The 138434-nt window shown below is 45.8% G+C and overlaps 1 protein-coding gene and 1 long non-coding RNA gene across 2 annotated transcripts; one reads left to right on the top strand and one right to left on the bottom strand.

Annotated features, from left to right (window-relative positions):
• Window positions 1–1106: 1106 nt before the first annotated feature.
• TRPM1 (transient receptor potential cation channel subfamily M member 1) lies at window positions 1107–64841 on the bottom strand. The gene is made up of 26 exons (XM_070775930.1): window positions 64833–64841; window positions 62329–62408; window positions 60579–60774; window positions 57287–57500; window positions 55469–55593; window positions 54641–54812; window positions 51237–51411; window positions 50248–50371; window positions 49028–49100; window positions 48052–48152; window positions 44565–44738; window positions 44265–44399; window positions 43361–43411; window positions 39401–39541; window positions 38305–38334; window positions 33564–33856; window positions 31788–32016; window positions 26260–26379; window positions 25709–25840; window positions 22780–22908; window positions 19571–19822; window positions 17918–18092; window positions 15111–15255; window positions 13232–13434; window positions 12139–12271; window positions 1107–2463 (listed from the first exon to the last, which is right to left on the bottom strand). The coding sequence occupies exons 1-26, from the start codon at window positions 64839–64841 to the stop codon at window positions 1206–1208; spliced, it is 4869 nt and encodes a 1622-aa protein (XP_070632031.1). The 3' UTR covers window positions 1107–1205.
• A 52198-nt stretch (window positions 64842–117039) lies between these two features.
• Window positions 117040–118579, top strand: LOC139178197 (uncharacterized). The gene is made up of 3 exons (XR_011562592.1): window positions 117040–117312; window positions 117692–117932; window positions 118282–118579. It is a non-coding gene; the product is annotated as an uncharacterized lncRNA (long non-coding RNA).
• Window positions 118580–138434: the final 19855 nt, after the last annotated feature.

The raw sequence follows: 138434 nt of genomic DNA on the forward strand, positions 1-138434 counted from the left end.
CCCATCATCCATGCAATGGTGTAGCAGTGCTTTCTGGTAAATCCAGCCCAGTTCAGGGATTCTGATCTGCACATGAACCTCTTTAGCCTCCAGAGTCTCTCTGATCAGTATTTTTAGCACAACGGCACTGTGTCTCTCTCTCTACCTCTCTCCCCAACTCTTTGCCACTTTATGGCAATGTTATGTCTGAAATTCCAAATTGAGCCTCACCTTTTGTTTTTAGCTGTGACTCATCTTTGACACTCTTGAGAACTCCCACCTCGAACATGGATCCTTTAGATTTTAGCCACAGCTTTACACAGACCATTGCAATAGACAGAAGTACAATTAATTTGTATTTGGCATCCAGGACTATATGACAACAAGAAGATTCATATGGGACACAATTTTTACACATTAACAAAACTATTGGTCACCTTACCCTATTACAGTGTGACCTCTGATATAATCGTGGCCTTTTTTTCTTATTGTGTAATTTTAAAACATGAAAACATAAAACAAAAACCCATAAAGAAGATATGATACTTAAGTCCCCTTTCCAGTCCTCCCTTCTTGCACCTCTTAGTTTGTTTTCTCTTCCACCCTTCCTTTTCTCATGTTTGCTTTTTCTTTCATTTCCCTTTCTCACATAGCTGCTTACTCCCTTAAATAAACTATTGGTGACACCCAAAAGCATGTCTTTGGCTGTTTTTGGTCCTCAGAAACAGAGATTGTTGTAATTGCTGTTTAGGCGCTATGTCATGTTGGACTCTTTTGTGACCCCCGAGGACTGCAGCCCCCAGGCTCCTCTGTCCATGGGATTTCCCAGGCAGGAATACAGGAGTGGGTTGTCATTTCCTTCTCCGGGGGATCTTCCCGGCCCATGGATTGAATCTGGGTCTCCTACAGTGGCAGGTGGATTCTTTACCTCTGAGCCACCTGGGAAGCCCCAAAGAGATCATAGGCTCTTGCCTATTGATTAAGCAATTGGAGTCTTCACTTTTCTTGACCCTACTCCAACTTAAAAAAGAACTAAGTTTACTAACATATGCTACCAAACTATTACTTAAAGTTTAGTGCCTTTACATTTTAAATTAATCAAAATGTAAATTAAATTAATGGTCAAAGATCTCTAATGAAAATGTTTTCAGAAACTGATGATGTTTAGATGACCAAGATGGAACTCATCTGTGGTTCTGATGTAAAAACCAAAGAAACAAAACACATTAGCACTCTGTTTCTGAGGAAGTCTTCTCTTGCTGAACCTTGGGGTCTTCCATTGTAATTCCGGACACAACTACTAAGTTACTTACACTGCTGGCATGTCCAGGTCTGTGTAAGTTGCCCTGGAGGGCTTTCACACTCCTAGGACGGCCATGTAAACTTTTTGACCTTGAAGATGGGAATCCCAAAGTTTGGTGTGTTTTCACAGACAGTAAGTTTTCCTTGTCAGTTCTGTCAGTAACAGACAAGCGAGAGATTTGAGGGGCTGTTTTAAAAACACAGTTTTCATCTTCCTTGTCTGTGAAATGTCCACAATGCTCAGCCTGCAGTGCAGCTTCGGATGCAAAGGAAGGTATTTCCGTGCTCCGAGATCGCATAATCTTTTGAACTTCATACTTCCATTCCGTGGTCCACTGCTGAACAGTTGAGGGGCATGTTGGGTCCCCGGCTGTACCCCAGTTGTTAGCCCCACCAACCACCTTTCTTCCCCGGGAATACACAAAGCTTCTGGACTTTAGAGTTTCACAAGCGCTGAACGTCTCATCAGGGTAATAGTGGCTTGTCTTTGTTTCTTCCAAGGGATAAGAAATGGTGCTTTCTACCTTTGTGGTTTCCACTGTCAGCTGAGTGCTTTTTTGAAAATCCGACTTGTCTTCTCCATGTATAGCATCTGTTTGACTTAAATTTGGGGAAGTCATTTCTTCTTTTTTAGTGTCTACCTGCCTTTCATCATTTTCAGCTGAAATCCCAGTATCTGGACCTGACTTCGGTTCCGAGCTGCTCTTGCAGTTGTCGGAGGCAAGCTGACCTCGGTCTGGGGATGCTGGCGCGCCAGTACTGGGTGGCAAGCGAAGGCTGCCCTGGCGCTCTGGGGCCAGGTACGTCCTTTGGTCCTTCTCTTCCTTCCCACGGAAGGAACCGGCTTTTTTCCTGGACGCTGCCCCTGGCGGCATGCAGAAGGAAGTATCCTCATACAACAGCTCGTCCCCGTTAAAATGGTACCTATACAGGCTGTAGCCATCGGCGCTGCTGATGCTGCTCCGCCTGAGAAGGAACGTGGCATCACACTCCGAGGAGGCCCGGGACCGCGTATGTATCAGGTCAGACTTGTCGATTCCCGCCAGGTTTTCCAGCGCATTCACCATTCTGTTAGATAGTTCTTCCAGTTGGGAGAGGCGAAGGTCCACAGTCTGTAGGGAAGTTTTCATAAAGTTTTCTCTTTCGTTGATTTCCTCCAACCTCATTGACATGTTTTCAACTCTAGTGAATACAAAGGGAAAGGTGTATTACACCGAGATGAACTAAAGATTAAAACCAAAAATTAACGTTATTGTTGTTGTATGATTTTTTCAGGCTTTGGGGAATCATGGGACTCAGGCATATTTTTAAACGTCACACACTCCTAATATAACCACCTAAAATTACCCTGAGGAACATCAGGAAACAACAGAAGTACAGTTAACACATACGGTGCTCTTTACCATTCATCACACCAAGTACCTTATATATGTATTAATACATACTCACCAAGGTCCTACTCTAGGCTTGTTTAATCTCACAGCAGCCCTATGAGGCAGGCAGTCTTTTCAACACCCCCATTTTATTGATGGGGCTTCCCAGGTGGCTCAGTGGTAAAGAACCTGCCTGACAGTGTAGAAAGACACAGATTGGATCTTTGGGTTGGGAAGATTCCATGGAGAAGGAAATGGCAACCCACACTAGTATTCTTATCTGGGAAATCCCATGGACAGAGGAGTCTAGCAGCTGCAGTCCATTGGGTCACTGAAGTGTTAGTGACTGAAGAACAACATTTTACCCATGAGGAAATAGAGTCAAGGAGAGGGTAAGTAATCTGCCTAAGGATGCACAGCGGGCAAACACTGGGGCTCCAGCATGAGCTCCAGCTCTGCTGTCTAAGCTGGCACATCACACTGCCTCTGATGATAAAGGAAGACACTAGCACTTAGGTTTGTGAGATTTGAGTATAGCTGTCAGCAAGGAATGGTTACAATGACAAAATAAATACATTCAAATCCTTATTTGAAATTCAGGGGATTCAGAAAATACATTGTTAATAGTTAAGTTTAGGTTCATCACAAATTATTAGAGGAATGCAAATCAAAACTACAATGAGCTATCTATCACCTTACACCAGACAGAATATCCCTCATCAAAAAGTATACAAATAACAAATGCTGTAGAGGGGTGTGGAGAAAAGGAAACTTCCTACACTGTCAATGGGAATGTAAGTTGGTGCAGCCACTATGGAAAAGAGTATGGAGGTTCCTTAAGAAACTAAAACTAGAGTTGCAATATAACCCGGCAATCCCACTCCTGGGCATATATCCAGAGAAAACCATAATTCGAAAATATACAGGAACTCCTGTGTTTATAACAGCACTAAAATAGCTAGGACATGAAAGCAACCTAAGTGTCCATCAACAGATGAATGGATAAAGAAGATGAATTACTCAGCCATAAAAGAGAATGAAATAATGGCATTTGCAGCAACGTGGATGGACTTAGAGAATATCAGACTAAGTGAACTGAGTCATATGGAGAAAGACAAATACCAAATGATATCACTTATATGTGTCATCTAAAATATGACACAAATGAACCTATCTATGAAATGGAAACAGACTCATAGACTTAGCAGATCTCGTGGATGCCAAGGGGGAAGGAGAGTGGGAGGGAAGGTTTGGGAGTTTCTGATTAACAGATGCAAACTAGTATATGTAGAATGTATAATTAAGGTCCTACTGTATAGCACGGAGAATTATATTCAATATCCTGGGTAAGCCATAATGGAAAAGAATATGAAATAATATATATATGTATATAAGTAAATCACTTTGAAGCAGAAATTAATACAATATTATAAATCAGTTATACTTCAATGAAATAATTTTTTAATGCAAAAATAATTAAGTTCAGATTATCAGATATTTTACTTCAGGGACAAGTAGTCATTTAGCTATCTGAGAAATACCAATGAACTTAAATTGTTAACTATATTTAATAATTGGTATTCCCTTATGGGATTGTAAGGAAGATCATGGCAGATTATAAATATCTGCTTTTGAATTTTCTTTTAATTCTTAGATGATCAGGCAATAGCCTGTGTTTAGTTCATAATGTTGCCTGAACTAAAACCTGCTAAGGTTCTACTTCTGTTGGCTGCATTGAACAGCTGTGCTCTCATGTGTGGGAGGGTCCTTGGATTCTATTCTTAATTCTTTTCATAGGGAGAGGACTATTTTTATGCCCCTTAGGAAACCACATCGTTTGAACAGGAAGGATCTGGCTTCCTGGAAGTTTGCCACCAGGAGGACCAATTTCACCAAATTCACCATGTATGAGGAGATGTGACTTCCTCCTTTAGAAGCTTCCCTACGGGGATTAACATACACACACTAGTGTATATGAAATAGATGATCAAGATAGACCTACTGTGTAACACCAGGAACTCTACTCAATACTTTGTAATAATCTCTATAGGAAAAGAATCTGAATATATATATATATATATATATATATATATATATATATATACACATATATAGCTGAATCGTTTTTGCTGTACACTTGAAACTAACACAACATTGTGAATCAACTATGGTTCAATAAATAAATAAATCAACAAATAAATATTAAAAAAAAAACCAACCAAGCTTCCCTACCATTGGGCCTCCCTGGTGACTCAGTGGTAAAGAACCCACCTGCCAAGCAGGAGACGTGGGTTCCATCCCTGGGTCAGAAAGATCCCCTAGAGAAGAAAATGGCTACTCACTTCAGTATTCTTGCCTGGGAAATCCCATGGACAGAGGAGCCTGGTGGGCTACAATCCATGAGGTGGCAAAGAGTTGGACACAACTTAGTGACTAAACAACTACAACAACCATAGGGAACCCAACTACAGTTTCTAAGGGTTCTCTCTCCTCCTGCATTTCAGGGACCAATAAGAACTTTTCACTCCTAATTTTCCATGACTTCAAGTCCAACTTAATTGTCTCTGTTAAATGTCATGTCTTCTCACGCCCTTCAAATCCATTGCCACGAGGATTCATTCTTTTTGTGTTAGAAACCATATTGCTTCTGGAACAGACTTGAGGTCCTTGAACAAACACAGAGTTTTGAGATAAAGCAGCTGTGCAAACTTTTAAAAATAAATAAGCTGGTAAAATAGAGATAAGTATCTTCTCAAATCTTTTCTAATTCTCTGCCTGACTTATCCCTTGTGTGACCTAATCCAGAAGACAGCATCATCAGCCACTTAGAAAAAGGAGACCTCAGACTCATCTGATTCTGTCACCTGACATCTCCCTAACCATCCCTCCTCCCCTGTGATGAATAGATAACCCCGCTGTGTGTAGGACGCCTCTTTAGGTGTCTCAGAAATGCCCCATCCCTACTGTAGCCACTCCCTTAACTGAAGCTGTGGAGGAAACAAAGCTTCAAGATGTGATTTAAGTTAAGAATATTATTTCAAAATAGATAACTGTCAAGAACCTACTGTACAGCTCAGGGCACTCTACTCAGGCTCTGCAGTGACCTAAATGGGAAGGAAATCCAGAAAAGAGGTGATATGTGTATACATATAGCTGATGCACTTTTCTGTACAGCAGAAACTAATGCAACGTTGTATAGCAACTATACTCCAATAAAAAAGTAACTAAATAGAATGTTATTTCAAGCTCATTTTTAAATAGCTACAGTATGGAGATGGCACATTTTATGCCAAATCAAGGGAAGTTGTATTGAGTTTTTAGAGCATGTGTGAAAGAAGGAAGAAAGAACCAGGTGACATTCACTTCTCTCTGAGATGATTTAACAGAAAGGACACTTGGAAAACTATTTCCCCTTCCAGCCTTGACTTGTAACTTTTGTAACATGATGACTTAAGTGTGTTTCACAAATCTTGACATCCATGTATGGAAATCAAGGGAGGGGTTTCCATTTCAGGAGGGGAAAGAGAAGGGATGGAGGAAATCACTGGGAAAGGGTCCCATCTCTACACACTGAATGGCAGGAAAACATATAAGAAAAATCCATCGTTTATAACAGAACTCACAGTGAGATACGGACTTTCCTGACTTTTGACATCTTAATTGTTTTCTTTTCAGCACAGAACAAAAAACTGTTCTAGGTCCATGGCCTACCCATGAAATAAAGTCAATTTCCTCTCGAAGACATATTTCCAATAATGTCATATTTCTAAGGTCATGTTTTCTGTTTAAAGCTATCATACAGTTAGTTGACTACTTTTTCTTTTGGTGTACAGTTCTTTTTTTTTTTTTAAATGTTTATTTATTTATTTGGCTGCACCAGGTCTTGTTTGTGGCATGCAAGATCCCTGCACCCCCTGCATTAGAATTGTGGTTTCTTAACCACTGGACTACCAGGGAAGTTGCTGACCCATTTTTCACTGGATCATTTCCCCCTTATTATTGAGTTTTGAGAGTTCTTTAGATATCCTGTACACTAGCCCTACAGCAGATATGTGATTTGCATGTGTTTTCTCCCAGTCTGTGCCTCGTTTTTCATTGTCATAGCAGTGTCTTTGTAGAGCAAAAGTTTTTTCTTTTGATGAAATCCAGTCTATCACTTTTTCTTTTCTTTTATAGATGCTTTCTGTGAGTTGTACTTTCAGTTTAGTTTTAAAAACTTTCAATGAAAGGATTCCCTGAACTCTAGGTGCTGAACAGGTATAGAATGACATGACCATATGGGTAGAGGTGGTTCAGTTCAGTTCAGTTCAGTTCAGTCGCTCAGTCGTGTCCGACTCTTTGCAACCCCATGAATCGCAGCACTCCAGGCCTCCCAATCCATCACCAACTCCCGGAGTTCACTCAAATTCACATCCATCTATTCGGTGATGCCATCCAGCCATCTCATCCTCTGTTGTCCCCTTCTCCTCCTGCCCCCAATCCTTCCCAGCATTAGGGTCTTTTCCAGTGAGTCAGCTCTTCACATCAGGTGGCCAAAGTATTGGAGTTTCAGCTTCAACATCAGTCCTTCCAGTGAACACCCAGGACTGATCTCCTTTAGGATGGATTGATTGGATCTCCTTGCAGTCCAAGGGACTCTCAAGAGTCTTCTCCAACACCACAGTTCAAAAGCATCAATTCTTCGGCGCTCAGCTTTCTTCACCGTCCAACTCTCACATCCATACATGACTACTGGAAAAACCATAGCCTTGAGTAGACGGACCTTTGTTGGCAAAGTAATGTCTCTGCTTTTAAATATGCTATCTAGGTTGGTCATAATGGTTACAGATCTTCAAATATTTTTGTCCGTATCTCAGTATATCTAATACCTAGAGGATTTAAATTTGAATCTTATACCACTAAACCTGAAAGCAGTTTAACCAAAATGCATTTTTGTTAAGGTTCTGTGAATAATGTTTTCCATTCCATTCACATAATAGGCACAACAATCTATAAATCAGTGGAACTTTTGCAGTAACTTGGGCTTCCCAGGTGGCACTAGTGGTAAAGAATCCACCTGCCAATGCAAGAGACATAAGAGATGCAGGTTCAATCCCTGGGTCAAGATCCCCTGGAGAAGGAAACGGCAACCCATTCCAGTATTCATGCCTGGAGAATCCCATGGACAGAGGAGCCTGGAGGGCTACAGTCCGTGGGGTCAAAAAGAGTCAGACTTGACTGAAACGACTTAGCATGCACCAACAGAATATATACCTAAGTAGGGCATAACTATTGACTTTCATAGACTCTTATCTATTAAATATAATGTCCAGGCTAGTGAGAAGCAGCTGTATAGCACAGGGAGTTCAGCCTGGTGCTCTGTGATGGCCTAGTGGGGTGGGATGGGAGGTGGGAGGGAGGCTCAAGAGGGAGGGGATATATGTTTACTTATAACTGATTCACTTTGCTCTACAGCAGAAACCAGCACAACATTGTAAAGCAATTATCCTCCAATTAAAAATAAAAATAAATTAAAAAATATGAGGTCCAAATTCATGTTCTCATGGTAAGAGTCCTGTGTGTCTTTGCAAAGGACAGAACACAGACATTGGGAGCTCTGTAGTAAGCCAGTTATTAAAACTCATTTTCTGTACAGTCATTTTTTTATGTGAAACAATCACCCTTTACCTGCAAGGCATCTCACAAATTATATGGGTATGTTTCCTTAATGATAGAGTTAAAAGGTAACATAAAAATATAATGTTAGTGGAGCAACCAGGTCCGGTTCCTACTTGACAAGACCCATGTTTCAAGATTGCATGGTCATCTATGTTGAGTTCTAAGACTATTCCTACACTGTCATTTCATTCCAGGTCTATAGATCATAGAGTTGTCTCATCCAGGCGAAATTCAGCTATTTTAATTCCCATCTGCTTCTTCGTATGGGGCTGCCTTTTAAGTTTAGTAATTGTAGGGAGAACACCCAGGGTGGCACCTGGTTGTGCTTACTTATGGAGTTTTTATATGTGAAAGACTAAACAAAGAACAATACTTGAGTCTTCAATCTTCTGTATTCATTCTTTTCAGTCAGCAAAAGACTTAGTAATTGCTGAAGAATATTAAGTTCTCTGGGATTCTGCCTCCATGCCACATCATTTATACACAGCAACTTGGCCAGGCAGACCTCAAAGCTCCTTGGATTCTAGAATTCAGGTCATCTAAATCATTAACCTTTCCTGACTCTGTTCTCTGCTCTGGCCAGACTCTGGTCAGGCCCTCATTGAAGCTCTTATTGATATCCTAGGTTGTCTCTCCCTTACTTCCAACATAGCAGTGACAGTCCCTAAGCCTTCATCCATCATGACCAGGACTCCAGGGCTGGGCAGGGATAAACAGGGCTGGAGGTGATGTAATATGTTTTGCTGCCATTTGTGAACCCTGACATCACCATGGTACCCGCACTGACTGGTTCTCAGCAGCCCAGGCCCCCATCGGCCTCCCTTTTGCTGTACCTCAAGCATCATTCACTTTCTGCATCCTTGCCATCAGGTTGAGAGGCATGGAGCCACACTGACTTGACACAATAAAGAGTCACAACTGGGTTGTCATTATTGCCACCAGGAAATCTCTTGGTTTTATTGGCAGGAATATGGCATTCCGACCGTATTTCCCCTCAAGATGAACTCGGATCTTCCCTCTGGCTTCAAGTCTTTAATGTTGCTGGGTCATTCTTTCTCCCCATTCCTACTGCTGCTTTCTTACATGTCTGAATTTTCCATTCATATAAAACTCTTGGCCTCTCTCTAGCCTTTCATTTACTCTTGACAAAAACTGATTTTCTGGAGTGGGGACAAGGACATGAGTGTGCTTCTTTCTCTCTCTCTCTCTTTGGGAGCCCGCTGCCTGCGGGAGTGTGGGTTCTCATTTTGTCAGAGTCATGGAGTAAGCTTAGCAGGGGAGAAGGCAGCGGGGGCTATGGGCTCCTGGAGCTGCCTGTGCCTGGGTGGGGACAGGAGTGTGTATTTGGCAAGACCTGATCCACATCCTCTAGCACAAAATGTATTACTAATAAAGCTGATGTTTTTAATCTCAGTCCAATGTCTACAATGACCTCTGATTTGGCTTTCAAAGTCACATAAGGAGTGAGATTGTCATTTACCAGGCACACTGAAACTCCACCACTTCATCCCACCCCTCTTCTATCATCTAAGCATCCTTGACTCTTATGAATTTATAAGATTAAGACTTTCAGGTAAGCTCTTCCCCCACCTTCCCCACTCCTATGTGGACAGCATACTCTCCATCAGAGGAATCACCACCTCTTTTCTAAGACTGATCATTCTTTCAGGTCTTTTTGCAGTTACTGTCTTGTTTCTCTTTGTTATGTCTTTATTAGAAGCATCTTTCTTACCAGCATCTTCTTTTCCTGGTACTTGGGAAGAGGATACCAAAAGATCAATTGCTAATTTCCCGTTAAGCCGACAGGAAACCCAAGACCTTCACAGAGATCCTCTCCCCACCCAATGCTCCCCAGTCCGGTTAAGGGTGAAGGAAAGCCACTTTCTCCTGGACCCCCTCCTCTTTCTGTCTCTGGCGTCTACCTGTGATTCAGCCAAGAAAGCGTCAACAAAGGGAAGTGGAGGGGCAGGAATGTGCTCCCGTCACCCTGAGAACACAGCCAAGGGAAATGGAAAGCATTGTGTTTTTACTATCTCCCCACCCCCTGCCACCAGCCCCAGCACACTTTCATTCCTCTTACGTGTGCGAGGAGCCCCAGGAGGAAAACGCAATTTGGCAGCAACCTGATAATCACATTCCTGGAGCCTTGAACCAAGAATGGTAAAAATCCAAACAATGCTGGGAAAGGGAGAGGGGGCCAGGCAGGGTGAAAGAGCACTGTTTCCATGGTAAATCACTGCCTGTGATTACAGTCAAGTTAACGTATAACTAAAACGTGGAAATTAGGTTATAAGATGAGGCACCTTATCCTTCTCATACAGAAACCATTTTTTATAATCTTGAAAGGTTAGTAATTACCAGTAAAACAGCAAAGAAGTGTCTCAAAGTTTTATTGAAAAGTATTAAGGCCAAAAGTTGGTGTAGATAACCCTTGAGTTTGGCTGGTAGAATTATTAATACAAGGTGACTAGGTGTATGAGTCGGGAGGGGACAGAGCCCTGCAGCTGCCTGGGGCACCATCCCTCCTGTGGCCTGGGGCAGAGTCGGTGGCCTAAACACACACCAGGAAGACTTCATTGTGTATCATGTATTCTCTTGTAATTGCTAGGGCCCCTGATTGGGAACTATGTGCTGACGTATTCTTTTGACATTGTACCATGTTTTTAAGTTTCTTGGTATACACATGTATATCAGACATGAAATACATGGTTTCAGAAAACTTAAATGCTCAAGACTCCAGGGTAGAAGGGGACTTCCCCAGTGGTCCAGTGGCTAAAACTCTGCACTCACAATGAAAGGGGCCCAGGTTTGATCCCTCGTCAGGGAACTAGATCCCACGTGCCTTGATTAAGAGTTCTCGTGCTGCAGCTAAAGATCCTGCATGCTGCAATGAAGATCGAAGCTCCCCAGTGCTGCAACTAAGACCTGTTACAGCCAAAATAAAATAAATAAATAAAATTTAAAAAGAATGATGCTCCAGAATCCCCTTAGGCATGGCTCCCTCGCTATGCTCATCCTTCTACGGACATTGTCCATTAAAGTCTTTGGAACAATGTCTTATCAATTCTCATGCACTTTAACAAGCTTCAGTTGCTTTTATGAAGTGATCAAGGTTCTCAAAGACTATAAAATGCGAAAAAAAAAAAAAGTCCGTAGTGTGGGTTGATTGTTCTTGTCCACCTTTGCTAGTTGCTCTGTGGTGTGCAGCTGCAGGAAACGCAATGCTACAAAGCATGGAGCAAGTCCCTCTCTGTCCCTCCCAGACCTGCCTTCCTCTGCTAATTGACTGACTCCCAAGCACAGGCAATCAGTTCATGTAGCTTGTAAGCAATGATGGTGATCTCGATGGGTAGCCAGGACAGATGACTTTGCCCTTCCTGTACCTCTGTTCCCTGAGGGTGGAAAGGTGATGGGAAGGAGCAAGGAGGGCACTAGTCAGGATGAGGAGGTCAAGCTGGGGACAGACCACCCTTGGCACATATGTCAAGGGCGGGGAGAAACGTCCCCAGCAGTTACACGGCACTGCAGCTGATGGTTCTCCCCATGTATTGCATTGTAAAGGCACCCACTTTGAGGTTGGGGAACTGTCACAGTTTTGTTTGTTTTGGTTTGGTTTTGGCCTGGGATATTTGCGATAAATGTCATCGTTCACTTCTTATACAATGTATAAGCATCATTTGAAACATTCACACTATTTCAGGGAGGGAAACGCATTCAAAAGCCAAAGTTGGGTCAACAGGAGAACTGCAAGTGAATGTTAAATTGAACTTGATGTCCCCCTCTGCCCTGATGCCCCTCTCCCCCGGTGGCCACACCCCAGGTGCACCTCTCGCAGGTTACACGGATGCGTTCCTCGCTGGAAGACTGCTGCTCGTCCTCCTTCTCCTGGAAGTGCTCCCGGACGCACTGCTCCTCAAACTCGTGCAGCCTCTTCAGCTCCTCGTCGCTGAGAAACAGCTCTAGCATAAGCAGAAGAGGTTACCACGTGAGACATCAGCCAGGTAGGTGCGTCCTTGTGAATTTCACAGGCCACCTTTAATCAAGCTCATTTCCCTATCCCTTGCAGGCAGCACCCTACCTCCTGGACTGGTTATCACACAAAGACTCTTTGTAATATCAGTGATCATCTTTCCATTGGAGATGAACGGCTCACTTTTAATAAAAATTTTTATTGAGGTATGCATGCTAAGTCACTTTAGTCGTGTCTGACTCTTTGCGATCCTATGGACTGTAACCTGCCAGCTTCCTCTGTCCGGGGAATTCTCCCGGCAAGAATATTGGAGTGGGTTGCCATGCCCTCCTCCAGCGTATTGAGGTATAGTTGATTTATAATACTGTGTTAATTTCTGCTGTACAGCAGAGTAACTCAGTTATACACACATTTTTTTTCATATTCTTTTCTATTATGGTTTATCACAGGGTATTAAATATAGTTTCCTGTGCTCTATAGTAGGATCTTATTGTTTTTTCTATCCTATATATACCAGTTTGCATCTGCTAATCCCAAGCTCCCAACTGGTTCCTTTCACTGGAAGTTCAAATTTCAAGCACAGAGTGTCTGGCTGGGTCTGCTGGGTTGCATGACACCTAAACAGCTCACTTTTTAACACAACTCAAATTGCTGCTATTTGGAACGTGAAACCAAGCATGATTTTCTGAGAAATGTTTTCCATATATTTTATGGATAGAGGCAAGGTGGCAGGAATATTTTCCCATTCTCCTTAAGTGTAACACAGTAAAACATTTGGAAAGGAACAATGGGTTTATAGAGAAAAGTTATTTTCAAGAACTCTCTCAATTTTTCATCCCCTCAGGAGTGGACTTTCAGTGATATTAATTAGTAATAAACTAACAGGTATCCAACTGTAACTCTCTTTAGAAACTCGCCCAGGATAGAAACAGAAGAATGCTGCACATACTCAATCCACGATCCTGTTCGTCTTGGTCCCCTTCTCGTTTCTTCCTGCAGCGACGGCTGAGACGCATGATGATAATATAGATGTGGCTTAAAATGATCATTGGTGGAGGCAGGACAGGCCGGTCATGAAATGTCATAATTAGCTGATAACGCTGGAATTTCCACACTTGGTTAGATATTGACTTCACTTCAAAGAAGGTATTGCTTTAAAAAGAATACAGGTTTAGTTAGCTATATTACTTAAAAAAGAATTTTATCGTGACAAAAGTCATATAATATAATCACATTGGACCTAGAGTGTGTCATACAGAATAAAATAAGTCAGGAAGAAAAACAAATACTGTGTATTTATGCATATATGTAGAATCTAGAAAAATGGTACAGAGGAACCTATTTGCAAAGTTGTATTACTTTTTTTAGCACTAGAATAATTATTTTAATTTTAAAAATTGGAGTATAATTGCTTTACAATGTTATGTATACATGTAGCTGATTCACATTGCTGTCTAGCGGAAAATAACACAAAGTTGTAAAGCAGTTGTATTACTTTTGATTGTGATTTCTCAGAACAATTAGAGTTACTCACACTGAATTGAAAATATGCAATAAAATGGCCTTTTGGTTCCATTCTAGGAATTAGGGCTGACTTCTAGATGACCTGCCTTTTGGTTTATCTATCAGTGTGGCTTGTCTACATTGAAGGGCATTTTACTTGTATAAATAATTAAGAATGAAGGGTATTGAGATTGTTATCTCCTACTCTGTTGAAAAACCACACCATAGTCTACTGACTGCTCAGGACATTTTATTTCATATAGTTAAAGATATGAGCCATTCAACTAAGCATTTTGAAGTATTTAAACTTTCAATTCAGTCATAAAACTAGTTGACTACAGTTTTTTGGAACTGAGTTCATTAATTATTGAACATTTTGATTGAAGGTGCATTATTTTGGATATTAGGTTGGTACAATCTTTGTCTTCTTTTAGCTTCCAGCAGAAGGCAGTAAGCCTAGAATTGTTGGAATCCTGATCAAGTGTGTGGTCTACACGGGGTCCTTAGAAAACCCAGTTAACCTCTGTCAACCTTCATTTTCTCATCTGTCAAGTCAGGAGTGTAACCATGTTCTCTCCAGTGCCTTGGTCAGCTCTGAGAGTCTCTATTTCTGTGAGGGATTTTTGTCTCATATTTTTCATCTTAGAAGCTAAAATAGTTTTTTTCAACATTTATTAAACATGGTCACATCCTTAATGCATCATGCCAACAGGGGCAAGTTTTACAAGAAACTGGACTGTGAATTTTAAGCCATTTCTTTCCTAGGTCACTTTATCTTCTATTCAGTAAATGATAAGAAAAATATTTCATGTAAAAAAATTGTACAATAATTGTCATGGTTGTTCATTGGCTAAGTCATGTCTGACTCTTTGTGACCCCATGGACTGCAGCACTCCAGGTTTCCCTGTCCTCCACTATTTTCTGGAGTTTGCTCAGGTTAGTATCCAATGATTGCCACAGCCTATAAAATCAGCTTTGCTTTTGTGCCTCTGACCATGAATTCAAGACTCAACTTGATAAATCTTTCTATCTCAAGAGACTTTCATCTGAGGAAATACTTTCATTAGATTAAAATTCATGCCAAAGTGTTAAAATACAAACTAAGATTGAATTTAAATATATTTAGGTGTCAACTCTTTATTTAGGAATGCATGAAGTCTGATTGTGGTTGAACAAAAAAGACTGCAAAAAAAAAATTTGTATGCATTTGAAAGCCCTAGTGGATTCCATGTAAACGCCAGGCAGCCTCAGATGTTTCTGAGATTAGACTGAAAATCTGTAAAGTAGTAAATAGTAAGCACATGGTCATCAGCTGTGACACGCACTTGAAAACGGCGATGAGCAGGTTCACAAGCAGGATGTTGGCCACCAGCAGGTAGCAGGCCATGATGGCAGGCGTGAGCCAGGCACCCGGGATGCAAGGGGGGAGCCGCTTGCCTTCCTCATCGTACTGGTTGTCACCACAAGGAGCTGAAATGAGAGTTTGTCTTTTTGTGCTTGATTTTCACATAGAATGGAAAGATTAATAACTGACCTATGCTATTAAAGGACCTATTTCTTTTTTACTGTGATTATTTTTTTCTGATTTCCTAAGCAGTAATTTTCCATGTGAAAGATATCAACTCATACAAAGGAGATAAGAAACTCATTTCTGCACTCAGAGTGAGTCATTCTTAACCTGTCATATTTATAAATATTTTCTCATTTCTGCATTATGTTTTTCAATCTACAGTGAAAATGTATAATGAAAAAATGTGTTCTTCATCTTTAAGCAGACACATCTGTCTTTATGTTTTGTTTTGTTTTTTTTTTACTGTTAACCATTAGAAAGTGATTGGGTCTTCTAATTATGTAATATTAACTTATGTTGTCTTCTTGATCATGAACTTTGAAAATGATTTTATTATGAGGTAGGAGGTAAGTATCCTCTCTAGGCTCAAGTTCATTAATTGACTATTCTGTGCTCTGTTTGAAAAAGAATCTTTTTTCTCTCTGCTCATTTGAAATGCTACTTTGATCCTATAGGACTTATTTTCTGAAGAAAAAGATACTGCTACTGCTGCTAAGTCACTTCAGTCGTGTCCGACTCTGTGCTACCCCATAGACGGCAGCCCATCAGGCTCCCCGTCCCTGGGATTCTCCAGGCAAGAACACTGGAGTGGGTTGCCATTTCCTTCTCCAATGCATGAAAGTGAAAAGTGAAAGTGAAATCGCTCAGTCGTGTCCGACTCTTTGCGACTCCATGGACTGCAGCCTTCCAGGCTCCTCTGTCCATGGGATTTTCCAGGCAAGAGTACTGGAGTGGGTGCCACTGCCTTCTCCGAAGAAAAAGATAGGATGATCCTAATAGTCAATGAAGTAATATCCATGAATTCACAGTCTACTTATTTTTCACTTCCTATTTAAAAAAAAACAACACTGATACCAGGAAACAAGTATTTGAAACCAGCATACAACTCTGGGTAATTAGCTGAGGAAGAGATTAATTAATACACACATTCCATAGACTAGAGTCATCAATTATGTGTAAACTTACGATTAATTTCCATGGCGTAGACTATAGAGTGATTGGATAGCAGCATTTTATTTTTTTAGTTTTGACAGGAAGGAAGAAAAGAAAATAAGACAGTTGAGAGAAATGTCAAACAAATGATGAGTAATATAAGAATTGTTTTGCTGTCAAGAAATGCAAAGTATTCAAGGGAATTACACATTTACACTTGGAAACAGTGATCTACTTAGGAGAATTGTGCACATTATTAGTTCTAGGAAATATATGTATATATATTTCATGAATATTTATTTTATGATGTCATAAGCAATAGCTAAAGCTCACTAGTTAAAAAGACTTTGAAAAAGACATGAGGCTACTGACAGATGATCATTTTAACGTATAGGTTGACCAATCAAACATCCCCTGTATGCCAACCCAAATACCTTGTCAGCACAAATAAATGCAAAATTACTATGAAGTAATGAGATCAAGAATTGAAAATCTACATTTCCCACTGTTACTGAAAATAACCTCAAGTTTGCCTCTTCATTTTCTGTTTCTACCCAATTTAATTAAAAAATATTACAACTTATGTCTAGATCCAGGGACTTTTTCCACATTTATGTATGTTTACTGAAGCTAATATTCTTTTGAAACCAAATTAGATTTTCATGTTCTGGTTTACCAAGCTACAAACACATCCACTAATTGACTCTGAGATAATCATGATAAAAATGTGGTCTGAATCACATGACAAGATGCAGTAGATGGAAGGCATTTGTGTGAACTGGTTATCAGTCTCACCTAATAAAGATACACTGAACAACCCTGCATCTCCTACAATGCAAAAATGTTCAAAACCTTCTATTCTAAAGAAGCTTCTGCTTCTACTGGAAGTAGTAGCCATGGTACTGTACCTGGCACTTTTTGACAGAACACAATATGCAAATTGAAATATGTGGTGCGAATATGAATATGGGTCTGAAGATACTTGTTCACTGGTAATGCAGTAACTGTCCAGGTGAAATCATGTAAGCTCATTTGAACTTCACTTCCCTACAACACAAGAGACACTGTGACCTACCAACTCAGCTTGGGCAGAGCTGGGGCCTGCATTCCCCAGAAATCCATGTAAGATTGCAGCTCATCTCCTCGGCTAACATCCATATTACTGTTGATAATACAAAACTAGCACCTCAGGAGTGAGGAGGAGATGCACAGCTACATGGACAAGGAGTTGTGAAGCCTGAAGAACGGGATGACACAAGGCACTAGTCACCTTCATGCTCACTGTCTCATTTGGCTGAAATAACACCACAAGCTCTATCTCAGGGCAGAAAGAGATTTAGGTTGAAGAAAAATTAGAATGTTGGCATTGGGACCACATTCATGTGTAGAATGTGCTCAAGGGATGTGAGTCTCAGAATTCCAGGGAATGGTTCTCAGAGTAGAAGATAGGCATCTCAAAAAATTTGTATTTCATAATCTGCACTGATTTCTTCATAAAATAATTGGATGCCTATGACAGAATAAAAAATACTTTACTCCCAAATTAACACAGGCTCTTCCATTAATTTGGAACTGATCATCTGCCTTGGGAAGCAGGGAAGAGAATCTTACTATGAATTCTATTCTTACGGTCTATCTGGTCTGCAAACACCTCCCCGTAGATCATCCAGTAGGGCATGTAGAAGATGTTCCGGGCCAGTTTCCAAGAAGGCTCCTCGTCTGGATGCAAGATGGCTTGACGGGCTACTCCAAAACTCATCAGCACCACTAGCATGATGACCACGAAATACAGCATGTCAATCATCTGAGGAGAGAGGAAATGAGCCAGGTCCACCTGGTTCATTACTGTGTGCTCCCCTCAGAGACTTCATGAGTGCTTAATTAGGATGGAGGAAGCTTCTTTCCCCCTCTCCCTCCCCTCCATGGGCTACTAGTTCTTGTATTCCATGCAACACATACACCTTATTCTAGAATATTGCGATTCCCATCTCCTGCTCTCAATCTTTCTTCTCCTCTCGTGTGTGTGTTAGTTGCTCAGTCATTTCTGACTGTTTGCGACCCCACAGACTGGACCCCACCAGCCTTTTCTGTCCATGGAATTCTTCAGGCAAGAATACTTGAATGGGTAGCCATTCCCTTCTCCAGAGGATCTTCCCAACACACAGGGATCGAACTCAGGTCTCTAGCATTGCAGGCGGCTTCTCTACCATCTGAGCCACCAGTGAAGCCCCTCCTCTCTTGTTACCCATAAACAAATTCCTCTAGTAACTACAACTGCAAGTAGAGAAAGGGAACCATTATGGGAAAACAGGAATTTGTAAGAGAAACTCAGGGGTAAGAAGAGGAGATGTCTAAGGGGATAACAAGATGGTGAGTTGAGAGTGTGTACTAATGTTCATTCATTATACAAATGGTGAGTCGTTACAGTGAGTAATGCTCTGGTTACTATGGATACTGGCTTTGTGTAATTCTTAATTTTGAACATCCCTGAAGATGAGAGCCCTGACTGGGACTGCCTAGACTATATGTCCCTTCCCTCAAAACCACTTGCCATACAGAGTTATTCCTAAGCTTGAAAGATGTCCTGTCTTTTAGGACCAGTCCTAACACTGAGACTATTTTAAGTGATGTAAGGATGGTTCATTCTTAGTTTCATATTTTATAGCCTCTTCTGGATAAATGTTGCCATGGATTTGTCTTGACCTCATCACCTGCATTGCCTGTGTCCACTCAATGAAGAATCTGCCTACAATGCAGGAGATGCGGAATGCAGGAGATGCAGATTCAATCCCTGGGTTGAGAAGATACCCTGGAGAAGGAAATGGCCACCCACTCCAGTATTCTTGCCTGGAAAATTCCACAGACAGAGGAGCCTGGTGGGCTACAGTCCATGGTATTTCAGTCAACCAGGACTGAGCACTGAGCAAGTTATAGGTTACTCCAGTCTAGAGTGTGTGATCTGAAAACTGTCTGGAGCTGCGGTGGGGGAGTGACTGGACCCACTTGTTTGTCTCTGGCTTCTTCAACATGTTAGGAGATTAACCATTGGGTTATTGACAGAAATATATATACATACAGTAGGCCCTTAACTCTTGTTTGTCAACTGGATTTAATTACGTGATCAATATGTAGAAGAGCTTAAAGCAAAGAACATTTCCTGTAAGAAACCAATTGCTGGGGAAAGATCAAATGAAACATCACAGAGTCATGCCTGAGGCCTGGCCCCAGGTCCTAACCAACAGCCTCTGTGCTTGCATTTCTTCATGAGCCATCAGCACTAACCATCTTTCCGATCATCATCACGTAGGGTCCCAGGTACTTGTTGACACCAAAGATGTCCAGGACACGGATGTACCAGAAGATGATGTCCACGCAGTAGATCACGCGGCCGTAGCCCATGTAAGGCTGCTTCTGGAGGCGAAGGATGGCTCCGATCATGAACATGGAAATGGCCACAAGGTCTGTGATGTTCCAATACTCCTGCAGCCAAACTTTTATTTTCTGGCTTAGTTTACCCGGTTCTGACATGAGGATCTGAAAAGAAATGCCAAACAATGACAACAACAACAACAACAACAACAAAAGCAGGGAGAGTGGTTTTAGAAGCTTCACCTTAGAATCCTGGGTATGGAGGGCTGGAGCAGCATTCCAGGGGCTTCCCCTGAACCGTAGTGGCTCAGACAGTAAAGAATCTGCCTGCAATGTGGGTGAACTGGGTTCGATCCCTGGGTTGGGAAGATCCCCTGGAGGAGGGCATGGAAATCTGCTCCAGTATTCTTGCCTGGAGAATCCCACAGACAGAAGAGCCTGGTGGGCTACAGTCCATGGGGTCACAAAGAGTCAAACATGACTGAGCACCTAAGCACAGCACAGCAGCATTCCAGGGCATCTGGTCCCCTTTCCTGCTCGAGATTTCTAAGTACTCATCTTCTTAGGCAGATAAAATATCTAGAAAGGGAAATTCCACAAGACTCCTTTGGATTCCTAGTTTCACAAACTCTCAGGAAATGCCTTCTGAGTTATGTCCCTCTGGTCGTAATGAAAGCAGCTGCCTTTTGACCCCTTTTCCAATTCTCTGGACATGTGCCAGTGAGCCCGTGTTCCAGAGTTAGTCCAGGAGGAAAACCCTAGAGCAGAGATAAACCTATGTGGTCCCACAGAGGGGCGTCCACCCACAGGAGATGGAGGGACTGGGATAGAATGGGTAACTCAGCCCAGATTCCTTTGTAACTCGGAGATGAGAAGTCAGGGGAAAGCTGAGCTTCATTTTCTCCTGCTTGAGATCTTACCCTTTCAAAGTTACCGCAGCTTAAAAGAACACTTTCTCAGAGGCTTTCCTAGTGGCCCAAAGGGTAAGAATATGCCTGCAATGCAGGAGACACAGGTTCAATCCCTGGGTTGGGAAGATCCCCTGGAGAAAGGAATGGCAACCCACTCTAGTACGCTTGCCTGGAGAATTCCATGGACAGGGGAGCCTGGTAGGCTACAGTCCATGGGGTCATAAAGAGTTGGACATGACTAAGTGACTAACACACACACACCTTTGTCAGCAAAGTGATGTCTCTCCTCTAGTAAAACTGAAAATATTTAACAAGCAGCATGCAGGGGCACACACAAAGCAAACATAGGTGCAGCTGCGGTGTGCAGCAGGGTGGGGTCTTTAAAGGTGGCGCCCCTTTAGTTATGGAGTTTCTTGGTAGGTCCTGGGGACCCCAAGGGTGGAATGGGGTGGTGGCTATTCATAAGCCAACTCAGAAGGCATTCACTAATTTAAAAACTCATGTGCTCTGACTTATGCCTGCTGCTCTCTTTCCTATAACTGAGGGTGGGGGGCAAGGACAGTGGGCTCTTTGCAGTAAAGAACAGTGTCTTAGCATAGGGCTGGTGCTCAGTGAGCTCACAGTGGCACTAGAGATGGCACGCAGGCCACTTGGGAAGTCCCTGTTGTAGCATGCGCAGAGTTTGAATGAAGCCCAGCCAGAAAAAAAAAGAAGTTGTAACATTTTAGACCTGGCACTTTTCATTTGGGGCTGTCATCAGACTGACAGCATCTAATTAGCTCTCCTGGGAAGAAGTTGCCAGTAATAATTTTTCAGTTCAGTGAAAGGGTCAATACAAAAAAATATATTGCAAAATAAATAATACTGTTTCTCTATCAGTGGGAGAAAGAATACGAAATCTGCTGTGTGTTACCTCAAGTTCATTTCTTCTTGGGTGTATTGTTGCTATTTAGTCGTGCAGTTGTGCCCAACTCCTTGCGACCCCATGGACTGTAGCCTGCCAGGCTCCTCTGTCCATGGAATTTCCCAGGCAAGAATACTGGAGTGGGTTGCCATTTCCTTGGATGTAAGCTTTCCCTTTATAAGCTGATATAATGAGCTGAAACCTGTAGGTGATATTAGAAAGAAAAGGACCTGGCCCACACTTTTTCTGCCACCTGCAAAGGCTGCCCTCTCAGATACGTGAGTTTCAAGTCCCCGTGATATGAATCGTGCATGAACTGGTGTCTGTCCTTTTCCAACACTTAGTTGAAAACCCTGTTTCCTGGGTTTGCAGCAGATGTGCCGGAAGCCTACCCAGAAGAGCTGGAGGCTTCCTCTGGGTGGAGGTGCCCAGCCCCCACCTGCTGCAAGGGCCACTGTTCCCTCCCACCTGCCCCCTTGGGCAATGGGAGCCCTTACCCAGAGGCCCCGCTGGCTGACTCATGTGGGTATGAAACTCAGGTCCCTTTGGTCAAGATGGAACAGACTCTACAGTACTGAATACACTCAGAGTCCCCTGCCAATGAGGCCAGGGACAGATTCCACTGAAGCCACACCTCCCTCAGCCCTGTCCCCTCTCCGGCCTGACCACCCTGCTCCTTCTCCCCTCTCTCCTGAAAGCTCTCCTTTAATAAACCACTTGCACAAGAATCCCCACCTCAGATGGAGGGAGACCCAGCTAGGAGAGGGTGGTTCAAAGTCCTAAGTTACAAGAAAAATGTCATCTCCTACATCTCCCTGTCTACGTTCAACTCCCAGAAAATGGAGCCCCAATTTGTACCCAGTTGGAGTCAGGTGTTTATCTCAGGTACCTGGCAGAATTCCTGCTGCTTTTACAGGCCCTCAGACTTGTTTTTATCACTAAACACCATCTACTCTGCTTTGTGTTCTGATTTCCAAGTTCAGTTTCAGTTTGAAACAGAAGGCATATAAATCTGCAAGGGAACAGAATCAACTTGGGATTGTGACACCCGGAAAGAAAACATCCAGGGCACTTGGGATTTACATGACTCATTTTTGCAATAAGAAGCAATATCTGAGGACTTCTCTGGTGATCCAGCAGTTAGGACACTGTATTCCCATTGTAGGGGGCACAAGTTCAATCCCTGTTGGGTAACTAAAATCCTGCATGCCTTGTGGCCAAAAAGAATTCAAATAAATAAATAAAGAATCTACATCTGAATTGAAGTCATTGGTGGGTGGGGCTGGGACAGGTCTTCAGAGCATCACCTCGCGAATTTTCTCCAAGGCCAGGCTCAGGATGTAGGAGATGACGATCCACTCCTGGAGGCAAGGCCAGCGCTCCATCCGCACCAGGATGACGTAGTTGAACAGCAGTAGGTACCCCAGGTAGGATATCTGAAAGACAGAGATCGACAGCCCGGAAAAGCTCTGAAACCCTGTTTACAGGGGGACACATCTTCTAAAACAAATTTTCACTTTTAGGTGCACTGACTCTATTAGAGGAAACCTTCCACTCACATCACAGGTGCAGTCAGAGAACCTTAAGGCAGGTTGGGAGGCATTTTGTACTTTAGCATAACATGCACGCTGAAAGTCCATTCTCTAAATGAAAGTATATTTGTTACTACTGTTAGCTTCATGGGGCTTCCCTTATGGCTCAGCAGTAAAGAATCTGCTTGCCAATGCAAGAGATGCAGGAGACTCATGTTTGATCCCTGGGTCAGGAAGATCTGCTGGAAGAGGAAATGGCAACCCACTCCAGTATTCTTCTGTAGGAAATCCCATGGACAGAGGAGCCTGGTGGGCTACCATCCACAGGGTTGCAAAGAGTCATACACATACGCATGCACGCACATCAGCTTCATGGGGAAATTATGAAGTTGCACAAAATTATGATAAATAGAGAAACTTTGAGTAGTATACTGGTATGCCTTCTACATTCCTGGAAATTGGAAAATGTTACTGACTCCTCCCTGCATTGCTAATTTCCTTCTTGAATCTTCCCACTGCTAATGGACAGGGGAGTTTCAAAAAGGGGGAGGGTGACGATGGGGAATCTGCCCAGCACACCCAGCGGGTGGTCCTGAGGCCCCTTAATTAGCATCCATTTGTCTGTGGTGTGCTGCACCCACAACAGGGTCCCTATCTTTGAGGCACATAGAGTTGAGTGATACAGGAGTGAGGTACGAGGTTGAGGAAGGTAATCTGAAGATGAGTGAGGTTGATTCACTCCAAAGATGAAGAATCCAGCTTTAGCCCTTACCCCTCTGGTCTAGGCCCCTTCTGAAGTTTTGGTGGTGTGGGTAAGGTGTGTGCTAGCAATTGATCATTTGTGATTCCTAGTCTTTTTTTTTTTTTTTGATGGCCCCTTCCTGATTGGTTTTTTACCAGGATACAGTCAGCATCCCATTTCTAGTCTTTGCAGGAGGATTAGAGCAAGAGTTCTCAAAGTTGAGTTGCATTGGGAACCCCTTGTACTCAGTCACGTCAGTTATGTTCAACTCTTTACAACCCCATGGACTCTAGCCTTCCAGGCTCCTCTGCCCATGAGATTCTCCAGGAAAAGAATACTGAAGTGGGTTGCCATTTCCTTTTCCAGAGGATCTTCCCAGCCCAGGGATTGAATCTGCGTCTCCTGAGCTGTAAAAGCATGCGACCCCCTCTCCTACATCTGCAGGCTACATTTAGAGGCCCTGGGGAGACACCCAAGGCTTGTCATCCTCCTGGCCCCACCCTCTTTATCCACTTGACCTCAGGTTCTGGGCCTGGGCTCAGAACCACCTGGGCCTCAGCTGGTTCTGACCAGAACAGATGGACAGCTGTGGCTTCAGGTGTGGCTACCAAGAGGTTGGGTGTCCAGGCTCTCACTGGCCTGGGTCCCCATGTAGCCCCGGGGGTGCTGTGCCCCAGAACTCTGCCTCCACCTTCTGCCTACCCACATCCATCGCCCTGTCCATGGCCTTGGACCTGGCTCCTCAGTTTCCATCACCTGCTCACACCCAGTCACTAATGGAACCACTAATGGCCAGGATCTGCCTGAGATGGGCTGTGCCCTGGTACCTGGGACTTCATGAGTAGTCTTGACCCTCCCAAAGACTGCAGTGATTTCGGGAGGCACAGTGTGCCCACCATCCCTACTAGGACCACCCACAACCAGCCCAGTTTCCTTCAGAACCTTCCAAATTGCTCCAGTCTCTTTGCCCCACTTCTCCTGCCCATCTGCACGTGTAAGACTGGACCATTCTTGCTCCAGGCACAGTGCCCTCCTAGAGTCGTCCAGACAGTGGCCACAGATAGGGCTGGATGAGAGTATGTGGCCACAGTTCGGAGACCTTGATTCGTTCCTCAAATCCAGGATTTCATGCTTTGGATTCAACTCCACTTTGAGTGATCCCATCAGTCTTCTGAAAAATGGCATTTGTGAGCTTGCTGTCTCAATATGAGTCATCTTTATTCATTGTTGGACTAGAACTGTATTTTCCTAAGTGTGTATTACTATAAGACATTTGAAAAATCCTTCTTCTTAAGGAAATAGAATATGATTATTTGGCTTTATGAAATGGTATATTTGGTCTAGAATGATCACATTCCTGTATATAAACATTATCTATCTAGGTCCAATTTTAGTTGAAGATCTGACTTAGTCCCACTTCATGTGCATAATTCATTTTAATCCACTGATTTTTTTAACTTTTTATTTTACATTGGAGTATAGCTGATTAATAATGTTGTGATAGTTCCAGGTAAACATCAAAGGGACTTGGCCATACATATACATGTATCCATGCTCCTCCAAACTCCCCTCCTATCCAGGCTGCCACGTAAAATTGAGCAGAATTTTCCCTGTGCTATATGGTAGGTCTTTTTTGGTTATTCATTTTAAATATAGCAGTGTGTATATGTCCATCCCAAACTCCCTAACTATCCCTTCCCCCGATCCTTCCCCTCTGGTAACCACAAGTCTGTTTTTTAAGTCTGTGGATCTCTTTCTGTTTTGTAAGTAAGGTCATTTGTATCATTTCTTTTTAGATTCTGCATATTAGGGATGTTATACAATTTAATTAAGGATCTTAGTCTCACTTCTATTTGCATAATTCATCTTAATCCATTGATTTTTTTAAGAGGACTTTTTTGAAGAAGAAGAATCATTCTTCTTGATTCTCACACATCTAAAACATGCTAAGGGAGGTCTTACTGTGTAAAACCAGAACTTGACGATGGGGGCGTTGTAGAATTCACAGATCTTGGTCCCAATGGGGACACTTCGTTGCTTTTTGTGTTCGTTCTCTTCGTCCCCCTTTCTGGAGCTGGCATCTGCATTCGCATCCTGAAAACAGAGCAGAGCACATGGCAAGCAGGCTGCCAGATGGGAAACTCCCGGGACCCTAGCCCCACAATCAACAGACAGGCACCTTCCCAAATCAAGGATTATAAAAATGTTCTATATTCTTTTTCTTTTGACATATTATTGTGATTTATTAATAATTGAATTTTTCCAATGGCTAATGACAGAAAACAACAAAATTCTGTAAAGCAATTATCCTTCAATAAAAAATAAATTAAAAAAAGAGAAAAGACGTAAAAGATTTGAATAGACATTTCACCAATGAAGGTATAAGGAAAACAAATAAATACATTACGATGTTCAACCTCAAATGTTCTGTATTCCTTCAGTGTCTAAATTCACGGCAAGAGAAATAGCAACCATTTTGAAGATGAGGGTTGATGGTTGGGGGTATCACTGACCATATTCTCCTCTTCTTTTTCTTTGCCATCCTCATTTTCCTTGGATGTCTGATAGAAGTCATCATAGGTGCGAAAGTCCAAAAACAAGATGGTTGGGGGGAGAAGAATCCCCATGATAACCTAGGTATGATGAGAAAAGTGGATTTTTAAGCTATGAGAACTCGTGAAATTTTTCCCAGTATAGGTAAAATTTTAAATGACGAGCTTCAGCATTCCTCAGTAAGCTAGCAGCCCTGTCTCTGCTCTGATGGTCTGTGGCTTATTCGGTTTGGTACATGGATAGAACTGCAGACACTGAGAAATGTGAACAACCACACATTGTTCAAGATGAACAGCAAGCAGGATGGTGTGGAATCCTAACTTAAAAAGTGAAGATCTTATATTGAGTTTCAAAGCAGGTAGTTTTTTAAAGTAAAATATAGTAGGTAAAAATTAATTAATTAGACCAAAATATTTTAAATAGAAATAACTTAGATGTGAATATATGGGCCAAGAGTTGGAAGATGAATGTGACCCCTGAAAGAAGGATTTGTGAATGTACTTAGTGCCATTGAGCTGTATAGTTAGATAAGGCTAAAATAGTATCTTTTATATTATGTGACTTTTATCACAATAATAAAAAACATTAAAAAACAAAAAAAGAAAAAAAAAACCCAAAGGTTTTCTGAAGAAGTAGGAATTCTGCCTCAAGAATGTAATATAGAAATCCTGATCTCTGTATTACAGATTCTGATTTACCAGTCCTCATTCTCAATCATGTGTGTTGATTCTATAAAATAAACAAATTGGTTCTGTTCTTCTGGGAAAATAAGAAAGAAGAACTTAACATGGGCTCAGCCTAGACAGCAAAAGCATCGCCTAACCTATAGATGGAGACCTCTGTCATTTTTTTTAAAAACACGTTTCTGTTTTTATTTTTTAATTTTTTAGCCATGCTGGGCAGCATGTGGGATTTTAGTTCTCTGGCCAGGGATCGAATCCCCAGCCCCTGTATTGGAATTGTGGAGTTTTGACCACTGGACCACCAGGGAAGTCCCACTCTTGCCATTTTTATCAGTGCTATGCTGTGTGTCTCCAATACTGAGCTGTTTCCAATGTTAAGTCCTAATTTTTTAAAAAAATTTCTCCTCAGCCATCCATTATTAAGAACAACACAAAGGGGCTATTTCGATCATATACTAAAAATTATATTATAAAACACTAATACTTAAAACAGTGTAGTACAGGTATATGAAGAGACCAAACAATGGAGCAGAATGGAAGAATCCAGAAAAAGATTCAAATTCACAAAGGTCATTACTTGTGAGACAAACACCACATCCAATGGGAGGAGTAAAGATGACTATTTAATGCGTGGTATTGAGAATCTGTGTGATCATCTATAAAATAATTACTTAGGATCCATATCTCACACAATCACTAGAATAACTTTGTCTAGCTCAATAATTTCATGAAAGAAAATAGGGGAGGGGGATGCATAGAGAGACGATTAAACAACTAAGAATCATCACATGAGAATTCTTTCATAAATGGAGGAGAAAGCCTTTCTAATGATGCTCCCGAATCAAGACACAATCAAAGCAAAGATCAATAGATTTCATACTTAAATCACAAACTTCTGCACAGCAAAACACATCACCACCACAGTAAAAAACAACTCATGGGAAATATACTTGCAGCTCTTGACACAGGCAAAGGACGAATCTTTCTAATTAGAAAAGATCTCCTAGACATCCAGAAGGAAACTTCTAACAACCCAGCAAAAAAAGTGGGCAAAAGCAGTAAACTTAGGGACATTTGTATTTAGAGCAAATGGGTTCATTTTCACTCATAAGAGATACTCAGGGACTTTTTGGGTGGTCCAGTGGTTTGATCCCTGGTCAGGGAACTAAGATCCCACGTGCAGCGTGGCCAAAAATAAAATAACAATAAAGAAACTGATAGCATCTTTAAAGAAGGCGGGGGCGGGGGGGAAGACATTCAAAGAAACTATGCAAAGATCTCATTTTTTACCATTAGATTATAAAAATTCCAGTGTGTGTTCACACACCATATTGGTGGGATTGTGGGAAAACTCTCTGCGCAATGGCAGGGGGGACACTTCCACAGAAGGAAAGGCTATCAAGATCACAAGTCCATATCCCCATGGGGCCAACAGCTCCCCTTCTGAATGTTCACCTAGCAGACATGTGAGGCACAATGTGTGTCCAAGAGCAGCCATGGTGGCCATGAGGGTAGCACCCCCAGGGGTGAGTGACTTGCACTCGAGACTGGCCTGAGCTATGACAGTCACTGTAAAGGAAAACAGGGGAAGCAGGTAAGAATGTAGGAATGTTCTATGTCGTAATACAGAAAGAGTTCCCAGAGAAGTGGAAAAAAGGTACATAACAACGACTATGTCAACCTTTGTGAAAAAGAAAAACAGTAAGTATATTTAATTCACCACGAAAAGAAAAGACAGTATTCATATTAGCTTTACATATGGAAATATACACAAGAAACAAATATCAGTGGTTGCCACTGGGTGGAATAGGCCACATGAGGGACAGGAGTTAGCAGAGAGTCTTGTCACATTTTTAAACACTTTTATTTTTATTTTTTTGATGTGCACCATTTTCGAAGTATTTATTGAATGTGTTACGATATTGTTTTTGTATTATGTTTTGGTTTGGGAGCCCAGAGGCATGTGGAATCTTAGCCCCTTAACCAGGGATGGAACCAGGGATTGAACCCACACTTGAAAGGTGAAGTCTTAACCACTGGACTGCCAGGGAAGTCCCATAAACAGTTTTAATTTTTTAATATGTGCATATGATATGAACAAGTCAAAGAATTAAATTAAAAAAAAATCCTGGCTTTACAATAATTACATATTTATGTTGCAAATTAAAAATGCTTTGAAGGAAATTTGATGCTTACAAATATTTATACCTATGGATAGACATTATATCCAAAAAAGAAAGCATTAGATTAAAAAAAGAAAAGGAAGAGATTGCAAAACACCCACCAAATCTCAAACTTAGTACAGAAAAAGAATATAGACTACCTCATTAATGATATTTTTCCTTTTCAAAACATTTTGTACCTACTGGTTTAAATCAACATATTATTAAAATTAACTTCAGGACTTCCCAGGTGGTCCAGTGGCTAAAAATCCATGCTCCCAATGCAGGAGGCTCAGGTTTTCTCCCTGGTCAGGGAACTAGATTCCACATGCTGCAACTGAAAGGTCCCACATGCCTCAGTGAAGACTGAAGATCCTGCATGCTGAACTAAGACCCGGTGCTGCCAAATAAACAAATAAGTTTTAAAAGTTAACTTCAGCTGTTTCTTTTTTACTTTTTACAATGTACTTGAAAAACTTTTTATAGCTATTAAAAATCTTTTTGTAATGAGAATATTTAAAGTTTAAATTTAAAGCACATATGTGCTTTATTTCTGTTGGACAGTGCTGCTGAAGACAATACAGTTTAATCTCACTCTTTAAATTCTGGCATGTTTAAAAATTACTTTTTAGTATATATATTCAACTACTTTTTGTTTTTTCAGCTGTGCCAGGTAGCATGTGGGATCTTAGATCCCGACCGGGGATTGAACCAGTGCACTCTGCATTGGGAACCTAAAGTCTTAACCACTGGACCGCCAGGGAACATATGTACCCTGTTTGTTTATGGGTTGAAGAGCTGGAACATATGGACCTGCAGACTTGATCACAGAGTGGACTTGGGGGTGCTCCTCTGCCTTTCTTATCTTCTGCCACTTGGCAGCTGCATGCTGAGGCTGGACCAGACCTTGGTTGTTTTTGTTTTTTTTTTTAATTTTATTGAAGTATAGTTGATTTACAATATTGGGTTTAATTTTTGCTGTACAGCAAATTGACTCTGTTATACATATATTCTTTTTCATATTCTTTTCCATCATGATTTATTACAGAATATTGAATATAGTCCCCTGAGCTATACAGTGGGACCTTGTTGCTTATACATACTATATAAGCTAGTTTGCATCTCCTAATTCCAAACTTCCAATCCTTCCCTCACCCACCAGCCCATCCCCCTTGGCAACCACAAGTCTGTTCTCTATGTCTGTGAGTCTGTTTCTGGTTCGTAGATATGTTCAGCGTAGAGGTTCTTCAATAAACTAAAAATAAAGTTGCCAAATGATTCAGCAGGCCCACTCCTGGCCATATATCTGAACAAAACTATAACTCAAAAAGATACATGCACCCCAATGTTTGTTCATTGCAGCACTATTAACAATAGCCAGGACATGGAAGCAACATAAATATCCATCAACAAAAAAATGGATAAAGAAGATGTAGTACATATATACAATGGAATACTATTCAGCCATAAAAAAGAATGAAATAATGCCATTTACAGCAACATGAATGAACCTAGAGATTACATGGGCTGCTCTGGTGTCTCATCAGTAAAGAATCTGCCTGCAACACAGGAAATGTGGGTTCTATCCCTGGGTTGGGAAAATCCAGTGGTGAAGGAAATGGCAACCTGCTCCAGTATTCTTGCCTGGGAAATGCTATGGACAGAGAAACCTGGTGAGCTACAGCTGTAGCTACAGCTACAGCTACAGGGAACTATGCTCAAAAACCTATAATGGAAGAGGACATAAAAAAGGAATATGCTGCTGCTGCTGCTGCTAAGTTGCTTCAGTCGTGTCCGACTCTGTGACCCCAGAGACAGCAGGCCACCAGGCTCCCCCATCCCTGGGATTTTCCAGGCAAGAACACTGGAGTGGGTTGCCAAAGTACTTGCTATCATTTTATTATTATTTTTCACTGAAATATAGTTGATTTACAATGTTGTGTTAGTTTCAGGTATACAGCAAAGTTAATCAGTTATATTAGTTTCAGGTATACAGCGAAGTGAATAACTGATCACTTCGCTGTATACCTGAAACTAACATATATATATATATATATATATATATATATATATATATATATATATAACTGATTCACTTCACTGTATACCTGAAACTAACATATATATATATATATATAACTGGTTCACTTCGCTGTATACCTGAAACTAACATATATATATATAACTGATTCACTTGGCTGTATACCTGAAACTAACACAACATTGTAAATCAACTATATTTCAATGAAAAATAATAATAAAATGATAGCAAGTACTTTCAGAGTCATAAGGCAATCTATAGACACAGAGCTCAGGTGCCTGCCTTAGTGGTGAGTGGATGGCCAGAGGTGCACAACTCATTAGAGTGGACTCCATGCCCACAAGCTAGTCTTGCTGCAGACTGGGCTCTGGTGTTAGACCACCCGTGTTTAGGTGCTGCCCTTCACCTTACAGCTGGGATCCTAGGTGAGTCATCTCAAAGGTTCAGGTTCTCCATCTGTAAGGCAAGGATTGCCACAGGGTCTCCTTCCTGGGGTTGTTCAGTCATGGATGAAACAATCCACAGAAAGTGTTTAGCTCAGCCAGGCAGAGAGTCAGAGCCCACAGGTGTCACTTGACACTACCTAGCCACGTCACAGGTACCTTCAGGCCAGGGTTCTTCCTCATCCGCAGCCTCCCCATCCACATGTCCGTCAGTAGCATCTGGCTGCAGGTGTGGGCAATGAAGTCCCGGTGTTTGGCTGCCACAGCAAGTTTGAGGCAGGTCGAATTGCTCCAGTTTTTCAGCTCGTACGTCAGTAGTTTCATGGCGATCTGCTCATCGTGCTTGTAGGACTGGTCCAGGAGCTCCACAGCCAGCTGGCCAAAGTCTCTGCCGAGATACAGATGGGAGCGGGTGAGGCAATGGCAGCCACACACTTTGTTAGACAGCCGTGTCCATGGGGACATCACGGAGCCACAGGACACAGAGTCCGTGACTCCCTGTCCTCTCCCAGCAGGGAGCTCCTGGGACATCCCCAAGGGGACAGCCAGGGGCCAGGGTCCATGCTCAGCCATGTTGGAGGCTGACTTCCGGAGGCCCCATGAGGACAAGTCGGCAGATTAATAAGTCTGGGGAGCCCTGGCTTAGAGAAAGAAGTGTGTCCACGCTTTCAGGAGTGTTACCTCCAGGTGCCCCACCAAGTTCTCACAGGGAAGACAGGAGGAGAATCCCCTCATGCTGCCAGCCTGGGGAGGGTCCATTCTGAACTATGCCCAGAGCACTCTGTTCTTCCTAACAAAGCCTGCCCTGGGGAAAACTAGTTAACCAGAGTTCAACCTATTGATGTTTTATCAGAGCCTGACTGAGCTGAGGGTAGGGAAATACCTAGCTCCAGCCCCCTGTAGCCATCCTGTCCAACTGTCCTTGGGAAGGTCAAGTCCAAGGGCATAGATTCACTAAGGCTGTACTCCTCTGAATGTGTTTCCTTATGAAAATCTGTTTTGTTGTCTTTGCATTTAAATTGTATTTCCCAGAAAAAGAATCATGGACATAGAGAACACAGCAGTGATTACCAACTGGAACTGAGGAAGGGAGGGGGTGGGTAGTTGAAGTTAGCAGATGTAAGCTTTTTTATATAGGATGGATAAATAACAAGGTCCTACTGTATAGCACAGGGAACTATATTCAGTATCCTATGATAAACTATAATAGAAAAGAATATTAAAAAGAATCACATATATATATGTATACACTTTGTTGTACAGCAGAAATTAACACAACATTGTAAATCAGCTACATTTCAATAAAGATATACTGTCTAAAATTGTTTTTCCACAAATATCATGTATTAATGCATATATGTGGAATCTAGAAAAATGGTATAGTTGATCTCGTTTGCAAAGCAGAAATAGAGATACAGATATAGAGAAAAAATGTATGGATGCCAAGGAGGAAGGGAGGGTGAGATGAATCAGGAGATTGGGATTGACATATATACACCAATAGGTATAAAATAGATAACTAATGAGAACCTACTGTACAGCACAGGGAACTCTACTCAGTGCTCTATGGTGACCTGAATGGGAAGTAAATCCAAAAAAGAGGGGATACACGTATAAGTGTAACTGATTCTCTTTGCTATAAAGCAGAAAGTAACATGACATTGTGAAGCAATTATACTCCCATAAAAATTAATTAATGAAAAATTGCATTTCCATAGTTTGCACAAGAAGACAGTCAACAAAAACAATGACAGTCCAGAAATGCCTCAGAAAGACAGAAGGAAATATATTGACACAATGGACAAAGCAGAGATGAATAAGCTTTAAATGTGATGATACTTAAGTGAGAACCACATTTGCCACCCTTCCTGGAAAAGGGGTGGTTCTCAGGACAACCAGGTCTCCCTGAGCTCTACATTCCCTCCAGACACTCACTTTGAGTTGTTGTCCAGGTCCTGGGAGATGTCGTCCACCAGCTCACTCTCGGAGGACTCGTGGGCCATGGACTTGTAGAGCTTGCATGCCACCAGGGCCTTGGCCATGCTCTCCTCCCCCCGCTGCCAGAGGAAGACCGCCATCTTTTGGCGTTTCATCAGCACAGCCCACACCATCAGCTCGTGGAAGGGGTACTGGAATCGACTCACGGCCGGGTCGTCCACATCAATGTCCAACTCCTCCTCCTTTTTCTTTTTCTTCTTTTTCTTCCCTTTGGCTGGCGGCTCGTCATCCTGAGGGGAGATAAACACCCTTACCGTGGTCCTGCCAGTAAAGGGTTTCAGGACCAACTGGAAGAAGGGAAACCTCTCTGTCTGCAGGAACAGAGAGACTTCTTAAGTACATCTATGTGTCCACCCATCTTATGAATTCTTTTGAAAAGATGCACATGTTTATTATGAGAAGTAAACCACTGAAGATCAAATGAGCTGAAAAGGCATACTACTGTTTGAAGCTTATACTCCTGGGTTGGCAGGTTTGTTTGTTTGTTTGTTTCCATAAGCCTCTAAAAATTGAAGAGAAGCTGCAAAACTGAACACAAAGAAAACACTTCAATCCAAATCACCCCATGGGAGAGATAAAGCGCAAAAGTGATTTCCTGAGGGATGTCTTTAAATACCAACACTCTGAACCAGAGATTAATAGGAAAGATGTAGAAGGAGGTGGAGGAAAATTATCTTGGTTTTCTACCAATGGTTTGGGCTTCCCAGGTGGCTCAGTGGTAAAGAATCCACCTGCCAATGCAGGAGATGCAGGAGACAGGGGTTTGATCTTTGGATTGGGAAGATCCCCTGGAGGAGGAAATGGCAACTCACTCCAGTATTCTTGGTTGAAGAATTCCCATGGACAGAGGAGCCTGAAGGCCTACAGTCCATGTGATCTCAAAGAATCGGACACGACTGAGTATGCACACACGTCTACCAATAGTTTAAGGAAGCAGGAGTTCTATTTTGAAAGAGATTTGTCTTCTCATGTATGTGTTACAAATGGAAGGCCAATGCTTTCCATTTCCAAGGGATTATGAGGGGTCATCCTAATAATAGAGCAGAATCCTAAAGGAAGGCATTCATGACTGGAAGAACTGGTGGTGAAACATGCATGTGGCATGTAATCATTCAGAAAACTAAGATCATGGCATCTGGTCCCATCACTTCATGGTAAATAGATGGGGAAACAATGGAAACAGTGACAGACTTTATTTTGGGGGGTTCCAAAATCACTGACGATGGTGACTGCAGCCATGAAATTAAAAGACACTTGCTCCTTGGAAGAAAAGCTATGACCAACCTAGACAGCCTATTAAAAAGCAGAAATATTTCTTTGCCAACAAAGGTTCATCTAGTCAAAGCTATGGTTTTTCCAGTAGTCATGTGTGGATGTGAGAGTTGAACTATAAAGAAAGCTGAGTGTGGAAGAATTGATGCTTTTGAACTGTGGTGTTGGAGAAGACTCTTGGGAGTCCCTTGGTCTGCAAGGAGATCCAACCAGTCAATCTTAAAGGAAATCAGTCCTGAATATCCATTGGAAAGACTGATGCTGAAGCTGAAACTCCAGAACTTTGGCCACCTGACTCATTTGAAAAGACCCTGATGCTGGAAAAGATTGAGGGCAGGAGGAGAAGAAAATGACAGAGGATGAAATGGTTGGATGGCATCACCGACTTGATGGACATGAGTTTGAGTAACCTCCAGGAGTTGGTGACGGACAGGGAAGCCTGGTGTGCTGCAGTCCATGGGATCGGGAAGAGTTGGACACGACTGAGTGACTAAACTGAACTGAACAGACTATTCCAGGCTGAGGACCCAGTACCCAATAGGATAACAGAAATGGATCTCTGCTTTTTTGCAAATAGCTTTCTCATCAGTGACCTTCTTTTATTCTCACAGATCCTGAGGGGTTGTTAATGTCTTCTAGTCAGTCAGATGAGGAAGTTGTGGCTTAAAGTCTGAATAATTTGCCCACATTCACATGAGGCTGGGCATGGGGTGGAAAAGGGGGTGGAGCCTGAGTCTTCAATTCTTGTGGCAAGTAGTTCATGACTAAACCAAGTTTTATAACTTCGTTATGAGGTGTTCTGATATTTTTATTGAAACTATCATATCTTGCCTGGAATTTAAATGTTTTTGTTCTAATTTGTCCCAGTAAAACTGCAGTTTCAGTCATTTAGGGAATATTGAAATTAAAAAAGAAATGTAGCTTTATTTTCAAGATTATATCAAGTCAAATAAAAATCCACTAAGGACTAATGAAATATTGTAAAACAGAAAGCTTTTTTTTTTTTTGCTACACTACAAAACATTCAGGACCTTAGTTCCCTGACCAGGGATCAAACCTATGCCCCCTGCAGTGGAAGCGCAGTCCTAACCATTGGAGTCTGCCAGGGAGGTCCTGAATGGAAACCCCGTTAATCCTACCTTTCCATAGTATGTTATTAAAATATGAATTGTATGCAACTTCTCATAAAATAATTTTAATATTGCTATAGACAGAAAATAACCAACAAAGGGTTCATTTCCCTAAAGTGCATGAACAGACACAAAGCAACAAATAAAAGAGAAGCAACCCAATAAAATAACAAAAGATATGAACTGGAAGTTAAGAAGAAATGAATCCATTCACAATCACAAATCACAGTAAGAGCCTCTAAACACAGCTCGGTGAGAAATTAACTTGAAAATATTAGTACATACAGAAGCAAATTGAATAATAAAATTACTAAATTTGATCTGACAGCATGCTGAAAGCGAAAGTCATTCAGTCCTGTCTGACTCTTTGTGACCCCATGGACTATACAGTCCAGGGAATTCTCCAGGCCAGAATTCTGGAGTGGGTAGTCTTTCCCTTCTCCAGGGGATTTTCCCAACCCAGGGATCGCGCCCAGGTCTCCTGCAGAGAAGTACATAATTGTGCCCAACAAACTGAGAAAATACATTTGTTTCCACACATATGAATCATTAACAAAATTCCACCTGGCATTATTCCCCAATTCTTTTGAGATTTTCAATCTCAACAAGTTCTAGATATTGGAAATCATATAGTCTACACGCAAAGAGTAACACTAGAAATCAATGAGACTAATATAACCACAATAACAAAAGTCTGTATCTAGGCAACTTAAAATATGCTTATAAATAACTCTTGGATTAAGGAGGAAATTATAAACTGTTTAGAAATGAATATCAATAAAAGTTCTACTTACCAAAACCTGTAGGATACCATGAAAAACAATGCTCAGAGAAAAACGTATACTCTTCATGAATTTATTGAAATACAAGGAAGATTGAAAATGGTCAAACACTTCCAAATTGAGTCAATAAAAATAACACAAAAACCCCATACAAAGTGTATGGAAGGAATGAATGCAAATTAAAATATATTAATAAAATATAAAACAGAAAAAAAGAAAGTTGCTGAATTAAGCAAAAATACCAATGAAATCCAAAGACAGGTATGGTTAAGAAAAAAGGGAGAAGATATAAAAAAAAAAACTGGAATAAGAAATGGCACACAACTAAAGATACTGAGTAGATTGAAAAAATTAAAATACTCTGTAAAGGTTTATGGGGCTTCCCAGGTGACTCAGTAGTAAAGAATTCCCCTGCCAATGCAGGAGACATGGTTTCAATCCCTGGGTCAGGAAGACACCCTGGAGAAGAAAATGGCAACCCACTCCAGTATTCTTGTCCAGGAAATCTCATGGACAGAGGAGCCTGGCGGGCTACAGTCCATGGGATCACAAAGAGTAGGACCCAACTGAGAGACTAAACAACAACAAAGATTTACACCAGTGAACCTGAAAGTCTAGACGAAGTAAATTGTTTTCTATGAAAATATAACTGACCAAAGCTGACTCCAGAAAATAGAAAGCCTCGATGAACTCCTACTATTAAAGTTATTACTAAGGTGGTGAAAAATGGGCCTCTCACAGCAAGACTGGACAGGCTATTATATGGGAGAGTTCCACCAAGGCTTCACTCAGCAGATAAACCCTATGTGATACAACCAATCTGAGAGACTAAGGGATTATGCAACACTGACTTTCATAACCCTTCTAGTTATGCTGAAGGTCAGTGTCAACTGTGAACAAGAATCAAAACCTTCTACCCTGAATCCATACAGAAATTGGAATGCTACTTAACTCATGAGTTTATTTGAGAAGAATCTTTACAATACTCAGTCTTAATATTGTGTTATGGTGCTTCTTCTACTCATTTATGTATTTTAATGTCTAGTGATTTGTTCTTAAGTTCCCTTGTTAGGTTATTTCTGGATATTTTTGTCCCATTATGAGGAAACTTTGTTGATTTTCCTGGACTTTCTAGATACAAAATATTTTTCTGCCAATAATAATTTCCTCCTCCTTTTATATATTCTTCCTTTATTTATGTTTTCATGTCGTAAAATTTCCAGAACACTTTTAAAAACCAGAGGGAATAATGATGCCAACAATAATGGGTGAGCCTGATTTATTCTTGATTTTAATAAAAGTCAGTTGGGTGGCTTTATCTTTTAAAAAAATGTCTATGACCTTTGAATATAATCTGACTAAATCATCCAAGTAAATCTTGGTGTGTGGTGGAGTGGATTTATTCATGGAAAACAAATTCAATCAATTTTATGTTAAATACAAAATGAAGAGGCTCCATGATACCATGAAACCACTGGAACAAGTCCTACTTACTTCCATTCCCAGAAGTTTGAGAGCTTTTGGCTGCATAATGAAAAGGGAGGGAAAAAAATTCAGTGGAATCAGATAACTGAAGTTACAATACTGTGAGTTGTACATTATTGATATCGCTAGTAGATTGATAATAGATTAAGAAGTACTTTGGGTAGGGAGGTTCAAGAGGAAAGGAACATATACATATACCTTTGGTGGATTAGTGTTGATATATGGCAGAAACATTGTATTGTAATATTGTAAAGCAATTAATACTGTACAACACAATATTATAAAGTAATTATCCTCCAATTAAAAATAAAATTTTAAAAGTACTTTGTATAATTAATAATGAAGGACAAACCTAAGGAAAGCATTTGTCCTTCACAGTTAATGATATAAAGTACTCTTTTATCTATTAAAATCTATTTTCCTTTCCTCTGCTTCTGTCAGTCCAGGTCAGGTGAGGAGAGAGACATGCAGACATGGGACCCCCCACCCCAGGGAGAACCAGAGAAGTTCACCCACAGAAACGCAGACACAGAGCTATGGGGCTCTGAGTGGGGCGAGAGGAGGTCTTCATGGGAGGTCTCACACATGAGCCGGGCATGAGATACACATGGGGTTTTGAAGTGGGGAGACGTGGCTGACACATTAGTAGAGTTTGTTCTGAAAGTGGTACATGGTCACCCACAACAGGGTGTGGATAATGAGGGAGAGCCTTAGACGCTTCGATCATGAGCTTGACAGTGATTCCTCAGGCACTGGGGAGCCTTGGGAGTTTGTGAGCAAGGAATGCCCCATCAGGTTCCTCATTTTGGAGGATCAGGGTGGTTCCAGTGGTAGGATGCATGGAAGAAAGCAGAGACAAAGGATCCCAGGAGGAAGACAGTTGTGGACAAAGGATGGGGAAGGCTCAAGTGCTGGGCTGTGGGCCCGATGTGTGGAGGGAAGAAATGATGCTTCACACCGAGAGGCACTGCAGGAGGATTGGAAGATGTGTGGGGGGATGGAGTGATGAGTTTGGGTTTGAACAGGCTGAGTTACTGTGGAGGTGAGCAAAGAACCATGTGTGACCCCGGGAACCACAGAAGACTGTGTGTCCACTGAGCTCTACCCTCTTGGGTCCAAACAGGTTGTTGTAGAGGGTCCGGAAGCTCTTGCGCGTGTAGTTGCAGCGGTAGGCACCACCCATGAGGTACTCCAGTACGAGCCCAATGTCTATGAGGCTGATGTGGTAGTCAGGAGGAAGGTTACCCTGTAAGGAAAGGAGCCATGTCTCAGGCCCTGCGAGAAGGTACCTGCAGCCTGGACTGCATCACACACATTGGCGTCGTGACCATCCCTGTTGGTGATGTGGGTGTTAACGGAAGCAATGGGGCATTAAACAATCTTCTATCTGTTACCACAGGATGGAGGGAGATAAGAGGGTGAACCATGTTCCAGAAAATGGGTTAAACTTCCCCATGAGATTAGTTAGAAACCCACAGGGCTATAGGGGAGAGGCCTGGGCTTGTCTGTGGGCTTGGACAGAATGACCAGTAATGTGCATATAAACATAAAGGAAAGAGGGACCTTCCCAGTGGTCCAGAGGTTGAGACTCTGCCTTCCACCGCAGGAGGCGCCAGTTTAGTCCCTGATCTGGAAACTGAGGTCCCACATGCAACAGAGTGAGGCCAAAAAATAAAAACAAAGAATATATATACATATATATATATATAAAGAATATATATGTATGTATAACTGCATCATTTTGCTGTACAGCAGAAAATAACACAACATTGTAAATCAACTATACTTCAACAAAAAATTGATTAAGGGAAAAAACCATTGAGGACAGATGGTGTAGCTGGTACAAGCCTTCCTTGATGTGAGTAGATTTGCCCTGTTGGGAAGGTGCTTTGACAGCTGCTTGTAGGGGAGAAGGTGTCTTCAGGGGCTGGTGTCCAGATTTTCTACAGAAGGTGGGCATGAGCATATGATGGGCAGGAGGACTCTGTGAAAGGTAGGGGGAGGACGGGACACTCCTGGGACTGGGGCCTTCCTGGAGAAACCTCCACATGGTGCCCCAGGATTTTCTGAGGGACTCTGAAGGTTTCAGTAAGAACACAATCTCCCTGAGGTGGCTGGGAGTTGGTGAAGGGGCAGAGTTCTGCTGCAGAATGGATGAGGCTGTGTTAAGATGAAGGCAGGGTGTGGGCAGAAGGGAGAGGGACTGAGGGCATCCATGCACCTGTAAGCCAGTCACTCATGCCCCTGGGCAGCTGGCTGATCCAGGAGGCAGAGCTGACCCATCCATTATAAGGATGCTATGCTATGTGCTATTTCTGGCTTAGTTAACTTCCTGCAGCTGAAATGATGGCGGAAACCTGGGATCCATCCCATGGAGACTCTGTTGTTGTTATTTAGTCACTAGTCATGTTTGACTCTTTGCGACTCCATGGACTGCAGCCCACCAGGCTTCTCTGTCCATAGGATTCTCCAGGCAAGAATACTGGAGTGGTTGCCATTTCCTTCTCCACTCACGGAGACTACACTTTTTGAATGTCCTCCTTTTGCACAGGGACCTCATCCTTCACTCAGCCTTTGCAAGTTTGTTCAGCCCTCATAGTGATACTTGATCAAGTCAGGGATTTCACATGAGGGGACAAGATACAGCTCTGCCTCTGTGAGCTTGTTGTTTGTGGCAGGGGAGGGGGTTAATGGCCAAGCCACCAAATCTCAACACAGCAGCATGTTCAGACCCCCACTCTGCCTGTGTGGGCAGGTGAGAAAGGGCTTCCTGGGGAGGGTGACACTGAGGCAGAGCAGGGGCTGCTGCAGCTGAGGGCAGAAAGCACTGCAGATATGACCATGCTCGGCCCCAAGACAGAACACATGAGCGTGTGGTGGACCGTATGGTGGGCATCTAATGGGCCCAGTGGATGCAAGTGTCTTAGATTGGAGCCTTAACTTCATGAGATGTGGGAGGCTTTCAAGTGGGGGCATCCTGTGTCTGGGGAGGGCGGGAGGAGAATGATTGAAACCACTTAGGTGAGACCCAGGTGGTTGGGTCTACACTTGAGTAGCAGTGGCTTTTGACTCTCAGCGCTTCCAAAATTAAGAAATCTGGGAAAGTGGGAAACAAGGGCATGGCAGTCCCTGGTCCCTCTTGGTTCCCAGACCCAGTGATTCTGCTCTGATCCAATGAGCATTTGTGAGATACGCTGGGACCAGGGACCCTTCGCTGCAATCCTTGCACCTGGACACACCTCTCCTTGAACAACAAAATACAAAGGAACTGTATGGGACTAAAAATAATCACATGCATGTGCAGTTGGGGCAAATTCTGGACCCAAAAGATACAAAGAGACCAAAAATTGCAACTGCCTCTTTTGAGAAGCCTGGGGCAAAATCAGGATACTGCCCTCTTCATATAGCACCATGGTTTTTCCAGTGGTCATGTATGGATGTAAGAGTTGGACTGTAAAGAAAGCTGAGCGCCAAAGAATTGATGCTTTTGAACTGTGGTGTTGGATAAGACTCTTGAGAGTCCCTTGGACTGCAAGGAGATCCAACCAGTCCATTCTAAAGGAGATCAGCCCTGAGTGTTCTTTGGAAGGAATGATGCTAAAGCTGAAACTCCAGTACTTTGGCCACCTCATGCGAAGAGTTGACTCATTGGAAAAGACTCTGATGCTGGGAGGGATTGGGGGCAGGAGGAGAAGGGGACGACAGAGGATGAAATGGCTGGATGGCATCACCGACTCGATGGATGTGAGTTTGAGTGAACTCCGGGAGATGGTGATGGACAGGGAGGCCTGGCGTGCTGCATTTCATGGGGTCACAAAGAGTCGGACACGACTGAGCTACTGAACTGAACTGAAGAGGTGAGCAAACCACCTAAGTCACCCTTCCAGCCTAACCCTGGACACACACCTACTCTCACTCCACTGCTTAAGGAACCAGCTTGCCCTTCCTCAGGGAGCAAGCAAGGGAAACTGTTGTTTGTTCTCACTCCCCATTGCTGCAGCAAGAACCCCAATAAAGCCTCACGTGAATTCCTTGTCTGGCCTCTAGTCAATCTCTATTGATTGGGGAAGTTCAAGAAGCCAGGTTGGTAACATTTGTAGTAAAAGCCACATTCTCACATCAGTAGAATCAGATACCTGTTTGAAGTCTGACCAGTCTTTCTGGGACTCTGACTGAGGGCCCTTTTCTCCCGTTTGAGTTGTTCCCTCCTGCTCAGAACATGAACACCCATCCTGCACTCCTCATGCCAGGCATTGCGTTCTGGCCTCATGAATCATTCTATGTTAACCTGGTCTGATCCTCCAGCCTGTGGCGGACAACAGGACCCCAGAAACTCCACGACAGAACAGGGAGTAGATGGGATCCTACAAGACTGTAAGGGGTTTAGTGCTGGAAAGGACGATGGGGCCGTGAAGTGGAGGTGTCTATCACTGTCTAATGAGGAAACAGGGCCAAGAACTGTTGCGTGGGACACGCAGAATGACATGAGGCCTGTCCTGCTAGGACTTCTGGAAAGAGGCACAGGGAAGGAGTGAGGGCAAATCTGAAACCTGTAGACCATGGGGGCCCTGGGCAGCAGAGAGGAACTTGCTATCCTCCCCCACCTCCACCCCTGGCTGGGGCCAACCTACCACCAAACAGTCATTTAGCGCAAGCCGATTGTGTGTGGGATGAACACCACACTTGAAGAAGATGACATTTGAAAAAAGTAAACTCTTTTTATGGAGAGAGGAATTCATGATTTCTTATGCCTCCAATAAAATGACACCACATTTGGAAATTTTAAAATTGCTTTAGAAAATGTCTTATTGAAAGAAGTCAACAGGTAAAGGACTAGAGAACAGCAGACTGAGACTTGCCTGGTGGTCCAAGGGTTATGACACCAAACTCCCAATGCAGGGGGCACAGGTTCAATCCCCCATCAGGGAATTAGACCCCACGTGCTGCCTGGCATGCAGCCAAAAATTAAATAAATAAAACAAGTAACGTTTGAAATAGCTCATTCAAAATATATATATACATATATATATATAAACAAAAGCAAAGACAAAAAGAGAATACTGACCTTTTTTACATCCCTCACCAGCAAATGAAGTGTATTGGGTGGACCCAGTCTCTGAAAGAGAAGCATTCAGCCATATTAAATATGTTTTTCTCTTCAACTCTTAGAGCAAAATCCGACTCTATAGAATTAATGAATTTGTGAAAGCTGGGATGTCATCCACTATCAGCCTGTGTCTTTACAACACAGGACTGGTTGTGGGTAAGAAGTATCCCGCACGTTCAAAAATATGTTGAATACCGTTTATCAAATTATTTTAAAGAGAATCTCACAGGGCACCATATCGTCTTAAAAGTTCACCAAGTTTTAGCAAGTAACCTCTCAGGACCACTTCTACGTCTTAAAATTTTAGAACAGGAGAGAGAATGCACATCTCAAAATTCATATGGTAAGAATACAAGCCAAGAGGATTTCATCCAAACACTGTGATTCTCATGTCAGGCGCTCCTTGTTGTGCAAACTCAGTTTTCCATTTTTATCAAAGCCTCATAAAAAGTGGTAGTCCCCAGAAACAAATGACTGCTTACCCTGGGAACTTTTCACTCTGCTAATGACTCCAGGAGCTGTACTCTTCCTTTGTAGAAACTTGTCCTCATGCACCATCCCTGAGTTAATGGTACAGATGGGGCGGGGGGCTGGGTAGCCTGGCAGAGGTGGGTGAGAATGGGACCCTCGCCGAGCCCACTGGTCAGGTGAGAACACCGGCCCTTAAATGATTCATGCTTAGACACTCCATCATGTCCGACTCTTTGCAACCCCTAGGACTGTAGCCCACCAGGCTCCTCTGTCCCTGGGATTCTTCAGGCAAGAATAGCCGAGTGGGTTGCCATTTCCCTCTCTCTTCCACTAAAGCCGTGTTCTGATGGGGCCAGCTCCCCTCCACTCTCCCTCCTTCACAATTACTCACTGTGTTATAAAGCTCTTCCAGCCTCGGGATGGTGAGAAAGTGTTGCATGTTGACTCCATTTTCAATCAGGAGCTTCACAAAGTCCACACGGTCTAAGACCAGTGCGTCCAGCATGGCCTGCTCCAGAGCATTCACCTGCATGAGCCCAGGAGAGGGGCATGAGTACCTAGGGGGTGCTGGGTAGGGGCAAGTTCACAGGGCAGCTGAGGAGGCAGTGAGAACTGGACCTTCCCCTCGAGGAGGATGACTGGCTCCAAGGACCTGTGAGCCCAAGAAAGGGACCAGAGCCATCCCACCTACCCAGTTCAGCAGCTCAAGCTTCCGGGGGTCAGTTTCTTCCTCTACCTCCTCCTTCACCTTCCCTTTCTTCTTGCCTTTTCCTTTTCCTCTTCCCCCCTTGGTGGTTGCAGCAGGCGGCTTCTTCTCCTTCTCCGTGGCCTTGCTATCCGTTGGGGGTGCCAGGCTTCCCAGGGGCTGCAGTTCAAGCAGGCAGGGTTGGGAAAGGGATTAAAGCTTCCCCTTGTCCCAGGACCAGTGCCTCCCCTCTGCATGCACATGTGTGCACACACACACACACACGTCCAGGTACACAGGAGTGCACACATGCATGCACAGATACACAGGCACATACAGGTGCAAGCATGAGCACACAGACTCAGACATGCACACAGGCAACACAGGCACACATACTTGTGAGCACACACACACACACACTTAGCTGTCACAGGCCAGTTGTCTGGTGGCAAAGACCCTGATCTCGTGACCCTCTATTACTTAAATGCTTGAAGTACATTCATGTACTTTAAGTGGCTGTTTCAGTTGACGTGTGTTTTTGTCAAAGGAAAGGGTGCTGAGAGGTAAATTCAAAGGCACCAAAAAGAAGTGTCTGTGGAAAGTGATGGAAACGAGAGAAAACAATTGTGAGGGGCCGGAGATGACAGGTGAAATCACAGATGCTTGTGTGGAGAGAAGCCTGGGCTGAGGTCTCCTGGGTGTAACTGACAGGCACATGTTTCCAGAGAAACAAGGGCCTTTGAAAGATACTACAAGAAAGGGAATTCACTCAATGAACAGTAATAAAAGAATAGATAGTCTTGATGATGAAAGGAATATGCTAAGAAGAAAAGAGAGAATCAATTAGAAATGCAAGGGAGGGGCTTCCCAGGTGGCTCTGTGATAAAGAATCTGCCTGCCAATGTAGGAGATACAGGTTTGATCCCTCGTCCAGGAAGATCCCACATGCCGCAGAGCAACTAACCCCATGTGCCCCAACTACTGAGCCTGTGCTCACAGCCCGTCCTCCACAACAAGAGAAAGCACTGTAATGAGAAGCCTGTGCACCACAGCTAGAGAGTAGCCCCCACACGCTGCAACTAGACAAAGTCCACGTGCAGCAGTGAAGACCCAACACACTCAACAAGCCATAAATAAATAAAATTATTCTTTAAAAAAGAAATGCAAGGGAAAGCAAACATCCATCTATTCAAATAAGGCAAGGTCCAAATTTAATTTAAATTTCGCATAATTTAAACAATGGATGGACTGTAAGAACCTTCATGCTTGTTGTGTTTTCCTTTGTAGGGCCCTGGTGACTCACCCAGGGCTACCTTTCTTTCTCTTTGAGTTCAGCTGTAATGTTAGGCTCAGCAGTGAACAATCTGTACAGAATCACAGTAAAATCTGCTGGTTTTTCCATTTTTAGAATTAACATAAAGACCTAGTATGGAGGATGGAGGAGGCCGAAATGAATAAAGATTATCGAAAGGTACAAACTCCCAGTTATAAAATAAATGCCATGGGATGTCATGTACAACATGGTGACTACAGTTGATAATTCTGTGTTGTATATTTGAAAGTTGCTAAGACAGTAGATCTTAAGAGTTCTCATCACAAGAAAAAAATTGTAACTGTGTGTGGTGACAGATGGTAATTAGATTGTAGTGATTTTATAATATACACATATTGAATCATTATATTGTATACCTAAAACTAATATGTCGTATGTCAATTTATCTCAATTAAAAACAAAATATAAACAAGGACCTAATATATAGCACAGGGAGCTATATTCAATGTCTTGTAATATGCATTAAATCTTCCCTGGTGGCTCAGCAGTAAAGAACCTGCCTGCCAATGCAGGAGATATGGGTTCAATTGCTGGGGCAGGAAAATTCCCTGGAGGAAGAAATGGCAACCCACCCCCGTATTCTGGCCTAAAAAATTCCATGGACAGAGGAGCCTGATGGGCTACAGTCCATGGGGTTGCAGAAAGCTGGACATGACTGAAGCCACTGAGCACACATGCACACACTGATTGCTTAAATTCTTCACACTAATTGGATAAAAGATAACTGTGAAAATGAAATGTACTTTTAAGGTACGTGCCAGACCTGTTTTGAGAAATAAGGTTTTTAAAGTTCGACATGAATCCTCTAGATATTCCAAACCCCCTTTTGAAGCAGCAGAGCCCTAATTTTGCAAACAAAAAATTTCCCCAAGTCCCAATACACAAAACCTATCAAAGAAGCTGCTTTTTTCAAAAAAAATAATTTTAAAAAATATAAGTATAGTTGATTTACAATGTTCTGCTAATTTCTGCTGCTGCTGCTAAGTCGATTCGGTTGTGTCCGGCTCTGTGCGACCCCATAGATGGCAGCCCGCCAGGCTCCTCCGTCCCTGGGATTCTGCTATACAGCAAAGTGATTCAGTTATAAATATACACATATATTACATTTTAAAAATTCTTTTCCATTATGATTTATCCCAGGAGATTGAATAGAATTCCCTGTGCTGTACAGTAGGACCTTGCTGTTTATCCATCCTAGATATCACAGTTTGCATCTGCTAATCCCAAACTCCCAGTCCATCCTTCCCCTACTCCTCTCCCACTTGGTAACCACAAGTTGTAAAGAAGCTGCTTTGATTGAAGGAGCAGGAGGTTGCTGAGAGCTGTTCATCATGCTTGCTCATATCTGCACACACACACCCCCACACCACACCCAGGTACAACCACACACATACACAGATCCCACAGACATACACCGTATGCACGGTAAACCACACACCACACATCCACACATACATTTCACACCCTACACACATACTGCACATAGATACACATATACAATACACCAAACCACATCCACACATACCACACCCCAAAGTCTACACACAAAGGTCACACACACAGTCCCCTAGCCCTCTGGGGTTTCATGGAACATAGTTTAAAAATCAATGCTTTCAATGCAATCATTGTATTTCATTTTAAAGAGCAATCTTCTTTCTTCTTCTTAAAAGGGTAAAAACCCATGTTCACCAGCAATGATAAAATATTTAGTGCTCTTTATTCAAGAGCACTGGTTTGAATCTGAAGTTAGTGCCAGGAGCTCTTATTTCTTGCTGGTTCTTTGAAATGACACAGCAACAACTCCTAATAATCCTAACAACTAGACACTGTTGGTGTTAGTTGCTCAGTCGTGTCTGACTCTGCAACACCATGGACTGTAACCTGCCAGGCTCCTCTGTTCATGGGATTCTCCAGGCAAAAATACTGGAGTGGGTTGCCGTGCCCTCCTCCAGGGGATCTTCCTGATCCAGGGATCAAAACACATCTTGTGCATCGCAGGCAGATTCAGTACCATCTGAACCACCAGGGAAGCGACCAGACATTGGGTCATCAGAAACCCCAGAAGATTTTCTGAGATCCACAGCACAAGGGAGCTTGTACTAATAAACCCTCTGTACAAAGTCATGACAAACAGTATAGATTGAAAAGACTTAGTTTCACCGGCCAGCGGGGCCCAAAGACAAAGATCTGACTCCGAGCTATGTCCACACGGTTCCAAGCCAGCGCCAAGCTCAGCTGGTCCGGAGCCGATGCATTTGTTCCTGGAAGGCAAGAGACGGGGCAGTTCTCACCTCACGCCTGGACTGTGGAGGGTTGTGGGGGAAGGGCCTGGGTGGGGGGCAGGGGCTTCCATAGGCTGGCTCAGCATCTCACCCTTTTCTCTGGTCCCTGAGTGACTCAGTATTTTCAAAGAGCTGGCTGGGAGGAGGATGGAGGCAACCTCTTTCCATGTCAGGAAAGAGGTTTCTGTTCCCAGGAGGAACAGAGGAGGAAGCCAAGGACCCCAGTTTCCTATTCTGCAAGAGGGCAGGAGCCCTGGGGCCACCCAGACACCTGCCAGGCCAGGTCAAGGGGCTCTGCTCCTCCAGATCAAAGGGGAGCACAGTCCAGAGTACCAGCCTCTACTGCAGGGAGACCAGCTCAGTACCACCAGGAGGCTGACCCAGTGGGGACCCCTGCCCCTCACTCCTCCAGCACCCTCCACTTCGCAGTGGAGGAGGGAGGTGACCCCTCAAGCAGCCAGGTGGCAGCCTATCATTAGGAGAGTCTGCGAAAATTGATGGAGCGCTGTGAGATGCAGGGATCACAAATGAAAAATCATTTCATGCTTACCCTCTCTGAGCTGAAACCTGTCATGAGCTAGCTACCAGTGGAAACTGGTTCTTAGCCATCAAGAACCAGTGGTCCATTGCTCCCTCCTCCCAGAAAAGTCCCCTCCAGAGAACCCACTTGGAGCCTCATCTACCACGGCTTTAGACTACAATAACTCTAGGCAGCCTGGCCAGCTCAGGGTTCCATCCCCAGCAGACACATTTCCTGGCGGAAGGAGGTTGCAGGGGGAGGGTTTCCTGGCCAAGAGTGGGGCCTGGGGAGGCCAGCACAGAAAGGACAGGAGGGGCCATTTCTAAGAGCTCACCTTTCAGCAGGGCAGTTAAAATCGCCATCTCGATGTCTTGCTGACCCTCAGAACCCATCCTAAACACAGTGACCTGAAAATAAATTAATCGTGAAAAGACTGAATAAAGCAAAGTGGAAATTGAGAGGGAGAATTAGAGTGTTGTTTAAAAAAGGGACCTCAGAGGCCAATGCTAATACAACCATCCCTAGAGCAAGGGGATTTTCCATCAGGGCCTTCTGATTTCCAGAAGGGACAGCATTTGGAATCCTCACTTGGACTTTATTTTATTCTTCACCCCACCTGGAGCTGAGGGAGCCCATGCAGGACATGCCTGCTGATATCTAAATGGCTACTGAAAGTGACAAAAGCCTCTCTACTCAGATTTGATACATTTGTAGGAAATTTGTAGATTTAGAATTTTGAAGAGTGCCTGTCTAACAAGAGTGCCTCTTCCTTATAAGAATAATTAAGGAGGTAAAAAATCTTCCCTGGTGGCTCAGACTGTAAAGAATCTGCCTGCAAAGTGGGAGACCCAGGTTCTATCCCTGGGATGGGAAGATCTCCTGGAGAAGGGAACGGCAACCTATTGCAGTATTCTTGCCTGGAGAATCCCACGGACTCAGGAGCCTGGAAGGCTACAGTCATGGGGTCACAAAGAGTCAGACACAGCTGAGTGACTAACACTTTCACTTTCCCCTTGAAGGAGGCAAAGGGTAGAAAATAATGAGGGTATTTTGTAGAATTTTCTAAGCACATCTGCAAGCATGGTGTATGTCACTCCTCAGTGCTTTATTTAATTTTTTTTTTTTTTTACTTTTTGGCTACACTACACAGCATGTGGGATCTTAGTTCCCTGACTAGGGATCGAATCCAACCAAGCCCCCTGCAGTGGAAGTATAAAGTCTTAAGCATAGAGATCACAAGGGAAGTCCCTGTGACGCCAACACTTTAAATCTCATTGATGACATCAGCCTCAGAACTGGTGGGATGTGGCCTGAAGTGCCCTGACACACACAAGATCCGATGCATCTGTATCCCTACTCTGAGGAGAACCTGCCTGTGCTTTGCCTGCTTCCCTCACATGGACAGAATTGCCAGCTGGGTCAGGATCTGTAAACTGCCTCTTGGAAAAGCCTGAATGAAAATAGGAACAACTTCATCCTGCACACATAGGCAGCATCAGAAAGGAAACAATTCTCTCTGTGGAGCTGCCTAGAGAATCCACTCAAGACACTTACCAGTTCTTTCTTCTTCATGCACTCCATGATCATTGCAAACAGCTGATGTGATTGCGTCTTGTTGTAATTAAACGTTTTTTGGATGGTGACTATAAGTTGATCCCTGAGGGAGTCATTGATTATCCTGTTTGAAGGGGATGGGAAAAAGAAGAAAACACAGGTGAAATCCACATGAATAAATCTGTATGAGTCAGGGGTCCCCAGCTTCCAAGACCTAATAATGCCTGATGATCTGAGGTGGAGCTGATGTAATAAATAATAAAGGGAACAATCAACATGATGTGCTTGAATCATCCCAAAACCATCCCTCTGTCCCCTGTCCGTGGAAAACTGTCTTCCACAAAACTGGTCTCAGGTGCTAAAAAGGTTGAGGACTGCTGAATGTGATACTGTCTGGTATCTTTGGTTTGAAAATTAACCATTGGAGGATATTCCAGGATACCAGGATAGGAGACCAAAAGGGACCACAGTCAACAGCTGCATTTACACTTGTCCTAAATTTCAGGCTGTGTGAGTGCTTAGTCGCTAAGTTGTATCTGACTCTTTGTGACCCCATGGACTCTAGCCCACCAGGTTCCTCTGTCCATGGGATTTCCCAAGCAAGAATACCAGAGTGGGTTGCCTTTTCCTACTCCAGGGGATCTTCCTGACCCAGGAATTGAACCTGAGTCTCCTGCATTGGCAGGCAGATTCTTTACCACTGAGCCAGCTGGGAAGCCCCAAATTTCAGGCTATTAGGTTGAAAAGCTTAGAAGGGAAAATGAAGTTGGGAGAGAACGCATACCCTCCCCCCACCCAAGAAAGAATCCATAAGAAACATTGCTTCTGAGAGCACCCTCACTTACTGACCCTGGGAAGTGGGACAGGAGAGCTAGAAAAACTACCTTCTCTTATATTTTTGGGCTGGCTAGCCATACCACGATTCCTTCTGGCCCTCACAAGAGGCAGTTCAAACCCCACCCCCCTTCCTAACGTGTCAGAGCTCCTACCCTCCTTCCTCCGAGTACTTGTGGGCAAAGGACAGGATGTCTGAGGCCCGGCCACTGCCATCGCAGACCACCACGGGGACCGGGGGCTCTTCTCGGAGATATTCCAGGACGATGGAAACCACGTTCGGGCCCCCTTCCACCACAAGGCCCACGAGGGGCACGCCCTGCCCCAGCCCTGAAACACATACCACATCCAAGTTCAGACCACTGTCAAGGCCCTATTTGACCCCTTGCTCTGATTCCTGAAACATGGGGAAGAAGGAAACCCTTAGGCCTGGACGTGCGCTTACAGAGGGTTAGTTTTCACTGGGAGAGTTGAAGGCCCTCAGGATGTGATGACTGCTCATGTTCTTTTATTCAAAGCCCACATCATAGGCTTATTGGAAAAAACAGAGCCTTAAAATGACGAACTTGACAACACGTATGTGGTTCAACTGTATGTATCACCCACGTAGCTTACAAGATGCTTCAAGGTGAGATGCAAGAAACATGAAAGATTCTTCTTGCTATAAGAATACTTCCCTACTGCCCTGTCCTGGGTGATGTTCCCACTCTGGATGGGTGTCCCTTCAAGAATGACACTGCAGACGGTGTCTGGACCCGTGCTAGGAGAGCTCTGTTCTATAATACCAGCCTCACGTGAATTAGCCTTATGACCTGGGACTGGTCACCAGGCCACCCTGAACTGCAGTAAGAGGTGAATCACCACAGGGCCTCCTCTATCTCCTGAAGGAGCAACGGATGTAAAGTATAAGAAACTGTGAGGCTGTCAAGTCAAGGTGTTCTGTCAACCTCAAGTGGTGTCATGATGTGCAGTGTTGTTATAATAGGTATAGCAGCTGTTGATTAGCCTCCAGTGCCTGGAATAGGCAGTGAGTTATCTAGGAGGGCAAAGCCATGGACCATCATTAGCTCCCCAGTTAATAACTTGTTCCCATAAAGAATCATATATATGTGTGTGTGTATATGTATATATATATATATGTATACACACACACACACACTTTGTTGTACAGCAGAAATTAACACAACATTGTGAATCAGCTATATTTCAATAAAAATATACTGATTAAAATTGTGTTTTCACAAACATCATATATATGTGGAATCTAGAAAATTGGTACAGATGATCTTATTTGCAAAGCAGAAATAGAGACACAGATGTAGAGAAAAACCAAGAGGCGGGGGAGTAGGATGAATTGGCAGATTGGGGTTGACATATATATACAACTAGGTATAAAATAGGTAACTAACAAGAACCTATTGTATAGCACAGGGGACTCTACTACTCAGTGCTCTGTGGTGATCTGAATGGGAAGGAAATCCAAAAAAAGAGGGGATACCTGTATACATATAGCTGATTCACTGTGCTGTACAGAAGAAACTAACACAACCTTGTAAAGCAACTTCACTCTCATAAAAAATTAATTAAAAAAATAATTACTTCCCCCAGAGTCCTCCCTCTGCCTCTATGAGATGACAGGACTCTTCTGAACATGGTAGGACAAGCCGACTCTGGTGGCAGAACCAGAAGGTGGGCTCTGGGAAGCAGGTGGTAACAGGAGGGCCTCAAGAACCCAGGATTCTGAGTGGGAGGGGAGATAGTGGGAGTGAAGGAGCAGCTGCTGCTGCCGCCGCTGCTAAGTCGCTTCAGTCATGTCTGACTCTGTGTGACCCCACAGACGGCAGCCCACTAGGCTCCTCTGTCCCTGGGATTCTCCAGGCAAGAACCCTGGAGTGCATTGCCATTTCCTTCTCCAGTGCATGAAAGTGAAAAGTGAAAGTGAAGTCGCTCAGTCGTATCCGACTCGTAGCAACCCCATGGACTGCAGCCTACCAGGTTCCTCCATCCATGGGATTTTCCAGGCAAGAGTACTGGAGTGGGTTGCCATTGCCTTCTCTGAAGGAGCAGCAGAGACCCATTTTCCTACTTCACAATTTTACCCTCAAACTGGCCAGGACAGACTATGTTCTGAGCATGTTTCCCCAGTGTCTGTTTGTTGTGATGGGAGTTATCTGATCTTGGTGAATAAGTTAGTGAATAGAAGATATGTCCTTGGTCTCACGGTTCTGAAGGACTTTGGATAGGAACTGCCAGCACAGTTGGGAAAAGGTCTAAGAACTTCAAGCAGGGGAATTGAGTGTTTCTGGTTTGCTTCCACAATGCATTTCTATAGTCAGTAACTCTTAAATATTTTGAACTTTTTTTTTTTTGCCTGCACCTCAAGACATACAGGATCCTAGTTCCCTGACCAGGGCTAGAACCCATGTCTCCTGCAGTGGAAGCATGGAGTCCTAACTGCTGGACTGACATGGAAGTCCCATTGTGAACAGCTTTGCAGTATCCTACCAGAGTAACCTCAGTTATATTCATTTCAGAAGCTATGTGTTGAGGGTCTGGTATGTACCAGGCAGGCTCTCCAGCCAAAAGATGCTGGAGAAATGGACCAACCAAGAGATGCTGGAGAAATGGATCAACCAAGAGATGCTGGAGAAATGGATCAACCAAGAGATGCTGAAGAAATGGACCAAAACTATGTGGACTTGCCCTTCAGATTTCCAGCCTCTGCAAGGCTTGAAATTTGAGATCTTCAGGACTCCAGGGACCCAATCACCTTCTTTTCTAGAACAGAGGAGAGCTGGTTCTTCATGGTTCAGGCTGGACTACTGAAGCTCCATGCTGTGGGAGGTGACGACTGAGCACCCCTTTGCTGTCCCTGCCCCACTCAGAACCCTGGGCAAAGGATGACAAAGGGAAGCCCACAGGTCACACAGCCAGGGGAGGTTGGGCGGTGTGAACATGCACGTGGCCAGAACAGCAAAAATGTGACAGCCATCAGCCAGGCAGCTGCTCCTTGGAAATCCACAACTTTTCATAGCACGCTGTCTCATTCCAACCACACTGCAGCCCTACAGACCCTTTAATTATGATTTACAATGACCATTTCTAAGATCTAGACTGTCTTTTGCAATCTTACCAATAATGGTTACAACAAAATACCCTTTAAGATCATTTGATCATTGTTTGACATTAAGAATCACTGCAGTTTGAACAGTCAATTTGCTGTACAGAAGAAATTAACTTAGCATTGTAAATCAAATATACTCCCCCCAAAATTAAAGTAACTACAGTAACTCATTACAAGAAATGAGAACCACTGACAACATAGTGGGGAATGCCATCACTGTGACAACGGCTGCGGGGCTGTTTATCAGGTCCACACTCCTTGTGAACTTGGGGCAAAGCATCCTAGTGCAGTTCAAGGAGTGGGATTTGGTTGGTGGCCAAGGAAAAGGGTCTTGCTATGGTCAAAGAGGAGTCAGGGGAAGACTGTAAATGCCTGCAGACAGTCTCTTCTCCAGCCCGGTTTGCAGGACAGCCCTGAGCCCACAGAACAACTTACTCGTGTTGATCTTCTGCAAAGAAATGTGCTTCTCTAGCTGCCGTCTCAGCATCACCTCGGCCCCGTACTTGCCCAGGGTGCCATTGTCGGCCAGGATGAAGTGCGTGTGAGAGTTGTTGAGCACGGAGAGCTTACTCAGGGGATTGGACATGGTCTGGTACACCCGTGTCACCTGATTAAATGCACAGCACAGGTCAGAGGTGCAGAACTTTGACAGTAAGACTAACAGGAGAAGCAAAAGCACTCAGATGTGGAGCTACGGCTTCATCTAATCATACACTTCAACCTGCTCTGCCTTCCCTAGCCTCTCTATTGAAAGTTTGTGGGGTTTTTTTTTTTGCAATTTTTATATTAAATTAGAAAAAATACTTTAGTCATGACAACCCAGTATCTTAATTCTGCAATTAAAAATTTGTTTTTCATATTTTGGCCGCACCTCATGGGATGTGGGATTAGTTCCCTGACCGGAGATTGAACCCACACCCCCTGCAATGGAAGCATGGAGTGTTAACCACTGAAGCAACAGGGAAGTCCCGACATCCCAACATTTTAGATCATGCCCTTCTTCAGGGGATCTTCCTGACCCAGGGATAGAACCTTCATCTCCTGCACTGGCAGGTGGGTTCTTTACTGCTGAGGCACTGAGGGGATCAGAATCCTGCTTGAAGTCTTGTATCATCATTTTGCAAGATGTTACTGCTGGGGAAAGGGAAAAGGCTACATGAGACCTCTCTTTATTATTTCCTACAACTGCAGGTGAAATCTACGATGACATCAAAATAAAGGCTTCGATTTTTTAAAATTGCACATCTCTGGGAAAATACTTACATCCCTTCCAACCAGGTCTTCTTTGTTCTCCACAATGCCCCAGGGAGCGATTCCTATAGCACAGACCCGGCCTCTGGACTTGGAGGAGTGGTCCTTCAAGGCATCCCCCACATGGCTGATGACACCTGTGAGCAGCCGTAAGTCATATTTGCAGGCCCCATGCTGCTGCTGCTGCTGCTAAGTCGCTTCAGTCGTGTCCAACTCTGTGTAACCCCATAAACGGCAGCCCACCAGGCTCCCCCGTCCCTGGGATTCTCCAGGCAAGAACACTGGAGTGGGTTGCCATTTCCTTCTCCAATGCGTGAAAGTGAAAAGTGAAAGTGAAGTCACTCAGTCGTGTCTGACTCTTAGTGACCCCATGGACTGCAGCCCACCAGGCTCCCCTGTCCGTGGGATTTTCCAGGCAAGAGTACTGGAGTGGGGTGCCATTGCCCTTTACCTCCCATCAAATCACTTTTCAGGAACTTTAGGGCTCCCTGCTCTGAGATGCTCCACTTCTTGCAGAACAGGGTTGAATCACTGAAAGTCTGAGTGCATAAAAATTAGTCATCCTGCATTAGCTCCTAGGAAAGGGAAAATAAAAACCAAAGCAACTGTACAGGAACTTTCTTCACAAGTTTCCAAGACCTAAGGATGGATGAAGTAAGGGTCTCCCTTTGTCTGCATTCAGCTAAAGCTGAGTCAGATGGCCAGGTGTGTTTCTCAACCTCTCTGGGCCTCAGTGATGGGAAAAGGATTGTCAGAAGCCTCAGTGAAAATGAGGTATTGTCCAGTGCTCATGTCAAAGAATGGCACATAGTAGGTGCTAGAGATGTTGACCATTATCATGATCATACCAAAATAAATACCAAGATACCACATAAAAGTTTCATTTCTGCCGTAAATATTATTGTTACCAACCCGGGTTCTTGGCCTTCCTCCATCAATAGAGATTGACTAGAGGCCAGACAATGGCAGCCCACTCCAGTACTCTTGCCTGGAAAATCCTATGGACGGAGGAGCCTGGTAGGCTGCAGTCCATGGGGTCGCTAAGAGTGGGACACAACTGAGCGACTTCACTTTCACATTTCACTCTCATGCATTGGAGAAGGAAATGGCAACCCACTCCAGTGTTCTTGCCTGGAGAATCCCAGGGACAGGGGAGCCTGGTGGGCTGCCATCTATGGGGTCACACAGAGTCGGACACGACTGAAGTGACTCAGCAGCAGCAGCAGCAGCAGCAGAAGCCAGACAAGATTCTGGCAAGACTTTATTGGGGTCCCTGCTGCAGCAGGGGGGATAGTGAGAACAAACAACAGGTGCCCTTGCTTGCTTCCCAAGGTGGGGTGAGCTGGTTCCTTACATGGAGTGAGGATCAGGAGTGTGTCCAGGGGTAAGGCTGAAGGGGTGACTTAGGTGTTTTGCCCACCTATTAGGTGGTGCTGTGTGCAGGGGGCATGCACAATACTCTATTTTCGCTCCTGATCCACTGCTCTTGCTCCATGCTCTTCCGAAGTGGCAGCTGTTTTTGTTTTTATTTTTGGTCTCTTTGTATCTTTTGGATCCAGAATTCATCCCAACTGTGCATACACATAGATATTTTTTAGTCCCATAAAAGTAATTTTATGAGACTCTCTCTTTAGTTCCTTTGATTTTGTATCTAAAGGAGAGGTGAGTCCAGGTGCCAGCACTGCAGCGAAGGGTCTCAGGACCCAGCCTGTCTCAATCTCAGGATGCAGCATGTTTTGTTTCTTGATCTTAATTATCCCAAAGCTTCTAGGGAACCACAGTGATCTCGGGGTCTGCACATTCACAGCCAGGGAGAGGGTCGACACTTACCCGTGCTGACGCCCCCGGTGAAGATCCAGGCCCCAGTGGTCATGGCAGCCTTGATCAGGCCTTTCCCGAAGACCTGCTTCAGCTTGGGCTGCATCTCAAAGTTCTGAAGGCCCCCATGCACGGATATTAAGAGCTTGGGGAGCTCCAGCTGCCAGTCTCTCACCATGAGATGAAGCAGCGAGTCTGGCTTGGTGTCGTAGGAGACCCGGATATACTGCAAAAGAGGGTGTGGCCCTCAGCACCCTTTCTTGGGTCTGACTCTCATGTCACTGTCACTCCGGTTCAAGTGACAGCCTCCTGCCTTTCTCTCTGGCAGGGATCTGGGGCCCTCTGTGCAAGTCCGTGGCCACACGATGGGAAGGAACACTGGAGGGTTGCCAGATTCAGCAAGTAGAAATATAGAATGCACAGCTAAAATTGAATTTTACATGAACAATGGAACATGTTTTAGTATATGTGTGCTTCCTGCAATATTTGGGGCATCCTTAAAAATTACATGTTATCTATCTGAAATTCAAATGTAATTGGGAGTCTTGTATTTTACCTGGCAAACCTTATCTTTTATTTTTTCATTGCATTGTGCTGTGTGAGTGTTAGTAGCATCAGACTCTTTGTGACCCCCTAGACTGTAGCCCACCAGGCTCCTTTGTCCATGGCATTCTCCAGGCAAGAATACTGCAGTGGATTGCATTTTTCATTGCCTTAGGATGATTTATTTTGTCAAAGTTCCCAGCCAATTTTCCTAGTATCAGAACTTCAGTAATGACAATAATTAATACTGAGAGTAAAAGGAATCCTGAAATTGCCCAATACTGAAAGATGTTACTATTAGCAAAGATTTATTTTAATTATTTAACTAGTTTGTTAAAAATTATGTGCATTGCAAATAGGTTCATCTGTACCATTTTTCTAGATTCTACATATATGCATTAATATATGACATTTGTTTTTCTGTTTCTGACTTATAGCAGAAAATAACACAATATTGTAAAGCAACTATACTCCAATAAAAAATATTTTTAAAGTACATAACCCCAAAAAAATTAAGTACTGTCACACACATGCACAAATATCTGCAAATTAACAAATTTGTCAGAAATTTGTAGAAAATTTGTAGAAACAAATTTGTAGAAAATTAAACCAAAGTTCAAAGGAAACACACTCTAAAATTTCAAAGCAAAGACCATGCATAGTTCTAAACAACAATTGAAATACTTCTTCACTGTATCTAGCATTCATAGGAGCAAGAAATTACTCCAGATTTATTTTTTTTCTGGATACTTTTTGTTCATTGGAAACTTCTAGGAAATATGCCTGCTAGGTTTACAAAAATTTTAGAGCAACTTAGGAATTTATCTACTTTATGTAAAGCTTTTTAACAATTGGTCATCATTGGGCTATATTCCCTGTGCTCGTGATCAGTTGCTAAATTGCATTGTTCAAGCCAGGGATTCCTCCAAACCCATGGAAGAAAGTGAAATCCAGTCTAATCCAGTGATAGTCAACTCAATCCCCCTCCCCTTCCCCCCCACCCAAATCCCAAATCTCAGTCTTCCTGGACCATCTCTCTTTTACTATTGAATCAAAAATATTTATAACAGGTCAAAGCTGACTGCAGTAAAGTTCTGCGCATGCTTATGTGCTCAGTCACTCAGTCGTGTCCGACTCTTTGCGACCCCATGGACTGTAGCCCACCAGGCTCCTCTGTCCATGGGATTTCCTAGGCAAGAATATTGGAGTGTGTTGTCATTTCCTTCTCCAGGAGGTCTTCCCAACCCAGGAATCTAACTTGAGTCTCCTGCATTGCAGGCAGATCCTTTACCACTGAGTCACCAGGGAAGCCTATAGAATCCAAGGTGTGGGGGAGGGATAAATGGGGAAATTCCAGTTGACATTTACACACAGTACTATACATATAATAGAGAACTAATAAGGACCTCCTGTATAGCACAGGGAACTTGCTCATGGTCTGTATGGGAAAAGACTGTAAAAGATTGGATATACGTATATGTATAGCTGATTCACTTTGCTGTACACCAGAAACTAACACAACATTGAAAATCAACTGTAGTCCGATAAAATTTTTTTTAAAAAAGGTCCCAAGCTGGCTCAGCTGGATGTGGGACAGGATGTCTTAGAGGGGATGGGTGCTGGAAATGGGGCTTGTAACTGATCTCGGGGCTGGACCTTTCCCTCAAGGTGAAGAAGAGGTTAATGAGTCCATGCACTGGCCCCTGTGAAACGCCTCTTTGTGTCCTGGCCAGTAGGCAGGGCGCCCTTCTGGAGGACCCAATGCTATGGTATTTGCTTGGAACACTTCTGAATTTTATCTGAACAATGATGTTGGGCCAGTGAAATAGAATAAAATAGCAAAAATGGCCTGACAGGGACCGTGGGAGTATTATTTAGAATGGGCTGAAAGGGATCCCAGTGCTGCCGCCTCCCCTCTCTGGCAGGGCTCCTCAGAAAGGCAGAGGGCACTCCCTGTTTACATGCAAATGTGCAAGGCTGCCGTCTTCTTGTCTTTTCGGACCAGCTGAATGCCCGCCAAGGGAGGCTGGGCTTGGACTTCAGAGAGAAATATTTCCAGGCGCTCCTCACCCATGTAAGGGTGGCTCAATGCCTGCAGTTATTTAATAGAAAAGACAAAACAAAGCCCCAAACAACCCTAAAAACCAAATGACATAATTAGTCTCTTATCCCTGGAGATGGAACAGTGTCTTTGTAGAGTCCGGCTGGACTGTGATTCTTGGTATAGATTTAAAGCATATTGTGTTTCCCTGGTGGTTCAGTGATAAAGAACCCGCCTGGCAATGCAGGAGATGCATGTTCGATCCCTGATTCAGAAAGATGCCCTGGAGAAGGAAATGACAACCCACTCCAGTACTCTTGGGACTTCCCTCGTGGCTCAGACAATAAAGAATCTGCCTGCAGTGCAGGAAACCTGGGTTCAGTCCCTGGAGGAGGAAATGACAACCCACTCCAGTATTCTTGCTTGGCAAATACCATGGAAAGAGGAGCCTGGAGGGCTACAGTCCAGGGGATTGCAAAGAGTCAAACACAACTGAGCACAGCACACCATGTGTTCTTTATCATAGTGCCCAGTTTCCAAATTTCATGGCTAAAAAGTGGAGTGTGCAGATATATTTCTTGTCTTTACAATGAAAACTCTAGGAAGATTGCATCACACTCTTGAAAGAAGACCCAGCTATCTTCGGTCTCAGAGTCTGGGAGGCTGGGCCTCTGATGGAGGCTGTGGCTTAATGACACCCCTTCCCAAGGCTTCTCTTACCATGGCTTTGTTGGAGTATCCGCCACCCTGGAATTCAAGAATCCCATAGGAATCTGTGGGGTAGCTCTGGGTGTGTTTGCCAACAGACCATTTTTCAGGATGAACTTCCACCAATTTGTTTTCCTCTCCATTTTTGCTGGCTGTTACACTTGGCAGAGGAGGGATGTGTTGGTTGGTGAGCTGGCCACAGCAACACCTGAAAACAAAGACAAAGCTTGGTCTTTCTAGAACATTCTCCTCCTAATGATGTGTTAACCTGAATAGAAGCAGGCTAACACCTTCCTCATCCAGCTTTAAATGGGGACAGAAATACCCCTTATGGTGTCCTTTTCCAGATAATCATTGCATATCTATTTTAAACATATTGGATGACCACCCTTTCTTACTGAACACATCTTAATTCTTTTTTTTTTTTAAGGATTGTTGTATTTATTTTAAATTTTTTATTTATTTATTTTTGGCCATATTGGGTCTTTGTTGTTGCATCCGGGCTTTCTCTAGCTGCAGTGAGCGGGGAGTACTCTATAGTTAAGTTGAGCACTTCTCATTGCAGTGACTTCTCTTGCTGTGGAGCATGGGCTCTAGAGCACAGGCGCAGTTAGTTGTAGCACAGGGATTTAGTTGCCCCACGAATGTGAGATCTTCCCAGACCAGGGATTGAACCTGTGTCCCCTGCAGTTGGCAGGCAGATTCTTAACCACTGGACCACCAGGGAAGTCCTTTAATTCTTTTTGGTGTCTTGACAACATGATTACGGCCACCAATCACTGAGATTCTGTGACAAAGGACACTCACTCTCCACCCACCCCCCCATATAGAGTTGACCCTCAAGGATGTTTCAGTATTGCTAAATTCTTCCATTGCTTTAGTAAAACATTTCTCTACACAGGTTAACATTGAAAGTGTATTTCTTTTGCTGCTCATACTTTCGGTGTCAATTCAAAGAATCATTTGCCAAATCCAAGGTCATAAAGATTAACTTCTATGTTTTTGTCTAAGAACTTTATAGTTTTAGCCCTTACATCTGATATGTGATAGATTTGGAGTTAATTTTTATATGTGGTGTGAGGTAGGGGCTTAAAGCCATTCCTTTGCACCTCGATGTCCAGTTGTTTCAGCATCATTTGATGAAGAGACTAATCTTTCTCCATCAGGTTAGATAACCTTGCCAAAAAATCATAGACAGGTCACAGACAAGTGGGTTTCTTTCTGGACTCTCAGTTCTATTACATTGGTCTTTATGTCCACCCTTATTTTAGTACTACACTACCTTGATTAGTGTAGAACTGTAGGAAGTTTTGAAATCAGGTAACATGAGCCTGGAGAATCCCAGGGACTGGGGAGCCTGGTGGGCTGCCGTCTATGGGGTCACACAGAGTCGGACACGACTGAAGTGACTTAGCAGCAGCAGCAGCAGCAACATGAGCCCTTCTACTTTGTTCTTTTTTATAAGATTGTTTTGGCTATTCTGGATCCCTTGCAATTCCATGCCAATCAGTTTGTCGATTTCTATAACGAAGTCAGCCAGAACTCTGATAGGGATTACATTGAATCTGTAGGTCATTTTGGCTGTCTGCATCCTGACAGGAGTTTATAGCCCAGGTGACTCTCTGCTTAATGACTCACATGGAGAATAAGTTCTGGGCATCCTTGACTCCTCCTCCCTTTCCCTCAAACACCAGAATAGTTGCTGGCAGCTGGTGGACAAGGGATATTTTGAATAACGTCTTAATTATGGCTTCCAATTTACCTGTTAGGGTCTTTAGTGCTGGGAATGACAAAGATACATTCTCGTTTGCAAAAGGTTTTTTCTATCCAAGCTTTCTGTCCCTAGAAGAGGAAAAAAGTGGACATTAGACTGAGATATTCCCAAACCAACCTCAGAATTCATTATTTTACTTTTATAAAATGAATAGTAACGGTGAGTCTGCCCAAAACATCTGAATAAACACCTCCAAGAACGGTGAATGCAAGCCTTTCAGGATCTTACCTCTGGTTCCTTTTAAGAGAAATGGCTCAGAAATATGCTTTTGTGGTTTCCGTAGGGCTAGGAAACCTGTGCTTTGCATGAAAATCAGAGTCTACAGAAGGGGAATGATGGTGCCCCTAGAGCCAGCCAGTGCCCTGCGGAGCCTGGTGGGACCTGAGTTATTGGAAAAGCTGACAAAATTGTCCAGTCTCTGATCAGGTCTTTGTTTTGTTTTGTTTTTCCTTAAGATGTGTGTTTGTGTGTGGACCATTTTTAAAGTCTTTACTGAATTTGCTACAATATTGTTTCCATTCATGTTTTGGTTTTGTGGCCACAAGGCATGTGCGATCTTAGCCCCTGAACCAGAGATGGAATCCATGTCTGTTGCATTGGGAAGCAAAGTCTTAACCACTGGACCATCAGGGAAGTCATTCTGATCAGGTCTTCGATTTGCTGTCAAGAACCTGGTCTTCTCTAGACTCCCAGGCCCCATTGCACTATAGTCATTTTATAAGTAATATTTCTAACTGGTGCTCAGATTCACCAACTGTTATTTTTATAATTAAAAATATTGAAGATTGTGAAGAACTGGGGCCTCATGTAACATTGATGCTGGGGCTGAAAACTGGTACATTTACCATCAAGGGTAATTTGGCAATCATTTGTTGCAGTTACAAAGCTTATATGTTTTCACTCGCCATTTTTTAGGATTTTATTCTGCAAATGTGCCTAAACAAGCTGACACAGGCCCAAGGCTATTTACTGCATCACTGTCTGTGATATCAAAAGGCTGGGAGTCACCTACTGCTTATCAGTAGGGGATTATTACCCAAATCATAGAATAGTCATCAATGCAATTCTTTGAGAAAACAAAAAAATTTTTTGAAAGAGAATAGGATGTTCTTGTTCTATCGATAGGGGAAAATCACTGAGCTATGGTAAGTGAAAAAGCAAGCCACAGGATAATTTCTAGAAAATAGACACCATGTATGGGAATGATACCCCACGAGCAGCTGGCAGTGGCTCCCCCAGAGGGAGACCTAGAGGCCTCAGAGACCTGGGTGGAAAGGAGGCGCCCATAGCCTGGTGCCCTACTCAGTTTTTTTTAAGATTTTATTTTTTGTTAAGCTTAGTGAAGTAAGCCATAAAGAAAGACAAATATCGTATGATATTGCTTTTATGTGGAATCTAAAAATGTGATGCAAACAAACTTATTTACAAGACAGAAATGGACTTACAGACACAGAAAACAAATTTATGGTTACCAAAGGGGAAAGGTTGGTAGGGAGGGATAAATTCGGAGCTTGGGATTAGCAGATGCATACCACTATATATAAAACAGATAAAAGATAAGGACCTACTGTATAGCACACGGATCTATACTCAATATCTTGTAATAATCTATAAAGGAAAAGAATGTGAAAAAGAATATGTGGAAATTCCCTGGTTGTCCAGTGGTTAGGACTCAGTGCTGTCACCGTGGGACCTGGGTTCAATTCCTGGTCAGGGAACTAAGATCCCACACACTGCACAATGTGCCAAAGATACATAGATATAGACACAGATAACTGAATCATTCTGCTGTACACCTGAAACTAACACAACATTGTAAATCAACTACACTTCTATTTTAAAAATTTAAAAATTAAAACTTTATTTTTTTTAGAGCCATTTTAGGTTTACAACAAAATCGAAAGGGTGGTACAGAGATTTCCCATAAACTCCCTGCCCCCCATCCTTATCAACGTTCTCCACCAGGGTAGTGTGCTGCTGCTGTTGCTGTTGCTAAGTCGCTTCAGTCATGTCCGACTCTGTGCAACCCCATAGACGGCAGCCCACCAGGTTCCCCCGTCCCTGGGATTCTCCAGGCAAGAACACTGGAGTGGGTTGCCATTTCCTTCTCCAATACATGAAAGTGAAAAGTGAAAGTGAGGTCGCTCTGTCGTGTCCAACTCTAGCGACCCCACGAGACTGCAGTCTACCAGGCTCCGCTGTCCATGGGATTTTCCAGGCAAAAAGTACTGGAGTGGGGTGCCATTGTCTTCTCCCCAGGGTAGTGTATTTTTTACCAAAGTCGAATCTACATGGACAAATCATCACCACCTGAAGTGGATAATATGTGTTATTTCACTCTTGGCATCGTACAGTCTATGGTTTGACAAATTAAAATGACTTCTATCCACCATTATAGTATCATACACAGTATTTTCTGCCCCAAAAATCTTCTGTCCTCTGCCTATTCATCCCTCCCTCTTCCTAATCTCTGGAAACCACTGAATTTTTACTTTCTCCATAGTTGCACCTTTTCTAGGACGTTGTATAGTTGGAATCATCCACTCTAAAGTCCCTTTAGGTTGGCTTCTTCCACTTGCATGCGTGCTAAGTCGCTTCAGTCGTGTCTGACTCTGTGCGATGCTATGGACTATAGCCCTTCAAGCTCCTGTATCCATGGGATTCTCCAGGCAAGAATACTGGAGTAGGTTGCCATGCCTCCTCCAGGGGAATCTTCCTGACCCAAGGATCAAACCTGTGTCTCTTATGTCTCCTGCATTGGCAGGCAGGTTCCTTACCAAGCAGTGTCACCTGGAAGCCCCTTCTTTCACTTAGTTGTATTCCTTTAAGCTTCTACCATGCCTTTCTGACAAATAACTCTTTTTTTAGTGTTGAATAATATTCCATGGTCTGGATGTACCACAGTTTATTTACCCATCTACCCTCTGAAGTTGGTTGCATCTAAACTGTGTCAGTTCCAAATAAAGATGCCATAAACATCTGTGTGCGGTTTTCTGTGCAGGTTTAAGTTTTCCCGTTTAAAACTCTGAATGATGGAATGTATGACCTTGGTGTGTGGCCATCCCTCAAGTGTGCCATAGACCCTCCAGGACCTGTGACTAATAAATCTTATTCCTCCAAGTTCCCTTGGTCTTGGCTGAAGTGTATTTTGCAATCAGAATAAGAACCACAAAGGCTAGGGCAGCCACATTAGTCCCAGAGGGGTGATGTCTGTGGGGCTCCCTGCGGTGAGGCCTGGGTGAATGCCCTGGGCATGCCTAGCCAGGCTTCATTGTCTACAGGCTGAGACCAACATGGTTACACAAAGCACAGAGTTCAGGAGACTGGGGATCACTGGGGATCATCGGCTGACCACACATGTACATATATGTATATTTATTTCCTGGTTCCATCCACCAAAAGGGCCTAAAAACACTCTGACAGAAATGAATATACTTAGTGTGCAAATATTTGTTTCTAAACAACATTCTCCACTAAAAAAAGCCAGGGCTCCTAGGACAAGTGACTGAATCCAGATCTGGGGCAGAGAAAGTACAAGAAGAGCTTGGAACATCTTGTGCCAGAAAGTAAGGAAGTGTTTACTTTCCACTTGGGAACTTGTCAGAAAACACAGAACCCTCTTTGAAAGGGTTCTCACTGGCTTTATCTGGGATGTGAGCATGAAACTAAATGATCACAATAAAGAACTGTAACCCTTTGGCTGAAATAACGATCCATGAACTCACAATGGCATAAATTTATACACAAATAAATGTATAGGGGAGATGGGAAATCTGTTTCTTGCATTTTTTAGTCACCCTCCCAATGCAGGGGGCCCGGGTTCCAGCCCTGGTCAGGGAACTAGATTCCACATGCCACAACTAAGACCTGGCACAGCCAAGTAAATAAATATTAAAAAAAAATAAAGAAAATAAAGAAAACCAACATTGGGCAACTGTCAAGAATCTTTGTTGAAATCTACATGCCATGGGTAAAGGACTGGAAAGTAACAGTACACTTATATAATCTCAAGGCATCTCCCACAGATATTTCTTAATCACAAAGGGGAAATGAATAACCTGACAGGTTGGGGAAATGAATAACCTGACAGGTTGGAGAAATCTGGTGAATACCACCTAAAATAAAGTGAGCTGTTACCAGCAATGAAACGAATATTCACCATGAGCCTCTAGATGAAATGCAGAGAAGAAAAATTGCCTAAAATGCAAAATCTGAATCTATAGGGAGGAAACTTTAGACAACCAAATTGAGGAGCATCCTGGAAAATAACTGAAATCACTGACCTTCAAAACTCCAAAGGCCATGAAAGACAAGTAAAGGCTGGGGAATGGTCACAGGAGCTATAGAGACATGACCTTGGAACACCCTTCAGTCTTTTGCCTCATCTTCGGCCCTGCCCCCTAGTCCCGCCCACCCTTTCTGGCTCCCACCCTCTGATCCCTCTCCAGGCCCCACTCCCTCTAATGGCTCACTGACCCTTCCTCCCAGTGCCTCCACCCCACCTCTGCATAAGAAACCAACAAGTGGGCCCTTCACAGAAAACTGTTAATGACCAGGTATAGGAAATCAGGGGAGCTTCCCAGGTGGCACAGTGATAAAGAATCCACCTGCTAATGCAGAAGACTCAGGTTCGATCCCTGGGTTGGGAAGATCCCCTGGAGGAGGAAATGGCAACCCACTCCAGTGTTCTTGCCTGGGAAATCCCATGGACAGAGGAGACTGGTGGGCTACAGTCCATGGGGTCGAAAAGAGATGGATACAACTTAGCGACAGGGCACACATGCATGCATGCATGTGGGAAATCAGAAAGCCAGGGTCTAGCCCCTTGGAAAACTAGGCTCAGGACCCTGTCATCACAAGGTGGACGAGCCATCTGCCCTGCAGGGTCTCAAATGCTGAGGTGGGTAAGGAACTGGGCGGGCAGTAACATGCCTCAGACATAGTCACATCTATTCTGTCACAGGCAGTATTCAAACGCCCCCACCACCCAGTGCCCCAGGCACCGTTCCTGCAGGTGCAGGGCATCTGTGGGCCTCCAGGGGCATCAGCCTGGCATCTGCTCCCCCAACTCAGGAGGGGGCTTTTCAGGGCTTTTCAGCCCAGCACTGACTGCTTGTAGCCATGGGCGAGGGTAGCAACTGGTATCCACACAGCTCCAAGCTCAACCCACTTCCCTCTGCTTCACCAAAAATCCATTCTTTTTCTAAGGAAAAAGCTAGCATGTGATTACCATACTTTCCCTGAGGAAAGAAAGGCTTTGCTTTAGTATTAACTCTGAATTTTTCCTGTTCTTTTTTTAGTTTAGTTAGGAAGAATCCAGTTCCAAAATTCCAGTTGCTGCTTGTTGTTGTTGTTCAGTCACTCAGTTGGGTTCTACTGTTTACCACCCCATGGACTACTGCAGCATTCCAGGCTCCCCTGTCCTTCACTGTCTCCTGGAGTTTACTGCAGGCACTCCTGCAGGGGACAGAGCAGGACTGTGGCTCCTGTGATTTTTGTGGGAGATTCATATCCATCAAGTCTGTGGTGCTATGTTACTGCTTAGTCTCCAGAAATGTTCTAGAATCTTCTGAGGATGAACAAGAGGTCCCGGAAGTCACTCACTCTATGCAGGCAGTCATGCTTCACAGGGTCTAGTTTCTGTCAAGAGGCCCGGGAGGGAGGCTCTCTGGCTCCCTGCTCCCCAGCCCCTCTGGCAACCTATTCCTACACACCCTCCCTCTCTCATCTGACCCTTTTCCTCCCACAAGAATCTCAGAAGCCACAGCCCTGCTTGGTCTCCTGTGGGAGTGCCTGGTGGAAGGGTGGTGTTCACTGTCCCCTGGTGACTAAGGGGTGATTCAGAAGCCCAGGTGGAGTGTTGCCAGGGTTGCGGGCAGCAGCCCATCCCTGGGCCCCTGAGGGCAGCTGGGCACACAGAGCAGGGAGTCACCCAGGTCAGCTCACGTTGCGCGAGCTCAGTCTCAGAGGCAAATTCAGGTGAGAGGCGATGGGTGGAGGGCCCCTCGGTAAACAGTCCTCCCAGCCCTCCAGAGGATGCCCCAGGCTGAGTCAGGCCAAGGGATTAAGGAAAGGCACGTGGACCGAGATGAAAGGAAGCAGAGCCTCCTGAGGTTCATTCATAAACCCTCCAAGTCCCCCCAGCCCCTAGGCTAGATCCCGCTCACTCATCTGAAGTAGTCTCTTCCATCACAAATAGTTATTTTATTTTATTTTTTTAACAGAAATTGAGAAGCATTTTTTTTTTCAGGGTAGAAGTGGTTATTTGAAATGCCTTGGAGCAGGGTAATAGGAACCCCTGTCCTGGGGAATTGGCTCCCATCTGAAAGAGCGCAGGAAGCTGAGTAGGGGAATGTGGGAGCACTGCCCACCACACTGAGCTGCAACTTTCCTGTCTCTGAAAGGGACACTGCTTTGCATAGTTCTGAGCTTCAACTGGGATGATATTAGTGCAGTATTTGGGAAGTCCTACAGGAGACACAGGTTCAATCCCTGGTTCAGGAAGATCCCCTGGAGAAGGAAATGGCAACCCATTACAGTATTCTTGCCTGGAGGATTCCATGGACAGAGGAGCCTGGTAGGCTACAGTTCATGGGGTCACGAAATAGTCGCACATGACCAAGCAACTAAAGGGGCACACACACACACATAAATGGAAATCCTGGTCATTCCAATAGCCCCCCCTCCCTTATCTACAGAGGTTACATGCTAGGACCCCAAGTTGATGCCCAAAACCCAGACAGGACCAAATTCGGGATATACTATGCCTTTTCCCATACATACACACCTATGATAAAGTTTAATTTATAAATTAGGCACAGTAAGAGATTAACAATAACTAATAATAGAATAATAACTAATAATAAAATAACACAAATGAACAGCAATTCCTAATAGTAGAAGAAAAAGCCTTGCCTGGTCTGTCCTCTAGTCAATTTCTCTTACTTGAGGAAGAAGGTTCAGTAGCAGGCAGATGGAATATTTGGTGGTGCTGGCGGGGCTGGGAAAGGACCTGATGTTAATGGGGATGGAGGAAGGGGAGGGGCCTAATCGCGAACCTAAGTTCCTGACTGGTGGAGCTGGGTGGCTGGGGGTGCAATTTATGGAGGTGGGGCCACGCAGGCCCAGGCCTGAGGAAGACAATCCAGCCCCCTGCAGTGAACACCTCAGGCTCCAGGCACCCACTGGACCTGCAGGGAGGGAAAGGGGTCATCTGGTTGCATGAATGAGACCCAGGGTATAGTGATATCTAGATAACTCTAGATAATGGGAATCAGAGAGATTGCTGATGGAGAGACTACAGGAAGTAGAGAGGAAGGCGTCTGGCATTGAGTCCCCAGGAGCAGGGGAGAGGGCTGGGGACACAAGGTCTGGGCGGTGGAGGACAGACACAGTGTCTCAGGGGCCTGCTGAGGATCATGTGTCCTTGATGGACTAACCAGGTTTGCGGGAAGGAGGTCAGAGGCAGGCGGGTTGATGGCCCTGCCAGCTCGTCTTTTTGTTTTGTTTTCAAAGAAAGGAAAAAAAAAAAAGTATCTGCTATTAACAATAAAAAGCCCCAAGTAACGTTTGTACAACCTGGGGAGTAGCCACCAGATCTCATGATCAGGACATTTGCTGGACTTTCATGTGGATTTAGAGCCAAGTCCTGAGGCGCTGTAGACAGCCAGCCTCACCCTGCACCCCCACCCCCATCCAGAATAGGGGTGGCATCAGGACCTTCTGGAATGGGTTCATGTGGATGGGGAGGGGCCTCTGGGGAGGTGTAGGTGGGAGGAGCAGGGCAGGGCACAGTCTGGAGAAGGCAGAGCTGAAGTGGGGGTGCCCAGGGAAGGTGGGGAGGGTGGGGCTGGGGCGACAGGGCAGCCTGGTCTGGGCCTCAGGAAGTGGCTTCAGAACTAAGAGCTGGTTTGCTGCTGGGTGAGTCTCTGTTTACTCAGTGGCCCTGTTTCTTGGGCCAAAATTAACAGCAAAGGCCACAGTGAAATGGTGATTTGTGGACCAATTTAGCCAAAAGAAACCGCTGGTCTCATGTGTCTATTTAGAGCAGACGTCTTGCGCTCTCATCCAGGGCTGCATGGGGCCCACACGTGGACTTGGTTTGACCTTTGTATCAGGAGGAGAATTCGCTGCTGTTATTAACTGCGAGAGAGGTCCCCGTGTGAAAACCTTGACCTCTGGCTGCCCTGCACTGCCCTGGGGATGTGGGAACTCAGGCTGACAGACCTCCCGCACAGCTGCAAGAGGTGTTGAGTCCCCCGACACAGGAGAGATGAAGAAAGTGCTCTTGAAGAGGGGACAGCAGGACAGGGAAGAATGCCAGGACTCCCTTCTCTGCTGTGATGGGCACAGTGATGCCTGCTCAAACCTGGATGCATTTGGGGTGGGGGCCATGCAGAGACCATGGGCTCCCTCACTGTGGTTTCACAGATGAGGAAACAGGCAGTGGAGGAGTTAGGACTTTGGTAGGGGCTCTGGGAGGTGATGATTGGATGACTGACTCAATGACTCAATGGACATGAGTTTGAGCAAACTCTGAGAGATAGTGGTAGACAGAGAAGCCTGGCATGCTGCAGTTTATGGGGTCACAAAGAGTTTGACACGACTGAGTGATTGAACAACTGGGAAGTTAGGGGGCATTGAGACATAAGACACAATGACATGGTGAAGCCACAAGCTTGGTCAGTCTCATGGCCAGGTGGCCGGCCTGACTCCCCTGCATGGCTCTGTCCCACATCTGTCTTCTCTGGCAGATTCAAAAGTTTTTCTCCAAAATGGGCAGATGCTTTTGAGGTCCTCCCTTTAAGGAGGATAGAGAACAGAACTATCTCTATTTTGAATCAAAAAAAAAGTTGTAATAAGATTTTTCTGGCACGATCTAGCTGTGCAAGAACCAACCTTGAGGTGTAAATGTTGAGTTCAACATGGCAGTCATAGAACATCTTAAATCTGGCTGGTCTGAGTTGGGATATGCTGTGAATTTATGTGTAAAACAGCAAGTTATCATTTGCCATGTCTAACAATGGACCTTAGAAAGAAAAGTGGGGACTTCCCTGAAGGTCCAGTGATTAAAACTTCACCTTCCAATGAAGGGATGTGGATCTGATCCCTGTTTGGGGAGCTAAGATCCTATGTGCTTTGCATTACTGTCACCCCACTCCTCCCACCCCAAAAAAGAAAGAAAGAAAGAAAAGAAAAAGTGTTTGGGAGGATTTTTTCCAGGTGGCTCAGTGGTAAAGAATCTGCTTGCCAATGCAGGAGATGCAGGAGAAATGGGTTTGATTCCTGAGAAGATCCCCTAGAGAAGGGAATGGCGACCCACTTCAGTATTCTTGCCTAGAGAATCCCATGGACAGAGGAGCCTTGCAGGCTACAGTCCATGGTGTCTGTGAACACAACTGGACTGTTGTTTCTACACAACAGTCAGACACAACTGAGCTACTAGGTAGAAACGCATTCAAAAACAGACAAAAAGTATCTCACTAATACGCTTTTTATGTTGACCACATTTTGAAATGATCATATTGGGGATATATTGAGTTAAATATGTTTTTATATTTCACTAATTTTTTTTAACATGGCTCATTTTTGTTTGGATACAGCTACTCTACAGTGTACAATGATGTCTGGGGACAGATCTCTCTGCATATTAATACATCCCTGGTGACTGTCTTTTTAACGGAGGTGTTTAAATGTTGATTGCCATTAATGTCTAGGACAAGGACTGGGTCTCATTAGTCCTCTGGATGAGGGCTTCTATTTTCCCAGATCTAGAACTTTAACACACACACACACACAAACGTGCACACATGCACACAAAATTATAGGACATCTTTAAAACATTTTCAAACAAAGTAAGAGAGAATTTTCTAAGAATACCTAGTGCTCCAGGTCAAGAGGACTGTAAGTTAATAGAAAGTCTGCTTTGTTTTCACTTAGTTCAGAATGAAGACCAACCACTTAAATGCCTGCACATCTTTCTGTGCCTTGTACTTATCAACTTTGCAAAGTAAATAAATGAAGTTTCAAAGGAGCCAAACCCAACACAAGCCCTGACTTATGCTGAAAAATAACTAATAAAACATAAACCATGACAGCAAATACCCTCGGCACTGGTTGACATTTCCAGTTACATTTTCTGGGGCCTAAAATACATGGCAGGGAATGATCACTTTATGGGACAAATATCACTGCAAATGCCATGAATCAAAACTGCTGCTTGAGGGGCTTCCCTGGGGGTTCAGTGGTAAAGAATCCTCCTGCCAATGAAGGAGACATGGATTCGATCTCTGATTCGGAAAGATCTTACATGCTGTGGAGCAACGAAGCTTGTGCTCTAGAGCCCAGGAGCCACAATTACTGAAGTCTGGGTGCCCTAGAGTCCGTGCTCTGCAATAAGAGAAGCCTGAGCGCCACAACTAGAGAGTAGCCCCCACTGGCCACAACTAGAGTGATGTCCACACAGCAATGAAGAGCTATCACAGCCATAAATAAACAAATCAAATTATATATATTTATATATATATTATATATATAAATATTTTATATAAAAAATATAAATATATAAATATATTTTTATATATTTAAATATATAAAATATATTTAAATATATAAAATTATATATTTAGTTATATTTAAATATATATTATATATTTATATATATTATATATATATATATTCTTTTTTGCTCAATAGTTTGCTTTTGCAAACTAAAAATTACATTTTTGTAATTTGGTGAACATTCCCAAAGACAACCCTTTCCCAAAATCAGACCTGTATTACTAAGGTCCTCTCCCATAGAGGCCGATCGTCCCTCTTAATTCCTCCATAAATACTTACTTCAGACTCAGCAAATCTGTCTTGTCTTTTTTCTCCTGACCTCTCTCTCTTCTTTTATTCCCATCGCCTACCCCTGGTCAACCGAGAACAAATCCTGTAAATATTTTCATCCTTCCCCACATTCCCACTATTTTTGCTAATATTTGCTAAAGTTTACAAATTTTCTGGTAACAAAAGGAAAATGTATTTGTTATTGAATTTTGTTAAAGTAAAAGAAAAAGAAATGTACAAAGGAATAAATAAACATCACACATACTAACTGCATTTAAAATAATGGCTAGCATTTCAATGTATTCCTTGGCTTTTTCCTATGAATAGATAAGATGTGTGTGTGTGTGTGTGTGAGCGTGTGCACATGTGTGTAATGAAAACTATGATTATCCTGCTTTGTCGTTATTCATTCTTCTCTGTCGTTTAAAAAGTTAATACATTACAAAGACTTCCCTGGTTGTCCAGTGGTTAAGACTTCACTTTCCAGTGCTAGAGAGGAGAGTTTTATCCCTGGTCAGGGAGCTAAAATCCTTGACAGCTCAAGGCCAAAAACCCAAAACATACAACAGAAGCAGTATTGTAACAAATTAAGTAAAGACTTTAAAAATGGTCCACATCAAAAAAAAAAAAAAAAAAGACTACATTTCACCTTGTAGATAGACCATGATTATGTGTCCAGTCCTCTATTTCCGCGTTTGTTGTTCCCTGTGTCTTACTGTAGTAAACAGCGCTCTATAAATGTTGGCTTACATCTACATTAATCCATCAGGATTATTGCCTTAGGACATATCCTTAGTTGTGCAGTTGTTGGACTTGGGCGTGTGTGCATGCTAAGTTGTGTCCAACTCTTTGTGACCTCATGGACTGTAGCCCGCCAGGCTCCTGTGTCCATGGGATTTCCCAGGCAAGAATACTGGAGTGGGTTGCCATGCCCTCTTCCAGGGGTCATGCCCTTCTCCAGGGATCAAACCCACGTCTCCTGGATCTCCTGCACTGGCAGGTGAACTGCCTTCTAGAAGCCAGTTCCCATTTCCCACCCCCCGCCCCCTAGCAGTGAGAAGGAATCTCCATCTTCCTTCACAGCCAATCAATCTTTCCACCGAGGTTTTAACTAACAGCTAAAATGTCAGCTAATAAAGGATTACAGGGACATCCCGGCCAAGAGGAAGACGCACAGATGGACATTCTGCAGGAAGCAGGAAACCAAGGTAAGATGCTAGGGAGTAAAGGCCAGGAGGCCAAGCCCTGGAGCTGGAGCTTCTCAGCAGAACCCTGGCATCTGCATTTAGACACTGGAGCCTGGTGGTGGCCAGTTCCATAGGCTTGTCCCTTCAGGGAACATGGATTCACTGGCTCTTCCCACATGACCTTGTCCAGCCAGGGTCCACAGGAGAGGAGCTGGAGGCCCCAGGAAGCTGAGTCCTACACCTCCAACACTTCCCCACACCTGAGCTTACCTGCCCCAACGCAGGGCCAAGAGGGTGCAGCTGGCCTCTTTCCGCCTCCTCCTCTGGCCAGGCAGGAGGCTGGCAGAGGAGGGCCAACCCTTTAAGAGGGGGCGTCCACATGAGGAGCACGTGAGCCCCCATACTGAGCTCTCATGATCCCCATGAGGCTTGTGACCTCGCTTCCAGGCCCAAAAAGGAAGCCAAAGCCCAGCCCACCAGGCTGTTCAATGTCGATGCCACAAAAGCAGCCTTGGGGTTTGGGGAGGCGGGAGGAGGGGAGCGAGAACTTTCCCTTTGAAGTGACCCTTCCCCCCAGCTAAAAATGTCAGCACTATTTGAATAATTGAGACAATTGGACATAACTGGCTCTTTCAGCAGACTCTTGGCTTGAAGGCAGTGCCCTAATTACCCTAATCCTTTCACATCATCTGAGGCTGGGCCAGAGGTCGAGGTGGACGTGAGTCCCATGTGACTGTCAGCCTTGTCTTGGTGCCTCTGAGCCCCAGGTCCCCACTCCAACCACAGCCCAAGCGACCTATGTCCACAGTCACCTGACATCTACCCTGATGAGAGCTTCTAAGGTTTGCTGTAATGAGTAGTCCAGTGATCAAGGAGATCAAACAGGTCAGTCTTCAAGGAAATCAACCCTGAATATTCATTGGAAGGACTGATGCTGAAGCTCCAATACTTTGGCCACCTGATGGGAAGAACTGACTCATTGGAAAAGACCCTAATGGGGGGAAAGATTGAGGGCAAAAGGAGAAGGGGACAGGAGAGGATGAGATAGTTAAATAACATCACCGATTCAATGGACATGAATTGAGGAAAGAAGAAACCCGAGCCCTGAAATTCTCCCACCCATGGCCTTCCACACAAGGAACACCTCCCCAACAGAGAAGGCTGCAAGTCTCCTCAGCCTGGGTTCCATCTGTCATCACAGAGGAGCCAACAGAGATGCAGGCAGACTGGAACCGAGGGGCATTAGGGGAGTTCCCACTTTACAGATGAGTAGACTGAGGATCATGTGAGTCAAGAGGCTGTTTGCCCAGACTTTGTAAGAGGCGGGCAGGACCCTAACTGGCCCAGGCTGTCAGGTCCACCCTGTAGAGCTCCTGGGACCAGGCCAAGCCTGGGACCAGCCCCCACCGCCAGCTGCAGGAGGACATACCCACACCTGGGGGATGCCCAGAGGCTTGGGGAGCCTCTGAAGTTTGGAGGTGGATGCAGGATTGTGCAGGGGGCCTGGGGAGAGGAGGTCTATCCTTTGCTTTCAGCAGCTTGTCTCAGGTCTCTCCCCACTAAAGGTTGACAGCTTTGTCCCAGCAGAGTGGGTGCCAGGGTCGGGTAAAGTGTGACTCCTGCCAAGCTTTGCCCATGCACACAGCCTGGAGTGAGTCGGCAGTGCCCGCCCTGAAGCAGCTCTGGCCTAGCAGCAGGGTCCTATGCCCTGTAGACCACATCCCTGATGGGCTCACAGCTTTTAGCAGGAGTCTTTTTGGGCAGAAGGTGGGCTGCAGGTGGCTGTAGGTCTGACTGCATGGCTCGAGGCAAAATTATGGGTGCTGGGCGCTTCTGGGGCATCAGGAATCAGACTGGAGCAACTAGGGAGGCCTCCCGCCTTCCCTGTGGCTGCCTCTATGGTCAGCCCCACCATGGCTGCAGAACGTGAAACCTGGTGATCAGTGTCAAGGACCAACCCCATCCCAGCCAGCCAGTAAGTGGCTCTCCAGTCAGTGGACACGACTGTCACTGGTCATTTAGGCCCTTCTCAGGGTCAGATAAGATGGAGAGAATGGGATCGATCCCCAGACCTCTGCAAGCCAATGCCCACCCTCCCTGGGACCAGTGTGCTGAGCCCAGCCCCCTGGGACTGCCACATGCAACACAGTGGCCCCAGCCCCATCTGCCTGCTCACTGAGAACATGAAACATGGCCCGTTCAATTTGAGATGAAATCTATGCATAAAACACATGAAATGGCCAAGACTGGTGATCGTATTTTTTACTGATTGCATGTTGAAATGATATTTTGGATGTTTGCAGTTGAATAAAACATTATTTAAAAATATTATTAATATTTTAATATATTCTATTTTAATATTTTAATTTTCAATATGATTAATACTAGGAGGAAAATATGAGTAAGTTTTATGTACAGTTTGATTCCAGCTATAAAAATATACTTAGAGAAAAAAGGACCAGAAAGGAACATGATATGCTAACAGGTTATGTTAATAAAAACATATGTGATTTTTATCACATATATTAATTTAGATAATATACATAAAAGAAAATTCATCATGAGTTCATACTGATAATTTCCCATTCAGATTTAGAAACTGATTTTCTTTAAAGTTCTTGATTTTATATCTATGTCTCTTTCTTTATGCTCTCTTATCTTCAGGTCATTGACAGTTTCTCTTTTGCTTTAACTTAGGTAAAGTTTCAGAGCAACAGTATTACTGTGACCCGTAAATTACCGAAAGCAGTTTAAAATATTGTTTTATTTTTCTTTTTGGTCTGAGGTATATCCCATCAAGGACTTCCCAGGTGGCTCAAGTGCTAAAGAACTCACCTGCCAATGTGGGAGACAGAGAGATATCAGATCTATCCCGGGTCAGGAAGATCCCCTGGAGGATGGCCTAGCAACCCACTCCAGTATTTTGCCTAGAGAATCTCATGGTCAGAGGAACCTGGCTGGCTACAGTCTATGGGGTCCCAAACTGCTGAACCCAACTGAAGACACTTAGTACACACACACACATATCCCATCAGGGTTTTCACATTACTTAAAATGATTCTGCCTTGTGTGGCTACTCAGCAAAAATGATACATAGTTGGATTCACTTGAGGAATTTTCCCCTGGGTTTTTAGAGATTGACTTCTCAATTTAATTTTGTTTTATAATTATATAAAATAGGATTGGGGGCAGGAGGAGAAGGGGACGACAGAGGATGAGATGGCTGGATGGCATCACTGACTCGATGGACATGAGTTTGGGCAAATTCTGGGAGTTGGTGATGGACAGGGAGGCCTGGCGTACTGCGATTCATGGGGTCGCAAAGAGTCAGACATGACTGAGCGACTGAACTGAACTGAAAATGATTACATTATTGCAAACTCAAAACTGCAAAGAAGGTTTTTTCTTTGTGTCTGGCTACTATATCTATTTTCTCCTAAAGTTTATTTACTTTAAAGTGTAAAGTAAACTTTAAAATATTTTTTGTTTAATCTTTCTCCTTTTGAATATTAGTATATAATATTAATTCTGTGTCTATATAGACACATGTATTTTTTTTTCATGGAACTGGTAGAGGACTTTATACACTTTTTCCCACCTTGCTTTTTGTATTTATATTCTCCACTTTGGGGAGGCATTACTTAGCTGTGTCTCATTTCTTTTTTGTAGCTGTGTATTCTGAATCCTTCAGTGAATGCATGAAAATTGATTCAACCAGATGGACACTTGGGTGAGTTTTGGTCTTTACAAATCACCGAGCAGCAAAAAGCCTTGCTGTGTGTCCTTTTGTATTTTGCCAGTCATCTCTAGGCTAGTTTCCTAGAAGTGAAATTATTGGAATTAAGGGTAAATGCACACATAATTTTGCTAACGTTGCAAAGTTTCCCTCCATAAAGGTTGCTGCTGTGGCTGCTGCTAAGTTGCTTCAGTCGTGTCTGACTCTGTGTGACCCCATAGATAGCAGCCCACCAGGCTCCGCCATCCCTGGGATTCTCCAGACAAGAACGCTGGAGTGGGTTGCCATTGCCTTCTCTGCCATAGAGGTTGCACCATCTTGCATTTCCACCAGTATTTTATGAGAATTGTTTCCCCGCAGCTTTGTCTATATAATGTGTTATTAAACTTTTGGATTTTTTGTTCATCTTATTAAGAAATGGTGTCTTAATAAGTATAGTTTTCATTTCTTGCAATGCTTTTGTCCAGTTTTATTGTTTGTTTGCTTGTTTTTTAATCAGGATAATCCTGGCTTCACAGAATGACCTGGGAAATGTTTCACCTTCTATTTTCTGTATGAGTTGGTGAAAGATTAGTATTAATTCTTCTTTACAAGTTTGATGGAATTTACAAGTGAAACCATCTGAGCCTGGGGTTTTCTTTGTGGGAAGTTTTAAAGTTAATAGTTCAAGCTCTTTGCTTTTCATAGATCTACTCAGACTATTCTGTTTCTTCTTGAGGCAGTCCCAATAATTTGTATCTTTTCAGGAATTTGTTCATTACAGCTGGGTTTTTAGTTGTTATACACTACAACTACACTGGCATGTAGTTGTTTATGGTTTTCCCTTAAAATTATCCTTTTTATTTCCAGAAGATCAGTGGTGGTATCCTGTCTTTCACTCTTGATTTTACTAACTTGAGTCTTTTTTTTTTTTCTTTGTTAGTTAACTAACTTAACAATGGTGTTCATCTTTCCAAGAAAACAGCTTTTGGTTTCATTGATTTCTTCTATTGCTTTCCTATTCTCTATTATATTTCTTTCTACTCTAATCTTATTTCCTTCCTTCTGCTTGATTCAGGTTTAGTTTGCTCTGTTTTTGTTTTTTTGTTTTTTTGTTTTTTTTAGTTTTCCAAGGCTGAAGATTAGATTATTGACTTGAGGTCTTTCATTATTAATACAGGTGTCCAGGGAGGGATGAGAAAGCCCTGGGGAGTGCCAAGTGCTTGGGCCAGCACTGGCCATTTGTGAATCTTGACCTAGAGGTCTGTCCCAAAGGCCTTCTTCTGAAAGTCTCATTTGATGCAGGACTTGTACCTGCTTGACAGACTATGCTGCTACTGGAAATGGCTGCAGGAGTGAGCATCCACTTTCAATATTTCTGAATTATTTACATACATTTTAAAACCAGGTAGTGTTGGGCTGCAGTCCATGGGGTCGCTAAGAGTCGGACACAACTGAGCGACTTCACTTTCACTTCTCACTTTCATGCATTGGAGAAGGAAATGGCAACCCACTCCAGTGTTCTTGCTTGGAGAATCCCAGGGATGGGGGAGCCTGGTGGGCTGCCATCTATGGGGTCACACAGAGTCGGACACGACTGAAGTGACTTAACAAGAGCAAGCAAGAGCAAGTGTTGACTTATGACCTATGACCCCATTGGCAGAATCTTTGAAACAAAGCTGAAATGGTAGATTTATCAAACAAATATATTTGCTTTGTAAATTAAAATTCACATGTCATCAAACAATGCCTGTATACATGAGGAAGGTCAGAGTGGACTTGAAGGCCTTTGATACTGAGATCAAGGATAGTCATAAAAATAAATGGAAAACTTGATCAGGCAGAGACTGACAGGTTCATCAAAACCTTTGATCACCATAAACTCTGACTCCATGGCTCTGGAAATCCTCCACCAACTGACAGAAGAATAAGGAAGGTTTTTCTACTTTAGGGAAAGAAGATCCTCAAACATCTGGGACACAAGCCTGGGAAGCTCACCCCTCTCCATCTGAAAAGCAGAGGGCCTTTCTGGTGAATCTCAGGGGCCACATAGACCAAAATGCATAGGTCATTCTCCAAAGGGTGCTTCTCCGATCAATAGTTGAATATTGGCAGCAGCTTTTTTACATTCCCTCCTCCTCTTCACATGGCTCTAGACTAGTGAAGACAGAGCTTTGGTCATTCTTCAGTGGAGGACACAGGCCAAGAGGGTCCAAATGGACAACAGCTTCCTATCTAATCCTGGGCGCTTTCTCTTCATTTCTCTTTTTCTCTTCTCTTTATTTATTTTGGCTTCTCAATGGGTTATGTTGCAATGCTGGCAGATGATATGTCCTGGAATCACAAGCACATGGGCAAAAAAAAAAAAAAAAACATTGACTGTATTTTAGTTTCCAGAATAATCTCTGCAGTAAAAAGAAAGCTGGTGATTTTGTGGTGGAAATGACCAACTGCCTCAGAGCTTTGTAGGAGCCTCACACTGGTGTGGTTGTTGTTCAGCTGCTAAGTTATGTCCAACTCTTTTCAACCCCAGGGACTGCAGCATGCCAGGCTTACCTGTCCTTCACTATCACCTGGAGTTTGGTCAAATTCATGTTCATTGAGTTGGTGATGTTATCAATCCATCTCATCTTCAACCGCCCCCTTCTCCTTTTGCCTTCAATATTTTCCAATGCGTCAGCGCTTCGCATCAGGTGGCCAAAGTATTGGAGCTTCAACTTCATCATCAGTCCTTCCAATGACTATTCAGGGTTGATTTCCTTTAGGATTGACTAGTTTGATCTCCTTGCCGTCCAACGGGCCCTCAAAAGTCTTCTCCAGCACCACAATTTGAAAGCATCAATTCTTTTTTTTTTTAATTGGAGGCTAATTACTTTACAATATTGTAGTGCTTTTGCCATACATTGACATGAATCAGCCATGGGTGTACACGTGTTCCCCATCCTGAACCCCCCTCCCATCTTTCTCCCCATCCCATCCCTCATGGTCATCCCAGTGCACCACCCCTGAGCACCCTGTCTCATGCATCAAACCTGGACTGGCAATCTATTTTACATATGATAATATACATGTTTCAATGCTATTCTCCCAAATCATCCCACCCTCGCCTTCTCCCACAGAGTCCAAAAGTCTGCTCTTTACATCTGTGTCTCTTTTTCTATCTCACGTATAGGGTCATTGTTACCATCTTTCTAAATTCTATATATATACGTTAATATACTGTATTGGTGTTTTTCTTTCTGACTTACTTCACTCTGTATAATAGGCTCCAGTTTCATCCACCTCATTAGAACTGATTCAAATGCATTCTTTTTAATAGTTGAGTAATATTCCGTTGTGTATATGTACCACAGCTTTCTTATCCATTCATCTGCCAATGGCTAGATTACATCTAGGTTGCTTCCATGTCCTAGCTATTGTAAACAGCGCTATGATGAACATTGGGGTACACATGTCTCTTTCATTTCTGGCTTCCTCCGTGTGTATGCCCAGCAGTGGGATTGCTGGGTCGTATGGCAGTTCTATTTCCAGTTTTTTAAGGGATCTCCACACTGTTCTCCATAGTGGCTGTACTAGTTTACATTCCCACCAACAGTGTAAGAGGGTTCCCTTTTCTCAGCACACTCTTGAAAGTGTCAATTCTTTGTACTCAGCCTTCTTTATGGACCAACTCTCACATCTGTACGTGACTGCTTTGACTATATGGACCTTATTGGCAGTGATGTCTCTGCTTTTTGATATGCTGTCTAGGTTTGTCATAGCTTTCCTTCCAAGGAGCAAGTGCCTTCTAATTTCACGGCTGCAGTCACCATCCATAAATTCCAGGAACTGGGGTGGCCAGTCTGGGCACAGGAGAGTGTGTGCCTTGTCCTTCTGGGGGCTGGCCTGCTCATGGCTGGAGCTTCTGGGAGTCCCCAGGAAAGAACATTTTTCTGAGCTGGTTTTTCTTCTCATCAAATTCCTGACATCTAGTTAATCTGCAAACTAATCAACCACATGTAAGAAGACCCACTGTGTCTCGGTGGTGGAATCACCACACGTCTAATTCCACGATGTCATCTTCTGCTCTCTGGTGGGACTGAGGAGGGCCCTTCTTACAAATTCTGAGCACTGGTGGTTAATGCTTCTTCAGCCTTCACTCTGGAACAGTGGCACATCTCCCGAAATGTGGGTCCAATTATGTGGAAGTCAATGTGACCTTGTCTTCTTTTGAGATGTCTGTGTTTCAGAGGAGATGTTTGGGCAGGAACCATGCAAGAAGTTGTTTTGCCTCCGTCTGACTTTGTTTATAGCAGCTGACTGCAACAGCACAGACTCGCTGGGAGACAAAAGGAGGAACTTCAGCCTCAGGAAGCCAGCTGTATCTTCTCACTGCTGGGCCCTGAAAGATGTCTTGGAACACAGACACATTCTACACATGGGGCTTCCCCCGGCCACCTGGCACCTCGGTTGTTTCTACCTCACACCTTGTTGGAAAGGGAGTGCTCAGAATGGTCTTCATCAGCGTATCTCCTACCAGCCTCATCTCTTCTGAGCAATGCTTCACAGCTACTAAAATTTGGGTTTCACCCAATTTGGTTGCAATAATCAATGAAGAAAAAAAATACACCCAAATAAAAATTTAGCCACATCCTGTAAATCTCAGTGAGGCTTCAAACAAAACATTCTGGGAATCAAGTACTCATTGTCACTTGAATCATGTTTCCATTAACAGTGACTCTTTGATTTTTAATCGTTTGATGAAAATCTCCTGAAAAGTATCTGAAAAACAGGCCCAGGCAGGATGGTCTGGAGGAAAGTGGCCAGTGTGAGAGCACAGAGCTTATGGTCGGTAAGGTTCGGTTCTAGAAACAGCAAGAAAGATTCTGGCATTTTACTTTTAAAAAATTTTTAAGTAGACTTTAATTTTAAAAACAGTTTTAGATTTATAGAAAAATTGAGAAGACAGTATACCCTGGACACGACTGAAGTGACTTAGCCGCAGCAGCAGCATACCCTGGATGGGAGGGGGATTGGGGGAGAATGGATACATGTATATGTATGACTGAGTCCCTTCACTGTTCACCTGAAGCTATCACAACATTGTTAATTGGCTATACCCCAATACAAAATGTTTTTGGTGTTAAAGAAAATAAAATGTAAAATAAATAGAAATAAAAAGAGAAAAGACAGTATAGATAGTTTCCATCTCCCCTATACTCTTTAATAATATTAACATATTATTATGGTCCATTTATACTAGAATATAAATGTATATATGTTGTATACACTGTTGTTGTTGTTGTTTGTTTAATTGCTAAGTCCTGTCTGGCTCTGTGTGACCCCTTGGACTGTATCCCGCCAGGCTCCTCTGTCCATGAGATTTCCCAGGCAAGCATACTGGAGTGGGTTGCCATTTCCTTCTCCAATACGTTATTCTAGTAGCATATATACGACTTAATGACTGAACAACAACAACATGTACTATGGTGTTTGTGTGTGTGCACAGTCACTCAGTTATGTCCAACTCTTTGTGACCCCATGGACTGCAGCCCACCATGTTCCTCTGTCCATGAGATTTTCCAGGCAAAAATACTGGAATGGGTTGCCATTTCCTTCTCCAGGGGTTCTTCCCAACCCAGTGATCCAAGCTGTGTCTCCTGCATTGGCAGGTGGATTCTTTAAAACTGCACCACCTGGGAAAGCCCCATATACTGTGGTATATTGTTACAGTTAATGAGCCAATATCGACATATTATCACTAACTAAAGATTATGCTTTATTCAGATTTCCTTAGTTTTTTTAATTTTAATTTATTTTTATTGGAATATAATTTCTTTACAATGTTGTTAGTTTCTGCTGTACAACAGCGTGAATCAGCCATATGTATACATATATCCCCTCCCTAGTGATCCTCCCTCTCACCCCACTCCCTCCTCCCACTCCTCTAGTCATCACAGAGTACCAAGCTGAGTCCCCTGTGCAAAAAAACCAAACAACCCAATCAAAAAATGGGCAGAAGACCTAAATAGACATATCTCTAAAGAAGACATACAGATGGCCAAGAGGCACAAGAAAAGATGGTCAATATAACTGAATATTAGAGAGATGCTAAAGCTGAAACTCCAGTATTTTGGCCACCTCATGCAAAGAGTTGACTCATTGGAAAAGACTCTGATGCAGGGAGGGATTGGGGGCAGGAGGAGAAGGGAACGACAGAGGATGAGATGGCTGGATGGCATCACTGAATCGATGGACGTGAGTCTGGGTGAACTCCAGGAGTTGGTGATGGACAGGGAGGCCTGGCATGCTGCGATTCATGGGGTCGCAAAGAGTTGGACGCGACTGAGCGACCGATCTGATCTGAGAGAGATGCAAATCAAAACTACAATGAGGTATCACCTCACACCAGTCAGAATGGCCGTTATCAAAAAATCTACAAACAATGAATGCTGGAGAGGGTGTGGAGAAAAGGGAACCCTCCTACACTGTGGGTGTGAATACAGCCAGGCCGTGTGGGGCCACCCAAGATGGCCGGACGGGTCGTGGTGGAGAGGTCTGACAGAATGTGGTCCACTGGAGAAGGGAATGGCAAACCACTTCAGTATTCTTGCCTTGAGAACCCCATGAACAGTATGAAAAGGCAAAAAGACAGGACACTGAAAGATGAACTCCCCAGGTCGGTAGGTGCCCAATATGCTACTGGAGATCAGTGGAGAAATAACTCCAGAAACAATGAAGGGATGATGGCATCACCGACTTGATGGAAATGGGTTTGGGTAGACTCTGGGAGTTAGTGATGGACAGGGAGGCCTGGAGTGCTGCGGTTCATGGAGTCACAAAGAGTCGGACACGACTGAGCAACTGACTGAACTGAACTATAGAGAACAGTATGGAGTTTCCTTAAAAAACTAACCTTAGGTTCTTTTATCTAATTCCTTTCTCTGTTCCAAGGTCTCATATTATGTTTATTTTTTCCAACTTTATTGAAATAATTAACACACAACATCGTGTAAGTAAGTGTTGATCTGTTACATTTATAAATTGCAAAATGATTACCACAATAGTATTAGCTACCATCTCCACCCTCTTCTTCTCTCTCTCTCTTTTTTTTTTTTTTTTTTTTTTGTGGTGATACCACTTAAGGTCTATTTTCTTCCCAATAGGCAGGCATGTAACTCAGTATTATTCCTCTAATCACCACGCTGTACATGAGATACTCAAATGTGTTCATCTTAAACTGAAACTTTCGACCTTTCAATAGCTTCTCCCCATTCCTGCCACCACCCAGCCCGTAGTAACCACCACTAGGTTTCTCTGAGAGTCTAAAAATTCCACATATAAAGGAAATCATACATTGTCTTCCTTTATCTGACTTATTTCAATTATTTCACTTAGGGCAATTCCTTCCAGGTCCGGGGAGGGGAGAAATCATGAGATTTCCTTCTTCTCAGGACTGAATCACTCTATTTTTTTCAGGTCACCATTTCTCTCCCAGTTGATTCAGAAAGCAAGCAAACAACAAACAACGCTGGCTGTGAGATTGTTAGCAATGAGTCCGGAATTCCCCCTAGTGCTGGGAAACTTTGCTAGCTGAGATTTCTCTCCCCATCACACCCAGTTCCCTCCTCCCAAGGTACCAATTAAACTTTTTTTAAGCCCCTGAGATGAAGAGGAATATCTCTGCTGTGAGGAGTTCCTAATTCAGTGATGCTGCTTCTTAGAGAATCAAGTCTGCCCAGGAACAACATTCCCTAAACTTCTAAACTGGGCCCCTCCGAGACTGGACATTCTCAAAAAATGGTCCCACATGAATTAACTGAGACCATTTTGCAGATTGTATTTTCCTTTTAGAGATTCACATGTTAGGATGTAGAATGGTTCTGAGAAGTCCTACAACCAATAAATGTCTTTAATTTTACATAACCCAGTGTTCTCCAAACTCATTGGCCCTTAATCCCCCTTTTTCTTCTGAAGTACCTCCAAGTGTATCTCAGATCCAAAGTCACAAGGGAAGGTTTGGGAAGCCCCCTCCCCAAGTACCAGGAGCTTAACCATCTGGGGGGCTGATGACTGTTCTGAGGCAAACTGCCCCCTGCCCAGGTCCATCTGAAGGTCTGGAGATGGGATGCTAAGGATCCCTATAGAAACCTCCTTGGCTTTGGTGAGATGGGATCATCTCCCAGTGTGGATTCTGTCTGAATCACTCCCACTGTCACCCACCTTCAGTTGGGTGACAAGAATGGTACCTGATGAAAGTGTCCCAGCTAAACCAGCTGGAAATGGAGGCAGACCCCTGCCCTCTCAGACTCCAGGGTCTGCCCCCTGAACCCCCTGCCAGACAGGACCTGGAGAGTCGGGGGCAGAGGGTGGTCTGGTGACTGTCCTGTGGCCAGTTGTCACGCTCAGCATTCTGTGCAACCCTGGCTCTGTGGTCCTGCTCCCACCCTTTTAGACCAGGCAACTCTGCCCTCTCTTTGCCCTCCTTCCCTCCTTCTCTTTCTTGCCCTTGACATTTTATCCAGCACATTTGTGGAGCACAGGCCCCACTTTCTGTCCCAAGCTCCACAAAGGGCCAACTTCTCCAGTGGGACAAACTCCTTCCTGGGTGGTCCAGCCTGGGGACTCTGTGTCCTTCTTGGCTCCCTAGCACCTTCCATCCCACCTGGGATGGGAGCAACTGTGCACAGGCCAGTGCTCCCTGCCAGACATGACTCCTTGGCTTGGGACATCGTCATAGCGCAGGAGTCCCCGTGGGCCTGATAGGAGTTCTCCTGAGTGTTAAATGCCCTGCGGGCCCTCACAGGGGCTACCAACTCTACACCATGGCTGTGCTCTGGGCTTCTACTTTTCTGCTGCGCCCACACTGCTGCAGCCCTTCCTGGAGTGCCCTCCCCAGGGCCCTGCTCTGGTTGTGCTCTTGGAGTCTCTAGCCACACCTGGCAGCCTTGTGTCAAAGCTCCTCTGAGGCCCCTGCCTGGTTCCATTGCCTCTGCTCCACTGGGGGCTACCCTCACCTGCCTCTGGGTCCCCATCTCTGCCCCTCCGGGGAGCTGCAGAAGGCCTGGGGTGTTTCCCATTCTCCCCCTCATCTGTGGTGCCCGAAGACACCCAAACCAACTGAGGACACCAGTCCCCAGATGCAGAGTCAATGGCATCCAATTAATGTCTTTGTTGTTTTTAAAGAACACACATAAAATCACTTTTATTTGTTGTTCATTTGCTAAGTCATGGCAGACTCTGCAACCCCATGTACTGCAACATGTCAGACTTCCCTGTCCTTCACTATCTCCCAGTTTGCTCGGACTCATACACATTGAGTTGGTGATGTCATCCAACCAACTCATCCTCTATTGCCCCCTTCTCCATCTGCCCTAAACTATATATATATATAACATAAAATTTATAATTTTAACCTCCTCCAGTCTTCTTGTCTTGTGTAAGTGGGAGAAGAAAGCTGAGATGCACTTGTGAAGGTTGGAGCCCAGGGCACAGGCTCACTAAGACTGAGACCTGATCTTAGGGTAACAGAATGCTCCTGTACACCCACTGGCCCTCATATCTTCCCACGCACCACAACAGAGCTCCTGTGAAATAGAAGGGCTACAGCTGAGTGGATCACAAGGCTCAGATGCTAAGGACTCTCAAAGGAGCTCAAAGACCAAAAAAAAAACACACTAGACGAAAGTAAAAAATACACTGGATGAAAGTAAAGCCTCAGACATCTACAACCACAGTAAAGAGCAAACACAGTGTAACTGCTAGCCAAATAAATATAAAGCCTCCAACTAAAGTCATATGAACCTCAGTTCTCATTATCCAATATAACATGTCTCGCTTTCAACAATTACACGGAGTGCTGAAAGACGAGGGAAAACAGTCTGAAGAGACAAAAGAAACAACAGAACCAGACTCAGATTCAGCAGAGATTTTGGAATCATCAGACCAGGAATTTTAAACAATTATGATTTTACACTAAAGGGTCTAATGTGAAAAAAGATGACAAGCAAAAATAGAGGGGTAATACATGCAAAGAGATGAAAGCTCTAAAAAAGAAAAAGGAAATCAAATCAATCGCACTATAATAGCAATGAACAATGCCTTTGATGGGCTCACTGGCAGACTAGACCCTGGAGACTCAGTGATTTTGGAGATGTCAAAGGAAACTTTCAGTGGGGAATTCCCCAGCGGTCCAGTTGCTAAGACTTTACCTTCCAATGCAGGGGCTTTGGGTTCAATCCCTGGTCAGGAACTAAGTTCCCACATACAGCAACTAAAGATCCTTCATGCTGAAACTAAGACCCAGTGCAGCCAAATAAAAATAAATAAACAGATCTTTTTTAAAGTTACAGATGGAAGATAAGGAAAACACTTGAACACACAGAAGGAGAACTGTGTCTAGAGTGGGTTCTGCAGTAATGGCCTGAGTCCAGTCCACTGCTCTGTTTCCCCTTGGGAATGTGAAACAGGGCAGAGCCAGCCGTGATCCATTCTGCATGGTCACAGAAGGGTCCCTGTGATTTGCATTGTCTCCAGTCATCCCACAGGCCTGGTGTTTGTGCTTCTGTGGGCACCCAGAAGATGGGCTGAACTGGCATGTTATTCAAGGGGACCTAGATTAGAGGTAAATGTATACTGCTGGAGTAGAAGTGGGCAACAAAGGATGAGATGGTTGGATGGCATCACCGACTCAATGGACATGAGTTTGAGCAAGCTCTGGGACATGGTGAAGGACAGGGAAACCTGGCGTGTTGCAACTCATGGGGTCACAAAGACTCAAACACGACTCAACGACAAAACAAGGCAAAATCTGTGGGATGTAGCAAAAGCAGTGCCAAGGTGGAAATATATAGCCTTGATGCATTTATAATTAAAAAGAAAGAATATAAAAAGTGAATAGTCTAAGCTTCCACTTTAGGAAACCAGAGAAAGAACAAATTAAGCCTAATACAACTGCAAGTAAAGAAATAATAAAAATTTGAAAGGAAACCAATGAAATGAAAAACAGAGAATCAACAGAGAAAATAAATAAAACCAAAAGCTGGCTGCCGGAGCCAGTGGTTCCCTGCTTCCAGAGCCTTGGAGCCACCGCAGAGATGGATATGGAAGGCAGCTGCCCCCTCCAGAAACCCCACTTGGGACAGGATTAGGGCTCAAGAAGAAGCCAGAGGCAGCTGGCTTCGCGCATGTGGGCCGGAGCTGTGCCGGCTCAGCTCTCTGCTGCCCCCTCCTGGCCGCCTCTACAGCCCATCTGACCACACAGTCGGAGATCTGTGTGGCTCTAAATTGCCGACTCCCTGAAGCAACATGAAATTGCCGCTAGTTGGCTGATTTTGACCCATACAAATGGCAAACTTTCAGTGGTCCAACCTCATACCATGGATTAGCAGAGTCTTACTAAAAGGAATGAAGGGACATGGGTAAAAGGGTAGGGTAAAAGACATGAGTATAATGAACAATCCTACAGGGGATGGGGGGAGGGATAAATTGAGAGATTAGAACTGACATATGCACACTACAATGTATAAAATAGATAACTAGTAAGAACCTACTGTACAGCACTGGGAACTCTGCTCAATACTCTGCAATGACCTATATGGAGAAAGAGCCTTTTAAAAAAAAGTGGGTATATGTGTATGTATAACTGATTCACTTTGCTGTACACCTAACACAACGTTGTAAATCAACTATACTCCAAAAAAAATCTTGAACATCTCCCCTCCCAAAAACAAAAACAGAACAATCGTGAAGTACAGCTTTAGCACTTGCTCAGGAGGGGCCGGGAGTTTGTCAGCTCTCTGTGGTCGCCCTGGGGGCAGTTCAGACATTGGCATAGAAACTGACTGCCTGTGGGGAATGAATGGGTGCAGCGAGAACAGCATCCATCCCCCTGCCCCGAAGACCAGGAAGGGGAAAGAGGAAGGGTGTGCTCAGTGAGTGCAGCAGCCAGGCGCCCCTGGGCAAAGACAGGCAACTCACTGTTCTTGGGAGAGAATCAGCAGGCTCCTCCTGTGAGGACAGGTGGGCGGGAACAGTTGACATCTGGGTGGGGCGCCTCGCCTGGCCCAGAGGTTAACCAACATTGGAGGATGAGTGACAGCTGCCTTGGGGCAACGAGCCTTGGTTGCAGCGGGCCAATTTGGCAGAAGGGAAAGGACATGCCAAATGCAGTAAGTGCCTGGTCTGGTGGGAACACTGGATGGTGCCAATGTCCAGAGCCCTCTGAGCTTGAGTGTTCTCACCTGTGATTTTAGGAACCAAGCACCTGCCTCCTGCACAGGCAGGTGGTCACAGGCAGGGCTGGGCTTCAGCAGGAATGCACTTTCAGATGGGAAAACATCAGGATGCCTCTATACAGGTTAGGAAATAGCCATTGTCCAGAGCTGCCCAGGCATCCAAGTGCCTCTCCTGGGACCCTGGGTACTTCTCTATGACCCAGCAGCTGAAGGGTTGGTTAATGCTGGGCACACCTGAGACCGCGGGGACCTGCCTAATGCCCTGCCTGGCATCTGATTTGTCTGCACCAATCCTGCTATTTACCGGGTCCTGGTGAAATGCAAATCGATCACATGCAGAGGAAAGACATGTAGATGATGCAAAGGCAGAATGCTCCTGGTGTTACCACTGGTGCAGCCTGGAGCCATCCAGGTGGGGCAGGAGACCTGTGAGCCCAGACAAGAGGCAGTGAGAGTGTACTTGGGGCCCCAGCACCAGGCTCCCTCCTGGCCTTCTTTCTGCTCTCTCCATGAGTTCAGAGCCCCACGTCTGTTATTAGTCAGCTTTTAGTATTTCTCAGATGATGGCTTGGCCACTGTCCTCAAACAGTTGTGCTAAAATGTAAGTGGATGAAATACTCCCTGCTCCCAGCATAACCCAAAGTGATGCTCGCGGCCAGGCTTAGCTGTGGCACCCACTTTCCCGGGCTCAAGGGTTTATCCACAGCCATTAATCACACGAAAGCAGATACTAAGGAGCATTAGCCCTCCAGCTGCCGTCCTGCTTCCCAGGCCATTACTTGGATTACCCTTGAACTGCACCCTCGCCCCCATCTCGGGATTGCTGGGATCCTGCAGCCCCCCAGGTGGGTCCACGACCCCCCACCACCCACAGCTGCGTGGCCTCCTTCGCGCTCACCCTTCCTCCCATGGCCAATGAGGCTTCACACAGTATTAGAATGGCCACTGGGCAGCAAATGAGCACTCCCAAATCTACAGCCTCTGCCTCCTTTGCTATTAACCATGACCAGCAGTGTTAAAAAGCACATATTCTTCCATGGGCCTGAGGGGATAGGAGACCCTGGGGAAGGAGGCATGACTGGTTGTAGCATCGCTTTCCAGGAGAGATCTCTGGCTCCTCAGGTTCCTCCCAGTGGCCCAGGGGATTCAAATGCGGGTACATTTTGCTCCTTTTTGGTTCCAGAGTGTCTTTAACCACAGAAGGACTGGAAAGGCTGATGGTGGGAATCTGGCTACAAAAAGAGGCAAGGAGGGGACTTCTCTGGTGGTCCAGAAGTTAAGACTTCACCTTCTAGTTCAGGGGTGCAGGTTCAATCCCTCCTCAGAGAGCTAAGATCTCACATGACTTGCAGCCAAAAAACCAAAGCATAAAACAGAAGCAATATTGTAACAAATTCAATAAAGACTTTTTAAAATGGCCCACATTTTTTAAAAAAAGAAAACTTAAAAAAAAAAAAAAGGCACTGAAAGAAAAGAATACCAAGGAGTACAGTGTAAAGTCAGACCCCATGAAGGGCTCGTCTTCCACTACAGGCCCAGAGAGACCCCCTCACCACTCAGGCTGCAGTTTTGCGGAGCTAGGACACCTAGGTGGATGGAGCCCTGCTCTCTGGAGCAGTCACTCTAGTCAGACTTAATGTGAATGAACCAGCAGATTCATCATGTAAAGAGGGAAAATTAAGGGCGTGGCTGCCACAGATGGGGTGTCTGAGGGAATGAATGAGTGAGGCTTCTGGGAAGGGCAGCCCAGGGTAGTGGACAGCCAATGCAAAGCCCTCAGGTGGCGGGACCAGTGGGCCGGAGGAGAGGAGCACTGTGTGTGGCTGGAGAGCTGAGGGGAATGGGGTGGGGCTGGGTCTTGTCGGGCAAGGGAAGCCCAGCCAAGTCCAGCAGGTCACCTTTTCTGGATCTGCTGCTGCTGCTGCTGCTAAGTCGCTTCAGTCGTGTCCGACTCTGTGCGACCCCATAGACGGCAGCCCACCAGGCCCCGCCGTCCCTGGGATTCTCCAGGCAAGAACACTGGAGTGGGTTGCCATTTCCTCCTCCAATGCATGAAAGTGAAAAGTGAAAGTGAAGTCGCTCAGTCGTGTCCGACTCTTAGCGACCTAGGTTTTTTCAAATTATTTGGGCTGATTTCAAGAGTTTTAAATCATCTACGTCCACAAACACAAAGAAACATTCATTTTCATCCCATCTTTAGAAGTAAACACTGACAAAACCCCGAGATACATGTATTCGTTCTGCATCCACAGACTCTACTATCTGTTCATTGGAGCACAATGATCATGATGCCGTGTTACACACACATAGCGAGTAGACAGGGAAGAGGAGGGGAGAAAAATGAAAGACCCCATTACAGGTACACATATATGGATGAAATACCCAGAAATGCAAGATAGACTTAGCTCTAGATCTGCTGGCTTATAGGGATGCTGCTGAAAGAGTACATGGACCGCTAAAGGTGTGAGTGATGAGAACTATGGGATTCTGTTTGAGTAAAGATGGCTTCCCTGGTGGCTCAGACAGTAAAGAATCTGCCTGCAATGCAGTAGACCCAGGTTTGATCCCTGGGTTGGGAAGATACCCTGGGGAAGGAAATGCCTGAAAAATCCAGTATTCTTGCCTGAAAAATCCCACGCACAGAGGAACCTGATGGGCTACAGTCCAAAGGGTAGCAAAGAATTGGACATGACTGAGCAGACACACACACACAAGGATGATTCCATCTACTAACCCCTCCATGTGTGTGTACATTCCAGTCTGAGTGTGTAGAAGCCAGTGGGGTACCAACCACCTGCCAATTATCTCCAGAGGATGGGAGGGAGCAGGGGCTTACACTGCTTCCTCTGGATGTGGGGTAAGGGAGGATGGGCAGCAGGGGACTTGTGGGTGCTGACAGACTCTAGGATGTTCAGGGGAGCAGGCGGCCCCAGTGACTGCGACACTGGCTCTGTTTCCCTATGTGTTCTCCTAGCCTGCCAGGGGAACATACTATCATACCTGACAGTGTGAAATACATGTCACAGCACCATGTAAAATTCGAAGGCACTGAAGCACTGCATTGTTCAAGCCAGGGGTTCTTCCAAGCCCATGGAAGAATGTGAAATCCAGTCTAATCTGGTGAAATGCAGCTCAATTCCCCTCCCCTCCCCTCCCCCCCTGCCCAAATCACAAATCTCAGTCTTCTGGACCATCTTTCTTGTACTATTGAATAAAAAAACCTTCATAACAGGTCAAAGCTGACTGCAGTAAAGTTATGTGCATTTATGTGCGCTTAGTCAGTCGTGTCTGACTCTTTGCGACTCCATGGACTGTAGCCTACCAGGTTCCTCTGTCCATAGGATTTCTCAGGCAAGAATACTGGAGTAGGTTGCTGTTTCCTACTCTAGGGGATCTTCCCGACCCAGGGATAGAACTCAGATTTCCTGCACTGCAGGCAGATTCTTTACCTTCTGAGCCACCTGTCCTTCAGGCCTTGCTCAGTGCCTCCTTCCCTGGGGCCAACATAGAATAGGAGCCTCTGCCCTGAGGCTCTGCCCCTCCTGCTGCTGTTGTGCTTTCATTAGCTGGCACCTTATTCGGGTGACCCTGCTGGATGTCTGCCCCTGATGTTCTGATTTGCCATCACTGGCTCCTGAGCTCCAAGAGGTCCCAGGAGCATGCAGCAGGGCTAAGATGTCCTTGCTAGGGAAGGATGGCATGCACCTGGCTTTATTAAAACACCACGGTGGGTTTGCAGAGAACAAAGAATCATGACATACTTGCACCAACAACTTCCTAGCTGATCATAATGGTGTTTTGTTTGCCTTTCAGCCAGTGTTCTAAAAATTAAACCTGTGACATGTTACAAATTGTTGTTGTTGCTGTTTTTAATGGCATAAAACATATAGAAAGTAAGAAATTTTCTAGAAAAGTCCCATCCAAAACCAGCTCATCTTTCTGATGAGGAAACCAAGGCCCAGAGAGGTTAAGTGGCTTCCCTGTGGCCACACAGCAGAACTAGGATTTGCACTGAGGCCTCCCTGGCTCCAGGCTGTTTTCTAGCATTCTAGGCTGCTCTAGAGCTGAAGGTCAAGTGTGCCAGCGAGGCCCTACTGCTCAGGGTCACGTGAGCCTTTTCCAGACACTTACCTGCATTCAAAAGAGGAAATGTGTCTCAGGACACAGAAGGGCTGATGTGGGGAAAAGTATGACTTTTCTTAGCAGCTGAAAATCTCCTGGGGAGGGAATTTTGAAAGAGGCCAGGGGAGAGGGGCCGTGGTTCCAGGGAGGTGGGGGTCATCTGAGCTGCTTTCTAGGGATGGGGGTTCTGGTGAAGGGCTTGGTTTGTGGCTTGATCTGCTGTGTGCACTGAAGCACAGGCCAAAGGGTAAGGGGAGGTCAGAGGTCACAGGGCTGCCACTGCGTCCCCAGCCTTCCCCTTGAACTGCTCCAAAAATGGTGACATAAAAAGGGTTTTGGTGGGGTGCTCTGAGTTAAACGGAAGTTTCTTTCATGCAAGACTTATCAGAACCTTTAACATGGCGGTGTGCACTGTGAATCTCTAACAAGGGACGCCTTGGTCCCTCTGGTTTGGGGGCTGCTCTCTCCAGGCTGTTCTTGATGTTAGGCTTCACAGGGTCCTCTTGGGGGTCATGAAGCAACAGAACATCTTGGTTGCCTACAGCCCCTCCCAACCCATCAGAGATTTTGACTCAACCTTGTGATGGCTTTCCTTCATTCTCAGGCCAACTCAACAAAGCAACCAAATGTTTCCCCACCGGCCCGGCCAGACTCCTCCTGGAATGTACAGGGGTGCCTTGTTTGGAATGCCTTCCAAAGGTCTCTTGTTTGGCATCCCCTTTACACTGGGGTGGGGGTTGGCCTGCCAGAGTCATACCTCCCCTTGAGTATTTGCCCAAAGCAAGGGCGGCAGGCTGGTTGGACAACACAGCAGTCGTGGTGGGCTCGCCAGGTCTCAGCCCCTGCTCAGCCCAGGGGTGCCCCTCAGCCCAGCCTGGACCCAACATCAGCCCTGGGGGCCTGTGAGTTATCGGGCAATGTCAGACCTGCTCGCCCCTCCCGTACTCCCCCTCCAACTTCCTCAAACACAGACCCTGCAGCCCAACCAACTCCCTTTGGCTCCTGTCACCCTGGCAGCTTCTTTCCCGGGCCCTTTCTCTGATACTTTGGGGAGGGGGAGTGGCAGGGGCAAGGAGGGGCAATGTCCTTTGAGCAAGTGACTCCAAGCCCATTCCCTGCTCTCTCCCACCCCCAGGGTTGGATGGCATCACTGACTCAATGGACATGAATTTGGGCAAACTCTGGGAAGCCTGGCGTGCTGCAGTCCATGGTGCTGCCAAGTCAGACACTACTTAGAGACTGAATAACAGCTCCCCCACCCAGGCCTCTCAGAGTGAAAGAACCAGGCCTGTGACCTTTCTGTGTCTGGGCGAAACGTGAGGGCTACCGAACAGTGAGGAGTCCAAGTGAACCAGAACTAGGACCTGCAGGCAAGTGGGCTACCTGACAGGCCCCAGAGAGCGGCTGGACCCCCCATCCCTGGGAACACCTGTTGTCACGTAGGTGAAGGGTGACTGGACTGTCCACAGGCTGGGGGCACCTGTGGCACCTTCTCCCAAACTCAAGGGCTCTCTGCCACATCACCCAGGCCCTTCTCCCATGGGTGGCTGCCTGGGGAACTCTGCTCAGGTTTGAACACGGGGTATGGAGCCTGTTCCTGGGCCTGGGGATCCCCAGAGCTCCATATTCACACAAAAGGGAACTCCCCTGCCCCGTTCAGATGCTAGAGAATCAGGTACCACAGCGCCTGGGGAAAGACAGGGCCCAGATTGAGTCTCCCCTGGTTCAGCTCTGCTCTGAGAATCTTCCTCAGCCTCAAAGGGGACCACAGCACCTGCTCCCTGGGGTAGTGGCAGGGATTAAAGGGGTCGTGTAGTCTCCTGGACCCTTGTATTCAAAGTGTGCCCTGAGCACGGGGCTGTAGACCGTAAGGGCTGCCACGAGGGCCATGCCAGTGCAGCTATTTGAAGGAGTCAATGGATGTCTGTTACAGTTAATAATTTTTTAAAACCTTAAGGCTTGAATTTTGTATCTCTTTTTAAAATTTCATCACTTAATAGTTCATTTGTATTGCATTCTATGAAAGTATCAGTCTATAATGGGTTGAAGATGTAACAACTGGCTATTCACAACAGTCAGATTTCAGGTTTTGTCCCACAGATGATGGGGCAACCGTGGAGAGACGGGTCGTGGTAGGAGTCTGTTACCTCTATGGCCTTCATGACAGAGGAGTGGGGAGCTGGGCCCCTCCTTGCTTGGGGATGGGGATGGTTTGGATTTACATATGGAATTCTGCTGGAGGAAGAAATGGCAACCAATGGCAACCCACTCCAGTATTCTTGCCTGGAGAATCCCATGGACAGAGGAGCCTGGCAAGCTACAGTCCATGGGGTCGCAAAGAGTCGAACACAACTGAGCAACTGAAGACACACGTACTTGGAATTCTGTAAGTGAATTCCAAATGCAGGCTATGTGGGTATGCATGACACCCTAGGTTCTAGCAATGCCCTCTGAGAAGTAGGGGAGGCAGAAACCCGTGGGGCACTGGATCTGGTCATAGTGCCAAAGGTCTGCCACCGCTGCTCAAGGTGAGGGGCGGCAGGATTGCAGGAGGTGAGACTGGTGGCAGTGACCCCAGCCTGCATGGTGACCTCGAGAAGGAGGCTCAGACAATCCTGGGGGCCGCTTTACAGGAGTCCCTTCTCAGCCTGGCTTTGTAATGTGCTTTGCCCTCACTCACAATTCATCCTCCATGCGCGCAGCTGGGACAACCCCAGGTCAGGACACCCGGGTTTACCCTCACTGCCCCTGAGGCCTACTTTAAAGGTATTAGCACAGTTTTTGGTTCCCTTTTGTCTGGAATGTTCTCTCAGCTCTCTGAATAGCTGAATCCTTCTGAAACTGAAGGCATGAGTATAAATGCCAGCTATTTAGACACTATCTATAAATTAGATGGCCACCTACCCAACCCTATCTTTCTCTATCCTACCCCTGTTTACTTCCTACCACATTCTGTTGTATTTCATCTCTTCCACTGAAATATCAGCTTCACAAAATCTAAGTCTTTGTCTATTCACAAGTCCTCACACTGTGTCTGGCATGGACTAAGCTTCCATGAACATTTGAATGAATTAAAGAAATAAAATCCTATGTTGTGACATTTGGAGAAGGCAATGCCACCCCACTCCAATACTCTTGCCTGGAAAATCCCATGGACTGGGGAGCCTGGTGGGCTGCCGTCTATGGGGTCGCACAGAGTCGGACACGACTGAAGCGACTTAGCAGCAGCAGCAGTTGTGATATTAAAAAGCAAGTATTAGCATATTTTTTAAAAAATCATGAAAACATGGTTCTGATTTCAATATCAGAGATACGGCTAATACAACAGATAAGCATAGACCCACAGTCCTGCTGTTACAGGTGTTTTGAATTTCCATATGTGCTTCGTATATTTTTATTTTCTTTAAAAAGAGGGAAGGAGGGGACGAGAGAGCACACTACAGATACAGCTAACCACCCCCACACTAAAGAAATATGTGTATTTATGTGGAATTTTCCTGTGTTCTAGAATTTCAATAAAGAGTATGCTTTCAGGGTTTGCTTTTTTATTCAGTGCATCCATGCTGAGATAACTGGCTTGGTTATTCAAGTGCTCTAGAGTGTTCCATTGTGTGAATAAACAGAAGCTGATCCTTACCCTCCTAGATGGACTGTTTGGTTCTTTCTGATTTTCCACAGCACGCAATGCTGACGCGAGCATTGTGTACCTTCCCTTGAGTACATGGACTACAGTTTTTCAAGGTTGACTCTAAGATATAATCACTGGGCCAGACTATTATTTAGTTGTGTTTAAGACCTTGGCCGTGGACTCTAAATGTCCTCTGCATCTTTCAGCTAAAAAAATGTAGACGGAGACAAAAGTACAGACAAGGAGTTACATACAGAAACATTTTCTATTTCCCGTGTGAACACTTGAGGCTTTTTCAGGAAGAGAGACCATTCTGCCAGGCAGCTGAGGATGGAGCTCCAGGGGCTCCAAAGTCCACCGAGTTTGGGTCATTGCCCAGGACTGCATGCCGGCCATCTCTGTCTGTCTAAGACCGTAGGAAGAGCCTTAGAGGTGAGAAGAGCTGGCCAGACAAGGACTAAAGGCCAAATTTGCCTTTGGCAATGGAAGGTCCAGACGAGATGACCCCAGGGAGGTTGTGCATGCTGTACCTTGTGTTGGTCTTTTTCCCTTTGGGACCCCTGGTGTGTTTCAGTGAACACCAGGCAGAAGAATGTGGGTTTGGGTTAGGAAATAGGGACCTGGCCCTGAGCTAGTGATGTCAAAGGAGGGCCAAGTGTGTAAAAAAATAGAATGGGCACAGTCCACTATCTGCCTGTGTGATTTTGGGGGTGTTTCCTAGCACCGCTTTAAAGAGTGGCTTCCTTAAAAGCCAGAGGTGTTGTTGTTCATTCTTCTGTCAGCAAGTGTACTTCTCAGTTCCAGACCCAAGGGTTGTAAATAGGGCAAACGATGACATTAAGACTTTTCACCTTAAGCGGCTTTTCTAGGAGTTTGGCACTGTCTGCTCAGAAATGAGGAGTGGGGCTGAGATCTTTGCTCTTGGACTTGTCACCAATGGCATGTCTCCTACAGCGAAGGTTGGGAGCGTGTCTATATTAGTTAGGTGCTTTTCAGTCTTGAACAAAAGATGAGCACTTCCCCCTCCTCCCCTCTTGCCAAATTCCCTGAGTCTAGACCCCATCTATCACCATTTGGGACTTCCCCTGCTCCCATTCCCTCTCCAGCATGAGGCACAGGTCAAGAAGAGATATCATGTTCAAGAACAACAAAAGCCTGTTCCTTTTCAGAGTTTATCAGTGAGAACAGAGTGGACGCTTGGTTTGGGGAGAAGGGGTCACGTGGTCCCAGGTTGCACATGAGTCTCATTCCTGCCAAATGCTGTGGTGGGTTTTTGGATGTTGATTTTGCACAAGACATGGGTGCTCACTGTCCCTGAAAAGAACACTGACTCATACACGCATAAAAGCAGAGAGATGCCCCCACAGAGCCCCCAAAGGACGGATCTTTCCTATTTCTGAGACAAGTGAATTTTAACTCTTTATTTAGAAGAGAAAGCCTTTCATTTGTTTCATCTGAATCTTCAGGCTCATGGGATGTGAGAGACTGATCCATACCTGCCCACCCAGTTTGCAGCTGGGAGCCTGAAGCCTGGGGAGCCCCAAGATGACCCCTCTGCTTCCAGCCCAGGGGAAAGGCCTTTCCTGGCTCAAGTCCCAGGCCCTGGAGCCCGCCTGCATGTGGGTGCTAGTGAGGGCTCGTGGGAAAGGGGTGTCCTCGCCGCCCACACAGGGCAGGCCCCTGTTTGTGCACTGTGGCACCTCTGCTGCTTCCCCTACTCCCTTCCCTCAGCGGGCATCCCCAGGGAAAACAGAGATTTCCCCCTCCCTGAGCCTCTGAGATGAGATGTCCAGAGGCCCCCAGAATGGCCCAGGCTGGGTTCCTGGCTGGATCTCACCACCCTCTGAATGGTAAGGGTTAAGTGCTGGCCTGTCCAGGTCCCCTGAGTTCAAAGAATCATTTAAGGCCCTGGGTGCTCAGGCCCCCAGTCCAGTCACCTGGGAAAAGCACAGGTAGGGTTCAAGTCAGCACACCTCTTTGCAAGGCACTGTACGGGGCCCAGGGGCAGGCGCATCACAACCTCTTTCCATCAGTCTGCTTTGAGTCTCAGGAGCCCCCTGGCCCTCCCGGGGCCCTCTGAGGCATCTCTGATCTTCACTGAGGGTTCCCCAAAGTCCTCACAGTTATCCCGCAGACATGTGATGAGGAACGAAGGTGAACTTTGAGGCAAGACCCCAAGAGCTAAGGGGGTGACATTACAGTGGAGGAATGGAATGTGAGACCCACACTGTCTGCACGGCTCACACTCCTAGTAGCCTCCTCGAGAGCCGTGGGGGATATGTGCATGGTGGGGGCAGCTGGGAGGGGTGGGCGTTAGATATACTGGCATGAAGGGTGAGGAGCAGTCCTGACACAGGAGCTCTAGTCTCGGATGCCCACCTCCACCCCCCAGGCACTCTGAAAGAGGGCAGTGGGAGACTAGCATCCCCTCCTCACAGGCCCTCTGCCCACCCACTCACCTTCTGTGACCCTGACGTGGAGCTCTTGAGTGAACCCCTCTTGAAGGAGCTGCTCATCTTCCTCACGGAGCCCATGAGCCTGCTTCTCGTGTCCTGGGATGGGTGGAGGCACAGTCCCTGTGGGGACCCCCGAAGGGCTGGTCAAAGGGGTCCAGAGTCTGGTCAGCCCAGGAGGAGCAGGTGCGGATTCCAGCTGCCCTCTTTCCAGACTCCTGCCTTGGGGCTCCGGGGCGCTTCTATAACATCTGTAATCAGGCTTAATCCCTCCATCCCCCCAAGGTTTAGAGGGGGCAGATTTAGCAAATGGCGATTGAAAGTAAATCCACTTTGAGAAAGTGGTGGCTGCAAAGGGTGGTCACACGGGAGGGATTTGGGTGTGCAGAGCGGAAAGGCTCAGATGGGGGCAGACAGCCCACAGCTGCAGGGTGGGCCACCCCCACCAAGGGCAGCACCCAGATTCCCCAGTCTGGAAGTAAGACCAGCACCAAGGCCTGGCCCCTTGGGTCATGGCTCCTTCCCCCAGCTCCAGGCACGCTCTCTCTCCGCTGTTAACCTGCCATCATGGCCTGTTACAGACATCCTTGTTGATGGTCTATCCAGTCTGGGTTGGGGCTCAGAGTGTTCTGTGAGTGCCTCTCTGTCATGGCTATTTCGGGAGTGCCGGTCTGGCCCCCCACAAAAGGGCTCAGTTTCTTAAGGGAGGTGGGGTTGTAAGTTCTGGCCCAGAGCTCCAGGTGGGCACGTGGTGGGTGTTCCCCATGGGGTGCTCTGTGTCAGCCTCATCACCCATCCGGCTTTCTCCTCTGTGGGCACGGGTGTCATCACTCCCTGCAGACGTGGATAGTCTGTCCTCTTGAACCCAAAGACTGAGCCTCAGAGGACAGTGACGTATTCCCAAGGTCATAGGTGAATTTTTTAAGGACAGACAGGCTTTAGCTCAATAAATAAATGGTAGCTGCTGGAGCCTGCACAGCACTCTAAGCTGGACTCTCTGCTTTGGCATTTCCTTTTCCTATTAACCTCAACATGTGTGTGTTAGTCGCTCAGTCATGTCCCATTCTTTGCTACCCCATGGACTATAGCCTGCCAGGCTCCTCTGTCCATTGGATTCTCCAGACAAGACTACTGAAATGGGTAGCCATTCCCTTCTCCGGGGGATCTTCCTGACCCATGGATCAAACCCTTGTATCCTGCATTGCAGGCGGATTCTTTATCATCTGAGCCACCAGGGAAGCCCTAACCTTGTTAACCTTTAGTGAATTGTGAACTGCTGCAATCACTGCTGAAATCTGAGACTCACTCATCCTGACCCCTCTCTGGCTTCCCCTTGAGAAGGAATCCTGGAGCAGCACAGCAGCACAGCAGCAGCAGAGGATAGAAGGGAGACAAGGAGGGGGGCTGCAGGAAAAAAGGGGATGGGTAGGGAGAATGAGGAACAGGCCAGTGTGTTGAGTCAGACTCCTGGGGTATCACACACTCCTTCTTGCCCCAGGAGGTTGCTTGACCTCGGAGACAGGACCTCTTCCTCTTAGGGGGCTTAGGAGCTTGGAGAGGCCCAACTCTGGCATCTCTTCAATACACTCCCCACTGTCTCAGTGTGGACAAAGCTCCCGGGAAAGGGATGGTCTAAGCCGTACAGGAATGTGGGAGAAGGCTCCAGGCCCAGGGAGCAGTCGGGAAGAGGGGGTGAAGGGGGGAAGGGGGGTGTATGTGGGGGGATGTCTGGAAAGAGGAAGAGCCAGGAAGCATAGGTGGCTGGAAGTGGGGTCAATGTGCAGTGGGGATCGTGGAGGCCCTGGAAGCCTCCTAAGGAGCTATAGGGTTCTCTGAGCCATATGGCCTGATTTGCAGTTGAAAAAGACCCCTGTGGTCCCTGGGAGGGCTAGCTGGGGGGGCCAGGGCAGAAGGGGAGCCCAGTCACTTAGAAGGCAGGAGCAGGGTGGTGAGTGGTGGTCTAACCCAGAAGATACAGTGAGAGCAGAGCTGAGGGGCTGTGTGAAGGGCCAGGCCTGGGGATGACAGGGCAGGAGTGGGGACGCAGTAGAGAAAAGTCAATGCGTAGCAGGCTCAGGACCACAGATATTGGAAGGCTGGAGTTGCCCTGGGTGACACAGAGAAGCCTGTGGGTGAAATGGTTTTGGAGAGACAATCCAGGACTTGGTGTTGCTAAGCCCTAGCCCTTTTTTTTTTCTTCAGCTGTGCCTTGCATCATGTGGGATCTTAGTTCTCTGACCAGGGATCAAATCCAGACCCCCTGCATTGGAAGCACAGAGTCTTAACCACTGGACTTACCAGGGAAGTCCCCCAATAGCATTTTCAGTCCTAATTCTCCCTGATCTTGCAGAAGCATTGGGTGCCACATCCCTATATTGCCCAAGAGTTCTGCCTCGTGCGTGCGTGCTAAGTCGCTCAGTCGTGTCCAACTCTTTGCAACCCTATGAACTGCAGCCCACCAGACTCCTCTGTCCATGGGATTCTCCAGGCAAGACTACTGGAGTAGGTTGCCATTTACTTCTCCAGGGGATCGTCCCAACCCAGGGATCAAACCCACATCCCTTATGTCTCCTGCATTGGCAGGTGGGTTCTTTACCACTAGCACCACATGGGAAGCCCCAGTGAGAAAAAAATCCCCATTAAATTGCTAAAGAAATAACAAAACACCCATCAATAAACCTAGCAACAAGTTTGTAAGTTCAATGTGAGGAAATTATAGAATTTTACTGAAGAACATGAAAGGAGATCTTGACAAAATGTATATTCTCATTCATTGCTGCAGTACTTTTTGGAAGTCAAACTAGCTATACTATTCAAATAAATAAATAAAATACATTTAATATATTATTTTAAAAGTACACTTACTTGTTGACTAGTAACTCCTCTATGGGCTCTATCTCACAGAAATTGAAGCTCTATGTAATGTAAAGATATATATATATATACATATATATATCTTTTTTTTTTTGCAGCTTCATTGTGACTCTTAGCTAAGAGTAATCGGTTTCCATTCAAGGGAGGAGCAAGGGTATGATTCTGGTAACACCAGCATCTATGTATCTTTTCTATATGTATATGTATGGGCTTCCCTGGTGGCTCAGACAGTAAAGAATCTGCCTGCAATGCAGGAGACCCTGGTTCAATCCCTGCATTGGGAAGATCTCCTGGAGGAGGGCTTGGCAACCCACTCCAGTATTCTTGCCTGGAGAACTCCATGAACAGAGGAGCCTGGAAGGCTACAGTCCATGGGGTCGCAAAGAGTCAGACACGACTGAGCAAATAACACTTTCTTATATATGTATACGTACACATATGTATACATATGTATATATCTGTATACATATTAAATACACATTTATGTGTATATAAGGGGCTTCCCTGGTGGCTCAGAGGTTAAAGCATCTGCCTGCAATGCGGGAGACCTGGGTTTGATCCCTGAGTCGGGGAGATCCCTTGGGGAACGAAATGGCAACCTACTCCAGTATTCTTGCCTGGAGAATCACATGGAACGAGGAGCCTGGTAGGCCATGGTCCATGGGGTCCCAAAGAGTTGGACATGACTGAGCTACTTCACTTTCACTTTCATGTGTATATAAAAAAAAAAAAAATATATATATATATGTATTTAAAGATGTTAACTACAGCATTTTTGGTAGTAGCAAAAAACTAGAAACAAAATCAGTGTCATTCAAAGGAGAAATAAGTAAATCATGGTACAATATGCATACCATCATTAAAATAACCTTTGTATGGGTTTTTCTGGTTGTTGTCATGGCAACTGTCAACTGTCTTGGACTGGTGGGTGTGTCCTTTAGAGAATGTGTCACAGTGAGCCTATGATGAGGCTCAAGCTCTACTGCAGGTTGCCAACTTGGACCTAGTTGGTTCCAACCAGCTTTTATTTTTGTTTTTTTTTGGTTTTTTTGCAGCTTCATTCTGACTCTTAGCTAAGAGTAATTAGTTTCAATTTGAGGGAGGGGCAGGGGTATGATTCTGGTAACACCAGCATCTGTGTATCTTTCCTATAAAGTAATTTTTGCAGAGAGAAGCCCTCTAGCCTCTGACTTGGGTGGATGAGCTTGACCCCTAAGGTTCCCTGAGCCATGGGAGGAGAGGTCCCGAGTACTTCACATCCCCTGTGTCCTGGGTCCAGAATGGATCTCGTACCCTGGGCTGTGCCTGGGGTTCCCACATCCATGGGGCTCATGGATTCAACCTCTCCAGACAGCAACTTCACCTCCTGCTGAAACCATGCAATCCAAATTGGTCTCTTAACTGAGATCACACACCTGGCCTCAAGACTTAATGGAACTCAGGTCCTTGATGTCTCTGGAGGATTGAGTGACAGACACAGTGATAGGTAATAAGTGCATTTATTTAGAGAGAAACACACTCCTCATAAAGAGTGTGGGCCATCTCTGAAGAGAACAGCCCTTGGTTACTGGGTTGTCAGTTTTTATAGGAGTGGTTAATTTCACAGGCTAATGAGTGGGAGGACTATGCCAGCTATTTGGGGGAGGGGTGGGGATTTCCAGAAATTGGTCCACTGCCCATTTTTTTACCTTAATGGTTGGCCTTGGGAATGTCACAGCATCTGTGTGTGTGTCATTTAGCTAATGTGTTACAGTGAGCATATACTGAGGCTTAAGGTCTAGTAGAGTTGACCCATTTGCCATCTTTGACTTTGTTGTTGCTGTTCAGTCTCTCGGGACACGTCCAACTCTTTGCGACCCCATGGACTATAGCACACCAGGTTTCCCTGTCTTTCACTATCTCCTGGAGTTTGCTCAAACTCATATCCATTGAGCTGGTGATGTTTGTTTCTAATCAGTTTATGTTGTGCCCTTGGGCTCTGTCATTATTTTAAAGGTTGTACCCTCTCCCCCTTCCCTCCTGGTTTTACTACCAGGAGAGGGACGGGAAGTCACTTGAGGGGTGAAGGAGACAACCTGGAGATTCAGTTGCTTCTTAGGCTGACTTGCAGCTGCTGCTGATTTCATATTTTCCCAAAGGATCTCAGATGCCCCCCAATACTGACATTCCTGGGGTCACTGGGGGCAAATCAGCCTGTGTGCTTCCCACTGAAGGCAGCTAGGTTTTAGCTTCCCCAGCCTTGCTGAATCAAGGTCAGCAGTCAGCCCAGCTGTTTTCCTGCTTCCCAAATGTCCTGGGCATTTCTCAAGGGCTGTCCAATATTCTGCTGAGCTCTTTGTCACTTAGGGATAATGCCTTTGTCATCCATTTACTGTCATTTTAGCTGAGTTTGGGGAGGGAACAGAGGTTAATGCAACTTTCAATTCAGTATGTTTAACCAGAGGTCCATATTAGATTAAAAGAGATTAGGGAAGTGGGGAATTGGAAAAGAGAAAGTCAGAAGAAAAACACTGCATTTAAAGGATACTCGAGTTTTTTATAATAATGAATGCTGAAGAGACGCCACTAATGTAAACATGTGTGTCTGTGTGTATGTGTAAAAAATGATAATGCTTATTATCTCAGATTCTTGAGATTTCAGGTGCTATTTATTTTCTTTTTCAAAGATTTTTGGAGGGGAAAAATTTTTACATAGGCAAAGAAATTTGTTTGGTACAGAAAGCCAATGGCTGCTTCTATGAATATTCAAAATCCACTTCTTGGCCATCTACCTTCAAGACACATTTGTCCACATGGACGCAAATGCCTGAGTAAGATTCTCGGAGCAGTTCTCTCAGGGTTACTTGAAATGCTGCCTTCCGGGTTTGAAGTCTTAAAACTTCCTGCTGAATAAAACATAAGTCCCAACTTTTAGGTTTTGAATATTTTTTAAGTCAGCAGTGTGTTCCTTGGCTTGTCAGGACTCAGAAAGTCTTCACTGGCTTGGGGCCAGTGAGGGAAAATGTCTCCTCATGGCAGCACCCAAAGGATGGTCAAGGCTGCAAGTTTGGCAAGACAGCTCTTCCCAGGTGGGAGCAGCTTGAGAATGGCCGGGAAACCTGCTGCTAACACAGAGCCTAGGAGAGCCCATGTCCTTACATGTGCCGGGAGATACCTGTGCTTTCCAAAATCTCCAGACCCCAAAGAGTGGAAAGAATTAACTTCCCTCTAAGCCCAAATGTTATTACTCCTGCCCCATTCACCAGGCTTACGCATCCTGCATTGGGGTGCATCCTAAATCGGGATTAAAGGGAAAAGTGCAGGGCCAGGCAAAGCTGAGACCCTAAACGTAAGCCCGGATGATCACCTGTATTGAGAATGCAGCCCAGGACAGCGGGGTGACTTTTGTCCTCCCTGTGGCCCATCTGGTCACCCTCCTGTCCACGTGTCACAGGGAAGACAGGTGGCCCTGCCCTCTGCCAAAGCCTGCCTACTTCTCGACAGAAGACCTGGCAGCTGTGAGCCTTTGGGAATGTTTATTTCCCACAGCATGAAAAGCCCCAGCAGTTCCCAGTCCCTTGTAAATGGCAGAATGCTCCACCATGTAGGGCCTGAGTTATGGCTGCTGTGATGGAGTTTTTAGGGTGACGAGTGGGGACCACAATCACCTATACACACAGCCTCCTTCACTCTGCCATTTTCAACATCTATTTGTTGAGCATCTGAAATCTGCAAAGGATTGAGCACATTTGCCATTTGCTGGTTATGAATAGAAAGCAGAGGGGAAGAACAAGGTGAATTTAAAAGTGTCCCCAAAGCCAATGACAGTATAGTGTGCACAGGGCTGACGTTTATGAACAAGACAGGGAAGGACCAGCCAAGGGATCTGGGGGAACCCCTGGGAACAGCAGAGGTGAAGCTGCAGACAGAACTCTGCGTTGGGGTCCTCGTCCTCTGTTGGGCCCATGGGGTTACTGTGATGTATCTTTCTGTTGAGAAGGGGATGCTGCCCAAGGGGCCATTGGTGCAGAACTAACAGATGAGGCCCCTGGATGGCCTCAATTACAGGCCAGGGGAGGGGGGCAGGGCAGGGCAGGGTAGGGGATGGCCCAACGTGTCAAAAGATCATCCAGGAACTAGAATAATTTGCTATGGCCGAGTTTAGGGTTGTGGGAAAAGGCTGAGCAGCCTGGAGAGACATCCAGAGTTCAAGGTTAACTGACAAATTCAGAGACGATCGTCGGACTTATTTCTGGGAGGTGGAGTCGCTGGTAGAACTTTCTCTTTTGTATCCTGATATACTTCAGCCACCTCATGCGAAGCGTTGACTCATTGGAAAAGACCCTGATGCTGGGAGGGATGGGGCAAGAGGAGAAGGGGATGACAGAGGATGAGATGACTGGATGGCATCACCAACTCGATGGACATGAGTTTGGGTAAACTCTGGGAGTTGGTGATGGACAGGGAGGCCTGGCATGCTGCCATTCATGGGGTCGCAAAGAGTCGGACATGACTGAGCAACTGAACTGAACTGAACTGATACTTCTACATGGGCTCAGTGGTAAAGAATCTGCTTGCAGTGCAGGAGACTCGGGTTCGATCGCTGGGTTGGGATGATACCCCGGAAGAGGGCATGGCATCCCACTTCAGTTTTCTTGCCTGGAGAATCTCTTGGACAGAGGAGCCTGGTGGGCTACAGTCCATGGGTCCCAAAGAGTTGGACACAACTGAAGCGACTTAGCACACATGCATGCATGCTTCTAAATGTTTACAATAAATGTGTGTTTTTTTAAAGTAAAAACAACTCATAAACATGATAAACGATCAAACATCAAGGAAGGATTTAAATTGGAAAGGACCCCTTCCCCGAGGCACCCACTATGTCCATCTGGGAGTGAACCCTTCGGGGAATGTTTGCCGCTTATGCAAGCTTCTTGTTTGTAGAGCTGCCTGGACGGAATTAAGAGCTCCCAGGTGAAGCCAGCTTTCTTCACTTATCCAGATTGTTCTGACATCTTCACCCTGTCAATCAACATAATTGTGCAATTCTCTTTAATTACATGTGCAATGATATTGTTGCAATTTTCACACTTTGGTGGCCATTTTCATTGTGTTCTTTGAAAGAATCTTTAAACTACAGCACTATTGCACTCATCTCACACACTAGCAAAGTAATGCTCAAAATTCTCCAAGCTACAACACCACCTGGCTACATGAACCGCGAACTTCCAGCTGTTCAAGCTGGATTTAGAAAAGCCAGAAGACCCTGAGATCAAATTGCCGACATCTGCTGGATCATCGAAAAAGCAAGAGAGTTCCAGAAAAACATCTATTTCTGCTTTATTGAATACGCCAAAGCCTTTGACTGTGTGGATCACAACAAACTGTAGAAAATTCTTAAATAGATGGGATTACCAGACCACCTGACCTGCCTCGTGAGAAATCTGTATGCAGGTCAAGAAGCAACAGTTAGAACTGGACATGGAACAACAGACTGGTTCCAAATCAGGAAAGGAGTACATCAAGGCTGTATATTGTCACCCTGCTTATTTAACTTAGATGAAGAGTACATCATATGAAATGCTGGGCTGGATGAAGCACAAGCTGGAATCAAGATTGCCAGGAGAAATCTCAATAACCTCAGATATGCAGATGACACCACCCTTATGACAGAAAGTGAAGAGCAACTAAAAAGCCTCTTGATGAAAGTGAAAGAGGAGAGTGAAAAAATTGGCTTCAAACTCAACATTCAGAAAACGAAGATCATGGCATCTGGTCCCATCACTTCATGGGAAATAGATGGGGAAACAGTGGAAACAGTGTCAGACTTTATTATTTTGGGCTCCAAAATCACTGCAGATGGTGACTGCAGCCATGAAATTAAAAGATGTTTGCTCCTTGGAAGAAAAGCTATGACCAAACTAGATAGCATATTAAAAAGCAGAGACATTACTTTGCCAACAAAGGTTTGTCTAGTCAAAGCTATGGTTTTTCCAGTAGTCGTGTATGGATGTGAGAGTTGGACTATAAAGAAAGCTGAGCACTGAAGAATCGATGCTTTTAAACTATGGTGCTGGAGAAAACTCTTGAGAGTCCTTTGGACTGCAAGGAGATTCATTGTCAATCCTAAAGGAAATCAATCCTGAATATTCATTGAAAGGACTGATGCTGAAGCTGGAGCTCCAATACTTTGCCCATCTGATGGGAAGAACTGACTCAATGGAAAAGACCCTGATGCTGGGAAAGATTAAAGGTGGGAGAAGGGGATGACAGAGGATGAGTTGGTTGGATGGCATCACTGACTTGATGGACAAGAGTATGAGTAAGCTCCAGGAGTTGGTGATGGACAGGGAAGTCTGGCGTGCTGCAGTCCATGGGGTCGCAAAGAGCTGGACACGACTGAGCAACTAAACTGAACTGAACTTCGAAAAAGTTTACCAGTTCACAGGGACCAACATATTCTTGTCTAAAGAGATAAGTTGTTGCTGCTGCTGTGTTGTTTTAGTCGCTAAGTCATGTCCAACTCTTTGGGATCCCATGGACTGTAGTCCACCAGGCGCCTCTGTCCATGGCATGTCCCAGGCAAGAATACTGGAGTGGGTTGACATTTCCTTCTCCAGAGGATCTTCCTGATGAGATCTGCTAATTTCTTTCTCAGGAGCGTGTAGTCTTGCTCCCTCTGGTGTCTGCTTGTAGTACTGCACGTTCTCTGGAGCAGTGTCAAGCTGCTGAGCTTTCTCTGTGGCCCTGGGGATCTGAGCTCTCTTAGTTCCATCACTGCTCTGAGTCAGCAACGACAGAAACCAGTCTCTTGGGCAGCCCCCTGAAAAGTTGAAACACTGGACGTATGTTCTGCTCTCTTCCTCTCAAAGGAGAAGCTGGGAGTTGCACTTTCTCCTGATAGCAAGCTGTGCCTGCTTGGGGAAAGGGTTGATGTGGTTTAAATGAAATGGATTTCTCTTCCTTGTTTCAATGCAGCTCTTCTTAGCTTTCAGCTTCCTAGGATGTTATGACTTCCTAACTGGCTTATGGAGTTCTCTGAAACACTTTTTTGAACTATTTATTGTTGTTAATCTCTGTATTTGTGTCTTCCTATTACATCATCTTGCTGTCACTTCCTGGTTTGGCACCTGTTTACACAAATAAAGTTTTATTGGAACATAGTCATGTTTCTTTATTTGCACATCATCTAAGACAGCTTCCATGCTGCAGTGGCAGAGTTGAGTAGTCGTGACAGACACTCTATGGCCATGAAGCCTGATGTATTTACTGATAGGTCTTTTACAGGAGAAGTTAGCTGATCTCTGTGCTATATAACAGAGATTAATCGTCTTTTAGGGCTTCCCTGGTGGCTCAGATGGTAAAGAGTCTGCCTGCAGTGTGGGAGACTCGGGTTTGATCTCTGGTTGGGAAGATCCCCTGGAAAAGGAAATGGCAACCCACTCCAGTATTCTTGCCTGGGAAATCTCATGGACAGAGGAGCCTGACAGGCCTATAGTCCATGGGGTCGCAAAGAGTCGGACACAACTGAGCGACTTCACTTTCACTTTCTAATCATCTTTTAAACTTTATACAAATATATGACAAAAGAACTGCCATATAAGAAAGTCTAGCCAAAAATGTAGAAAAACAAATACTATATAATTATGTCAGGAAGTTAATTTTTTTAATGTTATGTTATATTTCTGGGTTTACAGTGTTTGGGGCATTTTTCAGCACTTTAAAATTTCTGATTTGTTGTGATTTATTTTCTCATTCTAAATATTCACTTTTATACCTAACTTGGTTTTTGCAACATCTAATTCTTACAGGAGTCTCACAAGTCTATAATCTTCAGACCTCACAGAATCCAGATCCACCCTGTCTAAATGGCTCTTAAGACCTAAGAGTATGCAGTTACATTTTAGAGAATAATAACTATATTGCATCAGGGAAAATTGTGTATTTCAACTGATCTTGCTTGCAAGGACTTGAGTGTCTTATTACTGCACTAATGACAGCACCTGAGAGATTTAAAGTTGGTGAAATGTGAAAGTAGCTATTCAAGTGACAATGAATGACAATAAAGCCATAGTGTAGCTGCTCAGACCCAAGCAAAAAGTCCTCAGAACTATTACAACTGCTCTTTATTTCTTGAGAACTCTGTCCCCTCTGCTACTGACAAAATGACCAACCTTTGGGTTTGTAAAACATTTTTAATAACAGAGATATATTTTATGCTATAAGAGTGCACACAGTCATAAAAAACTTAAAAGCAGTTACACACAAACAATACTCCATTTTTTTCTGTTTTCCACTGTGGCTGCACCATATTATTTACCAGTTCTGTACAAAAGTTCCCATTTCTCCACATTTATATGAAAATGGGGGAACTCTGGATATCGTCCATATCAAAGGTTTGTAGTCAATTTGGTAGGCTTTCATAACAGAATTATGGTTATATTAAAAAGGCAAAGGGCTTAGGTTTTAGGAATATATCCTTATGGTTCAGTTTAGTTCAGTTCAGTTGCTCAGTCATGTCCAACTCTTTGTGACCCCATGAATTGCAGTACGCCAGGCCTCCTGTCCAACACCAACTCCCAGAGCCCACCCAAACTCATGTCCATTGAGTCGGTGATGCCATCCAACCATCTCATCTTCTGTTGTCCCCTTCTCCTCCTGTCCTCAATCTTTCCCAGCATCAGGGTCTTTTCCAATGAGTCAACTCTTTGCATCAGATGGCCAAAGTATTGGAGTTTTAGCTTCAACATCAGACCCTCCAATGAACAACAGGACTGATCTCCTTTAGGATGGACTGGTTGGATCTCCTTGCAGTCCAAGGGACTCTCAAGAGTCTTCTCCAACACCACAGTTCAAAAGCATCAATTCTTCGGCACGCTGCTTTCTTTATAATCCAACTCTCCCATCCACACATGACCACTGGAAAAACCATAGTCTTGACTAGATGGACCTTTGTTGGCAAAGTAATGTCTCTGCTTTTTAATATACTGTCTAGGTTGGTCATAACTTTCCTTCCAAGGAGTAAGCGTCTTTTAACTTCATGACTGCAATCACCATCTGCAGTGATTTTGGAGCCCAAAAAAATAAAGTCAGTCACTCTTTCTACCGTTTCCTCTTCTGTTTGCCATGAGGTGATGGGACAAGATGCCATGATCTTAGTTTTCTGAATGTTGAATTTTAAGCAAACTTTTTCACTCTCCTCTTTCACTTTCATCAAGAGGCTCTTTAGTTCCTCTTCACTTTCTGCCATAAGGGTGGTGTCATCTGCATATCTGAGGTTATTGATATTTCTCCTGGCAATCTTGATTCCAGCTGTGCTTCCTCTAGCCCAGAGTTTCTCATGATGTACTCTTCATCTAAGTTAAATAAGCAGGGTGACAATATACAGCCTTGATGTACTCCTTTTCCTATTTGGAACCAGTCTGTTGTTCCATGTCCAGTTCTAACTGTTGTTTCCTGACCTGCATACAGGTTTTTCAAGAGGCAGGTCAGGTGGTCCAGTATTCCCATCTCTTTCAGAATTTTCCACAGTTTATTGTGATCCACACAGTCAAAGGCTTTGGCATAGTCAATAAAGCAGAAATAGATGTTTTTCTGGAACTCTCTTGCTTTTTCAATGATCCAGCGGATGTTGGCAATTTGATCTCTGGTTCCTCTGCCTTTTCTAAAACCAGCTTGAACATCAGGAAGTTCATGGTTCACGTATTGCTGAAGCCTGGCTTGGAGAATTTTGAGCATTACTTTACTAGCATGTGAGATGAGTGCAATTGTGCGGTAGTTTGAGCATTCCTTGGCATTGCCTTTCTTTGGGATTGGAATGAAAACTGACCTTTTCCAGTCCTGTGGTCACTGCTGAGTTTTCCAAATTTGCTGGCATATTGAGTGCAACACTTTAACAGCATTATCTTTTAGGATTTGAAATAGCTTAACTGGAATTCTATCACCTCCACTGGCTTTGTTCGTAGTGATGCTTTCTAAGGCCCACTTGACTTCACATTCCAGGATGTCTGGCTCTAGGTGAGTGATCACACCAATGTGATTATCTTGGTCATGAAGATCTTTTTTGTACAGTTCTGTGTATGCTTGCCACCTCTTCTTATTATCTTCTGCTTCTGTCAGGTCCATACCATTTCTGTCCTTTATTGAGCCCGTCTTTGCATGAAATGTTCCCTTGGTATCTCTAATTTTTTTGAAGAGATCTCTAGTCTTCCCCATTTTATGGTTTTCCTCTATTTCTTTGCATTGATCGCTGAGAAAGGCTTTCTTATCTCTCCTTGCTATTCTTTAGAACTCTGCATTCAAATGGGTATATCTTTCCTTTTCTCCTTTGCTTTTCGCTTCTCTTCTTTTCACAGCTATTTGTAAGGCTTCCTCAGGCAGCCATTTTGCTTTTTTGCATTTCTGTTTCCTGGCGATAGTTTCGATCCCTTATGGTAGACTGCTGCAGTAACAGCCCCCAATAAATTACTTCCCCTGTTTCTCCCTCCTTGTATATCTCTCTTCCTCTTCCGTGTTGATTCTGGGCAGGGCTACACAAGACCTGTTTTGCCAAATGGGACTTTAGCAAACATGACACAAACAGCAGGCTTGGAAAGTAACTTCCCATTGAGGTTTGCCTTCTCTTGCCGCTGGAAACTCATGGAACGCTGCAACCATGACAACAAGCCCGAGCTAGCCTAACTGGAGGAGCCACGTGGACAATGGAGGCACCTAGGCCAGCTGTCAGACGCATAAAGCCATCACAGACTGTGTGGCCACAACCAATACACCAGCTAACTACTTTTAACATGAGAGAACCAGGCAGCATCAACAGAACAGTCCAGTTGGTCCCAGCCAAAACTGTCAAGCTACGCCATCTTAATCTAATAGAGTAGTGCTGTTTCAAGCAACCAGATTGCAGCGATAAATCAGATAATCCTGAAACGTATATAGATGAAATTACTGATGTTTAGGGATTTGCTTCCCAATAAGCTGGAGGGTATGGAAGCCCCAGTGGTTTATAGGTAAAGAACCCGCCTATCAATGCAGGGCTCGAATCCTGGGTGGGGAAGATCCCCTAGAAGAGGAAATGGCAACCCACTCCAGTATTCTTGTCTGGAGAATCCCATGGGCAGAAGAGCCTGGCAGGCTACCATCCATGGAGTGGTAAAGAGTCAGACATGACTGAGTGACTGAACACACATGCACAAGTTGGGGGTGGGGGGTTGAGTGGAAGCAAAGATGAAATAAGATGGGTTCTATGATGGTCACAGTTGAAGCTGGTGAGGGGGTACACAACGGCTTATTATTTCTTCATTGTTCTCTCTACAATTGGTTATCTTTGAAATGGAAAGTTTCCATAATAAAAAGTCACAGGAGGACTTCCCCCATGCTCCAGTGGTTGGGAATCCTCCTTCCAGTGAAAGGGATACAGGTTCAATTTTTGTTCTGGGAAGATCCCACATGCCGAGGGGCAACTAAGCCCATGTGCCTCAACTACCGAGCCTGCGTGCCCTAGAACCTGGGCTCCACAACAAGAGAAGCCAACGCAATGAGAAGCCCAAGCACTGTAACAAGAGAGCAGCCCCCACTCACTAGAGAAAGTGTGTGCAACAATGAGGAGGACCCAGCGCAGCCAAGAAAACCCAAGAAACAAACAAATCAACCCCCCAAAAATGGAAAACAAGGAAGGGGAGGGAAGTGAAGGAGGGAAGGAGAAAGAGAGGGAAGAAGGTAGATTTCTCTCTTGTCCATTAACATATAATGCAATTGAGACCAGAGAAGGACAGCTATTTCTGCAACATAACACAGACAGCTCACAGCCAAATTCGTCACTAAACATCCTGACTCCTCGGCCAGGCTCTTTCCATTCTCCCCATAGAGTCAGAGGCAGGAAAGTTCCATAGAAGAAGCAGTACAGGTAGGCGTATTTTCTCCTTTTACTTGAGAAAAAAAGCCTTGTGGCAGGTCCAAAACAGTCACACTGAGATCTTTAATGACAAAGGATCCTCATTTATGGTGTATGTTGTTTATCTAGTGTTTGAGGAAGAAATATGTCCTGCTGTTGTGTGTAACATTACATATAAGGCAGGCTGGGAATACCTCCCTCCATGCCCCATTGTACCGTCTGGCACCAAAAATCTTTTCTGTTTTCAAAGATGTATAGTAACCATTGCAGGGGCAACCCACACTGTATCACACTCTCAGGACAGCAACACCAACAAGTTTTCAAATCCAAATACTAACATCGTCTCTTTCCCACAGGTACAAAATGAGCAAAGCCTTCCTTAATCATCACATGGGAAAACGAAGCACTGCAATTATGTGTCTCTCGCCCCAGGACATGTTGGGCATTTAATCAGACGTTGCTACGTGGAGCCCGGCAGTAAACAGACATGAAAGGAGGGTTACTTCATGAAAAAAAAAAAAAAAAAGCCGCTTCCAAGTTTTATTAACCAGTGTCTGTTCCCCTGAGAATTTCAGAGCCTCAGAACTCAGCAGGAGTTGATGGGAAGGAAGATCCTCAACGGTGATAACCTGCCCTGATAACCTGCCCGTGACCAAAGCTTCAAATAAAAACAAAACTAAACTGAATCCAAATCTGTTTCCTAACTGAGTGGGCAGGGCCCACCCTGGCTTTTCTTGAGCGCTGTTTACCAAGACAGCCGCAGGGCTCCACAGATGATTTGTCTGAAGGTGGTGCAGTGGTAAAGAACCTGCCTTGACAATGCAGCAGAGGTTCCATCCCTGGGTCTGGAAGATGCCCTGGAAAAGGAAATAGCAACCCACTCCAGGATTCTTGCTTGGAGAATCCCATGGACAGAGGAGCCTGGCGGGCTAAAGTCCTTGGGGTCAAAAAGAGTCTGACATGACTGAGGACGCCAGGCAAAGTCTTTCAAACCTGGAGCCCTGTGAGGGCAGGGGTGGTGGGGGTGGGGTGGGGGATGGAGTGGGGGTGGATGGACTCTGGCAGCCTCTGACTCGGGCAGGCCTCCTGCTTCCTATATGAGAAGCTCATCTTGCTGGGGTTCACAGACACCAGCCTCCCTGACAGGCCAGCGCTCAGCCTGGTCACTGACAGATGCAAATTGTGGATCCCGGGAAACAGGGCAGGAAGCAGCATTCTGGCGACAGGGTTTGGAACGGTTCTGGGTTAAGGTGACCCACTGGTCAGGTGAACAAGGAGTAGGGCTTTCCAGGATCAGGCTTAAATCCAGGAGGAATCCAAGGCCTAGGCTGGAGAGAATTCAGAATGAGTGTACTAGGAGGTGGTAGAGCTGCGATGCCCACTGGAGAAGTCTCAGGGCAGTACAGGAGGCAGTGAGGCCCAGGGTGGGAGATTGCCGCGGAGAGACCCCAGGGCTGATGCCTGGGAGGCCAGGTCACCTCCATGGTCCCATAGCTGGTCCCCGCCGCAGGGCAGGGACCTGGATCGGATCTGCAACGGGACTTTCGGGATGCTGGGCTAGGGTGCGGCTAGACAGCGCTCAGCCGGGCTACAGGCGGGAGCACCGCCCGGAGTAGAGGCGAGAAGGCCGCTTGGGGGCTTCCTCACAGAGCAGACCCAGGGCCCCGCACACCTGGGCAGAAGGGCCGGAGTCTGGGGGCGTCAGACAGATGCTCACAGGGGCGTGCTCCAGGGCTGGGCTCCAGCCTGCGCAGTCCGGGGGATGACACTAGGGGGCAGCGAGGGGTAGCGGGAACCACGTCCTGGAGGGAAGACCCTCCGACCTGCCAGATGAAGTGCGGGCGCGCTGGGCGCAGCGGCCGGGGTATCACGGAGGGAGGCAGCCTCCCGCGGGCTGAGGGGGCGAGGAGGGGCCAGCGGGCCCGCATCCTCGGCTACGCAAGCGGGCGCTTGCCGCTCCCGCGCCGGCAGAGGTCCCGGGTCCTCCATCTGCTTCCAAGCACAGGCGCAGCGGCTCCGCGTTGACCCACATTCCCTCCAGCCGCGGAGCCGGGGGCGGGGAATCCACCGGCCGCGGAGCAGGTGCGAGCGCAGGGCGGGGCCCGAGCCCGGGGCCACCCAGCACGCCCGCCTCTGCTTGTAGGGGGAGGGGGCGAGGGGTGGACCGGAGATGGGGAGGATAAAAGATAAAGGCGAAGGAGGGTCGGGGAGAGGAGAGGGAGGAGGTTTGGGAGGGACAAGAAAGGGGAGAAGAAGCAAGGGGACAGGAGCGGAGAGGCGGGAGGAGAAGAAAGAAACTTAAAGGGAAATGAGAGAGAGCGAGGGTTGGGAAGGGCAGGAGGGGGAGGGGAGAAGCGGGAGGAAGCTGGAGGTCGCAGGCCGCACCCCTGCCTCTTCCCCGGGCCCTAGGCTAGCCCTGCAGGGAAGTATGATATGAATGAACGGTGTACCTGCCTTCCAGGTCTAAGGGGTGCAGGGTACAGGCTGTACCACCCTCCTCGTGTCTTGACCCCCGTCCCCCGCCTGGGGTCAGCCAGCAGCTGTCCCGAACAGTTCCTACACCGCTCCTCCCACTAAGTTGGGACCCTGGACCTTCAAGAAGGCTGTGCGTTTTCCGATGAGATCACTGTCCACTCACTGACTGTGTCCACTGGGGGGACTTGAGCCCTGGGACCTCATGGATCGAAGAGCGGGACAGAAAGGCGAGTGGCGATGATGAATGTCATGGCCCTGCTCTGTGCAGTGCCCCTTCTCCAGGGTCCACCCCCAGCTCCACCCCCCACCGCATTCCTGGGTGTCTCTCAGGGACCTGAAGAGGCCTCAGGTCCCAGGGCTCTGCCTGCGTTGTCCTGTTACATCCATTTGAGTACCTGTCACCTGTATACTTACTTGCCTACCTACAGGAGTTAGTACTTTTTAGAGGAAATTGAAAGGATTTATCCATAGACCAATGACCAGTAGACACCGTATTTGTTACGGGAAGCACACTGACTGAAACTGCCCACTCTGGTCAGGCCCTTTAAACCATTCACATGAGTTGTTTTATGACAGGAGATCCTGGTAAGGAATACTGAACTAATAAGCCACCACCAACCGGAAGAGTTCGGGAAAGGTCAAAAGGAGACACCGCGAGTCCGTCCACTTCCCAGAATCCCTCTGGCTAGCATCCATCTTGGCTGAATGATGCGTGTGCCACCAGGAAAGACTCTGAATTACAACAGTTGGTCAAAGACAACCCGGAAACTAATCCCATCACCATAAAACCCGAGACTGTGAGTCACATGGCAGAGCAGTTCTCCTGAGTTCCCTTACCCTACTGCTCTCAATACAATCTCTTGCTATGTCAGCACATGTGTCTCCTTGGACAATTCATTTCCGAGTGTTAGACAAGAGCCCAGTTTCGGGCCCTGGAAGGGGTCCCCCTTCCTGCAACATATTGACCCCCTTTCTCCCTCCTCACTCCCACTTCCAAGGTAGCCACTGTTCATGGCCAAGGAGGTACAGCTGGATCAATCGGCATTCATGTGTTTTAATGTGCTTGGTGTAGAAATGAGATCAGGATAGTATAAGACCTACTGGGCAGTGACTGGTCCCCAAAAGCCAAGCAGCTCTGAGCGTTTTGCATGCAGTAACTCATTTGTTCCTGTAGACTTAAAAAATAGTGACAACATAAAGTTTGACAGTTATGTTTTATTTGGTGGGAATTTTTAGGACTGACTTCCCTGGTGGACTTCCCTGGTGGCTCAGACGGCAAAGCGTCTGTCTACAATGCGGGAGACCTGGGTTCGATCCCTGGGTTGGGAAGATTCCCTGGAGAAGGAAATGGCAACCCACTCCAGTACCCTTGCCTAGAAAATCCTATGGACGGAGGAGCTTGGTGCAGGCCACTGTCCATGGGGTCGCAAAGAGTCGGGCACGACTGAGCGACTTCACTTTCACTTTCCCTGGTGGCTCAGACGGTAAAGCGTCTGTCTACAATGCAGGAGACCTGGGTTCGATCCCTGGGTCAGGAAGATTCCCTGGAGAAGGAAATGGCAACCCACTCCATACCCTTGCCTAGAAAATCCCATGGATGGAGGAGCCTGGTGTCCATGGGGTCGCAAAGAGTAGGACACAACTGAGCGACTTCACTTTCACTTTCACTTTAGGACTTTAAGACAGGGAGACACGGTTTCAAGTGACCCTGAGAGAACTGCTTCCAGGAGGTGAGTGGGGGAGGAGTCAGGTTATATAGAAGTTTTGCAATAAAAGGGCAGGTGGTCTGAACATCAAAAGTGAAAGTAGCTCAGTGATGTCTTTCGACCCCATGGACTATAGAATTCTCCAGGCCAGAATACTGGAGTGGATAGCCTTTCCCTTCTCCAGCGGATCTTCCCAACCCAGGAATCAAAAACTGGGGTCTCCTGCATTGCAGATGGATTCTTTACCAGTTGAGCTACCAGGGAAGCCCTGAACATCAAAAGATGATTGTTAATTAAAGAAAACCAGATATCCCAAATTAAGGAATTTGGCACTTTTCTGTGTATGGGAAGATATGCAAAAGTCTGGGCCCACTGAAATCATTCCTTTGATGTCCACCTTAGCTACCTGGGGCCAGCATCCTGTGTTTTCTTTTTCTGGAGGGGAGGGGCAGACCTATAGAGTCTTTATCGGGGGTGAGGAGGGCTAGGAGAGGAGCTATCCTTCCTTTCTGGCTGCATCCCCCACCCCTAAGGGCCATGCCTTGAGGTAGCCTGGTGGGGTGGCTCTAGGCTGTGGATCCCCCACAGAACCCGCTCTCAGACCAACACATGGGAGCAGAATGCTGGGAGGGGGCCACTTTGAAGAGACAAAGCCTCAAACCTTTTGTTCTCACGCTGAGAAGGCCTCTGACACAGGGACATTCTGCCTCTCATTTTGCTACAGTTAAGGGATAGTGGCCCTGCTCCCTCTCTGGGATGCCCCTTGCAGCCCCCTGTCCTGTTGTAAAGCTGTTTTCTTTTTTTTATTACTATTTACTTTTGGCTGCATTAGGTCTTCGTTGCTGCTTGGGCTTTTCTCTAGTTGTGGCAAGCTGGGGCTACTGTTCGTTGTGATGCTTGGTCTTGTTGGGAAGGGCTTATTGCCGAGCATGGGCTCTAGGCACGGGCTTCAGTAGTTGCAGCATGCAAGCTCAATCAATAGTCATGGCACATCTTTCCTGGTGACTCAGAGGGTAAAGTGTCTCCCTGTAAGGCAGGGACCTGGGTTCAATCCCTGGGTCGGGAAGATCCCCTGGAGAAGGAAATGGCAACCCATTCCGGTACTCTTTCCTGGAAAATCCCATGGATGGAGAAGCATGGTAGGCTACAGTCCATGTGGTCGCAAAGAGTCAGACACGACTGAGCGAATTCACTTTGACTTTCACAGGCTTAGTCGCCTTGCAGCTTGTGGAATCTTCCCAGATGAGGGGTTAAGCCTCTGTTCACCCCTACTGATAGGCAGATTCTTATCCACTTATGCATATTTTATGCCTCTAGAGAAGCCTCTAAAACTGTCTTCTGACTTTATCCCCTGGGCAAACAGGAAACCAGCTTGGCTGCCTGGGTGGCCCTTCAGGTAACTCTCCCCATAGATGTTTGTGGCCGTGCACCCCTCCTCCCTTTCAGAAGGTGGTCCAGCCTTGTGGGTCCTCAGGGATGTTAGGTTTCACCACTAATCTGACCTCTTCTGCTAATTCTCCCATGTTCTGGTCTACTGGTGGCACTTTTTCTAGTTTTCCACGGCATCTGGGTGTTTTTTTTTCTTATTTTTATTGGAGTGCACTTGCTTTACAATGTTGTATCAGTTTCTGCTGTACACTAGAATGAATCAACTATATGCATACATATATCTCTTTTTTGGATTTCCTTCCCATTCAGGTCACCACAAAGCAGTGAGTAGAGTTCCCTGTGCTATGCTGTAGGTTCTCCTTAATTATCTACTTTACACATAGTATAGTGTATATATGTCGATCCTAATCCCCCAGTTCATCCCACCCCTCTCCCCCTTTGGTGTCCATGTTTGTTCTCTACCCCTGTGTCTCTATTTCTGTTTTGTAAATAAGACCGTCTATACAAAGGATTTGTTTTTATATTTATCCTGCTATTTCAGAGGGTCTGAAATAGAGAGTTGGATGTTGAATGAGTCATCTTAAGTCCAATGCATGAATGAATGAATGAGCAAGGGCTCCTGGAGGAGTGGGGGTGTCGAGGAGGGCCGGGGTCTGTGCAGACACTCCTCTGAGGCAGGGATGCCATGAGGGTCAGAGGGCATGCAGTTTGGATAGGAAGTCCCACCTGTGTAAGAGCAGCTGTACCTCAGGTGAGGCCAGGGTGTTCCCTGACCCTGTCTGTTGTCATCCAGGAGCTCAGCGATTGGTGGAAATGCTACAGGTCCCTGTGGGGGTGGGGGGCAGGGATATCAGCCCCTCCTTTGGGCTTAATTTAAAAGATGTGTTTAAGCCAGGGGAGGGCAGAAATAATCGCTAGAAGGAAAGAAAAGGTGATTCCCACAGGAGATGGTGAGGGACAGGGAAGCCTGGCATGCTACAGTCCACAGGGTGGCAAAGAGTTGGACACGACTGAGCGACTGAGCAGGAACACCCTGGTTTCGGTCCAGACTCTTCAGGAAAGGTCCAGCTGTGTCTCTTGGGCACCAGGCCCAACATGAAGAGGGAGGAAAGAAAAAGCTGGGGGCAGGCCAGAGACCCATCTGACCACATGCGGGGGATGCTGAGTGGAGGCTGGGAGCAGCGCCCCCCCAACATACTCACACACATACACACTCACACACCCGCCCTGGGCCTGATTGCTTATTAACACCCAGTGGGTCCCGGCTGCCTCCTCAGGAAAAACAAACCTTTAAAGATGTGGTCCCGGCAGCTGCAGGGGGCCGGGGTGGCCACGGAGCAGATCAGGGAAGGAACCTTAGATCAGCTCATGTTTTATTTCAAACAAAACACTTTCCTCCTGAAGCCAGAGAGCTCCGTGCCTTGGCAAACTCATAAAACCAAAGCTAACGCTGTGAGGCTTCGTGGGGGAGTCTGGCCACACCCTCCGGATATGGGAAAGGCTTTCTTCTCTATTTCAAATGACCTTGTTTTGCCTCTTTTAGATGCAAATGTTTATTTGGTCTGACTTTGAAATACCTCAGTGCAGCTGAAATAATTCGAGGCAGCCCTGTGAAAAGGACCACTTCCTGATCTCCTAAATACAGACTCTTTGCAGGGACCACAGAGGGGCGGGCAAGACACCAGAGGGGCGGCACCAGCCCCCTCCCATCCCACCTCAGCAAACACAGAGGTCACTGAGTGTCTCGTGCAGTTGGGCTTTCCTGCAGGCAAGCAGTTTCAGTCCCAAGGGAGCCAGCATTTGTCAGGAACCTGATACACTTGTGCATGTCACCACCTCTAGGAAAGGGGCAAGGGACTCACCTTTCTGGTGGTGAACAGGTGCAATTTGACTTTTACCCCTAGTCCTACCTAGAGCATCCTCCAGGAGTGGGGGCGCTTGGTTCCTGGTGGCCCAGGTAAATCGTGGAGGTTCAGTTGTTGTTCAGTTTCAGTCGTGTCCAACTCTTTGCGACCCCCATGGACTGCAGCACGCCAGGCTCCTCTGTCCTTCACCATTTCCCAGAGTTTGCTCAAACTCATGCCCATTGAGTTGGTGATGCCATCCAACCATCTCATCCTCTATTGCCCCCTTCTCCTCTTGCCCTCAGTCTTTCCCAGCATAGATGTTAGCTGTGCTGAAATCTGTGATGGAGAGTTTCTCCATTTGCAGAGAAAATGTGATCCTGGATGAGTGTGTGTGGGAGGGGTGTGCACCACTGGGCTGGTGAGTGGGATCAGCTCCGCCCTCCATCTACACTCACTGAGCAGTGCTCACAGATCCAAGGATTCACATGGGTCACTCCTCACCCATCTCAGGGGTTGCCATAGCATTACGCGATGTTTATAGATGAGAAAACTGATAATCAGCTCTAAGTCAGAACCAGAGGCTGAGCTGCCAGCCCAAAGAGCCTGGCTGGTCCCCAAAGGCATTGGGGTCGCTGAGGTCCTGGATGGGCACTGCCCTCCGAGGTGGTGGGGCATCCCTGCTAGTCTCGCCCGGGGGTGTGGGGTGCCTCCAGCTTGGTTTGGCTGGGGGGTGTTGATCCCATGGGGTCTCTGCAGTGTGTTCACGGTGGGGAGCAGCCCGGGGTCTGGTCCCCGGGTCTGGCCTCATCTGCTGCCACCTGCCTCCTGTCAGCTTTCCCTCCCAGATTCCGGGCAGCGCTCAGTGCAAGCCGCTGCTTCCCTCAGCTAAGCAGGGCCCTAACCTGGTGCTGGGAGCCTGCCCTCTGCAGACCACCAATCTCCACAGTGCAATCGTCCCAGCCCCCAGGGCAGGCCCTGACACGAAGAAGCGGCTCACTACAGTGTTTGGCAGTGTCCCGTGGGGAAGGATGGAGAATGCTGGGCAGGAAAGGCCAGGGACAGGCAGCTAGGGTGGCTGTGGACACTTCCAGCCTCGGTGGAGTGTGTGGGACCCACCCACCTGGCCTCCCACCTATCCCTCCGCCTTGAGCCTTTCTTCCTCAGCTGCAGGGGTGCTTGAAGCTGGCCTGGGCCCCTGCTCTGAGACAGTCACACCATGACGGGAGGCGGTGGGAATGCTTCCATGTGGATCAGACACTTTTTTATGTGGCAACTTTCCCATCTTAGGGACACCACTTCACAGGGATACATTGGCCACCGCCATGTCTTGAAAGGGGCTCCTGGGCTTGGAGGCTTATGTTACAAAACCCTAGGCCATAAATCACATCACTGATACCAGATAAGAGCCAGATATTTCTGCTTGGCAGAAAACATGAGATTAAAGTAGAAAGGCAACTTTCAACTAAGAATAAAATAATGGGTCAATCCTAAAATGGAATCATCATGCAGTCATTAAATGAACAAAGTATATTTATGTCTGTAATATGAAAACAGTATCATCTGCATAATAATATACACAATTTATGTCACAAGTGCGGGACTGCTATAAATCAATACCAAAAAAAAAAAAAAACAGGGAAGGAATTGAAAAATGGACAGAAATCCCTCACAGGAAGGGAAAAGGCTTAAGAGGCTTAATCTCACGGTAAAAGAGATGCAGACTGAAACACCTGGGAACCTTACTGTAGACCTAAATCAGATTGGCCAAACTCCAGAAACTTTGATAACTGCAATGCCAGAGGGACAGGACCTGGAAGGTTTGGGCCTTTATGTCAGAACCACCGGCCCAGCAAGCTCGCTTTCAGACTTTGTTCTGTGTGTGTTCTCAAGTACCTCTGCAAAGATGTTGATCACAGGCTCATGGAAGCATTGCTTATGATTGTAAAAGGGTGGAAACACCTTGTTATGGTTCAGCCGCTCAGTCGTGTCCGACTCCTTACATCCCCATGGACTGCAGCACACCAGGCTTCTCTGTCCTTCACTGTTTCCCGGAGTTTGTTCAAACTCATATCCATTGAGTTGGTGATGGTATCTAACCATCTCATCCTCCTCATTTAAAGAACCTAAATACTAGCAATAGTAATATTAATGAAATTATGGCACATCCATAGTATGGAATTATCAGGTTGTTTTTTTTTTAAGGTGTGTATATAGCCTAGCATGTTGCTGTCTGTGGGTCACAAAGTTAGACATGACTTGGTGACTAAACAACAGCAAATATATAGGTCTGTGATATGGACCAGTCTTCAAAGCATATACAAGTATACTCATGAAAAAGAGGAAGCTAGAGACAGTGTGTGTAGAATCCTTTCGTGTGTGTGTGTGTGTGTGTGTGTGTGTAGAAGCATAGAAATTAATTCCTGGCAGGATACATAAAACATGGACACTGGCATCATGGGTTTCTCTGATGTCTTGGGCTAATCGTTTTTGCCCCACTCTCCCATTCATATACTGAAATCCTAACTCACAGGTGTGAAAGTGAAAGTGTTAGTCACTCAGTAGTGTCCAACTCTTTGTGACCCCATGGATTGGAGCCCTCCAGGCTCCTCTGTCCATGGGGATTTTCCAGGCAAGAATATTGGAGTGGGTTGCCATGCTCTCCTCTAGGGAATCTTCCCGATGCAGGGATCAAACCCAAGTCTCCTGCACTGGCAGGCAGGTTCTTTACCACTGAGCCACCAGAGACCCTCCTGCCTTAGAAGGAGGCCATTACAACTAACAAATGCTTTTCTTCTACCAGCTGATGTAGGTTAAGTTTGTATTTTCCTAAATTAGCCTCTGAAAATGTCCAGGTCATCAAATGAATGACCTCAAACCCTAATGACTTCCCTGAAATACACATGTGCACTGTGACCACATACTATGGCACAAGACAAGCTTGTCCATGTGTCTGGCCAGGCCTCCGGGCATCAAAGGCTCCAGGCAAGGCTTCCTGCCTCAACAGTCCTGGTCAGGGATGGGAGGTGGGCCAACCTGAGTCACAGGAACAGACCCAACCTGAAACAACCTGTGTCACCAACCCCTAGTGCCCGTGCTCTGCCAGGAGCCTGCTGCAACAGACAAGTTAGACCCCCACAGAACAGAACTAGGACTGCTCTGCAAGCTTGCTTCGCCCTGCAAGGGAGGGACACACATCTTTCCCACTCTGGCAATCACTCTTCCTAAAGTCAGACACCATTTCGAAGGTGGGTGAAGGTAATTTGAGGAGTAGGTGGGCAGATGGCACAGAGCTGGCTCATTCTTCTTTCAGACCGTCATTAGCCATGCAGGTCTCAGCTGCCAGCTCATGTTCTTGTCATGGTGACTTTGCACTTCTTCACATTTCTGTCTGTGGGTGTGGAGGGAGGGGGCTGAAAGGAGACTTTGGGGAGGCTGTGAAACAGCCAACGTGGCGTCACTGGGTGGCACACTTGGCTGGGGGCCGGTCCTGCATGGATGGGTAGGGTTGAGGGCACGTGGAGGAGACAGTTTTCCTGGCTCTGTGCTTCCCATGGTCCCTACATGTGACTCCTCTTCCTGGGCCTGTGTGGGAGAAACAGAGTGTGCGCCAGGGACAGAGCTCACCCGAGGGGCTGCCATCATGGTCATGGTGTTTGTAGGAAGGGAGACCCCTTCCAAGGTCTGAGAGGGGGCTCTTGGCTTTCACTCAGAAATGAATTGTCCAAGGAGACACACATGCTGACTAAGCAAGAGACTTTACTGGAAAGGGTGGAGAGCAGCAGGGTAAGAGAACCCAGGAGGACTGCTCTGCCATGTGGCCCACAGTCTCAGTTTTATGGTGATGGGGTGAGTTTCCAGGTTGTCTCTGGCCAGTCATCTGACCCACGGACGTTGCTGGTGCTGTGTGCATCACTCAGCCAAGATGGATGCCAGCGAGGAGTATTCTGGGAGGTGGCAGGACACGTGGCATCTCCTTTTGACTTCCGCAAATTCTTCCGGTTGGTGGTGGCCTGTTAGTTCCTCATTCTTTACCAGGACCTCCTTTCGTAAAATAACTCACGCAAACAGTTACTATGGTGCCTGGCCAGGGTGGGCTATTTCAGTCAGTGTGCTTCCCCTATCAATGGCACCATGGTGACCTCATTTCTGCCTTGCGAGAGCATGGGGGAGGGATCCACAGCTACCTCTGCTTTCCCGATGAGTAGGCTGAAATGTGAGGGGGTAGGATGGAGAGGAGGTAGGCTAAGATATGAGACGGTAGGATGGAGAAGAGGAAGCCAGGACCTAAGGATATGTGGGGGTGAAGTGGAGTCCACTGCCAAGGATCAGGTCTGTCCACTCTGGAACCCAGGAGCCTGGACAGTGGGTAGCAGCTGACATCACAAGAGGCAGATGATGTAAGGGTGGTCAAGGCAAGAAAAAAAGGGAGGGGTTGATTCAGACTCTGTCCAGGAAGCAGGTGGGACCCCAGGTTTCCTCTTCTGCAGTCTCCAGACAAGTCTGAAGTTTTGCTCTTTGGAGAAAGTGGAGAGGGGTGACTCTTGTCTCAGGGACTCCAGGGACAGAAGGAGGTGGGTATGGGATTCTGGACTGAGAAAGGCGAGGGTAGAAGAAGAAAGACTTCACACTAAGAGAACTGACAAAGCGCCTTCCCAGCTCTACATCCAGGAAGATGGCAGCAGGACCTCCATGCTTCAGGGAGAGCACACATCCCTAGAGAAGAGACCTGGAAACGCTCACCTATGAGGTTACCCCATAAGAAATCTGCTCTTCCCACTAGCATAAAGCCCCCTCCCACCAAGAAATCTTCAGAGGGCACTTTAGTGCTACTCTCTTGACTCTGAACAGATTGCCCAGAATCCCTGACCATGTGAATGGATGTGCCAGTGTGGAACCAAACAGAAAACAGGCATTAGAGGACTTAGAGAGAAAGGAGCAGAAGAGAGGCTCTTAATGAAACTGTCATTAATATTCTCAGGGATGTGAGAGAGGATATTGCACCCAAGAGACAAGGAAGAGGTCATCCAAGCACTTGGATTCCTAATAGATGAGGTAGAAGGCAAGGTGGAGGAAATGTCTAGACAGAGAGAAAATGTCTATGACAGAGAGAAAAGACAACTAGAAGGTTGGTCCAGACAATTCAGTATCCTACTCTTGGAGTTGCAAAAGGAGAGAACAGAGAAAGGAGATTCATTTGCAAAGAAATAAGATAAGAAACAGAGAAGGCAATGGCACCCCATTCGAGTACTCTTGCCTGGAAAATCCCATGGACGGAGGAGCCTCGTAGGATGCAGTCCATGAGGTCACTAGGAGTCGGACATGACTGAGCGACTTCACTTTCACTTTTCATTTTCATGCATTGGAGAAGGAAATGGCAACCCACTCCAGTATTTTTGCCTGGAGAATCCCAGGGACAGAGGAGCCTAGTGGGCTGCCGTCTATGGGGTCGCACAGAGTCGGACACGACTGAAGCGACTTAGCAGCAGCAGTTGCTTTACAGTGTTGTGTTAGTTTCTTCCGTACAGCAAAGTGAATCAGCTACACGTATACATATTTCCCCTTTCTTTTGGATTTCTTTCCCATTTAGGTCACCACAGAGCATTGAGTCGAGTTCCCTGAGCTGTACAGCGGGTTCTCATTAGTTATCTGTTTTATACATAGTAGTGTGTATATGTCAATCCCTATCTTCCAATTCGTCCCACCTCTCTACCCACCTTGGTATCCATACATTTGTTCTCTACATCTGGGTCTCTATTTCCATTTTGAAAATAGGCTCATATCTATACCTCTTTTCATATCTATACCAACAAAGGTCTGTCTAGTTAAGGCTATGGTTTTTCAAGTAGTCATGTATGGATGTGAGAGTTGGACTATAAAGAAAGCTGAGTGCCAAAGAATTGATGCTTTTGAACTATGGAGTTGCAGAAGACTCTTGAGAGTCCCTTGGACTGCAAGGAGATCCAATCAGTCCATACTAAAGGAAATCAGTCCTGAATATTCATTGGAAGGACTGATGTTGAAGCTAAAACTCCAATACTTTGGCCACCTAGTGTGAAGAGCTGACTCATTTGAAAAGACTCTGATGCTGGGAAAGATTGAAGGCAGGAGGAGGAGGGGACGACAGAGGATGAGATGGTTGGATGGCATCACTGCCTCAATGAACATGAGTTTGAGTAAACTCCGGGAGTTGGTGATGGACAGCGAGGTCTGGCATGCTGCAGTCCATGGGGTTGCAAAGACTCAGACATGACTGAGTGACTGAACCAAACTGAACTGATACCACTTTTCTATATTCAACAATATACATTAATATGTAATATTTGTTTTTCTCTTTCTGACTTACTGTATTCTATGTGATGGACTCAAGGTCCATCCATATCTCTGCAAATGGTACAATTTCATCTTTTTCTTGATCGGGTAATATTCTGTTGTATTGCATATATGCTGCATCTTTTTTATCCATTCCTCTGTCAGTGGATATTTAGCACAGTGCTTTTTATGACCTTTTCTTGGAAATGTTATACCCTCACTTCTGCTGTGTTCTGTTGGTCCTGGCACAGTGCAAGTGGATCCTACACGAGGTTGTGGCCACCAGGGAAAGGATCCTGAGGGCCATCTCAGAGGCTGCTCCCATGGGCAGTCATGAGCACCTACTGTACGGGAGACCCTGAGCTTCGGGTTGTGGCTATCACCAGGTCTTGAAGGGGACACCAGCTCCCACGAAACTGACACTCTTAGTTTCTGATTCCCTCTCTCCCTGCCCCAACCCTAGTTTCAATAGTAGGATCACTAGCTCATCTCATCTTCTCCCTTTTCAGGCTTACCTCATTCACATCCCATACTAAAGTCTCATGATGCTTCTGCCCAAGCTGGTTGGATTTGTAAATTGCTTGTCACTGCACAGAGAGGACTTCCCAGGTGGTGCTAGTGGTAAAGAACACAACTGCCAATGCAGGAGACATGAGAGATGCAGGTTCGATCCCTAGATCAGGTAGATCCCTTGGAGGAGAGCATGGCAACCCACTCCAGTATTCGTGCTTGGAGAATCCCATGGACAGAGGAGTCTGGTGGGTTATAGTCCATAGGGTTGCAAAGAGTCAGACACGACTGAAGTGGCTTAGCACGCGCACACACACATGCACTCACAGAGAAGTCCATGCAGTGAGCTTGTAGATGAGGGACAGTGAACAGAGCTGGGGGCTGTGGGTTCCCCACACGCCTGACTCTGATGGTGACATTTCACTGATGTCACCATCATAGGCTCCGGGGACAGGGCAGAGAGCTACAATCCCTTCCAAGTGGAGCTTATGGTCCAGCAGAGAGACAGATGTTAGTCCAAGTGCCTCAGAGATAAATTCGAGGTCACAAATGACAGACACTGATATGAGAGAGACTTCGGGGTGGAAGGAGGTAAGGAGCCGTGCTTGGCTTGGGGCCCAGGAAGTACCTCTGAGGAGGAGGGCGGGCTGTGAGGAATAATTCCTGGTTGTCAGCAGGATCGCAGAACAAAAGAGGGCCCAACCCTCTCATTTATGCTTCAGCTAATATTAGCTTGAGAGACAGGCAAATAATTTACTTTTTCTCAGAAATGCTGTGAATCCTTAAGGGTAAAGAGTAAAAAATGGAGCCCCCAGTCGAACAATAAAGACAGCCCTCAGGGCTGCGTTTCTGCAGCAGGCGTGGTGTCTTCTCTTGGGAAGTGCAGAATCACCCAGAAACAAGCGTCTAATTATAGCAATGCCTTCTGCAGCACCAAAATAGGGGCGATCATCAACACTATCTTTCAGGGTTTTCACTAAGTCAGAACAATTTGCTAAAAATAATCCGTACTGTATCCGCAACGCCCCCAAACAGTGTGTGTTTTCCCATCACCGCCGCCGGCCCACTGCTCCCCAAGGGCCCGGGCCCAGGGAAAGGAGATGCCGCTGACAGCAGTGTCCTTTGATTGGCTGGCTTTCGCCCCAGGCATGGCCACTGGGGCAGTTGACTATGGGGTGGATGGGGTGGACAGAAGTTAAGACTGGGTCGCAACCAGCAAGGGAGAGTCACTCAGACCCTAGGATAGCAGGAGGACTTGGCGGGAGGGAGCCGGTTCATCTCCCGAGGGCCTGCGGGGGCTTCAGGGCCCAGGGTCAGTCCTCAGTTCCTGGAATCTTACTGGGTCCAGGGAGGCCGACCTCCTCCCCCAAAACACACACTCAAGGGCTACAAGTATAGTGAGTAGTGAAAGTAGCTCAGTCGTGTCTGACTCTTTGCCACCCCATGGACTGTATCCTGCCAAGCTCCTCTGTCCATGGGGTTCTTCAGGCAAGAATACTGCAGTGGGTTGTCATGCCCTCCTTCAGGAGATCTTCCCAACCCAGGGATTGAACTCAGGTCTCCTGCACTGCAAGCAAGCTCTTCACCATCTGAGCCACCAGGTAAGAGCCCAAGGGATATAAGTCAGGCACCAATTCACTTGTCCATGGGGAGGTTCCCTTCTAGGTCTCTGTGCCTCTTCCCCAGATCTCCTTGCTCCTGATCGGTCCAATCACACCTCCTACCACCAGCCCTGGCTGCCCTTCTGATGACAGCCACCACCCAGCTTCTTAAGTAGGCCAGTGCCTCCTCTCTTGCCATGAATTCCTTACCATCTTGGCAAGTATCCTCCAGACCTTCCGAGGAGCAGAGTCATATGCTGGGTTTTCCAGTCTTGTAGAGCAGACCAGTTCTTTTTTCTTTTTATTAAAGCATAATTGATTTACAATGTTGTATTAGTTTCAGGCGTACAGCAAAGTGATTCCATTACACACACATGCAAATATATAGATATTGTTTTTCAGATTATTTTTCATTATAGGTTATTAGAAGATACTGAATATAGTTCCCTGTGCTATAGAGTAGATCCTTGTCATTTATCTGTTTTATATATAGTTGCATATATCTGTTAATCCAAAACTACCCCCCTCCCTGCCCCGCTCTGCCTCTTTGGTGACTGGAAGATTGTTTTCTGTGTCTGTGAGTCCTACAGGCTGCTTCTCTGAGGCACTGATCTTTCCTCCACAGTCTGCTTTGCAAGTTCCAGCATTCCTTTCCAATTGCCCTTCTCTTAAAAAACTAGGCCATTCACTGCTTTTTTTCAAGCTTCCAAGAGCCACCCAAGAAGGAATCCTCCTAGGACACATTCCAGGATGCTGCGTTCTGTGTGAGGACAGAATACCCACATATCAACAGGTCTCTCTTACTTGCCTACACATCTGTCCCCTTTGGCTGGAGCCCCGGGTCTGTACTAGGCAGGTCCAACAGCAACTTGGGTGTGGAATTTCTCTCCTTCCCATGCAGGCCAGCAAACCTCAAGACCCAGATCAGGAAGGGCAGCCTAGGATGGGGAGATTGGGCCTTGACAGCTTTGAGCCCCAGGACCCCTGAGCCCCTCCAGGGCTCCCTCAGGTTTCACTCCCTCTCATTGAAGACAGAGCCCCCATCCACTGCTTGAAGACTGCATGCACCTCACAAGTGCCTTCTAAGATTAGGCTGGCTTCCTGGAGACCAGCCCCATCTCCCCTCCTGGGCATCAGACAAATAGAAAGCCTGGCAGCAGGCAACACAGACCAACTAGGATGACTCAGCAGAAAGGGCCTTAACTTGAAGGACACCAGGCAGCAGAGCCAAGCTTGGAAACCACCCAGGAGCCAAGAGAGCGCAGGGCAAGCACATGTGTGTGGCTGAACCTCCAGCACCGGCCAGTCAGGGAGCTGCCGCTGCTCTAAGTTCTGGCCAGCCACCGCCCTCCCAGGTGGGAAATCTAGCCATCCCTTCTCACTGCCTCCTCTCACGGGAGCCCAGGAACATCCGTCAGGTCACAGGCCCATGCTGGGTGGGTAGACTGCTGAGGAAGGACAGTCTTGGTACTTTAGCTCCAAAAGCCATCTCTCACCAAACTCCCACCATGGGGGTTCCCTGCCAGGGCAGGAGATTTGGGTCATGGTTAGGTAGGAACAGATGTCCCTTACCAAAGGTTAGGTGTATGCATCTTCCCATACATAGAAAATCGATAAATTCCTTACTTGAACTATCTTTAATTAGCAGTATTCTTTTGATAAAGAAAATGAAAATATGAGTGCTGAAGAATTGATGCTTTTGAACTGTAGTGTTGGAGAAGACTCTTGAGAGTCCCTTGGACTGCAAGGAGATCCAACCAGTCCATCCTAAAGGAAATCAGTCCTGAATATTCATTGGAAGGACTGATGCTGAAACTCAATACTTTGGCCACCTGATGTGGAAAACTGACTCATTTGAAAAGACCCTGATGTGGGGAACAGATTGAAGGCCTAAGAAGGGGACAACAGAGGATGAGATGGTTGAATGGCATCACCGACTCTATGGACATGAATTTGAGTAAGCTCCAGGAGTTGGTAATGGACAGGGAAGCCTGGCATGCTGCAGTCCATGGGGTTGCAAAGAGTCAGACAGGACTGAACAACTGAACTGAAATGACTGAATCTTTTGATGTTCTGACTACCTGATCTTTTAAAAAAATTTTTTATTTGTTATTTTATTTTTGTTTATGTTGGGTCTTCATTGCTATATGAAAGCTCTCTCTAGTTGAAGCGAGCAGGGGCTACTCTTCGTGTCAGTGCACGGGCTTCTCATTGCAGTGTCTTCTCTTGTTGTAGGGTACAGGCTGTCTTCTAGGGAGCGCAGGCTTCAGTAGTGTAGGTACACAGGCTCAGTAGTTGTAGCACACAGGAATGTGGAATCTTCCTAGACCAGGGATCAAACATGTGTCCTGTGCATTGGCAGGCAGATTCTTATCCACTGTGCTACCAGGGAGGACCCTGACTACCTGATGTTGGTCGCAAAAACTCTGCTATATCCTGGCTCTGTCCCCACCCCACCCTGGCGTCTCTGGAGCGATCCCCTCAGAGCTGTCTGAGTTGCTGTGTCCTAGGCTTAAATCCTCAGTTTTGTCTGCCAAATGATACATTACTTTTAAGTCATGAATACAATTTTAGTCAACAACACTAAAGTCTTCTCAGCACCTGGAGTCACCCCACAGTTGGTGGCAGAGGGGGGAGGTGGGGACTCCTTACCCTCTTTGAGCCCGAGGCTGGTCCCTCTGGACACTTTGCTATTGGGTTAGATGTAAGCAGACACACACTGCCCTTGGGGGCTCCTGCAGCTGGGGGTTCAAGAACGCTTCTATGTGGGGTGTCCGGATGCATCCCCTTTGCTTTTGGTGTCAGACGAAATCAGCCAGGTGTCAGCACAGAGTAGGCTGGAGACTGGAGCTCTATACTGGGTGGATAGACACTTTTCTCTAGGTTAGTAAAGTGAAGGTGGCAACATCCACTGAAATTTAGGGAAGGAGTGTCTGCCTTCAAGACGCCACCAATCCCCAGCACTGTGGGCTTTGCTGGGGAAGCATCAACAGGGCGGCAGTTCCTGCATCCTAGAGGAACACTGGATTCTGTCTGTGAAATCTCCTCCCTGCACAACTGACAGATCTGCACTAAGGCTGCTCCAGGCTCTCTCAGAGAGTCATTGAGGAGAAGACAGGCTGAGAGCTCACGTCCTCTGACTCCCTCCAGAGCCTGTGTCCACCCCACCACGCTGAGAAGGAGAAGGTGACTTTCACTCTGTCCAGTGCTTTGTATGGTTGGCTGGCGTCACCAATTCAAAGGACATGAGTTTGAGCAAACTCTGGGAGATGGTGGAAGACAGGGAAGACTGGCGCGCTGCAGTCCATAGGGTCACAAAGAGTTGGACATGACTGAGTGACTGAACAACATTTACTTTAAACTTATAACTACGTTAATAATCCAAACAACACATCCTGCCTGGAGCACACTAAGCCTGTTGGGATCTTGCTGAACTTGATCGTCCACGACATGTGACACGGCCTCCTCTGAGAACCCATGGATGGGCTCCTGCACAACCTTGCCTGGTTGGGTCAGGTTTCCTCTCCATCCTTTCCCTAATAAAGAGACTGAACATGGCACCACTAGGCTGGCAGATGGTAGACTGGTGCCCAGAAGGCTGCCTGATGCTTGTTTTGTGGGAGCCAGAGGTGTGCTTGTTCAGTGAGTGTATGGGGCACCGACTAAGGCTGCAGCTGGGAGGCAGAGGGTGTGCTCTGCTGGAGAAGTTGGCAAAGTGAGGTCTTCAGGAGAAATGAAGAGTGGACTGCAGGAGGCCTTTGTGCCCTGGGGGTACCCCCAGCTGTCCCCTCCTCATCTGCTGCTTAGTTGCTCTGCCAGACTTCTAAGGGAGGCCTTTCTCCCCACTCCTTCATCACTACCCCTCCTTACCCTTGCCTGGTCCTACCCCAAGCACCCCAGCATGCGTGCTCAGACACTTCAGTCATGTCTGACTCTGTGTGACCCTGTGGACTGCAGCTCGCCAGGCTCCTCTGTCCATGGGATTCTCCAGGCAAGAATACTGGAGCAGGTTACCATGCCCTCCTCCAGGGGCTCTTACTGACTCAGGGATCGAACTCTCATCTTTTGTGTCTCCTGCATTGGCAGGCAGGCTATTTACCACTAGTGTCACCTGGGAAGCCCCTCCTCCTCTGAGTACTCCAAACAAAGCACCAAACAGTGTGCTGAGTAGAGAAGCTTCTGGAATCCTCACCTGCCCTTGACCATTCCAAACTGACCTTGCATGGCCAGGCAGAGGCACAGGCTGGCTGCACCTGGGCTGCTCTTGTGTAGCCCCTATAGTCCGTAAATTAGCTAAAAATCAGACTTTTCCATATTTAAGAAAATTGACTTTCTAGGCTGTCTAGAAAAACTGGAAAATTTGGCGTTCCCTCGGGCAGCCACTGGCAGAAGCCCCGAAGTCCCAGATTCATCAGAAGAGTAACTGATATTTTGAATTTTATGCAGCTGTTTTGAGGTGGTTCATTATGTGGTGATAAATAAATGTTACAACCACCAAAGCTGTCTAGAACTATCTTCCCCCAATTTCTTGGCAGGTCAGGGGTGATCCCTCAAATTGCCCTATTCGTGTTGGGGTCTGCCCAACTCCCCACGCAGCAAAGAAGCAAGGACAGCGTCTACCCTGTGATCTACCAGCTGAGACAGTAGGAGATTAGGGAATGCGATTCCCAAGCAGAGTCCCGGCTACTGCTGGGCTTCTAACTGGGCATGGGTCCCTGCCCTCCCATGTGCGGGCTCTGGCAGTCAGTAACCCAGGACCACCCACACCCTTTCTCTCCCCCTCCCCCCAAGCCTGCTTTGCCAGTTCTGAACGGGGCCCCTGTGTTTGATCCAGTTCCAGGGGCCGGCAGGCACTCTCCTGTCTCTCCTTCCCGTCTGTGATCACTTCTCTAGCAGCACCATCCCGCCCCGCAACCCAAGCCCTTGGCAGTTTCCTGGCCCTAAATTGATCTTAAGAGGATTTGGTCCAAAGACCTTTCGGCTTTGCTGTACTGCCCCCTGCTGGAGGATCTTGCGTGGCCAGCCCACCAGCTGAAGGGATGTGGTGAAAATCAGCAGAGCCCAGGGTGTGGGTTCTGGGGTCCGGATGCTGGACCCATTGGGCCTTGTTTGGACCGGTGCTTCTTTCCCTCTCGTTCTAGCAAGCGCTGCACCTGTGGGACTCATGGGTCTGGTGTGCATCCAGTGAGACAGAGATTGTGCTTAGTCACTTAGTCATGTCTGACTCTTTGCAACCCCACAGACTGTAGCCCACCAGGCTCCTCTGTCCATGGGATTTTCCCAGGCAAGAATACTGGAGTGGGTTGCCATTTCCTTCTCCAGAGACAGAGCTTAGAGGACACCAAGAAGTGAGCACCAGATAATGGCCTTCACTTCCCTCTTTTCCTGCAATGACTGGCAGCAAATATTCTCCCCCAGCCCCAGCTTCTCCCCCAGCCTCAGCTTCTCCTCCATCCCATCGAGTTGAGTGAAGCTCCTACCTTAGAGTATGGCCTTCATTAGGCCATGCTCATATTCAAAATCGGCAAAGTTCTTTAGTAACGGTAGTTACTTTTGGGGGAGTGGGCCTAGGCAAAGTGTCTGGGGTGCTGGCCATGTTCTGTGTCTTTTATAAAAAATTAATTTTTGTTGAAGTAAAGTTGATTTACAGTGTTTTTAGTTTCAGGTGTATGGCAAAGTAATTCAATCGTACATACAAATACATTCAAAATAGATCTATTTTCTCAGATTCTTTTCCCTTTTGACAAGTTTTTATGAAATACTGAGTGTAGTTCGCTGTGCTATACCATAGGTCCTTGATCATTTTATATATAGTAGTGTGTATCTGTTAGTCCCAAGCTCCAAATTCATCCTTTCCTAACATATTCTGTGTCTTGATCTGCGTGTGGATACACAGACGTCTTCACCTGTGTGCCTCTGACTACACTTTGCATTTGTGTACTTTTCTGTGTTTCTGTTATAATTCAATAACAAGTTTATCAACATTTTTGAAACAGGGAAGGCAAGGGGGGAAATAGTGTATATACAGCAAATATTAATGAGAAAGAGTATGTGAGTAGATTTTCATTGCTATAACTAGTCCTGAGACCTGTGGCCAATTAGGACCACCCCTCGGGGCTCTGAAGCCACGCAGATCCACAAGGCAGCTGACAGGGCCCTTTACCCAGGAAGGCTTGTCTCCTGCTATGGTTGTTGTTGGACCTTCTCCCTGACTCTGTGGTTGGACAGGAGGCCCTTAGAGGTGCCCTTGTCCCTAACCAGTCCTGCCCACCTCTGTGTGTAGAGCTCCCAGCCTCCCCTTGGTGATGGGAGTGGACTACCCCATAGAGTAGCAAGTCCCCTCTTCCTCCCATTGTCTCAGGAGCCTGAGGAATCCAACACAGTAGTTAGTGTCAGTCTCCACTTCCACTCAAGAGGACTCTGGTCCTCCACCTTGGAGGGGGAGTCCCCTCATCCCCAGGGACCAAGACTATCAAACCAATGATGATCCAAATTGCAGGGGTGGGCAGCAGACACTTCGTAAGGTGAGTGTTTCTGGCATTACACTTTGAGGAGCCCCCCTCCCATGCCCATTCCCACTCTGAGTCCTGGACTCAGTGGAGAAGCAGGACTATATTAATACACCAGTTGGAGGGTACCTCAGGACAGACATGCGCTCCTGCTGGTGCCAAAACTATGTCTTTGGAAGGCTGTCACCATTCTTCCTGGCCAGCAGCTTCCAGAGTTTTCTCTGCATTTGCCTGGCACTTTCTTTCAGAAGTCATGACCCCCAGGAATCCTCTCAGTCCCAGCAGACCAGATGGACAGTCACCCCAGACACCTTCCAAGCCAGAGTCCCCCAGGGGTAGGACCAGATCTCAGTGGTCTCTGTGTGCCCCTCAGCTGGCCCAGTGAAGGCGCCCAGGCTCCAGACTGCAGCAGAGCAGCTCAGCCACAGGCTCTGAAGAGTTGGGTGAACCCCCACTGATGTGACCCCAAGAAGTGGCAGCCATAACACATGTCTTTGCAGGACTCACAAAGCTGGGCACCATCCATCTCTCAGGTTTCATTGTCATATTCTGTGCATTTTGCTAACTTGAGTGGCTGCTCTAACAGGGTGGACGCGGGAGTAGGATGACTATTTGAAAGGTTATCTGCAGACTAGGCTCAGCGGTAGAGAATCTGCCTGCAATTCAGGAGACCTGGGTTCCATCTCTGGGTTGGGAAGATCCCCTGGAGTGGGGCATGGCAACCCACTCCAGTTTCTTGCCTGGGAAATCTCATGGACAGAGGAACTTGGCGGGCTACAGTCCATGGGGTCGCAGAGTCGGACACGACTGAAAGACAGACATTTCTTTTATAGACTTTTTAGGGCTTTCCTCGGCATT

This window comes from Bos indicus, chromosome 21 (genome assembly GCF_029378745.1).
Source record: "Bos indicus isolate NIAB-ARS_2022 breed Sahiwal x Tharparkar chromosome 21, NIAB-ARS_B.indTharparkar_mat_pri_1.0, whole genome shotgun sequence".
Lineage (NCBI taxonomy): Eukaryota > Metazoa > Chordata > Mammalia > Artiodactyla > Bovidae > Bos > Bos indicus.

What these genes read in the sequence shown, in the direction of transcription:
- TRPM1 (XM_070775930.1), bottom strand. An exon ending in TTTGCAGAAGATCAACACGA is followed by an intron (nt 51,412 to 54,640) that starts GTAAGTTGTTCT and finishes TATGTGTTTCAG; the next exon opens with GGCTGGGGCAGGGCGTGCCC. An exon ending in AAAAAGAAGAGGAGAATATG is followed by an intron (nt 25,841 to 26,259) that starts GTCAGTGATACC and finishes CTCTGTTTTCAG; the next exon opens with GATGCGAATGCAGATGCCAG.